This window comes from Ictalurus punctatus, chromosome 7 (genome assembly GCF_001660625.3).
Source record: "Ictalurus punctatus breed USDA103 chromosome 7, Coco_2.0, whole genome shotgun sequence".
Lineage (NCBI taxonomy): Eukaryota > Metazoa > Chordata > Actinopteri > Siluriformes > Ictaluridae > Ictalurus > Ictalurus punctatus.
Genome location: NC_030422.2, coordinates 18,547,079 through 18,678,017, shown reverse-complemented (window position 1 = coordinate 18,678,017; position 130,939 = coordinate 18,547,079). Strand labels below are relative to the sequence as shown.

The 130,939-nt window shown below is 39.0% G+C and overlaps 11 protein-coding genes across 25 annotated transcripts; 6 read left to right on the top strand and 5 right to left on the bottom strand.

Annotated features, from left to right (window-relative positions):
* The first annotated feature begins 4,270 nt into the window (after positions 1 to 4,270).
* Positions 4,271 to 21,563, top strand: LOC108267729 (SH3 domain and tetratricopeptide repeat-containing protein 1). Of its 3 annotated transcripts, none has more exons than XM_053681380.1 (18): positions 4,279 to 4,930; positions 5,162 to 5,233; positions 6,281 to 6,411; positions 6,615 to 6,720; positions 7,359 to 7,502; positions 7,625 to 7,823; positions 7,902 to 7,978; positions 8,073 to 8,262; positions 9,561 to 9,691; positions 13,671 to 13,697; positions 13,807 to 14,726; positions 14,812 to 15,571; positions 17,203 to 17,383; positions 17,497 to 17,647; positions 18,233 to 18,355; positions 18,820 to 18,970; positions 19,499 to 19,695; positions 20,358 to 21,563. In XM_053681380.1, the coding sequence occupies exons 1-18, from the start codon at positions 4,780 to 4,782 to the stop codon at positions 20,622 to 20,624; spliced, it is 3,978 nt and encodes a 1,325-aa protein (XP_053537355.1). In that variant the 5' UTR covers positions 4,279 to 4,779; the 3' UTR covers positions 20,625 to 21,563. The 3 variants fall into 3 exon arrangements, with proteins under 3 accessions (XP_053537356.1, XP_053537355.1, XP_017327580.1); XM_017472091.3 differs by having other exon boundaries at positions 4,280 to 4,930; positions 8,067 to 8,262; XM_053681381.1 differs by lacking the exons at positions 18,820 to 18,970; positions 19,499 to 19,695; positions 20,358 to 21,563 and having other exon boundaries at positions 4,271 to 4,930; positions 8,067 to 8,262; positions 18,227 to 18,355.
* Positions 8,832 to 13,252, bottom strand: LOC108267731 (gametocyte-specific factor 1). The gene is made up of 7 exons (XM_017472094.2): positions 13,168 to 13,252; positions 12,805 to 12,932; positions 12,568 to 12,671; positions 10,854 to 10,980; positions 10,672 to 10,755; positions 10,422 to 10,494; positions 8,832 to 10,278 (listed from the first exon to the last, which is right to left on the bottom strand). The coding sequence occupies exons 2-7, from the start codon at positions 12,893 to 12,895 to the stop codon at positions 10,200 to 10,202; spliced, it is 558 nt and encodes a 185-aa protein (XP_017327583.1). The 5' UTR covers positions 12,896 to 12,932; positions 13,168 to 13,252; the 3' UTR covers positions 8,832 to 10,199.
* A 781-nt stretch (positions 21,564 to 22,344) lies between the features above and the next one.
* htra3b (HtrA serine peptidase 3b) lies at positions 22,345 to 31,977 on the top strand. The gene is made up of 9 exons (XM_017472093.3): positions 22,345 to 23,220; positions 26,756 to 26,855; positions 27,533 to 27,755; positions 29,044 to 29,238; positions 29,323 to 29,355; positions 29,492 to 29,606; positions 29,707 to 29,764; positions 30,439 to 30,534; positions 31,178 to 31,977. Exons 1-9 carry the CDS (start codon positions 22,812 to 22,814, stop codon positions 31,344 to 31,346), a joined length of 1,398 nt encoding a protein of 465 aa, XP_017327582.1. The 5' UTR covers positions 22,345 to 22,811; the 3' UTR covers positions 31,347 to 31,977.
* A 3,675-nt stretch (positions 31,978 to 35,652) lies between these two features.
* Positions 35,653 to 53,804, bottom strand: acox3 (acyl-CoA oxidase 3, pristanoyl). The gene is made up of 18 exons (XM_017472095.3): positions 53,681 to 53,804; positions 52,268 to 52,404; positions 51,773 to 52,006; positions 51,518 to 51,592; positions 50,086 to 50,175; positions 48,873 to 49,016; positions 48,622 to 48,710; positions 48,298 to 48,394; positions 47,572 to 47,754; positions 46,427 to 46,549; positions 46,164 to 46,284; positions 45,602 to 45,724; positions 45,270 to 45,383; positions 43,620 to 43,735; positions 38,785 to 38,959; positions 38,644 to 38,711; positions 38,329 to 38,415; positions 35,653 to 36,422 (listed from the first exon to the last, which is right to left on the bottom strand). The coding sequence occupies exons 2-18, from the start codon at positions 52,391 to 52,393 to the stop codon at positions 36,303 to 36,305; spliced, it is 2,085 nt and encodes a 694-aa protein (XP_017327584.1). The 5' UTR covers positions 52,394 to 52,404; positions 53,681 to 53,804; the 3' UTR covers positions 35,653 to 36,302.
* Positions 53,805 to 56,433: 2,629 nt separating this feature from the next.
* On the bottom strand, positions 56,434 to 69,183 carry man2b2 (mannosidase, alpha, class 2B, member 2). Of its 3 annotated transcripts, XM_017472333.3 has the most exons (19): positions 68,979 to 69,181; positions 68,294 to 68,440; positions 68,060 to 68,165; positions 66,627 to 66,799; positions 66,398 to 66,513; positions 66,081 to 66,258; positions 65,759 to 65,957; positions 64,955 to 65,145; positions 64,688 to 64,847; positions 64,380 to 64,525; positions 63,916 to 64,193; positions 62,584 to 62,772; positions 62,171 to 62,414; positions 61,962 to 62,072; positions 60,027 to 60,219; positions 58,944 to 59,090; positions 58,686 to 58,798; positions 56,963 to 57,083; positions 56,434 to 56,845 (listed from the first exon to the last, which is right to left on the bottom strand). In XM_017472333.3, the coding sequence occupies exons 1-19, from the start codon at positions 69,105 to 69,107 to the stop codon at positions 56,754 to 56,756; spliced, it is 3,033 nt and encodes a 1,010-aa protein (XP_017327822.1). In that variant the 5' UTR covers positions 69,108 to 69,181; the 3' UTR covers positions 56,434 to 56,753. The 3 variants fall into 3 exon arrangements, with proteins under 3 accessions (XP_017327822.1, XP_017327824.1, XP_053537354.1); XM_017472335.2 differs by lacking the exons at positions 68,294 to 68,440; positions 68,979 to 69,181 and adding an exon at positions 67,135 to 67,198; XM_053681379.1 differs by lacking the exons at positions 56,434 to 56,845; positions 56,963 to 57,083 and having other exon boundaries at positions 58,685 to 58,816; positions 68,979 to 69,183.
* A 214-nt stretch (positions 69,184 to 69,397) lies between these two features.
* ttc5 (tetratricopeptide repeat domain 5) lies at positions 69,398 to 78,287 on the top strand. 3 transcript variants are annotated; one of them, XM_017472338.3, is made up of 10 exons: positions 69,398 to 69,489; positions 70,389 to 70,521; positions 72,457 to 72,668; positions 72,845 to 72,998; positions 73,805 to 73,896; positions 73,997 to 74,053; positions 74,399 to 74,545; positions 74,705 to 74,919; positions 75,073 to 75,217; positions 77,963 to 78,287. In XM_017472338.3, the coding sequence occupies exons 1-10, from the start codon at positions 69,487 to 69,489 to the stop codon at positions 78,080 to 78,082; spliced, it is 1,278 nt and encodes a 425-aa protein (XP_017327827.1). In that variant the 5' UTR covers positions 69,398 to 69,486; the 3' UTR covers positions 78,083 to 78,287. The 3 variants fall into 3 exon arrangements, with proteins under 3 accessions (XP_017327827.1, XP_017327825.2, XP_017327828.1); XM_017472336.3 differs by having other exon boundaries at positions 69,407 to 69,533; XM_017472339.3 differs by having other exon boundaries at positions 69,466 to 69,557.
* Position 78,288: 1 nt separating this feature from the next.
* Positions 78,289 to 86,835, bottom strand: LOC108267864 (E3 ubiquitin-protein ligase CCNB1IP1). 4 transcript variants are annotated; one of them, XM_017472342.3, is made up of 5 exons: positions 86,744 to 86,835; positions 85,478 to 85,776; positions 83,541 to 83,687; positions 83,249 to 83,414; positions 78,289 to 79,076 (listed from the first exon to the last, which is right to left on the bottom strand). In XM_017472342.3, exons 2-5 carry the CDS (start codon positions 85,772 to 85,774, stop codon positions 78,910 to 78,912), a joined length of 777 nt encoding a protein of 258 aa, XP_017327831.1. In that variant the 5' UTR covers positions 85,775 to 85,776; positions 86,744 to 86,835; the 3' UTR covers positions 78,289 to 78,909. The 4 variants fall into 4 exon arrangements, with proteins under 4 accessions (XP_017327831.1, XP_017327830.1, XP_017327832.1 ...); XM_017472341.3 differs by lacking the exon at positions 86,744 to 86,835 and adding an exon at positions 86,499 to 86,689; XM_017472343.3 differs by lacking the exon at positions 86,744 to 86,835 and adding an exon at positions 86,098 to 86,201.
* Positions 86,142 to 96,478, top strand: si:ch211-212k18.5 (sal-like protein 3). Of its 2 annotated transcripts, XM_017472332.3 has the most exons (4): positions 86,172 to 86,257; positions 87,838 to 88,032; positions 91,690 to 94,988; positions 95,179 to 96,478. In XM_017472332.3, the coding sequence occupies exons 2-4, from the start codon at positions 87,957 to 87,959 to the stop codon at positions 95,419 to 95,421; spliced, it is 3,618 nt and encodes a 1,205-aa protein (XP_017327821.1). In that variant the 5' UTR covers positions 86,172 to 86,257; positions 87,838 to 87,956; the 3' UTR covers positions 95,422 to 96,478. The 2 variants fall into 2 exon arrangements, with proteins under 2 accessions (XP_053537353.1, XP_017327821.1); XM_053681378.1 differs by lacking the exon at positions 87,838 to 88,032 and having other exon boundaries at positions 86,142 to 86,257.
* A 1,807-nt stretch (positions 96,479 to 98,285) lies between these two features.
* slc7a7 (solute carrier family 7 member 7) lies at positions 98,286 to 109,470 on the top strand. Of its 3 annotated transcripts, none has more exons than XM_017472214.3 (11): positions 98,286 to 98,716; positions 99,142 to 99,248; positions 100,437 to 101,062; positions 104,118 to 104,243; positions 104,340 to 104,484; positions 105,109 to 105,232; positions 105,724 to 105,827; positions 105,929 to 106,025; positions 106,330 to 106,479; positions 107,631 to 107,814; positions 107,918 to 109,470. In XM_017472214.3, exons 3-11 carry the CDS (start codon positions 100,567 to 100,569, stop codon positions 107,995 to 107,997), a joined length of 1,506 nt encoding a protein of 501 aa, XP_017327703.1. In that variant the 5' UTR covers positions 98,286 to 98,716; positions 99,142 to 99,248; positions 100,437 to 100,566; the 3' UTR covers positions 107,998 to 109,470. The 3 variants fall into 3 exon arrangements, with proteins under 3 accessions (XP_017327703.1, XP_017327702.1, XP_017327705.1); XM_017472216.3 differs by lacking the exon at positions 98,286 to 98,716 and adding an exon at positions 98,763 to 98,985; XM_017472213.3 differs by lacking the exon at positions 99,142 to 99,248.
* Positions 109,471 to 109,523: 53 nt separating this feature from the next.
* oxa1l (OXA1L mitochondrial inner membrane protein) lies at positions 109,524 to 117,882 on the bottom strand. The gene is made up of 10 exons (XM_017472212.3): positions 117,734 to 117,882; positions 116,280 to 116,414; positions 115,753 to 116,143; positions 115,337 to 115,480; positions 114,962 to 115,047; positions 111,542 to 111,706; positions 111,336 to 111,440; positions 111,069 to 111,231; positions 109,855 to 109,935; positions 109,524 to 109,779 (listed from the first exon to the last, which is right to left on the bottom strand). Exons 1-10 carry the CDS (start codon positions 117,842 to 117,844, stop codon positions 109,643 to 109,645), a joined length of 1,518 nt encoding a protein of 505 aa, XP_017327701.1. The 5' UTR covers positions 117,845 to 117,882; the 3' UTR covers positions 109,524 to 109,642.
* Positions 117,883 to 117,906: 24 nt separating this feature from the next.
* On the top strand, positions 117,907 to 126,300 carry casp23 (caspase 23, apoptosis-related cysteine peptidase). Of its 3 annotated transcripts, none has more exons than XM_017472219.3 (11): positions 117,907 to 118,150; positions 118,689 to 118,742; positions 118,840 to 118,910; positions 119,071 to 119,244; positions 119,441 to 119,620; positions 119,800 to 119,874; positions 119,974 to 120,153; positions 122,396 to 122,630; positions 122,768 to 122,869; positions 122,987 to 123,080; positions 123,178 to 123,314. In XM_017472219.3, exons 1-10 carry the CDS (start codon positions 118,081 to 118,083, stop codon positions 123,061 to 123,063), a joined length of 1,218 nt encoding a protein of 405 aa, XP_017327708.1. In that variant the 5' UTR covers positions 117,907 to 118,080; the 3' UTR covers positions 123,064 to 123,080; positions 123,178 to 123,314. The 3 variants fall into 3 exon arrangements, with proteins under 3 accessions (XP_017327708.1, XP_017327707.1, XP_017327706.1); XM_017472217.3 differs by having other exon boundaries at positions 117,908 to 118,150; positions 122,971 to 123,080; positions 123,178 to 126,300; XM_017472218.3 differs by lacking the exon at positions 119,800 to 119,874 and having other exon boundaries at positions 122,971 to 123,080; positions 123,178 to 126,300.
* Positions 126,301 to 130,939: the final 4,639 nt, after the last annotated feature.

The window sequence follows — 130,939 nt, the reverse complement described above, 5'->3', positions numbered from 1 at the left end:
ACAACACACAACACAATTACCATCCTAATATCTAAATAATAAGCAGAAATTGGTCGTTTATGTTACAATGGAGGTAGAAATAGCAGCAGATCAGAGTTGATTAAAAAGGAGTGGTACAACTGTGATATATAATACATTATAATAGCCATAGTAATGATAATGTTTAATACATAATAATACATTAATAAATAGTGATAATATTTAAATAATATTACTGCTACTAATCCATTCCTTTTCTATACTGCTTATCCTTCATGGTCACAGGTAACCTGGACATATCCCAGGAGGCATGGGGCACAATGTGGGGTACACCATGGAAGGGGTGCCAATCCATCGCAGGGCACAATCACATGCACATTCACACACCCATTCATACGCTACAGACACTTTGGACATGCCAGTCAGTCTACCATGAATGTCTTTGGACTGGAGGATGAAACCAGAGCACCTGGAGGAAACCACCGCAGCACGGGGAGAACATGCAAACTCCACATACACAGGGAAGCTGCGGGAATCGAACCCCCATCCCTGGAGGTGTGAGGTCAAACATGCTAACCACTAAGTTCACCGTGAGCCCCATTACTACTACTAATATCATGTACATATTTCTGCCTTGGACAACAATTGGACAATTTTTGCACCACTTTGTCCCATGTTTATTTAGGTGCCTAATAATAATCCACCCTCTCTAATCCTTTACAGTAGCTACCTCTGCTTACAGGCCAACCCGAAAGTTTGAAATACAGTAAATTACCTATCAGTGGTAATAAATCTGCGTTGTCTACATCTGTCACTCATATTTAAACATTGCCTTATTGCCTCCCTCTGGTCAAAACGTGCCATTGCAACCTGTTCGGCCCCAAATGTTGTCCCTTTTCTCTTCTTCTCATTTAGCACTGACGCTCTGTATCCTCACTGAAAATCTGACAACTTTTTCACCACTATAAAAGCACACTTAGGCTGTCTGATCACTCAAAAGACTTAAAGTCTCCAGATCTTGAGTGATCTTTTGGTTTTAAGAAAATACGTATGATTATAATAAATTCCAAAAATAAAAAATGAGCGATTTACATAGAATGAAAATGCATTTTCAGTGTTCAAAGATGCACCTGTATTGCATATTTATTGTATATTTTGCATGTTTCACACTGTCATGTGTTTGCACTTTATGTAGTCCATGCTACTGTATTGTGTGTTGTGCCATAGGCCTGAAGAAATTACATTTCATTTCAATGTACACAATCTAGATGGAAGATGACAATAAATCCCACTTGACAGCTTTATGTGTGTGAATGTGTGTGTTTTAATGCATGAAACTGGTTAATCATTAAAGTGGATATTTAAAAAAAAAAAAAAAAAAAACTACACACCCCTGTTAAAATGACAGGTTTTTGTGAAGTTTGTGAAATTGCAAAGAATACAAATAAAACGAAAAACAATAAGGGGGACCAAATAAAAAATGTACAATAACCTAGTTCCATAAGTGTGCACAGCCCTAAACTAATACATTGTTGAAGCACCATTTGATTTTATTACAGCACAATATTTTCCCACTCTTTCTTGCAAAAACATTTTAAAACTATCAAATTGTAAAAGGGCATATCCTGTGCACAGACCTCTTCAGGTCACCCTGCAGATTTTTCATTGGATTCAGGTCTGGGTTCTGGCCAGGCTATTCAAAAACATTGATCTTCTTTTGGTTAATCCATCCCTTTGTTGATTTGGATGAATGCTTTGGATTGGTGCTGTGCTGAAAGGTGAAATTCCTTTTCATCTTCAGTTTACTAGCAGACACCTGAAAGTTTTGCACTAAAATGATTGGTATTTGTAGCTATTCATGACTTTGTCCACCTTGACCAGTGCTGGCTGAAGAAAAGCAGCCCTAAAGCATGATGCTGCCACCACCATGCTTCACTGTGGGTATGGTGTTCTTTTGGTGGTGCTTTTTTTTTTCTTTTTTCTTTTTGCAGCAAACATACCATGTGAAATTATGAAATCATTATACATTTTGGAATTGGTCTCATCAAACTATAATACATTTTACCATATGGTCTGGGGTGATTTAGATGTTTTTTTTGTGAGAACGGGCTTCCGTCTCTGTCTACCCTACCCCATAGCCCTGACATGTGAATAATACTAGAGATGGTTCCATGGTACATCTAATGCTTTGGAAATTCTTTTGTTCCCCTGTCCTTATCAATATCTTTCAACAAGTGAGATACCGTACATGCTTTGTGAGCTCATTGCAGACCATGGCTTCAGCAATCAAATGAAACCAAGATGTGAAGAAAATCCTACAGAAACTGCTGGTCTCTATTTGGAGTTAATCAGATAATTTAATTGATGACCGCTGCATGACAATTAATATTAAACATGAGATTGAATGTGATTGGTTCATCTTGAACGCAGCCAAATCTCCAATTATAAAAGAGTGTGAACATTTATGCGACCAGGCTATTATAACTTTTTTAATTTTTCCAATTTTTCCCTAAATGTTTATGATTGTTTTTCACTTAATGTTTGTATGTCATAATTTCACACTGAGGGCAGAAAAAGTTCTGACATTATTTAACTTAGTTTCTTTCTTTCTTTTTTTTTTTTTTTTAACTTCACCAAAAACTGCCACTTTAACAGGAGTCTGTAGAGTTTTTGTATCCACTGTAAGATTAAATCTTTGGGCCAGGAATGTTAACGCAGAATCATCACCACACAATATGATACAATACACTATATGGCCAAAGGTTTGTGGACACCTGACCATCACACCCAGATGTGGGCCTTCCCCAAACTGTTACTACAGTTGGAAGCTTTGGTTGTATAGGATATCTTTTGTGTGCAGTAACATTACTATTACTCAAACTCTAACTCAAATGATCTGCACTGATTGCTGAACCCAACTGCATTAAACACCTTTGGGATGAATTGGAATGCACGAAGGCACACAGTGGCTTAGTGGTTAGCACGTTCGCCTCACACCTCCAGGGTCTGGCGTTCAGGGTTCATCCATGTGTGTGTGGAGTTTGCATGTTCTCCCTGTGCTGTGGGGGTTTCCTCCGGGTGCTCCGGTTTCCTCCCCCAGTCCAAAGACATGCATGGTAGGCTGATTGGCATGTCCAAAGTGTCCGTAGTGTATGAATGGGTGTGTGAGTGTGTATGTGATTGTGCCCTGCGATGGACTGGCACCTTGTCCAGGGTGTACCCCGCCTTGTGCCTCATGCTCCCTGGGATAGGCTCCAGGTTCCCCGTGACCCTGAAAAGGAGTAAGCGGTAGAAGATGGATGGATGCATGGATGGAATGCACGATCCACCCCAGGCCTCCGTGCCCGACATCAGTTTCTAAGTAACTAGTTGTACTAATGTTACTAATGTTATTGTGGCTGAATGTGCACAAATTTCCATGGCCACGCTCCAAAATCTAGTGGAAAGCCTTCCTAGAAGAGTGGAGTTTATTATAATAGCAAAGGGGGGAATAAATCTGGAATGAGATGTTCAACAAGCACATATGGGTGTGATGGTTGTTACCCAGATTAGGATGGTTTACCTTCTGAGTCTGGTTCCTCTCAAGGTTTCTTCCTCATATTATCTTATGGAGTTTTTCCTTGCCACCGTTGCCACTGTTGCCACCGGCTTGCACAATAGGGATAAATTAACACACTTAAAATCTGTATCCTGTGTTTATACATTTCTGTAAAGCTGCTTTAGACAATGTCCATTGTAAAAAGCACTATACAGTGGTCAGGGTCTACATAGTCCATGGCTATATAGAGTACACTGACATTATGTTGTAGTTGTTTCCATCCATCCATCCATTTTCTGTACCGCTTATCCTACACGGTCATGGGGAACCTGGAGCCTACCCCAAGGAGCATGGAGCACAAGGCGGGGTACACCCTGGATGGGGTGCCAATCCATCGCAGGGCACGTTGTAGTTGTTTAATACTTAAAATGTATAAATTATACATATATTGTAGACAAAGAAGCTTTCAACCACACTTTCGAAGATATCAGCCTACTGTACGGTATAAACTGAACTATTTTATTTTATATCACAAGGAAGTAAAATATTGCCCGTCATACAAAATAAGCCTTCTCGAACTTGTCTGTTGTTTTTTTGTTTGTTTGTTTTTGTTTTTGTTTTTTTGTCAACAGCCATAAATTAGGTGTTTAAAGTCGGTGTGATGAGGAGAAAGGAAAGGGAAATGCTGACATTGTTCCTCTGGCGCTTTAAAAAAAAAGAACTGGGTCATTAGTGCTTATTTGCAGTAGCGCTTTGTGTTTTTAAACCCTTGTTTGTTCACTTAGTGATTATTAACTTAGCGACAAAGCACGCCAAGGTCACTTCTGTTCAAAATGGACACTTTCGCCTAATGGATGGATGGATGGATTAATTTTCTTTACAAGTTGCTCGTTCACCGAGCCAGCTTTACATAGTCCAGGATCACACATCTTGGTGTGTTTGATGAGTATATGACTCTTAACGGGACAGTAAAGTGTAAGGTGTAAAGGGTAAAGTATCCTGAATGCCTCGGAGCAGCGCGCGTGACCTGGGCTCCGTCCCAAACAGCACAGTAAATATATGTGGCAGCCTGCTATTTCCACATGCGGTTTGGGGCATTGCCCGTGTCACACGGCTATTACCAGCAGAGCACTATTTGACAAGGAAGATGGTTTGGACGTAGCTACAGTCACACGGCTCTCCGCATAAAATCGGTGCTCTATTTTCACGTGATTTAATCAGGAGTGTGCGATTTGGGACGGATCCAGTTGCATAGATCTTTGATGAAGGCTGCTTTGATGGATCAGCAAAACATGGCGAGTTTGAGGGTGAACTCGGGCTCCCAAAGATTTAGACAGTACCCACGGGAGTTGTCTGGGGAGTACTCCAACAATGATCTGGATAATAAAGACACGTTTAAATCTGTGGATATGGGTAAGTCATGATGGGTCAGTTATAAGTGGATTATTTTGCAATATTTGGGTTATAGTTGTGTATGTGCATTTGTAGCTTATATGACTAACATCACACTAATCAAATGTTATCATTATGGAAATACCGAGTTGAACTGAGGAATTTTTTTTTAGATAGATAGATAGATTATTTTAAGTATACACTTTGGTTATTTGCTCTTTAATCACAAATACAATTTTATTTCTTTTTCAGAACATAAGTCCTTAAGAGCAACAGGGAGTATTAAAGTGACCTCAGCAGTTTCTGAAGATAAAATCCCCACAGGTAAGGACCAACTTTATGAACACTACACATGACTACATACCACACTGAGATCAGGTGAGAAGTACAGGTGTATACTACAGATGTTTCCTGAACCATCGACAGCAGTGATCTCAAATCAAGTTAAGAGTAAATTGGACGTGTGAGTTGAGCTGACTAAATATTAGAAACTTACTAAATTCATCATTCATAAATACTACAGGGTGTCCCAAAAGTCTCCATATATAGGGGACTATGTTTGCCAGAACCACGTCGGTTGTGCCTTCGTCAGTGGATGTTAAAGGACGGTCGGTCCACAGCACTTCCAGTCTTTTTGAAATTGTTCATAAGTTTGGCAGCAGTGATGTGTGTGTGATGTGCCCACCATGTTTCCTGTTAAAGTCAAGTCCATCGGAACCTCGTGATAGCTCCCCGATCCAGCCTTGAGAATGATTTCTCTGAAATCATTTCATAAGAATATGTTCTTATTTTGTCAAAAAAGCATTTTTATCTGAAGCAATTGTATTCAACATGGACCCAAACCTCAGTGTTCGTATAATTTTTAAATCAAAGCCACCAAAGTCGCCGACTGTCTTTTTAATATGTTGGTTCCAGAACAGACATTGTGGTGTCCTGTCATATGAATATCAAAATAAAAATAAGGCTCAGATATAAGTACTTAACAATGCTTTGGGGGAAAAGAAAACTCTGAAACACAGGTAATATGAAATTAAACATTGAACCCTGCACATCTCATTCACTGTCACTGATTAACCCCTACTGTCAATGCAATACTATAACATCACATGATTGGAATGATGTTATGAGCTCAATCAGTCATGAATTAAAGAGTTTGGCCCTTTTTAACTGACTTCACTGTGTCCTAATAAATGCTAGTGCAAGATTTCAAGATTTAAGGAAATATACAGAGTTGCAAATGTGCTGTGAACCATGTCAGTTTTTTCCGAGTACATTTTAAATAATGTGTTCTGCATGATGGTGGCATTGTTTGGTGCTACATGTAGAAACAGATTGCTTGGTTTGTTAACTACCAGGCCTTTCCTGTTGCAGTGTTGGCTCTTCAGCTCGCTATCGCAGAAGGTCCGGACCGGCTTCCTGCTGACAAGGACACACAGGAAGTTCTGTGTGGGAAGCTGCGTGTGCTGGAGACTGACCTCAGCAATATTTCATCCTTGATCTCTGTATGCTTTCCTTACTGAGATTCCATACATTGAATCAATTACAAATGAACAGTATACCAGAGTCAATATGAAGATGTAAAGGAGGAACCTAAAGAGATTTATACGTAGCATCATTAGAATTATTACAAAAACATACTAAAATTACAGGCTCATAAAAGTTTAAAGATTTTAGAGTTTAAAGAGACTTTTTCCCCATCTGTAAGGAATTCTCTGCTCATCTGGTGTCCATCAACAGTGAGGAAAGGACCATTTTTATCACTTTTAAATCATTTGAAGAAATATGGAAGTTCACCACGTACTACAGAATGGGTTTGAACTTTCTCAACTCTTAGCATTAAGATTTAAAGTGCACCTATTATGGTTTTTTGATTATTACCTTTCATGTCGTGTGTTATAGAGCTGTTTGTGAATATAAAAAGTCTGCAAAGTTTCAAAAATCAAAAGTGCACAGCAAAGAGAGTTATTGACTCCCAAAAGTAGGAACCGATCCTGAACAGCTTAAACGAGTCGCTAGTAATTCCAGACTTACTTCCTACACAAACCTACATAGGTTTGAAACAAAAAGCTCCACCTCTGGTCTTCATCATCTGCTCTCTTACAGCGGTAGACCAATCACAAGAGACTGAGACATCTGACCAATCAGAGCAGTGAATGCTTTCTGAAAGGAGGAGTCAATGAATCCTTTATAATGGCTCATTTAGTTAGTTATTTTTGAATTGGGGGGAAAAAGTAATGTTGCAATTTAAATTATGAGCACATTACAGTGTTTTTTTTTTTTTTTTTTTTACCTTGGATGCATGTAAATCTATTGTACGAGACCTTTAAAACAAAATTAGGCATGTTTGAAAACCATAATAGATGCACTTTAAAGAATACTAAAACATATATAGTTTACAGTGAGAATTTTGATACCTCAGCATTAATACCCATATGTGAATGTTCTCCAGGTTTCCTGCATCAGTGTTTGGGGAACCTTCTTTTGGACCAAGTGTTCTGGCTGAATGTTTTAGACCTGGAGGACGTAGGAATTGAGGTCTCAATTAAAGAGGAGGCTCTTAATCAGATGTACAAAGGTTTTCTGATGCAAGAAGGTAGCACAGTATACACTTTTTACTTATAGTAAATTCCAGTCTGAGGAGAATAATAATCAGTATTCCAGAAAAATACTTTATTAAACTGATACCAGCACAATATATTGTGGATTCTGTTTCAGGCTCATTTTTTGGGAGTTGCACAGTGAATCAGATGTTTGACAGCTCCACATCAGGCAGTGATCTTTATCTTGAGAAGGGTGATATTGCTCTGTTTGAGCCTCCATTCCTGGGCTCAGGTTGGACTGTGCTATCCTTGGCAGATGGATCAAGAGGGACTAAAGCACGGCCATTACTGGAACCTGTCATTCCATTTCATGAGTAAGTGGGGTAAAGTGGTGCTCATTAAATATTTGCATACTGTGGATTCATTCATTTTTCTTCTCTCTTTTGCTTTAGGTGGTTTTTGAAGTCCTGTCCTGAGTGGGTTTTGGTAGGCAGTGGAAAAACATGCTGTGATCTCCAGTTTCAAATTGGTAAGGAAACCTCAAAGACTAGCATGTTGCAAGGTTATAATATAATGTGACAGAGAGTTACTGAAATGATTACTAAAACATATATCAGCTGTAGGTATCTGTGAGGCTACAGAGGTATATGATGGTAATGGACCCGATGAGCTCAGTTTTGAGGCTGGTGATCGCATCATCATCAAGGGCCTACTGGTGACCTGTTTTGAGTGGTTCATGGGCAAGCTGGAGAGAACTGGTGATATGGGACTTGTCAAAACCAGCCTTGTAAAAGCAACTGATTCTCTTTGTGAGTAAGTGCCTGCGTTTTTAAATTTGATGTGTGCCTTTGACATTCAACCCAATCATTATATACACAGACAAAATATTTTCCAATAACACATCACAGATTATTTTATTCTTAAACCACAACAATGAAACAGCGATTCTTTTTTAATTTATTAATGGACTACACATTGTACATTCCACACTGCAAAAAAGGCCTTTCTTGAAACAAGAAAGACACTTTAATCTAGTTAAAGTGTACTAAAATCAAGCAAAAAAAAATCTTAAAGTATTCTCAAAAATATCATAAATATAGTCACTAAAAATGCTATTGGATCTTAAAACTAACAAATCTTTAAAGTAAAAAAAGGCCAACATTTAAGCAGTTTGTGCTTATTACAAGCAATGACTCAGTTATTCAAGATAGACTTACTTAAAATGAGTATTTTGGTCACTTGTTTGAGCTGACTGAGAATTTATCCCTAAATCTAAGATTAATAATTAACAAAAAATAAAATAAAAAACAGCTTACAAGAAAATTTCTTCAAACAGCATACTGAAAATAAGTGACCGTCTTAAATGAAGGCAACAGAAGCAGTGTTATTTTTAGCAACTTTAATGAAACAGGGAAAAACTCTGCAACATAGTGTCAGGGATTGTAGAAGGCAGCAGATGCAAGCACAGATTTTTATACAATCAAGTGCAAAACAAATAACCAAAACTGTGAAAACAAGAACCATAAATGTAACAATGGACACAAAGCAAAAACATACAGACAATAAGAGCAGCTGTAGCACACATGATAACACATGAACACAACTACAACAAAAGCTTGATGAGGTGCTGAAAAACTAATACCTCTATGGTGTGCTTATTATGGGTCTCACAGAACAGATGTGAGTCATTATTGGGACATGTGACACAGTCATGTGACACGCTGGGGCTGATGGGTAATGTAGTTCAGTGTGAATTTCAGCATAACCATAGGTCATTCAGGGACATATCACTGGCTATAGGAAGCGACTACAGGCTGTTATTTCAGCAAAAGGAGGCTCTACTAGATATTGATGTGATGATTCCATTTAGGTGCCCAAATTTTTGCACCTGTCTGTTTTTGTTATGACTCACATTGTGTTGTTTCTGTTGATTCAATAAATGTTATTTCAGAACTGAAATGTTACTGTTTCCATAAAGTATCAATTATATCCAAATAAAGTTGCTGCTTCAAAAGCTCAGCAGATTATAAACTGAAATTATGATAATTCAGGTGTGCTTGAGTGTATGTATGTAAGAAATTTCACTCAAGTGTGCTCTATTTTAACAACAGATCTGATGAAATCTTTATTAAACAAGAAGACAGAAAAATTTTCAACTTGGACCAAGAGAAGATTAAAAAGGAGGCTATTGCTTTTTTAAAGAAAACCTGCCAAAGCAATGTTGCTACAGTCTACAAACTTGGTAAGCTGTTTTGTGTCCTAATGACTTCAATAAATGAAAGTAATTTATTGTAGGATACCAATATCTATATCAGTAACCACTTAGTCATGTAACAGTCTGCACTGTTGCGTCTGAGACTTCGATCAAAACAGTCAGAAACAATTATCTTGAAGGTTTTGTTTGAAAACAAATAGGTATATTAATATTAATGGTACATGCAAATGCAAAAAAAGGCCGTATCCTATATATCACACTCACATTTTCTTATGTTCTGCACATGTCCTCCCCGAATCCTCTGAAGCGCAACTAAAGAACTAAACCTACTTAAGTGGACTTTATTACGATACTTTAAACATTCTGAAACTAAGATTCTTACAGAGTGGCATTAACCAAAACAATGTGTTCTATTAACAGATAAACAGCAAGTTTTTAACTTAGTGCAGACTTCTGAAACCAGTAATAATAAAAGGTGCATCAATTCGCAGCTGTAAGTCACAGCTGTAGCACATTGCAAGAGAGAACTGTGCTTTTACACGCCCAGTTTCCAGGGAAGAATTCTTGGGGCTCTGACACTAGAGGTTAAACTGTGGGTCATAGCTGGCTCAGCCCTGAGGAATTAAAATACCCTGTAAGCACTTTATTAACTTGTTACCAAAAGTGAATCTCATTGGAGCCAGAATTTCATTCATCACTCTCAGTACGAGACCTACACTGCTTGACATCTAGCAGTCTGATATTTTATCACACTCACCTGTCTTGGCTGAGCTGGGAGGTTGAAATTCCCCAGACAAATGGTGTTGCTGATGATCCTGACTCTACCTCCTCTGTGTCAGAAAAGTGTTTGTTAATCAGAAACTGTATCTGTGGGCCTGATTCACAATTTCTTCAATCCATTAATAATGGCTATTTACCACCAAAAACCTTGTTGGAGTAATTATGCTACATGCCTAGGAAATGAGGAGAGGAAGGACAGTGTAATATAGAGAAGGAAAGAAGCTGACCTTGGTCCCAGTCTTCTTCACATGTAGGAATAGTCCAGGTGCTGACAGGATTTTGAAATTTGCCCTGGGTCTCATCAGTTACCGCTGAAATTAATCAGAAAATGACATGTAAATAAGCTTTTCTGGTGTCAAAAAGAAATGTTGTACCATTGAGTCGGTCACAAAATCATATAAGGCCTTACCATAGTCAGTATTTACCGAGCACCTATCCACGCAGGTAGACATGTGACCGGACAGCTCGTGTTTGGGCATAAGGTGACGAGCATTAAATGGGCATGTCCACAGTTCACTGGCCAGCTGAGGATTGTTCTGAAAAAGATATCAGAGCTCATTTCGTACTTTCATAATTTATGTACCAACGGATTATTCACGATGCATCGATCACTGATAATAATGAGGCTATGTTTAATCACACTGCATCAGTGAAGGTTTTCAATCATAAGATGATGGAATGTGGAGTACTAAATCTAAAGAAACGCATTAATGCAGTAATATTTTAATAAAAAAACATTTTTACGAAAGCTTCAAGTACAGTTAATTATTTGTCATGTTATACATGCAAATAGACGACTGCTTGAAGCCATGGGCTGCGTCCAAAACCGTGTACTTGCCTACTATATAGTAGCAGGAGATACATGTGTTTTGCCTAATATATAGTAGGTAAGTACGCAGTTTCAGATACAGCTGTGCTCTCTTGTTTACCGCCAAACGGTTGAGCGCTGTCGTGTGTGTACGTGTCCTGTTGCAAAATGTGGCAAAAATTCACACACGACGTTAATAGTGTGATTAAGGTGTTCAATAACATCTCAACATGTCTTAATTCGATTTGTGTTTACTTCGATTATGACTTTAGTCAGATTAAGCTAATCAATATTCACTGTTTACATGGTAGTTTCTTAATCAGAATATTGTCTTAATCGGGTTAATATCAGATTATTGTTGTCCATGTAAACGTACTGAATGTGTGTGTCCTGCAATGGATGGGGCATCACATACAGGGTGTATTCCTATGGATGGATTGATGGGCGTGTGTAGGTATGTGTGAATGGATGGATGGATGGAAGGAAGCAGTTTCTTTCATGTCACAGAACATCCATTACACTTAATTTATAATCCTAGGTCAGTGGTTCTCAAGCAGGGGGGTGCGTACAGACCGGAAGGGGCCACAAAACACAGACAGAGCATCATTTGGGAACTCAGTGTATTTTATTGCTTTTCAAATAGAATGTGCTTAAATTAAAAATAGATTGATTGAACAATGTCATGGATAACGAGATGCGCGCTTCGTCCCAATTTACATAACTCGTACATGAATGTTTTTAGAATGCAAGACGAATGTAATACAACATGTTTTACACGTAAAATAGTACACGTTATTACAGCCTAATTCTCTTGTTCAAAGTGGTTATAGTGTTCAGAAACATTTTATATCATTCATGTTCCATACCTGTCCATTATATAGTTTTATAAAAGTTATTTGAAAAAAATCATAAAAGTTATGAAAAGTAATTAAAAACATATAAAAGCAAAACAAAATCTCACAAACAGATTAGATGTGTGTATGTGTGTATGTATATATATATATATATATATATATATATATATATATATATATATATATACATACACACACACACACACACACACACATACGTACATACATACATACACACACACACACATAAACCTATTATTTTATTTAAAAAAAAAAATAAATAATTATACCTGGTCTCCTCCAATATGTGCAGGAAGGGGGGCTGAGGGGGGCCTCCAACATAATAGGGGAGGCTGGGGGGGGGGGGGGGGGGGGGGGGGGGGGGGCCTTTAGTTACAAAAGCTTGAGATCCTCTGTCCTAGGTTAACCATATTTATATAAGAAAATAGGTTCATACCCACCTTCTTGCACTTGATGAGATGGTAGGGAAGGCGACATGCCCGGATTTTATGATTAGAGTCATAAGGGCACTGAAGCAATTTGTCAGGATCAAATAAATCATCATCTAACAAAAAGAAAAGAGAAGAAAATAAACTATACGTGGCAGGTTAGTCAGGCTGGCAGAAAGAGTTTGGTGCTATTTTACATCCTATAAAATGCTCACACCTAATCATTCATCACCTATTCATTAACATTACCTTGCTCCTCTTCCCAGCGACGAAGCGGGACTTTGGGTTTGGGTTCAGGTAATGAGTCCCGGCCGTTTGACTTTGTCCGTGTCGATGACATTCCCTCTTTATTCTGCACAAAAGCAGCTGGCCTAAAACTTGTGAGGAAAAACACAAACGACTTTTCACCTTCTTTTTTTTTTTTTTTTTTTTTTAACACAAACTAGCCTGTCAATTAGCATCACGTCGTCTTTCAAATGACATTGGGAAATTACATTTGGCGTCTTTTTTTTAAATTTATATATATATATATTTATCGATTTGTTTGCGGTTAATATAATTTATACTTATTTTTGAACTAAAATGACTTTTAAATGTAAAAACAGTGCTCACGAAAATCTGTTGAGCAGGACGAACAGGTGTATCACACTCTGGAACTAAACGAATCTACTGCGCATGCGCATTGGGTTCCTTGATTTTTTTTATTTTTTATTTATTTATTTATTTATTTTTTAAGCTAAGTTAGCTAATTCAAAGTTCGACTTTTAGCTAAGAATGAAAATGACATATATAAATGTATTTAAACCCTTTTCAACTAAGAAGGCAGTTTAGTTAGGTTTCACAGATATTACTTCATTCTCACAAACGCATTTAAACACAGAGACACATTTAGATCAGTGAGTTAAGGGGGATCACAAACTCTTCGGCTTGAATAATAATATTCAAGTATGAATTCTAAAATGTTCTTCTTTATCCAGAAACAATGGGGGACACAATCTTGTACTCTGTAGCCTACGCTGATTTGCCATAATAATAAGCCAGAAATGCTGTACGAGTTTTAGAGCCTGTACCAAATGATCTAAATGTTTATTTCTGATTTGCATTGTTTATGACAGATTCAGCAAATCCAAGATCAATTCAAAGTAGGTAACATTTGTATGTTACACATGTTTAATAAATTATAATGGTCCTTTAAAACAAATCCAAATAATTTAAACTACAGGTTATTTTTTTACATTCGTCTTTCTGTAGATGGACCCACCGACAGTGAATATGTATGCATGAAAAGAAATATTGCCAATATTTTGAGTGAATTAAGGGAACAACTTCAAAATGAACAGACAGAAGACAGTGTGAAACTCCAACCAGATGACGATGAGTCCTTAGGATCCACAGAGTCACCCCATGAAATCCCACACTTTACTGTATGTTCAGAGCAGGATGATACCAGTCCAGATGGATACCATTCCCTCCTGTCATTCCTAGGCTGCCGTGATCACCGGCCTGCGTTCCAGCTTCTCTATGCCGCCTACCCAGAATTCATCCTGTTGCATTTCCAGGGCCACAATGATGAGGACGAGCTGGTAGCGTATTTAGGTGTTGCTCGGGAAACTGCAAGAAAAAAGCGGCTGTCATGGGCACAGAGCAGAATCTGTTTCCTCTTGGGACAGCTTTGTGCATCAAGGTCAAAGTTCTCCCAGGCACGCGTCTATTATGAGGAAGCCTTAAGCGTACCCAGAGACTATTTCACAGACATGTACTTTCTGTCAGCCATCTACTCTAATCTGGCCCTTATCTATCTCACACAAAAAAATGCAGAGAAGTATCTCACTCTGTCTGAACGTTTTGCTGGTTTATTGATGGCAGGCTGTGACTATTTATCTGGCACAGAAGATCCAGAGGTGTTGAAGTTTGCACTGAAAAAAGCAGTTCTGTCTCAGAATACACCCGCAGAAGCCCGGGTCTGTTTCCTGCTAGCAAAGTTTTATCTGAAGCTTGGAGAAGGGATGAGTGCTGTTCCTTTCATTGAACGGCTACAGATTTTGGCTGATGAGATTCCTGGAGCTTGTGACAAGATGCGGAGCCATGGTTTTTTACTGTTAGCAAGGCTTTACATTGACTATGGTCTTCTTCAACTAGCTGAGAGCTCAGCACAGCAAGCATGTCTGCAGGTGGGTTTTACATGATAAATATGAAGCTGCTGTTTGTTGTTCTATTCATAAATGTAATTTATATTTAATTCTTGCATCCACACAGGTGTCATCCTCAGTCACTGATTGTTTCTGCAGCGTCTCTTTGCTGTTAGAGAATAGTCAGGAACTGCATGGAGTGGACATCCCGACACAAGTGGCTCCATGTTTGACTCGAGCCGCTGCTTTAGAATCAGCTGACGTGGAGTCCAGCCTTTCACATGCCTATGCCTTGTGTCTGTCTTGGCTCTTCCACAAGCATGGCATGCCTAAAAGGGCAGTTCAGTACATGTATGGTTTCCTCAACCATTCCTCCGCTTCCACGCTCAGTCAGTCTGATGTCAGCGCTGCTCTTATCTGGCTGGCGTGGTTGTATATCTGTGACTCGCAACACCACAATGCTTTGGATGTGCTGGACTCAGTCCTGTCCTTCCTCCCTGAGCACTGCACAACCCAGCTGGAGGGTGTCATCTATAATATGCGTGGCATCACTTTGAGACATGCTGGAGATGTAAAACAAGCTGCAGAGAACTTCCATGCTGCAGTCGATGTCTGTGAGGAGTTTGAAGACAGGCACAACTGGGCCATAGCACTGGCCAACTTTGGCTTCTTAAGTCTGCAGGTCAACGCGAAGAGCGTAGCAGAGGAGCAGCTCACCCAGGCAGTAGAGCTGTTCTCTGAACTAGAGGATAAAGATGATGAGTTGAACTTTGTTGTTGTGCTCCTAGAGCTTGGGAAGCTTTATGTCTCGCGGGGTTTTTGTGAGAAAGGAAAGCTCTGCTATGAGTGGGCCCTGCTGATTTCCATCCTCTATGAGAACTCAGAGAGTAAGTACCAGTTATCATTATTGACAATTCTGATTGGCAGTATAATTAAAAATAGAGACAGACTAAATAAAATATTTTTGCTTTTAGCAAGTTGCTATTAGTTAATATATAGTTATTGGCATAATGATTAGGGGGTGGGGGGGTATTAGGAGTGCATTGAGTCCGCAAAGTTTGTATAGTACATTTCAGCAGTACCAGGTAGAAAGTACTTAATCCAGAAATCCCAACAGCATTAAGTAAACTACTATATAGTTCTCCTAGTTCACAGTTGGTCATTTTAGTAATAAATGCTACAGTGAAATACATATATATATATATATATATATATATATATATATATATATATATATATATATATATATATATATATATAAAAAATATATATATATATATATATATATATATATATATATATATATATATACATATACATATAAACATATGACACATATAAAATAAAGTCACACATATTACTTTTCTGTGTGTTTAAGTCTTAGGTGACTTTGCAGTTCTTGGAATGTGAAAAATGGTTTCCTTAGTAAGAAGAAGAATCTGTAGGTTTATCATGGATTCTGGTATTGAAAAACTTGATAATTTTAAGATTTTGCTTGAGCCAGGGGTTGTAATACTCCCTGTATTCTAAAGGACCAGGAAAAGTTTAGTGATAGCAGAATGAAACATCTGGAGCTCACTAAACCTTCAGTGTATCAGATAATGTATGGAGTCTGATACAATATAGACATTTTTTCCCCCCAGTAAATCCAATGAAGAGGTTTACATCCCATTTATGGCTCACAGTGATGTATACTAATACTTCCAGTCAAGCATTGAGAACGTGTAGTAAATACTACAAAATAGGTTGAATAGGCTGTGCAGTACTCATATTCTGTATATTATTTCCATGGGAAGATTTCTTCTTTGGATTCTGTGAGAAAAAATATATTTTATAAAATGTACTTTCTAAAATGTGTCTGATTTTGAAATGGTCTGTGATCTTGGAATTAATATGAAAAGTCCTGTTTACAGCATTATTGTTAGTGTTGCTGACATCACAGTAAAAATATTTTTGTGGTTGCTCTGAAGGTCATAATAATGTCTGCTGAGCATTTTCATCAGGAATGGTGAAAAAGAAGCACATTGTTCTTTCGTTAAAATGTTATGAGGAAAAGTATAACAAAAAATATATATTTCGGGTGTCATTAAATCTATATGAAGACATGTTTTATGTTTACAAACTTCAAATCAAAATTGACTAAAACTGGTGGTGGTGTTACGAAATAGCTGGTCAGCATTTCTAAAATCATAGTTCAGTGTTTCTCCGTAAATAACATTCAAACATTCCAACATTCAAACTTAACATTATTTAACTCAGTATTATTAAACTTAGTAATAATATGAATAATAGTGATAATAAGCTCATCAGTTTTTAAAAGTAAAAAAAAAAAGCCACCCAAAATACCCATTGTTTCACTTTTGGGAGAAAAAAATCCTACTGTTTCATTTTCATTTTTACCCCAATTGTGTAAAAATAAATAAATAAATAAACAAATAAATAAATAAATTAATTAATTAATTAATTGCATGTACATTCTACAAATGTAATTTAATCTCATAATTATTTCCCTGTTAAGGCCAACTGCAAGCCACCCGTCACTTGTGCCAGCTATATAGTGAAACATGTCCTGATGAAGCTCAGTGTATCATCTATAACGAACACCAGCTGAACCTGCTGCACCAAACAGGAGACAGAACCCTGGAGGCAGAGATATTGGAGAAGATCAGCAAGCTGTACCTAAGCCTGGGCACAGAGAAGTGAGTTCGTATGATGAACAGCTCATCTGAATGTTTGTACATCATACAACTATTACATGTGTAGTATTACATGTCAGCAGTCTAAAACTCCTTTTGGTGTTATTATGTCTCAGAGCAAATAGATGTGCTCTGGACTACACCAAAAGAAGTATAGGGATCTGCATTGACATGGGGAGGAAGAGGAAAGAGGCTCACGGCTGGCTCCAGGCAGGAAAAATCTACCACATCCTCAAACAGACTGAGCTGGTGGATCTCTATGTGCAGGTAACATTAAATTGGCAAACATGTATCACTTCTCAAAATGAAAAGATTGACCTTTTGTTGCAAAACATAAACAAATCTATGCATAGTTACATTGTTTGAAGGCTCTGATTATAGACCTGGCAAATACCATGAGAAAGGAACAGTCTTACATATGACTGTAACAACGCTTTGACACTGGAGACTCCTTCCTAAATTGCAAAATAAACGTCTCCTTGTAGAAATCATATTAACAATTACACAGTTTTTTTTTTTGTTTTTTTTTAAATCTCTTTATGTAGATCATCCTACATACAAATCCCTTTGAATGAGTTGTTGCTAAATGAATCATAAAATATTGGAACAGCTGCATGAATATAAACCTCTAATTTCACTTAGCACTACTCTCAGGTGCTCTTATAGAAAAATGAATCAGCACATTCTGACCAGTGGGTGGTATAATACCCGTTGCTTAATGTGCTGTTAGATCTTCTAATTTAATACCATAGAAGACAATATGTGATGAGGTTGATAAAGTTTGTATTGTAATGTTAATAGTAAAGCACATGATCCCATTAGACTGCGTTCAATTCTCTCTTTGAGTGACAGGTAGCGCAAGACATTGCTTTAAGCACAGGAGACACGCTATTCATTCTGGAGCTGCTGGAGGCGGCAGGGGACGTATTCCTTAACAGTACACAGGACAGAGAGAAAGCTGTCTGCTTCTACAGGGTAAGTCTGTACAAGCAAACAGGAAAAGTATGCATTGATGTCGGGGATGTCAAATAGATTTAAAGTCAATAGGTCATTTTTAAGACCCTTCTGGAAAGAATAAGAATGATGTGTTTGGGCAGGGAAAATACTCAACTCATTAGGGATTTAGATCATGAGTTTGACATATTTGGAGAATTATTTCATATGAAACCGTTGAGGAATCTACTGAAGATAGGATAATGATATTTGAAACTGCAGTCATACTTGTCATAGGGTTGTAGCATTAATGTTAATGTTGCTATGTTTAAACATTCATTTTGTACAGGCTATGTTGACATAGTCTTAAAAAAGGATGTGTAATGTACATGTATAAATAGTGCATGAATGTGTAAAATAATTATGTAGTTTTGATCTATGGTACAGTTTGAAAGCTGTGCGTGCGTGTGTGTGTGTGTGTGTGTGTGTTTGTGTGTGTGTGTCAGGACCGAGCCCTCCCAATTGCAATGAAGACGAGCAGTGTGCGCTGTCAGCTTAGATTGTGCAATAAGCTAGCAGAGTTGCTGCTACAGCTGGGACATTATGGAGAAGCTCTAGTGTATGCACAGACTGCATTAGAGATCAGCGTCAGTCTGGGTATGTTACACACACACACACACACAGAGACACACACCCAAACTCGCTCTCCACTCACAAACATCACTTATTGCATGTTGTATTCGCCAGGTGTCACTAAATAACACTGATTTAGTTCCACAGTTAGTAGGATTGAATGGAATTGGTGCATGATTCACAATCATTGCAAAACAAAGTAGGGAGTCATGACTGAATCATACATGCATCAGTTTATTGGTAAAACCCAATGTTGCACACAAAACTCTTCTTCTTTTTTTTAATATTGCTATTATATAGAAATTAATTTCCCTTTGCACTGCATGTTTGTCTTCTTCTCTTTCCCTCTTCATTCCCATACTTCTCTGCCAGTCCCAGTGGAGTTCACATGGTCTTCCATTCCTCAATTTGAACCCTTTTTTATTCAGTTAAAAATTATACACTTTGCACAATGTGTTTGCATGTTTAATCACTTTATATTGCTCACACAGCTCTAAGTTAAATCAGATTACCTAGATTACCTCATTGTCTTAACCTGTTTTATGCTCGTAGCTGACCATTTGAACGAGCGTGTGGCGTTCCATCGGCTGGCTACACTCTACCACTGCCTGAGTCAGTTTGAGCTGGCTGAGCACCACTTCCTAAAGGCCCTCTCACTCTGTCCCTCGCCCTTACAGTTTGATGAGGAAGCCCTGTACTATGTCAAAGTCTATCAGACACTAGGTGACATTATCTTCTATGATCTAAAGGTAAGAACCTCATCCAAGGCTTATGTCTCAAAGACCAACCAGAAGAGGGCAGTATAGGCATGCAAACTGGCAATCTGTCAACCTGTGCTCTCTGTAATAGCACTATTTAACATGTATTATTTAAAAGGTGGCATGGTGGCACAATATGGAGCATTGCCACCTCACAGCTCCAAGGTTCACTCTTCAGGTCAGGCTACTGTCTGTGTGGAGTGTCGCATGTTCTTCCAGTGTCAGTATGGGTTTCCTCTGGCTTCTCAATTTTCCTCCAACCTTCCAAAAAGATGACATTGTATTGGCTATGCTAAATTTCCCCTGGGTGTGAATATGTGTGGTTTCGGTGCCCTGCTATGGACTGGTGTCCCATCCAGGGTGTATTCCTGCCTCACAACTAGTTATCCAGAGATAGGCTCAGCATTCACCATAACCCTGGCCAGGATAAAAGGGTTACTGAAACTCAGTGAATGAATGATAAAAAGGTAGTGAAAAGAGATTTTGAACCAAAAAAATGAAACATTCTGTATAAATGATGTTGAAGTCCTTATGACACTTCGCAATAATATCTATCAAGTGCTCATTTGTTCAATCATACATTATACGAAATGAATAATACTCTACATAAAACTCTATACTGAATTGTCTATCTTCTCTTTCTTCTCTCTCAGGACCCATTTGATGCAGCAGGTTATTACCACCTCGCCCTGGCAGCTGCCATGGACCTTGGTAATAAGAAGTCTCAGCTTGAGCTGTGCACTCGCCTGGCCACGATCTATCACAACTTCCTCATGGATCGTGAGCTCTCCCTTCAGTTCTATCAACGTGCCCGAGCCTTCGCCGCTGATCTTAATATCCGCCGCATCAACCTTTCGCCAGATCAGAGTTTCCACACCACATCCCAATACAGAATCACAACCTCGCAGGAGACAAGCTAGACAATTGAACTGTACTGAGAAAACAGAAACCTAAAACTGCGCTGAAGCACAACACCGTAATGTTTACAGTCTTCTGACCAAATGTTTTGTGTAGTGCATCATTTGCTTTTATTTGTGTTGACTGGCTTGCTGGTAGTTGAAGTCAGAAATCCTAACTGATTCAACATTTGCCCTGATTGCTCATGTTGCTAAAGGACAAAATGTAAGTGTATGTAATACATGACTGACTGAAAAAAAAATCAATCCACATTAAGTAGATTAATATAAAACAATACAGAGTCTTTGTTTATATATATGTCCATGATACTAATTAGCTATTATTTAATTTAACAATAAGCCATTGCATTGCAACTTCATTTTGTAATATATAAAAATACCAGTCTTGAGCTAGAGTTACTAAATTTCTCAATTGTCCCAGTGTGTGTGTGTGTGTGTGTGTGTGTGTGTGTGTGTGTGTGTGTGTGTGTGTGTGTGTGTGTTGCCCTGCAATGGATCCAGGGTGTATTTCTGCCTCATGTCCAGGATTCCTGGAATGGGCTCCAGATTCACCTCAGCCTTGACCAGGATAAAGCAGTCACTGAAAAATACCACATCCTCAAACAGACAGAAAGAAAGAATAAACCAATGAATATTAATAGAAACTACAGAATTAAAGGTGAGGCTTTAACTTTAAGTGTAACCTAAACATGACTGGGGTAATATGCTCTGGTTAACATACATCTGGATTTGACTTTTAAATGACAACACAGTTTTATAGATGGTACTTATGTAACACCCATATGATAGATCAGTATCAAGTGCAAATCCTAGGCCCTTGGGAGCATCCAAACATTTCACTCGCACACAAAAAACAAAACATGAAAATCACCAACTTTGTTTCTAGCAGATTTAGTACCCAATGAAAATCCTTACATTTTAACAGTATTTAAAATCATTTTTTTTAAAAAATTGTTAGGCAAAAAAAAAAAACAAAAAAAAAACCCCCCACTACAAATGGACATTCAACTCTTCATATAATGTATGTAATAATTCATGTAATTAACATATTAAGCCTATTCTAAGTTGTCCTGCAGAATGACATGATTTTAAACCCGGGTTTATTGCATCAGTTTAACTCCTGGAATCAAGTGGAAACAAAGAGATGCTCTGTTTTCTTTAGGTGCTGAAAATGACTGATGTTACGCTTTCAAATAAACATTTTCATGGCTGGTGCGATCCCACAGCTCGACCTGAACTGCTCTTCTCTGTCAAAACAAACACCAGAAGCTGAAACTCTGATACTTGCAAGTGTGTATGTGTTAAAAAGACACCATGATGTGTTGCATATGTGCCTGGCCTGAGCTCTTCAGATGGACCGTAAACTCCTCTTCAGAACAGACCAAGCTGTACAAGAACACTGCAAGACCTCCTCATGCTTTTATTTATTTATTTATTTATTTATTTTAAAAACCACATATTTTTCACATATTAGTCCACGTCTAGAAGGAGGTGACCCTGTGCTGTAGCATGAACAAGGAGGTTGTTTTCTAAGTGAAAACTCACTCTCTCTCTCTCTCTCTCTCTCTCTCTCTCTCTCTCTCTATATATATATATATATATATATATATATATATATATATATATATATATAGAATCATTCTCTGAGCTTAATGCACAATATGGAAAGGGTTTTTAACTGTAATAATTCTCAGAAGTGCATGGTCAGCCTTCAAACCTTCTGTTTTGATGGCAACTATCTAACACTCATACAAACTTTGCATGGTTATGTGTGCACTTTTCAACCCCTCTCATGGTCTTTATATGCTTGCAAAGTGGGCTGTGCGCTCAGAAACCCTGCTTTCTCCGCCTCCATTAAAAGCAGCTTCAGTTAAGGAAATCCAGCTTTCCGACAGACCGGCCGGACCGTCTGTTTACTCTGCACACCAGACAGTCCGAAACCTGGACTTGGAAGAGCTTTTTTCCCCTTATTATTTACGCTTTAATTAATATGTAGTAAAGTGTGCACTTATTCGGTGAAGCATCGCGTTATTGCATTTTTGCATGGCATTTTTGTGCTTGTGGAGACAAAAGGCACATATGGAGACTGCTGTCAATTAGAGTCTGATCTCAGTCTAAAACTTTTTTTTTGCTGTAGTTTTCTTTTTGTTGTTCTTTTCTTCTTGCCTACCTCCTTCATTAGCTCAGACAATGCGAGTGATTGTATTGTCTGTCGTTATTTTGCTCTACGTCCGTGCCGAGCCCAAGTCCAAAACCTGCGCTGCACGCTGTGATGTGAGCGCGTGCCCGAGCCCGAGCTGCCCGAGCGGTTACGTGCCGGACCGCTGCGGCTGCTGTCTCGTGTGCGCGCGCGCCGAGGGAGAATCGTGCGGCCGCGCGCATGACCTGCCGTGCGGAGACGGGCTTGAGTGCAAGCATCCGGCCGGGAAACGGCTGTCTAAAGGCGTGTGTCAGTGTCGCTACGGAGCCAAAGTGTGCGCTAGCGACGGCAACACGTACGCCAACGTGTGCCAGCTAAAAGCCGCGAGCCGCAAAGCACTGCAGCAAGGCCTGCCGGGATTGAGCTCTGTGCACAAGGGCCCGTGCGAGAGTGGCCGAGGTAAGCTATCGCTCTGTCACGCGTAAGCAGCACCAGGTGTGCAAAGAGAGCCAGGAAGCACACTAATGTTTAGAACAAAGGTACTTTTCAGAACAGGAAATGTTTCCTGCTTTTTCTCATTCGTTCATTATTGGGAGTTGAATGGCACATGATTACATGTATTTATATTATAGTTGCTCTATAGTTTCTAGGACTCAAGGATAAAAACTATATAGGACTCACATGAGCTAGATATGTTTCATTATACCTGTAAGAACTGCACATCAGAGATAGACCTATTAGAGATAGTTGGGTTGGTAATTGGCCTTGTAAGAATTTTAAGAGTGGCAGCTGCCACACTTTGCCACCCATGTGGCCAGACCCCCAGACAAACCTGTACGAGTACCCCTTGCTTCAGAACCAAAAGTCCAGGGGGTCGAGTTTGACCTGATCCAGCAACCTGGGAAGAGTCGAACCAACCGTCTAGGGGGGCAGAGACAACTCAGCTTGTTTCAATCAGGATGACTATGTTTGTTGTTGCCGGTTGTACAGCATCTCAATGGTTAGGCTTGGTAGTTAGGGTCAGGGTTAGGTTTATAGGAGGAGTTGGAGTAGGTCCAACGTCACCTCCTGGACTTTTCGTTTTGCAGCAAGGACTATCTCAACCTGTAAAATATGGTCAAAATAAAATTTAAGTTCAAGTGCTACATGCTGTGATGACCGACAACTAATTAAAACAAATGAACCACTGATGTGGAATTGTTCAGGATTTAGGTACATTATTAAAGTTGCTCAGGAATGATTAAAACCCATCCATCCATTTTCCATAGCACTTATCCTACACAGGGTCATGGGGGAACTCTAGCCACAAGGTAGGGGACACCCTGGACAGGGTGCCAACCCATTGCAGGGCACAACTGCACACACATTCACATACTACGGACAATTTGGATATGCCAAACAACCTATAAGAAATGTCTTTGGACTGGTAGGAAACCCGGAGTACCCAGAGGAAACTCCTGAAACACACAGGGCGGAGGCAGGAATCGAACCCCCAACCCCGGAGGTGCAAAGCAAAAGTGCTAACCAGGATTGCAAAGGCAATTATTATGATAAGTCACACTCTGTATTTTAATTACCAAATGTCCCTGCCAACAAGTGGTTATCTTTCAGTTGGATTTTTAAAAAGTGACTTGGGGTTTGTCTCCAGTCCATTTGGTTCTTCAGAGCCTAAAGGGAGACATCTTACAGATCCCACAATACCAGCATGACTGTAAATCACCACCAAGCAGTTAGTACCTTCTATATCTTCAGACATTAATATGAATGTACTTATTATGTCTAGCTGCTAGATATTTTCCCTTAATTTAGGACTTTTCTGACTCCCTTACACAAAACCTTCTAGCATACCACTTGAATGAATAGCCTCCAGGGACATGTAAAACAACATAACTCCGACACTAACCCTGCCTTACAGGTGGCAGCTGTAGAGTCATCATTTGAGGAGGCGGTTAGAATACAGAAGGTCATTGTACTCTCCAGACTAGATGTGAATTTCCAGGTGAATTTGAGTGCAAGTTGAACTTTTGGCCTGATCTCTGTCCAGCTCCAGAGTTAGAACCAGAGTTCAAACCTTAACTATTTACTGAAGAACCATTAAACTGCAGACTGACAGGAAAAAGTCAAGAGCATGAACTAGTGCCATTGTTTTATCCACAACGAAAGACAGCCTGAGCTGTTAACCAGAATTAGCTTCTGTGATTACTGACCGATGCCAATCTCTGTAATTATGTGTGAGAGCTGGGTCAGCAATAGGAGTCAAATCTTAACACTAAACAAACCAATTACTGCATATTAGTACAGAAAGATGGCAAGATGGCTGTCTGAATAGATATGGCATATCCTTCCCGACTGAAATCTAATTTTGTCATACATATGAGAATAAACCACGTTTTAAAACAAACATTTCTAATAATGGAAAATTGTCCCAGTCTGGTTATATATTGCCCTATATACAGAATAGTTTATCTGACAAAATCTGGCAACAATGCATACATTAACAATCCTACAGTAGCCTCAAATCAAACGTACTTTTAGTAACAGGACTGAAAGTTTATGATCCTTTGTGTGTTTAGGGATAGTATTAGGATGTAAAAAAAAAAAAAAAAAAAAAAGTCAAGAAAACAGATAAACAGATTTACTTTCAAAACTTTCATTAATATGACCATCCAGGAGAGGGGGAAGTGAATATTAGCCAAGATAAACAGTTGCAAAGAGCATGCCGAGTGACCGTTTCTGTTTAATCTCCTGATAAACATACCAAAGATTCATCAGTCATAATTTCCTGTACAACTAATCCTCTGAAACTTAAAGGATAAACACTGAATCTTACATTGGTGTATCAAATATCCCACTATCATGCATCCCTTCCATCATGGTAGCCAAGCATGTGCCATCAGCTGGACCACTAATGTATGGTCTTGCCTCAAACCAGACTGGAAAATCAGACTGGAAAGACAGAAGAGATCATTTTGGAAAGCTTATGGAATTTTTAACCCTCAGTAAATAGCTAGTGCATGGCTGAGTGTGCAAAGGTTTGGTTTAAAAAAATATAATAATAATTATCTTATACAGTCTCTAATAGAGCAACCTCAAAGAGGATACACATTGGAATTGGAATTGGAATATACGGTTGGTTGACTTGGCCACTGTGACCTAAAAGATCTTAACTCTGCAGTTCCCCTTAAGGCCATGACTAAGTGATATAGTTAACTTGGAATGTGGCCTTAAAGGAGGTTGCTTGATGTGATTAATGATAAACAACTGCATGTGATTTACTGCGTAGTTGTGATGAATTTTTTTTAATCAGCGATCTGAAATTGATACTTGAGCCAGAGTTTGAAGCTCCATTTCTCTTGTTCTTTTCCTTCAGAGCAATGACACTGTTACCAAAATACACTGCATTCAAAGCAAAAGCACAAGGCATGAAATGTAAATCTCTGGGGAGGTGTTAGAGCTTACAGTTAGACAGTATTAAGCGGTTGTAAATTTGTACTATAAACATTATACCGTTAGACATATTGCCCTGGAGTTTCGCTTTGAGGTTATAAAGATAGGTGTGCTGCTAGACCCCTGAGCTAGAGTGTGTGTGCCAAGGCGGTCACAGGAAACAGCGGTCAGCTTGGGGGCAGTCTATGTGCAGAAAATAATGTCGTCTAATTACTGTACTTTTACACACCCAGGACACTGATGCATACACACACACACACACACTACTGAATTGGACTGAAACCACCTGCTGGTTTTGATACAATTATAGACAAGCAGTTCCTGTGCTCGAAAAATACTTTACCACGACTTTGCCCTCTGGTCTTGCTGTAAATATAACCTCCTCTGTCTATAAATACTACCAGGTTTAGCTAATGACTGCTGTTTTATTAAGTTACTCATTAAGGGTTATAAAATGCTAAGAAGTAAACTTCTTCCAGCCTTCTATAACAGCCACGGTGGTGTGTGTCTTTTGTGTAACATGACAAATTCTTCCCTGCTAGTATAGGTCCCACACACCCCAACAGCCCGAGGTATAAATTCAACTTCATTGCTGATGTGGTGGAAAAGATCGCCCCAGCTGTGGTTCATGTGGAACTCTTTCTAAGGTAATTTCTGTATCTGATTTACTGTACAAGCCTGATTTATTCTGAATAAATGCACTCATGTTAAAAGCATGGAATTTTAGTAATAAAGTGTATGTTGAGGGTTATATGCTAGACAAAGAAAACAAGCTTTAAATGATCCTCAAACTTATGAAGTAGTTGTTGTGTTCCTGGCTTTAGAAGTATTTGTGTATGCGGGAGGCTTGGCCATCTTATTTAGACTTACAGCAGAAAGCAGTCGGGTCTACAGTAGCTGTTTTGTTAAATGTTTGGGGTTTTTTTAAAATATTTTTTTATGAAGAGGTGGAAATATGATGGAGCTGAAGGTGTGCAAACACTTGAGCTATTATGCCTCCTGAGACAGTCAGAATGAGTGCAGTTGTTTCTCACCAAGTCTGCAGATTTACAGACCCTTGACAAAAAAGATGTTGAGTAGACTCATAGGAGTCAACAGTCAGACAGTTTATACTCACCAAAATCCTGTCTCATTAACATCATGAATCACTGTTTTTTCCACTGAGTTTGCGCCTGTACGAGTCTGTTGTTTTCACTGTAGTTTGTTAGTTTTACATCTTGGATAAATAAAAATTGTACAACAATTTTCTGTTTTATGTGTGCAATAATATAATCTGTTCCAACTATAGTATATTAAAGTAATAACATTGATTTTTACCCCGTAGCCACCCGCTGTTTGGCCGGACTGTACCACTGTCAAGCGGCTCAGGCTTTGTGATTTCAGAGACTGGGCTGATTGTAACAAATGCTCATGTCGTGTCCACCACCACACCTGTGTCAGGGCATCAGCAGCTTAAAGTGCAGATGCATGATGGAGACATACACGACGCTACAATTAAAGACATTGATAAAAAGTCTGACATCGCCACCATCAAAATCAACCCACAGGTGAATACTCTATGACAGAGGAATTGATATCGGTTTAATGATTCCTTTTAATCTGTTTTCCTCGATAAGATGTCACCTTTTATTATTCAAGGAAATATCATGTCTCAAGAATTTGGTACAACATACAAGACAATAGTAGAATCCCAACAATATCACGTCCATCTGTAGCCAGGAGTTCAAGAGAGCAAAATTCTCTAGCCATTCTCTCTCTCCCCTGTCAATCACAGCGACACTAGCCTTGGACGTCTGTGAGCTTATGCATGCGGAAAAGCGCAGATAGTGCTTTCCTCCAAGTGTGTGAGAGCATGGGCAGCAGTTTGAAAAGATGCCATTGGCTGTGTTCATGTCTCTCGGATGAAGCGTGTCCTAGCGCACACCCTAGTTGGTGGGAATTGGCAAATGGGAAAATTGGAAGACAGTGGGGGGACAATTTTCCCCTCACCCCAAAGGTGGATGATTACTTGACATATAGTATCTTGTGTCTGAAAATTGTTTCTTTAAGGTAATTAAAGTTAATGTAGCTAACAAGTGAGGGAAGGGAAGGAAGTTTATAGCTTTCAGTTCAGCATTAAGCACATCTGCATGCATAAGACATTGATTGGATAAGTACCACCGTTTGTACTGTACATTAACAGTGTGAAAAGATAGCAGAATAAGTCATTCATTCATTCATTCATTCATTCTCTTTGGCTTTTCCTGGTGACGGTCACGGTGGCAGTTGATACTTCTCTATCCTCAGCCGCAGACTGCAGCTCCTTCTGGGAGATCCTCAGACCGTCACAAGCCAGCTATGAGATATCTGTTCAATGGTTCCTGGGCCTTCCCTGCACTCTTAAGTTAAAATAATATACAAATTGGAAAAATATTATCATTGAAATCAATGCAAAGCTACATCTAAGCCTTCTAGCGTCTGTTGCCCGGGTCTGATGCTTACGTGGAGTGATACCAAACTGTAAGTTGGCTGCTACCACTGTATTTAGCCATGCAGTGTACTTTTGTCTATAATTATAGATAACAGTATGATAAGGTGTGGTAATTTAGACATGAACTGAAGACTTGCTTGTTGGCACATCAGCCTCATAGATCTGATACAAAACTAAGCAAGAAAACCTCAGACACCAAGCAAGTTTTGGCAGCTTGTCTACATGTAGAGTGAAACTTTGTGGTTCAAATTTCATTTTTTGTTTACGAGACTACAGAATATCCCATTGCAATAAACATAGCAATAGTTTAACCACTGTCTCTGTCTTTCTCTCTCGTGTGCTCATTCTTCTTTGACACTGCTCAGAAAAAACTGTCTGTCTTGTTGCTGGGACACTCGGCAGACTTGAGGCCTGGGGAGTTTGTGGTTGCTATTGGGAGTCCGTTTGCTTTGCAGAACACGGTGACCACAGGAATCGTCAGCACGGCTCAAAGAGATGGCAAAGAACTGGGAATCCGGGACTCAGACATGGATTACATCCAGACTGATGCGATCATAAATGTGAGACAATTGACATTGGATTTGAGTATTTGATCGCACGTTTATTTAAATTAAACTAAACAAAAATTGTGTCTTTTTCTTTAGTATGGGAATTCAGGTGGCCCACTTGTCAACCTGGTAAGCCTTCAATATACATACAAGCACATTAAATACTAAATAAGGGTTTATTCTAGACAAATTTTTTAAATAGAATGAGATTGTTCAATGTTATGCTACTATTCGAACCTCTATGTTGATCTTAATGTATTATTAGGATGGAGAGGTGATTGGAATCAACACCCTAAAGGTAGCAGCAGGGATCTCCTTCGCCATTCCTTCAGACAGAATAACCCTCTTCCTCAACGACTCCATGGGAAAGCAAGGCAAAGGTACATCAATATTTATATGTGTATCCACATATTTTGGGTCCTAGCTTCTGCTGGTTTATGGTTAATAAATAATTAGCATTTTTGTGCTTCATTCTTTCAGAAGTGAGATCAGTAAAGAAGCGTTTCATTGGGATTCGCATGCTCACTATTACTGAAGCGTGAGTGCCTTTCATATCTTTGATTTATATACGATATGGCCAAAAGTATTTGGACACCCGACCATTACACCCACATGTGGGACTTCCCCAAACTGTTCCCACAAAATTGGAATCACGCAATTGTATAGGATGTCTCTGTATACTGTAGCATTAAGATGGAATTAAACACTGGATCTAAGAGGCCTAAAGATGACAACCCCAGCATGACAACCCCACTGAATACCTTTGGAATGAACTGGAACATCGACTGTGCACCAGGCCTTTTTGTCCAGTATCATGACCAACCTCACTAATGCTTTTGTGGCTGAATGAACTCAAATCCCCACAGCCACATTCCAAAATCTCTCTGTGGAAAAAAAACTCCCAGAGGAGTGGATACTGTTATAGCAGCAAAGGGGGGACTAATTCCATGTTACTGCCCATGCTTTTGGAAAGTTATGTTTGGCAGAAACATCTGCTTGTGATGGTCAGGTATTCACATACTATACTTTTGGCCATATAGTGTATTTGTATTATAGTCACTTTTAAGAGTTTTGGATCGCCAAAAAACCCACACACTAATAACAGTGACAAACATCGCATTATTCTACACTAAATTGTTCAGTATCCTCTCAGATACCCACATGTTTTTGAGTGCTTTTGGTATGTTCAGCATGTCCTTGTGCTTTCTGTAGTCTTGTAGAGGAGCTCAAGCAGCAGAACCCAGACTTCCCTGATGTTACCAGTGGAATCTATGTCCATGAGGTGGTTCCTCACTCTCCTGCTCAAAAGTAATTATCAACTGACCACATGCTGCTTATTTGATGTGAAGTTACTTTATTATACACTTTTACACTTTATTATGGTGAGGAGGAATTCTGTCTTCTGAATAACCAGAAATCCTTTATTGGTTTTCAGCATTTGCGTACTCCTATTAATGGCACACCTAAAAATAATTTTTAAAAACCATTAGTTAAATAATTAGAAATTCATTTAGGCTTATATTTCTGTAAACTGTAATATTTCTGTAATACTGTAAACATTCTCCAGCTCTCCATTTTCCAAGGTCTCTCAAACTAATGCAAGCTAATCAGCAAAAAGCATGTAATGTTAATAACCCTTTAGTTTTCTGATTTGTTGAGATGTTTTGAACTTTTGGGAGCCCATAAAAACAATATAGAAGAAAACAGAGCAAACTCATTCTGACAGATTAATATGGTTTTTAATACTGCTGTAATGTAAGGTATAAAGCTTCTGTTTCATAAATGAATGGAGATAATAAGTAAATGACCACAATGCAGTTATATCATGTTGACTGAAGAGCCTCATAGATTGTGGTAGCTCTTGTTAAACACCAGGTGCATTTACTGAGAAGTGCTTTGTTAAATCTTACCAAAATAAGTGCTGCAATAACTTTTGTGTCTTCAAATCTAGAGGGGGTATAAAGGATGGCGACATCATCGTAAAGCTGAACGGCCGGCCGTTAACTAGCACCGGTGAGCTGAAGGAGGCATTGATGGAGGACACGGCTCTGCTGCTGGAAGTCCGCAGAGGCAACGATGATCTGCTGTTCAACATCCAGCCTGATGTTATCATGCAGTGACAAATTTATGCACCTTACCACCTTGCTCTGGTAATGCAGGGACAAACAAGGGAACACGGATGGCACGCTGGCATCCACAGACAATAACAGCCAAAACCTGAACCCCAAAATCACAACCGAGTAGGATTTTCCTTACTGTGTTTTGTCACCAAAATACTGTACATATATATGGATGGAGATGAAACATCTAGTATTATTTCGTTTATGGTGGATAAGGAAATGTATAGTACTGTATTGCTTTTTAAAGACAATGCTGGTGATATTGAAAAGCAGCTAGATTTGTGCCTGAGACTATTCCACAGGCCAGGGTGAAGCAGAGTACGCACATGTAGATGGTCAGTATGCCATCTTTGCATTTTAATGTGTGTCAAGACAGCACGATTAAAATAAACTGGGAAAAATTTCAAATATGCTATGCATTAGCACGTTGTTGTATAAAATGTGACCAACACATCCTATTGCTGTTCACTTTATAACTGTCTTTTGATGTTTGATATCTACTTTTGTAATGACTGTAAGCAAATTTCATCTTTGTTTGAGTCAAAATGTTTACAACTGTGTCTGCTGGTTCATACCAATAAAGGCAGAATTTCTGATTATCATGTCACCCCTTTTGGCCATGAACAATCCAGTTTGGTTCTCCTTGTATTTATTTCATAATAATATTGGAGGCTATTACACAGGCTAGAAGGCTACGAACACAGGCTTCACCTCCATACCTGTAAAGTGTACATTTATAATGTATTACTTTCCCCTTCCTGTATTAGCCAGGTGGTGTATCTGACATATTCAAGCGGAACTTGAAATTTAGTTAATGAGGAATAATTCGATTAAAATTCCAACGTTACTACACTAAGCATGGAAATGTCATTTGTAACATAATGCTGGAACATGCACAATTTCAAATGTTCTTGGAAAATGCAGACATATTTTATGCTCCCATGTGAATGGGAAAATCTTCTTTATCCTTTAGACTTTTTGTATTCCTCTCTAAATCAATCTTTGAGACACATTCTCTCTATGAAATGATTCCACATGGAACCGTTTATTAATCCCACACCCTCTCACAGTTATTATTTTTGTTTATACATGTCCACAATATTTTCTAATGAACTTAGCTCGATCCATCTATCCATTTTCTGTACCACTTATCCTACACAGGGGCGTGGGGAGCCTGGAGCCTATCCCAGGGGACACGGAGCAGAAAGCAAGAAACAACCTAGACAGGGTTCCAACTCATCGCAGGGCACAATAACACACACACACTCATACACCTGTTCACACACTACGGACAATTTAGAGATGCCAATTAGCCTACAACGCATGTCTTTGGACTGGGGGAGGAAACCCCCGAAGCACGGGGAGAACAATTGAAGGCAAACGTGCTGTTACTGAAGACGAATGGAAGAACGGTAAAAATGCGTCATGCTGTACCATGCCAGCAACTGCATCAAACACGCTCAACTGTTAGTCAGTGTGGCCTTTCCTTGGGTCCTGCAAGCCAAACCATTTATAGACAAATAATTTTTTATGATTTATTTTCCAGGACATTTTCAGTTCCATGGAGATGAGACAATCATACTCATGTTCGCTGACAAACTTACCATTAAAATCAACAATACATTGACTAACACTGATTAGAGTTGAAATGTACAGGCCTCTACTCCCTGTAGCCAGTTAAGTGATGACAGTTTTAGTTTAGAATAAGCTAAGTAGAATTGAAAACGATTGTATGAAAACAATCAAAGAACCATTTGAATCCTAAGTACCTTAAAACTCTCCTGTTGAAATAAAAGTAAAATAAATACTTTTCGGTAGCCTGAATGTCTGTGATATCAGATGAGGAGAAAATAAGGCAGAAATATGCAGTCTTTGGCATTACGTTTTCCAGTAGCTCACGAATATTTCCAGGACATGTGATCCTTTTACTCATTTTCCAGGTGTTTTTCCTAGAAAATGACAGGGAATACATTTTTAGCTGCAGAGAAAATCTCAAAAATACATATTGCTCAAGATCACTGACTTCAAATAGGCCATACTAATATACTCATAATAACATACTCATACTAACTCCACTTCAGTTTTTTTGCCTATGTCAGCTTCAACCATTTCAGATGCCTTACAAAACCATAGCAAAGTGATAAACTTTATCATTAAACATGGTCAAGGGACTATTTTTAGTGCACCGGATACTGAACACACGATTCAGACACTCCCATTAACCTTCTTCTTCTACTATACTGTTTAACTTGGCTTAGAATCAAGAAGCCTGACTTATCTATGACTGCAATTTGCAGACCAACCTACAATTTGGTGGAATGGTGCGGTTGGAGAGAGTTTTGAAAGAGGAGACATGGTCTTGGTTAGGATGATGGCTAACTGTGGTATGTAGTGATTTCTTCACCTTTGTATACAAGCACGGTGCTGTGAACCATGAACAAGCCCAAAAACCTTTGCTCTTATTTAAAGTGGAGACCACATGTGGGTAAAGTGGAAATCAGCAATCTCTCTTCCATGATTCATTCCATTAACATCATGAAAATTGGAGTGACTGCACAGGGACATCAGAGGCTGGACACACAATACATATTTACGCATAGATATTTTGGGCTGTGTGTTGTGTATTGTATTTTGAAAATGTTTAACATTTTTTGCAAACCTCTTTTAAACTTAAGGTGAACTGGTACACCAACACGTTAGTCTGGTATTTAAATGAAACTTTTCTCCTACCCACGAGGCCACCCTTCACACAATGAATCACACCCACAATTAAATACACAAAAGTTTACCACCCTGAACCCTGAGTTGACCTTAATCACGAAGCCTGAGGGGCTTTCCAAACAAGCTTGCTGTAAAATCGCCACGGACAGTTCCGTGTGCGTGTCTCTGTGGGGAGGAGTGTTGCTTCAGTAAGCTGATCTCCTCCTGAAACAAAAACAAAGACTTGGCTATGAAGGGAACTCGGTCGTCCAGGATCATCTCTAGAGCCTTCACATGAATGAGTGGAATGTAGACACTACATAAACACACGCCATGGGAGATGGTACAATACAATGGAAGGAGAAATGGAACCAGAGAAGGAACTATATGCAATATGGACAGGGATGGACTAATATCAGGGCTGGCTGAGCGCTCCAGGCACTTACGTTTGTGGTTAGTTTTCTTCTGTCATGCCTTATTAATAGCTTTAAGTATGGAGGTGGTGTCTAATAATAGATTTGGAGACTTTGTGAGACTTTGCATCTCTAATCATACACTCTAAAAATACGCTGACATCCTCTTCCAGTCAGGTTAATTACAGCTACAGTTATTTCAAACTTAATTATAGCCCTGAGTGGACATTTTCAGGCATTTATAACCATTGTCTGATTTGTCAACACACTTTTGTCTCCTATCATTTGTGTATTCTCTAACCTTCCAGATATTGATGAATGTCTGAGGGAATTTGTCATCTTTGTCACCTAATTTTAATACCTCAGTAATGAAGTAATGTGAACAAATGTTAATCATAATTGGGAACTTGTTTCACTTACATTTTGAGCTTAATAATTTCTGTACTGTAGGTGCTAATAATAATGACACATCTGGATTTGGTAAAGAAATTATTTATTTTGGTAGGGGTTTTTATTTTCTAAGAATGTCTGTCAATTTCTAAAAATGAATGTCAATTAACTGTTAGATATGGCTCATATATCTAGTGTGAGATTAAGCTGATTAACAATAAAGACATTTAAAGAATTTTTTGAACAACTTCTTTTTTTTAAACTCATCATTACCAAGAGTGAAAATAATTCTGGAGCAGCCTGAAGGCCAGGTGCTGTCTCAGGATTGCAGCACCTGTGTTAAAAGAAGACATAGACTATGGAAAAGGAAAACTGTTGTTGAGTCAGTTGGACTCATGCTAAAAAAGTCTCATCCAGGGTGTGGATGTGAATGTGGGAATGATTGAGCACTGCAGCTCAACTCAGATTTGAGTATTCTACCTCATTTAACACACCTGATGCAGGTCCACAGCTCAACAACTCCATGAAATTGAAGCAGGAAGAACATAAATCTTTATAAATCTCTGTGGAGCTGCAGCCTTCCATGAGCTGAGTTTGACACAGAAGGGAAACACAGATGTGACTTAGACCAGTTAAGTATTGTTATGAGTTTGAGTTTCACCTGTTCAAGCCATGAAGTTCATTTTATAGGTTAATTTGTAACAATATTCAGAATATATGACATCATTCCTTGGGAATTGTACAGATGGTTTATAATATTTAGCTAATAATGTCAAGAAAGTCAAAACTGTACAACATCAAACTGCTTTTTCAAACAATTTTTGTTTATATATAAATGCCATTGTAGTACAGTAAATTACAGAAACCATGCAAATGATAGAATATGAAAAGCTTTTGTGATTGTTTTTATGATTTAACATTTCTGTTTTTTTGTTTGTTTGTTTTTTTTTTTTTTTTTTTTACAAGTGTTAGCATAATTTACTGCTGTAACATTCGGATAAGAGCAGGTATGTTATAAAAAATGTGTCTCTTATACAGCTAACACTATTGCACAAATATCACAGATGATCATAGTAGATCTTAAATTTACTTAAATATACATCAATTTAATATAATTATCAACATGATAAACTAAAACACATAAAACTCACTATAGGATTAGTTTTAAGGCACAAAACAACAATGCATTATTATTATTATTATTATTATTATTATTATTATTATTATTATCATTATTATTATCATCTGCATTCTCATTTTTTTTTTTTTAACCAGATCTAATGCCATTGCTTTTTGGTGGTCTGTAAAATGTATAATCCTACAATCTTCTCCCTAATCATAACAAACAAGAGGTGTGATGAAAGGTTTTTCCCCTCTTAACATTTAGTTCCGGTGTTTGGACATTATGCCAAGGTAGAACTTCTAGGAGGACCCATCAGACCTGCTCTGGACATTAGAGCTTGGCTCGGAGGGATCCCACTACCGGCTTGTCGGCGCAGAACTCCGCCCACCAAGATGGACGTTCCAGAGCGTTCTTTCCCTGAATGACAGCGGCCCACAAGTTCTTATAGAGCTGAAGTACAAAATACAAAAGCTTGATAAGGATAATACACTTTACAAACTGTACAGCATCTTGCCAGATTTAGCTCAACATATTTAAAACATCTACTGGAAAGTGAATGAAACAATGCCTAGTCTACACACCCCTGTTAAAACCGCAGGTTTTTGTGAAGTAAAGAAAACATGAAAAAGAAAAATCAAGTGAAATCTTTGATGGTGGTGCACATCCTTTAACTAATAACTAATACTTTGTTAGTCATTCCATGTGTATTTGATAGGATTTAGATCTGGGCTCTGAAAATTTGGGTCATGGCTGGAAAATGAATTTTTTCTTCATCTTCAGCTGTCTAACAGAGGTCTGCAGGTTTTATGCCAAAATAGACTGGGGTTTGGAACTATCCATGCTTCACTCTATCCTGACTAGAGCCTCAGTCTCAGCTGAAGAGTAACAGCTCTATAACATAATGCTGCCACAACCATGCTTCACTGCGGGTATTGTGTTCTTTGGCTGATGAGCTGTCTTATGCTGGCACCAACAGAAGATTTTTTTTTTCTGTGGTTAGGGGAAGTGCTTCTGTCCAGTGACCCTACCCCATATTCCACACACATAAAGAATATGAGCGATTGATGTCACATGCAGGGTGGCCAGCATTTGTCCTTTCCTCAATTTTGGAGGTATGTGATGATGGCCTTCACAGTGTACATCTAATGTTTTGGAAATGTTTTCTTTTGTACCCCTCTCCTGGTCAGTACCTAATGAAAATGAGATCCTGTACATGCTTTGTAAGCTCTTTGAAACCAAGGCAATGTCAGGAAATACCTACAAAAACAGCTTAACTTTATTTGGGGTTAATCAGAATCACTTAATTCATGACAGGTGTATGAAAAAAATATTTTTGAACATGAGTTTGAAAGTGATTAAGTGGTAAATTCTGAGTACAGTCACACGACCAATAGTAAACGGGTGTGCACTCTTGTGCAATCTGGTATGTCACTTATTAAAAATATTTTGCTGGTTGCTACACTATATCACATTAATTAGGAAACAGATCTGACATAATTTATCTTGGTTTCATTTTTTTACATCACAAAAACCTGCAATTTTAACAGTTGACTTTTTATATCCCCTGTATGTTTAATGAAACATCTGTTAAGGTCTATCCCAAGAAAGTTTACAGAAGCACTGTTTCAGGCAGACTTAAATTAAACAATGCTGTCTGTTATTTATATATATATATATTTTTTATAAATCCCTTTTACAGGAACTTGTGGAGACAAGACAGAGAATTGGCCCGATGCCAGAATGAAGAGTGATTTTCCTGTAAATACCAACTTGGCTATAAACGAGGCTAAAGCATGTGAGACCGGCCAATGGAATTACCGAATAGGGCTGGTGTTGTGCGTGTTTCACTGTTTGTTAAACGTCTGGGTCTCTCTCTTCAGACTTTTAATAAAAGAGTAGCTGGTTTTCTTTCCCTGTAAACCTGCTAGTTGAACACCCAACATCTGACTATTAAAGAAAATCAAATATTGTGTTATGAGAAGATTTTCATAAAATCTTATACATGATTACGGCCACTCTCTCTTAAATGAGAGATTTCTGTTCTCTCCTTTTTTTGTCATTTGAAACCAAATTACACAAAAAGAGCAGAGTACAAAAAAAGAGGTCTGAAGAAAATGAATGGGCCATAAAAACTAAAGAGCATACAGCCTTTGGTAAAGAAAAAAGTCTTTAAAACAGCATAGGGGCACCCTGGAAAACAGACTGTATAAGACAAAAATTAAAACCTCCATTCTTAAAGGTTTTACAAATTTCTCTGCTGCATACGTTTTTCCAAAACCCCAATCACAGTAAGGCAGGAGAAGTAAGTGTGTGTATGTTTTCCCAGCTGAGTGTTGAGCAATACCAGGTCGCTTACCTCACCATCAGCGTTGCCAATGGGCGAGTTCAGAATAAAGTCAGGAGGAGCGATTACGTCAACCAAAGCCACAGCATCATCTTTGAGCTGGTAGGAATAAAGATCACAATCCCTTTATAATATGACCGCTATTACGCACCTGTTATTTACACATATGTGTATATATATATATATATATATATATATATATATATATATATATATATATATATATATATATATATATATATAATATATATATATATATATATATATATATATATATATATATATATATATATATGTGTGTGTGTGTGTGTGTGTTTTTAGGCTGACCTGTCTACAGAGACTGAGGATAGCATTCTGCATGAAGTCAGCTGGATCTTTTCCAGACAAATAGCCTCCTGGACAAAACAGTAAAATTATTCTGCATGATTTCCACTTGATTCATGATTAAGAAGGTATAAAAAGGCGTACCTTGGTAGAGGATGCCCATATGGTTGGTGAGGGTCCAGAGGCCATACAGAGCACACAGCCTCCTCAAAACTGATCTGACACCTGGTGGAGTTTGGGCATCACTAGTCACATCATGGAAGCGCTGCAGAACTGTGTGTTCAATGTAGGCTATCGCCAACGAGCGACAGTAATACACCTATATACAAGCAGAAATAATGAGAGATAGACAATATAAACTTTTGCTAGTCCTTAAACCATGGCTTTAGGTATACATTTACAGATCCATCTGTAGACACATGTACAGGTGCATCTCAAAACATTAAGATATCGTGGAAAAGTTAATTTTTTTCTGTAATTTAATTCAAAAAGTGGAACTTTCATATTTTCTAGATTCATTACACATAAAGTGAAATGTTTCAAGCCTTTTTTTGTTGTAATCTTGATGATTACGGCTTACAGCTCATGGAAATCAAAAATCCAGTATCTCGAAATATTAGAATAAAGAATTTATAATGCAGAAATGTCGACCTGAGAAGAGTTCTAATCAGCGAATTAAATCAAAACACCTGCAATGGTTTCCTGAGTCTTTAATCTCTCAGTCTGGCTTCAGTACACAACCACAATCATGGGGGAAGATGGGAGTAAATGTTGCAGTTCATTTGGAAATCAAGGTCCCAGAGGCTGGAGGAAGAGTGGAGAGGAACAGAATCCAAGTATAACATGCTGCAATGAGAGTCAGCCCTCTAACACACCAGAGAAAAGAGCACTGAGTCATTGTCAGGCTGAAAGTTCAGCTGCTAATGTCACTGGGTCTGGGTGGAGTACAGTCATTTTTTAATTTTATTAGTGTACATTGTGAGAGATTTTAAAACAACACAATTTGAGGTCATTTGGCAGGAAACGTTTTGTTTTGTAGACCGGGCGTCTGACACATGAAGACTAACTGAAGTCAAGTAGAAAAAAGGAGGAGGATGAGGAGGTGGGTGTGGGGTAACATGTGGAACTAGGCACACATTGGGTGGAGCTGGACAGCTGCCAGATATTTAAAACTCTTGCTATTAGTCATCCAGTGCTGTGAAAAAGTACTTGCCTGTTTTCTTCTGTTTTTGTGTACATCTCATACTAAATAGTTATCCAACACTAATGACCCATGTGAAAAATTAATTGCCCCCTTAAACTTTAAATCTGGTTGTGCCACATTTAGCAGCAATAACTGCAACCAAATACATCTGATTAACTGGAGATCAGCCTTTCACGTACTTCTAGAACTAGGATTTACTCCTATTCTTTGGATCATTGTCTTGCTGCATAATCCAGTTGTGCTTGAGTTTCAACTTATGGACTGACTACCGGACATTCTCCTTTAGGATTTTTTGGTAGAGAGTAGAATTCATGTTTCCCTCATTTATTGCAAGTTGCCCAGGCCCTGAAGCAGCAAAGCATCCCCACACCATCACACTTCCACCACCATGCTTGACCATAGGTTTGATGTTCTTTTTGTGGAATTCTGTGTTTAGTTTACACCAGATGTAACGGGACACCGGTCTTACAAGCAGTTCCAATTTCAACTCATCAATCACAGAACATTTTCCCCACGGGTCTGAGGATCATCAAGGTGTGTTTTGGCAAAATTCAGACGAGCCTTAGTGTTCTTCTGGGTTAGCAGTGGTTTTCACTGGTTTTAGTGGTTTCTTGCCAGTCTTCCATGGATGCCATTTTTGCCCAGTGTCTTTCTGATAGTGGAGTTATGATGCAAGAGAGGCCTGTAGTTCCTTTGATGTTGTGCTTGGCTCTTTTGGGACTTGCTGGATGAGTAGTTGTTGTACTCCTGGAGGAATTTTACATTACATTTAGTCATTTAACAGATGCTTTTATCCAAAGCGACTTACAGGAGGAAATACAAGCCAAGCGATATATCAAGTGGAGAACAATACAAGTAGTGCTACCCTGCGAGATGTATAATTGCGTTCTAGAGAAGCAAAGTGCGCAGAGTAGAGGTGTAAGAGGCATAGTAATTTATTTATTTATTTTTTAAATAATGTGGGCTTGGCATTTTAGGTGTTAGTTAAGTTAGTTATTTTAGAAGGTCAGCCATTTCTGGGAAGGTTCATTAGTGTGCCAAGTTTTTACATTAGGAGATAATGGATCTCGCTGTGGTTCTTTGGAGTCCCAGAGCCCTTGAAATTGCTTTGTAACCCTTCCCAGACTGATGTATTTCAATCACCTTCTTCCTCATCATTTCTGGAATTTCTTAATATTTTGGCATAATGTGTTACTGTGTAAGACCTTTTAACCAACTTCATGCTGTTGAAAAAGTTTTTATTTAAGTGTTGATTTGATTGAACAGGGTTTGCAGTAATCAGACCTGGTTGTGTCTAATCCAGCTGAACCACATTATGAATGCAGTTTCATAGATTTGGGGAATTGGTAACTATGGGGGCAAATACATTTTCACACAGGCCCAGCTCGTATTGGATAACTTTTTTGCTTCAATAAATAACATCATGTTCGATAAATAACAACTGTATTTTGTGTTTACTCAGGTTGCTTTTGTTTTATCTTAGATTTTGTTTTAATTTCTCAAACAATTTAGTATGAGATATACACAAAAACAGACAAACTCATACTTTTTCACAACACTGTACGTTCATGCAGCCCCTTGCATGACTGCACAACCAGACCTCTAAAACCCAGGCCCAGGGCACACCCTAAATCTAAATGTGACTTTAATTCACCCCAAATGTGACTGAGGCAGATATGCACCGCTTTATCTTTAGAAATGTGCAAAACACATTACATAACCCATTGAGAATTACTGGAATGTTCCTCTGTTATATTCATGGGTGTTTGTGGCAATGTTCTGTGACAAAGAATACTAGAAGGGGAAAAAAAAAACATTTCAAAAGACCTGCAGAACTTCTTCTGAGGATGTACACATTTGTAGTTTCAAAGCCTACATGAAACTACTTCTTTTCAACAACTCTGTCGAACAGTGAACACTCTGTTAGATGTTTAAGTATAATGCTCTGACAGATCTTTTCACACTTACATACAGGACCCGATAGTTAGGTTCACTTGGCTGAGTGTGGAAGCTGTTTACAGTCCCATGTGCAATCCAACCTCTGGTCCTTTTGAAATATGATGGACTGGACCTTACTGAAAATTAAGTCAGACTTTTTTGTATACAGGTGAATAGCTTCTACTAAAAGGCTTCACCCAAACTGTTGAACAGTGCTGAGCAAAAGTAAGGAATGACTACATAAATAAAAATGAAGAAATACTAAATAAATAAGAAAGGAATATGTACACCAAACCTGCAGTGACAAGCCCAGAATCAAAATCGTGGTTAAGGCCTCCAGGGTTTACGAATAGTGTAAAAATACCCTAGTGAGAGGTTTTAGAACTGGCAACTAACAACTGGGTTGTTAGGAGCTCCAGTAAACTTGTCCAGTCCCATGGTTGTCTGGAAACCTAATGAACTAGACACTAATTATTGGTAAATATTTGGCTATGAGATGTGGTGCTCTGTCCTAGGGCCTTGGTGATATTGACCAAATAAATAAATAAATAAAAATAATAAAAAAATCAAATTTATGAACAATTCTCTATTATAATTTCTTTTTTCTCTTACATAATGTAACTGAAAATGCTAAAGTTTTTTTTTTTAAAAAAGAAAGTTTTTTTTTTTTAACTTTCTCAGAATGGACAAAAATAGTACCAGCACCATCTATAACAAATGGTGCAAATGATGGTTCTTTTAAATAAAAGATATTTATTGTTTGCACTATTTGCAATAGTTGGCACTGTTACTATTTTTGCACAACTTACTGAACCGTTCTTTATCGACAGACTAAATGGGGACAATGTCTTTCACATCAGGAAATTCCACTGCAACTGAAAAGTCAACTTAGGATGTTCGTCTCTAAGTTGAGTTTCCTCCCAGTTTATGGAGTGACGTCAAATCAACATGGGTGCACACAGCATGAGAAATAAAAACAAAGCAAAAAATAAAACAAAGCAGAATTTCTTACCTTTAAATGAGTTATATGGTATATTAAAGCATTTAATAATCAACATACAGATATATTGGCTTGTTAAATCTAAAATGTTGACTACACAGTTTGCTGTTTCAGTAGGAAAATATACAGCACAAATAGCTGATTAACTTGTTTCTAACAAAAAAAAAAAAAAATGAACATAGGGTATCCACTTTTCCAATTCGTCAGTGAACCTAGGTCGAAAAACGACGTATTTCCGACCGGCCATTACCACTTAGGAGGCAAGTCAAATGAGGCATTATATTTTACATAAACTTGTTTATATGACTTTTCAAACCTGTATGTTTAAAGTGATATTTCCACCTTTCTTTGCTACGAACTTACCTAGGTGCTGTTTTAATTATCTAAGCCGATGTGTGTAGTGCAGCAGGTGGTGTAATTTGGATGTTTGCGCTATAGTAACAGCATTGACAAACATACATACCAAATAAACAATTTTCTTCTGAAACAGTCAATAGGAAATACGGTTTATTTTCTTTCACTGACTGCATCTCTACTTTTGTCTGACACTCAACTACAAATAACAACTTCCAACGCTATTGATTAGTCCACCCCTAATCATTTACATTCAAACTGACTTTTAATCTCTTTTACTATCTTTCACACATTCAAAAGCTAAATATTTTGCTACTGACTGCTGTTTAATGTGGCTTATTATGCCAGATTACAGCGTTATTTTGCATGTTTTACTTTCCCAGTGATAACCTGCTGTTGGATTTTCTGCACCTATGTAAGCAATATGAATACACTGATACACATGTGTCTCTGGGGTGTATGTGGGACAGATTAAAAGCATACCTGGCTGTTGTTGCGTGCCTCAAACTCTCCCATCCCCAGAGCTCTCTGCTCGCTCAGCTTCCTCTGACTCTCTCCCAGCAAGAAACATACCAGCCACTTATACGCTGCCAGAGGCACTGGACCATGTGAATAAAATATAAAAAATAAATGCACATAAAATGTGATTGATTTGAAATATAAATTATTGCTTAAAATTTATTGTACATTTTGGGGAATGATTTGATGTGGTCTGGCTTCTATAATAAAAGTCTATGTGTTATGAATGTATCTTATACAGCCAGATATTACAGTATAATTTTATAATGTTAATAATAGGGTAAAGAAGCAATGAGGAAAACCAAATGCGTTGTGACTTGAAGAAGGCGATAATTATAATGTTTGAAACGGGTGGTGATTGTACAGCTGCTCTGGATTTGATCAGGTATTTGGCATATAATTCCCTACATGCACAAACTCACATACGCCCATTAGGGATTTGGAACCATGACAGTATTATAAGCTTACATCTTATCAGCAGAGTGAAGGCGTGAACGCTGATGAACAGAGATAACAAAAAAGCCCTAGAGGAAAGCTAAGGATTAAACTAGCCTGCCATATATTCATCTGTTTCCCCCTAGTGTTCTCCCTTGACTGATATAATAAACGCCACATAATAAACCACTTTTGGAAACCACTGCAAATTTGCATTCTGAACGGCCAAAAACGTTTCACATACTGAATATCAGGCTACAGTATAAGTGGTTTGAAAGAGATAACCATATGGAGATACTACAAAAGCCTTAGGAAGGAAATGGGCATGTTTGGTTTTGACATTTGGAAGATAATGAGACCTCCAGGTTGGACATTCTGATTGCCTATTTTCTGTAAGCACACTATTTGTGTATTTGTTGCAGTTTCCCAGTGCAAAAGTTTGTCAGCTGACAGCTCGACTAAGTTTGAAATCTAAAACAAACAGATAAACAGATGTGTGGAATATGGACAAATAACCAGGCTTTGGATAGACAATAAACTATACTATTGTGTTGCTGGCACCAAGTTTCCAGCAGGGTAACAGGTCATAGTAAAAATATTTGAAAAAATAAAAATACTGGTACCATGCAGTAAGTTGTAGCATTGTTAAATCGTTCATCGAGTTTAAAACGTCCCCTTGACACTGTTCACGTGACATGCTGAGTGTTTTGCACAGTAAGTATTCCAACCGACCAATCAAAAACCTATTCTTCTGACCCCAGTTGCCAGGTAACAGACAGTCAAGTCATGAGCAGAGGAATGAAGTCAGTAAAAGAGTGCAGATGTGTGGCAGATGTGCAACAGAGGCCTGTGTGCAGCATGAGAACTTCCAGAGAAGTTCCAAAAAAGCAGTCTTATTACAATAAAATGTATGCAACATGACACCGGGTGTGTTTTTAAAAGAGTTCTCTTTCTCTCAGATTTTTAGGTGGCAAGTAGGTTGGTCACCTCAACCACTTTGTTATGAGAAAGGAGTTCAATATGCATGGAAAAATAATTATTTTCTTTTGGGTAAATAAGTAGATTAGCTTTCTGTGGTCCTCCCTGAACAAAAATGTCAACCCGAAGGATAGAGTTCAAACATTCCATAGCAAGTTATTCAGGAAAACAATGCTACAGTGTCATTATTACACACTCTACCTGCTGAGTCCATGCACTCCTCTACTGAGGCAGCTGTGAACCTGCTTTCCAGAATTGTTTTCCAGTTGTCCAGGAAGTACACTGTCTCCAGAGGAGACTCAATCCTTCCTTTACCTAGAGTTGAATTAGACAAAGAGAAACACAGAGAGAGAGAGAGAGAGAGAGAGAGAGAGAGAGAGAGAGAGAGAGAGAGAGAGAGAGAGAACAGATAGGGCAGGTTATCCACAATGCACCAAAATATTCCACACAAACTTTTTTTTTTTTTTTACCAGCAAGTTAGCATGCAGACTTTAAACTGCCCATTAAAAAGTTATATACACTGAGGGAAAGACCTTGCTGCTGGTGCTGGAGCAGGCTAAGCAGGTAACTGCTAGTCTGTTGCAGAAGGACATTATTGTCCCCCTCGTATGTGCAGTTCGGGTCATTGTCATCACGGATGTCTCCGAGGCGGTTCACTAGGGAATGAACACAAAGGAGAATTTGCGCTTTTACTAACTCAAAACATCCCCTTTTCTTACAACTTTAGATCTATGAACTTGTTTGCATGCTCATGCTTAAATAGTAAGCATCTACTTATACACAAGTACACTAATATATATATATATACATATATACATATATATATATATATATATATATATACATATATACACACACACACACACACACACATACATAGATAGATAGATAGATAGATAGCAACGTGATATGGAATTCTACAGTAACTTTCTGGGTACCACTATGTCCTAACAGAACAGTGAAAAGCAGCAGTTTGTATATTGCAGTTGAATATTGAACAGTGATACATGCACAGACCAACTCTGGTTGAAAGGGACCTCTTAATGTGAATGTGGATTTAGTTTCTTGTGTAAGGGTGGCATGGGTAAAACTCACTGGCCAGGTATCCATGCCCTCCACAGGCTTCACGGCATTCCTGAATGCCCCTCTGAGCCGTCCACGCACCCAGAGGCTTACTGGCGCATGACATGGCATGAATCTCTCTACCCAGCTCAGCCTTACAGAGCACAATACACATACACACACTACATAACTAAATCTGTGAGAGGAAATAAAATAAAAGATCCCAAGTATTTGTACTTGACTGCTTAGGAAAATATTACACCAAATGGATTACACCTTGAAGTGCACTTGTGTACCTGTCTGTCACTGCTGTCCTTCATCAAGAGACCAATTTGAAACTCCACAAAGTTCATGTAAAAGGATTTGGAGAACAGGTCCAGCGCATAGACCGCTGCCACATATGGTATAAGTCGCCATTGCTGCAACAGATGACCAAAAACACATAACCAAAAACGATATCCTCAATAGACATTCATATACTCCTGTCTTATAATGAATAACATTCACCTACAAAAAATATAAAGGAAGTCCATGGTGTATAAAAAAAAAAAAGAAAAAAAAAAAGGATTAGGTCTCAAGATGCCCGACAGTGAAGAATTCAAACCACTGAAGGGGTTATCATGAATTTGCAATGCCACTGCCATACTTGGCTGGGAGTCTGAGAAAGTATATTTGGCTCTGCTCTCTGGATGGAAGGAATGACATTACTCTGTCCGCTAGCAATCAGAGCAGAACTAGTCTGAGCTCATGTATACGGACTAGGGCAGTTCTCCTCCAAACACTTTTAGTGCAGTTCGAAAAGGTATGGTGGCTTCACATGTTTGTCCCTCATCTCTGATTTGTAGCCATCATGCTACAGAACAATATTAAATTAGGAGGAAACAGGGTTGATTTGTTGACCGATGAATTAATACATAAATATAATTCTGAGGTCAGATGAAGTACTTTTTTTGGTCACTGAAATTCTTGAAAGCAGTCCTTGGAATTTTGTGATAATCTCGAGCCTATCTAAGCATTTTAGGACTGTATGTAAGACTCTAATCTAAGAATAAATAAACACGGAAGATAATCATTGCTTCCTAGTAAAAGCAAAAATTCTTAGTTATTAAATGTTGTTGTTTTTTTTTTAAATTATAACCTGTTCTGCATTATATTCTATTCATGAACATACTGGTTTTTTTTGCAGTAAGAATTTTAATTTCTTGGTTAGATTTTATTTGTTAACTGAAATTATGCTTAAATTACATCATTATGTATTTATTTCCAAAATAATTTTTCAACAGTATAATGCCATGGTAAAGAATAAGCAAACCTCCTAATAGTGTAAGGACTGAACACTGGTAGTGCTGGAGGTACCATTGTCAGTGCTGGCAATCTTCACGACTGGTCTTGCATTTTGTAAAAGTTAGAACAGTGAGATGTACAGCTTTACGAAATGCACCTGTAGCTGGTACTCCAGTACTGGTATCTCTTCATCATCTTTAGGCCCAAACTGGCGTCGTGTAGCTGAGAAACGCACGGCGATCGTCAAAGCCAACTTCAGATTGACCACTGCCATTCTCGTTATGGACACTCTTCCTCCAGACAAGGCACCAAGTGAGGCCCCAAAGCGTTTATTAGGGTCCTGAGTGGGAAAAGGAAGGAAGGAGTTCTTTGAGACTTGCGTGACACTTCCAACCATCAAAGCACTGAAAGATTAGTCATACAGCACTGCTATTACAGGATCTGGGCTAAAACATTCTGCTTGTTTTCCTAAAATCCTCCTCACATGTTTTCATCATTCTAAAAGGATGATAACTTTGCAGCACCAGCACTGTTCATTACAAATGAAAACATGGGGATTCGTTCATGCACATCTAGCATGGCAACTAGAAACACAGACTGTACGGCTCATACAGATTCTTCCCAACAGCTCTCACCACTGCTGGCACAATACTGTGTGAAAGTTACACACTCCATATAAAACCATCATGTTAGTAAGTGATCTGTTCTGTTAGAAAGTTCAACCAGAACAAATGCTAAGTATATTTAATATACAGTATAACTTTGTGCAAAAAAAAAAAAAAAAAAGCTGGCTTAGAATCCTTTCATATTGTTCTGATTGTGGTCTTGTTTGAACAGGTGCTCTGGTACTGGTAGCTTTTATAGAACCCGGTATTTTGTTGACCTTGAAAGGGGTTACATATTGTCCGTCAGGCGTCACATCTCCAGTACTGTTGAGCAGATTTTCCCGAGGGATCCTCACGTTGTGGAAAACTGCAAAACTGTAATGCACAAACCATCAAAACATTATGCAGACACAAACACAGACACGCTGATCTTTCTTGAAAACGTAAGCGAGTACAAACATTCAACAGTGAACAGTATGTGAGAGCTTTTGACCTTATTCACACTGCCATCTAGTGGTAGCTTAATTGAACAAGTCCCTTAACCTGGGCTTAAAAGAAAACGTAAACGTTGTGTGGACACTCGCATGGAGCAAAAAACTCACCCGTTGTCTAGTCCGTTTTGGCCCAGTTTCTTTCCTATGTCTCCAACCATTACTCCTGGCATTGCCAGCAATGTTTTGGGATCTCTAACCTGCAATAGTAATACCACAAGACATGACTGCACATCACAACATTAAAATGACCAGCCCAAAATTTAGTCACACACTGCTGAAAACATTCACTTATTAATTCCAGTAAATAAATGGATTAGGTAATGCAGACCAAATTATTTCGGGTCAGAAAAAGGAAGTACCTGAACCACAAAAGAGTGCAGGCCGTGACAGACTCCATCAGACGTGTAAAGCTGGGCAAACACAATGGCATGGGTGGCAGTTTTCCCTAGGTTTCCAACCCAGAATTTTGCTGCCTCGATGTCTGGGGAGTTTATTACAAACTCCTAATTGAGCAAATGCAGACAAAGTGAGAGAGAAAGAAAAAAAAGGGGGGATTATAAATCATTCATTCATAACTGCAGTAAAAGCTGGTAGTCATTCTAATTACCCATGTTAGACAGAGTTGCAGTAATGCAGTCATAAGGACTGTACCACCATTTCTTTTGCAGTTACATAAACAGTCTAGGCCACAAGCACCAGAATGACATCAACACTGTCGGGACTGACTGTACTAAATGAAAATGTTTGTTCTATGCCACTGAAATCTAACATCAGATAAAACATAGAAATAATGTCATTAAACATGTAACATTTTTACAAATAGGTAGCACGCTACATACTGAAGTACAGTACAATGAGCAACACTGCATTTCAATATTGTCTCTTTTTTTCTTTTAAACTAATAGACCTTAAATACAACTTTATGAAACATTTAAAAATGATTCAAAACGTCATACGGCTTTGAACTTCAACACTTTTCACCAAGAACCATGGAGAAAGCACAAGAAAACCGAAGGGCTAGCAATGTCTGTCTTCTCCTGTTTCCCAAAATATTTCATTCTTCTTTCATTATGAGTGAAGCTATGGACAGTCTACAAGTTTAACACGTTAAATATGTAATCTAACCATAATGATGCATACACAATATTTAAAATATCTACAATAACAATTTAATACACATTGGGCTCAAATGTAGAGAGGACAGAAAATCTGTGGCTCCCACTGAGACAGCACCACTGATCTAGAATGTTCATATGGTCTAATGATTTAAATTATATATATTTATATATAATTATTTATAGCTTCGTCTTCAATACGTAGTTTCACTTCATGCTATTTATGGGCAAAAATGTGTATTTATAAAACAAAAAAACAAAAAAGGTGTTAATCCGTGATACAAGCTGAGGGGTTAACACACAAGATTAAAGTGATGAAGACAATTCAGACATAACTCTACACAGGAGTATGAGTTCAACCCCAAATTTACTGCTCTTGGATTTCTTTAGTATGTATATATTTGCGCACAGCAGAATCTATAAATTTTTGTCACTGCATGGTACTGTGAAACTGTACCTGGCTGCTGGTGTCATATGTAGCTGTTGTTCTCATAAGCCTCGTGTTGCTGCCGTGGCTCAGTTCTGTCAGCGCAAAACATCCGTATATCTAAACACACAATAACAAAATGCAGCAGGAATTGTGAACACAAATGCACACCATTTCCAAAAATCCTTTGTATTCCACCATGTTCTCATAACTCAGGAACTGTTTGTTGCTCAGAAGAAAAATCCTAATTATTGCCACTAATTATTCATCCCTTCAAGTCATTACAGCGACATTAATGAGAAATCTAGTTTGGCGTGTTTAGCATTGTCTCAATGTTAGGATTAGTCCCAATGTTTAGCGCCATCTTCAAAATTTACTCCTTACACTTGACGCTATATGTCAATCTCAGAGAAAAATAAACGACTTTGCCACTGAAAGAATATAAGCTTTACTTCCACGTTTGGCAAAATCCCCAAAAAGGCAACCTACTCAGTCAGAAATATAGTATACAATAACCCCAATGTAGTTCAGTGTTAAATAGGGAGCAATATGGGATTTAGCCTCAACCAACTTTTTGATAAACGTTTAAAATTCTGCTTATTTCAAAATAAATAAAGTGTTTTCGTTAATAAATGTCAAAAACCGGTTAGAATTTAAATAGCAAAACATAGCACTTTTGAGTAGCTAATGATGTCCTGCGGAAAGAAATATGTAGAACTGGCTGTTGTAGTTAATGATTAGTTAAAATATACGCCTATTTTTAATCTGCAAAGCAAATTTAATGTTTGCATCATAGCTTTATTTAAATAAGATTCCAAGGGAAAATGTGATGTGCATGTACTATCCCTCAATTCTTTCTAAATACAAGAAGTCACTAATATAATTTCATTTAATTTACCATATAAAAGTGATAAATTAAATGAAAAATTGGTGGCCTTGCAGGAGGGAATTTACTAGCACTTAAAGTGAAGAATCACTGCAAATCATTAAAGTTGTTCTTACTGATTACCTTTATCCTACGAAGAAACATTTCTATTCTGATAGGAGTGGTCTCCTCCAAGATGACCCCACCCCAATGCACAGGACTATGGAAGTTTTATTGCGGACAATACTCAAAAGCAATTGCAAACTGTATTTGTACAGAGCTCTTCACCGCCATCATCAAAACACCAACTGAGGAACTACTGGTAGAACCATACTAGAATCACTAATCACCTTACTAATACACTTTAGAAAACCTGAATACACAGAAATGCTCAGAATAATTTTGAGACAAAATTAGTCTACATGGCCCAGTAAGAGACAGAAACAGCTTTTATGGAGGATATTTGAGTCATTATGTGCAAGTGACTATATTTATGGCAGCACATACACTCTGCACTCTGAACTTTAAACCCAAACACTGAACTACTGCAGGTTTAACCACAGCGGCGAACAGCAAGTGAGAAAAAAGAAGTTTTACCGTCATATCTTCAGTATCCTGCACAAATTTGACGTGCCTCTCAGATCCAGAGTTAGCCACAGTATGTGCAAACATCTGAAGAAAAAACATTCCTGAACATCAATATAGGTGCAAACAAACAGGTAGGATCATCAAATCAGACTGAATACAGTTTTAGGTGGCGTAAAAGAATGGCTCTGTTAAACCTCTGAGTGGTAATAATGTATCAGCAGAAATGTGAGTTGTTTTTTTTTGTTGTTTTTTTAAATAGCTCACCCCTTTGTTGAGGAAGAGCTTGGCCCCTAATGACCAGTCGTACATGCCCAGGCAGTCATTGAGGACCGTCAGCTTCCATGGATTCTGCATCATCTCATCCTGGGTCAGGAAGTTGTACTTAAACAGCTGTTTGCAGCGGCGAAAAGTGAGCTCTCTCCTCCGTTCCAATGAGACATCCTCACCAAGCTGCCTGGCAAAGAGCGGGTCATTCTCTATGGTGTGGAAAATGTGCTGCTGCTCAGGCAATTGGAGACATGAGGAGATAACGGTGTGGGAGGTTTAACAAAACACAGGAAGAATCACAATACTACATTAGACAAATTACAGGTGATATATGTGTTCAGGAAGTGAAACATTATTACACTTTTATTCCAACATGCTATTGCGAACCCACACACAGCCACACACAGCCACACACAGCCACACACAGCCACACACAGCCACACAACTAAAAACATTACATTCAATTAAAAATAAATAAATCTATCCTGTTACCTTGAAAGCAATGATTTCCTCACCCTCAATGAACCTCAGCATTTCCTTCCAGTTGAATGATGCCCTTTTTCTGTATACATCTAAAGGACCACTGGGAAGCTCTGGGAATTCTTCAGACAAACCCATTTTCTTGGGCCCTTAGGGATAAATTGAAGAATTATACCGATGAGATATTCTTCACACTCTGACTAACTTCTGAGAATCATTAGCACTAAGCTTTACAAAAAAAACTAACAAAAAAAAACCCCTTTCTAGCTCTATACAGATTATTAATATTATATACTGCAACTCAAAATAAATAACAATTAATCCGATGTTTATACATACAACTTATAGGTTCACTGGCAACTTTCCATATAAATCTTGCTGCAAATGCATTATTTTAAAAATACTTTTTAAAAAGAGTAATAAGATGCACCACAATATACACCACAATATATATTTTTCATTTTTTTAAAAATGTACTTAACCCAGTGGTTTTCAAAGTGGGGGCCGCCAGGGGGCGCCCGGGGGGCCTCAACAATTTGGTGTGAAAAATAAATACATCATTTGTTATATATATGCATTACTATAACATGTTATTTGTAACAATACCTATCAAAATCACATTTGCTATACCTAACTTTCTAATTGCTAAACAGACAAAACATCAACGTAAAAAAGGGGGATATATTCAGAAGTCTGTATTTTTAATGTGTGTTAAAGTCATCTTGCAAAAGGGTGGCCTCGGTCAAATGTTAATGCCATTTGGGGGGCCTTGCCCTGGAAAAGTTTTGGGAACCCCTGACTTAACCCACAGAATCAGAAAACAAATAGGTGTTAAATGAACCGTTAAAATTTCATATGCTCTTGAAAGAAATGAGTTTTGTTCAAATCATAAAGGCGGTCTATGTTTTTTTCCCCCCTCGGTATTAACATATAAAGATGTGTTAAATGTCAGAGAACACAAAACACATGTTTATCATTGCCAGTACTGGTTACGACAGACTGTTCAGAAGTTATAAACGCTGAAAACCCGAGAAGATAAAACTAACTGCAGTTTACTGCCATGCAGAGCAGGAGTCAGTGACACAAAGTTCACAATGTTTACATTGTCACCTAACTACATTTCAGCCGTTTGACCCACGATAAAATACTGACGATCTGCTGAAGAAACACCCAGCAATGCCAGTGCACTTATTTATATCTCAGTATAAGTTTAAATTGTAGTACAGAATTGCCCTTGCCCCATTCTTGTAGGTTATTCTCAGACCTTTACCCTCAACACACACTGTAACACACAGGAACATTAATAGCTCAGATAAGGCTTAACTACTTTAAATAAGAATAGCGATTAAACTTCTCTAAATACTAGATTAACAGATTAATAACTTCTTGTTTGGACGACTTAAATTATTTCGTAAGACCACTTACCTGCCAGACTTGCTGTAAAGCTGTTTCTTCGTCTTCTTTGGAGATAAGAGTTGTCTTCACAGAAATGTTTCACACCGCCACCTGCTGGCAGCACACGGGAAAATCACTGAAATGTCACTCCTGGTCTCACACGGTGTTATATGGATCATTCCTGCGACTCGGTAATATTTCAGTCCCCGGACTTTTTAAAATGGTGGTTCACGAAAATTAAATGTTAAAAGCTTTTTTTCCCCAAAAAAAACCTTTGGTGTGTTCTTTATAATGAATGAAAATAATTATTGCATTCAAATATATATTTTTTAAATCATAAAAGAATGTCTTATTTCTAGCTTACACCAAGCGTTTGGTCATGTCCCTGAGGCACTTCGCTCAATTTGTACTTAGAAAAGAATTAATAAAATGTACTCAATCTCTATCATTTTTGCCAATAATGTAAGTGTTTATTGGTGTTCCTTTCCTTTCCTTTCCTTTTATATATATATATATATATATATATATATATATATATATATATATATATATATATATATATATATATATATATATATATATATATAAAGCTATTTTATTAATAAATAAATAAATAAAAACAGGCCATGTCCATCATTCCCAAAAGTGACATCATTTACCGGAAGTGGTATGGTCAAGCATAACAACTCAACCCCATCACATAAAATTAAGATGGAAAATGATTACTTTTCAATTTTTTTTATTTTATTTTAATCAATAACTATATAAAATTTACTTATTTTATTGCTGCCATGTGGTCTACTCTCCCACACCTCATGAGGAGCAGTGGCCATTTTGAGAAAATAAACACAACCCCATCACACCAACCCTGTCATATGTTATTGTTTCGGGGTTGTAAACTTGTGACAGGGTTGAGTTATTCACATCATTTATCAATAATTTGAATTTAAAAAATATGAAATGTTCATGGTTTCAGTAACCTAAATATGTATCTATGGAAATCGTGTTAACTCGATTAAAAATTTCATATAATGTGGCCACTTAAGCTTTGACAGGCATCCTATGTCAGAAATGCCACCCATATCAGCAGCAGAAACACAAAGGAAGTGCAGCAGAACAACCATCAGACAATCAGACCCATGGAAGTGGAGAAATAGGGAAATCCAGATGTCCTTGGACATTGGTGCATAATGAGATATGATGATGACCTGTACCCAGGTATCATCCTTGACATACTGTCAGGTTCATAAGTATTTGTGCAATGATACAATTTTCATAATTTTTCACACTGTCGGCCATCGGCAGATAGTTTAGAAACATCCAATGATCAGGGCTGATTATATCCTGTCAATCAAAAGAGTGCAGGAAAACACATGGAATTCATGCTGTGTGTAAAGATGATGTTTCTTTTGTGGAATTACTTTGAATTGGATGACAATGACGACAAAACTGCAGTTAGCAAGCTCTGCACTGCTCAAATTTTACTCCGCACGCTGCAGCAGAGCAGAAGTAGTGTGTATGTTTTTTCGGTGCGCATGTTAATGAATGAGTCCTTTCACACTGGATGCTGCAGCAGTGAAGCGGGAGTTTCAGCGTCGAGTCAATTATTTTTTTTTTGCCACGCTGCTCGCGCTGAATTAAAGCTCCAGAACACCGTTAAGAGATTTAAATGAAGAGGAGTTGACAAAAAGGTATATATTGCACAGAAAAATATAGTTGTAGAGTAGTACATTTCATATCCAGTTAATATGAGTTAATATCATAAAAAAAAGCTTATATTATATATTACCAGTTTGATATTCAGTGATGACATAAATGATTTTGTTTGTGGTGAGTGAATGTGAGACTAAAAAGGAGGTTTTTTAGAATTCAGTCAATGTTAATATGAATTCATAACATTCAACAAGTTAAGAAATCTTACTTTAATCTTCAGAATTTAGTTCATGTGTTAATGTTAATTTAAGTAATGTGTTTTCTGTTTATGTTTACTGTGAAACAACTTGTTGAAATGGAGAGAATAAAGTTTTTATTTGTATTTCCTTCAGAATTGTGGAATTAATTATTATTAATTTAAAAGAAGATGAAAAAATGGCAGAACCACCAAACTATCGGTATCAGCCGAGATCACTCTGAATAATTGGCGATCAGTATTGGCTGAGAAATTTAGTATCTGTGCATCTCTAATAATTTTGCCTCTTTGCACCACCACAATGGATTTGAAATGTAGCATTCGAGATGTGATTGAAGTGTAGACTTTCAGCTTTAATTCAAGTGGTTTAACAAAAATATTGCATTTGCCATTTAGGAATTAATGGTGTCCCTCCGTTTTCACAGGCTCAAAAGTAACTGGACAATTGACAAGCAGTTTCATGGCCGGGTGTGGCCTGTTTCCTTGTTATTTCATGACAAATTAAGGAGACAAAAAGGTTTGAAGTTGATTCCAAGCACTGAATTTGCATTTGGTAGCTGTTCAGGGGAAATCTCAATCTGTGGTCCAAAGAGGTGTTGATGCAAGTGAAGGAGGCCATAGAAAAATATAATGTATGCATTAATTCCTCTAATTGGGTACAGGGTATGCTTGTTGGATGCATCACTAAATCTCACAGCACATACACAGAAAACTTTTTTTTTTTTTTTTTTTTATTGCTGCCATCTCCCAGTTATCCCTGCATTGTCTCTATACTGGGTAACTGGTGACACTGAAAATGAGGAAGAATTTCAGTGAACTTGTTAAACATTTCTTTGGAGGTGATGTAATCAAATACTGACAGCCAGCAAACCCGTACAAAAATAATCACTTTATCGAAATTTCAATATTTCCTCAGAAAAATGACTAAAGGAAAACGTTTGTAATATGAGGGAAAAAAATAACCATTAATAAATAACATCCAGCAATACAGAAACAGTTCCATGTTATAATCTTCACAGAAGATACCTAAAGATTTTCTTCACCAGGGGTCTGAATTTAAGAAATTGGCCACTGCAGAATAATGCTGTATTGTTAAGATTTAAGGAAGGTTTTTCTTACAAAAACACCAACTTGTGATTTATCTTGTAAGTGATTCTAACCAGTGAATGAACAAACAAGTGAAAGAGCAAACTACTATTTAAACTTAAGCAAGAAAGTTCTGATCTCTTTTGGTGATATGGTTACACTGAAGTCCTTGGTCACGCCTCTAAAGGAGCTGGTGTTCTCTGGAACAAACGAACACACACACATCAACATCATATACTAAATCTTTCACTCATTAAATTCACAATAGTATGTGAACAATATGCAGGACTTTATGGTATACAATAAGTTGGTAATACCAGTGTTCTGTTCCTTCTCATTTGTCCTCCAGCTCCATCTCTGGAGGTCTGAGATATCCCAGGTTCCTGTGAGGGAACGTTCCTGCACTTCCTTTATTTCCCCTATGCCCCACATGACTTCCTGAATGGGAAAGAAAAAAATATGTGGAAATGTTAAATAGCAAATCAGGAGCTGGTGGCCTCAGGCAAACACCATGAACTTTAACAAAGCTAAACATTTTTCAGTTTTTGTAAATGATTCAGAATGCTGCAAATACATACACAGTGGTGCTTGAAAGTTTGTGAACCCTTTAGAATTTCTTTATATCTGCATAAATATGACCTGAAACAACATCAAATTTCTAAAAGTAGACAAAGAGAACCCAATTAAACAAATTAGACAAATATTATACTTGATCGTTTATTTATTGATGAAAATGATCCAATATTATATATCTGTGAGTGGCATAAGTATGTGAACCTCTAGGATTAGCAGTTATTTCAAAAGGTGTGCGAGTGAGCACCCAGTTTTATTTAAAGAACAGGGATCTATCAAAGTCTGATATTCACAACACATGTCTGAGGAAGTATATCATGGCATGAACAAAGGAGATTTCTGAGGACCGCAGAAAAAAAGTTGTTGATGCTCATCCGGCTGGAAAAGGTTACAAAACCATCTCTAAATAGTTTGGACTCCAACAATCCACAGTCAGCCAGATTTTGTACAAATGGAGGAAATTCAAGACTCTTGTTACCCTACCCAGGAGTGGCCGACCAACAAAGGTCAGTCCAAGACGTGTAATAAGACATGGAGAAGCCAGAAGGCTACTGGAAAAATATTTTGTGGATGGATGAGACCAAAAAAGAATTTTTGGTTTAAATGAGAAGTGTTATATTTGGAGAAAGGAAAAACACTCCATTCCAGAATAAGAACCGTATCCCATCTGTGAAACATGGTGGTGTTAGTATCATGGTGTGGTCCCGTTATGCCACATCTGGGCCAGGACGACTTGCCATCATGGATGGAACAATGAATTGTGAATTATACCAGTGAAGTCTAAAGTAAAATGTCAGGACATCTGTCCATAAACTAAATCTCAAGAGAAAGCAAAGGTTTTCATACTGTTGCCACTCACAGATATGTAATATTGGATATTTCTCCTCAATAAATAAATTAACAGTAATATATTTTTTATCTCATTTGTTTAATTGGGTTCTCTTTATCTATTTTTAGGACTTGTGCAATAATGTTATGATTTAGCTCATATTTATGCAGAAATATAGACATTTCTAAAGGAAATGTCACAAACATTCAAGCACCACTGTATATCCATGTTGTAAAAGAAACTGGATCAACATTCATATTCTGTGATCACAGAAATGACATGACTTTGGAAAATCTTTCTTCATTTGATGCAGTATACTGAAAATCATTGCAGATTTGTTCAGCTTAGGATGTTTACCCCTCCCCATTAGCAGAGGTCACACTCTCTGAAATTCAATGCAACCTCTCACCCTAATTCCCTATTCACATCCTCTTTTCATGAATATAAGCTCACACTTTTCACAGTTTTTGTTCTTGCTCTTTTGTTCTTATTTCCCAACCACAGTAGGGGGAGGGGGGTGGAGTCATTTCAGTCTTGTTAATGTCTGTTCGCCTGATTGGTTCCATCATTTCTGCTCTCGCGTTCCAGCTATTACATACCAAACAATAAAATAATTAGTATGCATGTCATAGTTTTACCTTTAGGTTGATGGTGGTAGGTTTGGACAGAACAGGATCCTCTCCTTTCTCATACAAGTGAGTAATCCTCAAGAGAACCCAGTCAAAGTCCGATTTAGATGTTTTTTCTTCACCTACAAATCAATTACAATCTACATAAAATTATTTTCATACTGCTTAAGTAAAATCACAAAGTGGATTAAAAGGCTGACATTTATTTAAAGTGCCCAAAACTTAGGACCGGCTCTGTGTGTGTATAATCTGGAGGGATTTGCGTACTAGAGTTGAGATCCTGGAGGTGCTGGGTGTGTTTTGGGTTGTAGCTCCAACCAGGAATACCGAGATATTGCAAGTGGAGATTCTGAGGCAAAACTACAGTCTGGACAGTAAGTCCATTCAAGCGTGCTCTCCTATTCCATGGTTTTTCTGTTAAAGATAAGAGAAAAAGAGGATTTAATGAGCATTATCCTGCATGCTGTAGATCAGGGGTCTTCAATCCTGTCCACAAATGGCCAGTGTGGCTGCAGGCTTTCATTCCAACCAGTCACACTTGTTTAATCACCCCATCCTGGGCTCCAAACAAAGCCTGCAGCCACACTGGCCTTTCACTGAGAAGACTGATGGCCCCTGCTGTAGATGGTCCCACATGGATAATCTAAAGTTTTGCATATCGCAAAAACAATTTATGCCCAAGACTCAACCTTGTTTTAGTAGATAAACTCAGGTGGATACTGTAGACTTGTACATAAAGAAGGGCTACTGAAATAGTAAAGCATCACATTTACAACATGCTTCATACTGAACATCCTTTTAACACAAATTTAGTACTGTTTGTCTTGACTCTTCTACAACTGTATACTCCCATTCTAAAATTGGTATTTCAGGCTGTACCTTCAAAGAAAATTATTTCTGCTGTTTCAATATTCAAATAGTATTTTTTTTCGTTTCATTTTTATTGAACCTTTCTGCTGAACTAAACATTTCTGCTGGAATGCTGGACATTTCTGCTGAGCTAAACATTTCTGCTGAGCATTTCAACGGTGGTTTAGTGGTTAGCACGTTCGCCTCACACCTCCAGGGTTGGGGGTTCGAGTCTCACCGTGGCCCAGTGTGTGTGGAGTTTGCATGTTCTCCCCGTGCTACGGGGGTTTCATCCGGGTACTCCGGTTTGCTCCATGGTAGGCTGATTGGCATGTCCAAAGTGTCTGTAGTGTATGAATGGGTGTGTGCCCTGTGATGGATTGGCACCCTGTCCAGGGTGTACCCCGCCTCGCGCCCGATGCTCCCTGGGATAGACTCCAGGTTTCCCCGTGACCCTGAAAAGGATAAGCGGTATAGAAGATGGATGGTGTGCGAACTCACCAGGTTTGTCAATAGCGAAGACCACAGGTCTGTGCTGGAGCTGTAGTGCTGCTCGCTGATAGTGAGAGGCCATTGCAGCAGGAGAGCCAACCATCATCCACAGAACTGGCCGTGCCACTGAGGAGTCATTCAGGGTCAGATTATATCCCAGATTCCACTCCTGGTTGTTCCACAGCCGCCTATGAAGCATCACCTACAATGCCACCGCCGTTTATTTAAAAGAAACAAAAAAACAAAAAAACCAAAAAACCCACTTCACAACAACCTTAACCATGGTCATTATGGGCAAGTCTGCCTACTCGGCAGCCAATCTGGCAACTATACCACAATCCAGACTCCTATGATATGTGCTCTTTGACTCAAATAGCACAGAACCATATTTTACAGGGTGTTCCAGCTACTATACGCATCTCCATACCAACGGTGGCTTGGCGAAACCAACCTTCTATGATGGTGATGATGAACAGACAGAAATGGTTTTCTATTATCTCTTTATACATGCACTGCATAGCATACAACATACTGACACCCATACTGTAAGTAGTGCCTTATATGACCAATAGAAAGCTATTTAAGATTCAACATATCTCTATGGTTGTTAACTATAATGCTATAAGCTAGTTCACGAAAGCTTAGATATTCTGCCCTTTACTGTTTATTTAATACCTAAATATGCATTAGCTAATGTACAAGCTAGAGTGTAGCCTTTAAATAGACAGTACGGTAAAGAAGAGCAAACACGTGTAGCCTGCTCTCAAATACCTCCAAGTACCTAATCCACAAAACAAAAACAAAACAACAACAAACTATGTATTTACTTCATAATATTGACTCAACTTTTGTTATGGGTAGAAAAACTAATGTTTTTGGCAGAAGGCCTTTTGCAACATGCAATTTTTTTTGTAACAAAAAGCACTCAGGACTGTCACAAAGGGCCTAGGTCTGTTTGTTTTCTGTTAAGCAGTAAATACTAGTACTAGTCATAGATGTAATCCCATCCCACACATGACACTTTTATAATTTAAGTATAACAGTACAGTAGTAACGCACATACATATTTTCATCATTGATCAACACTGATGTAAACAAGTTAAATATCAGGTTGCATTTTTTACTGTAAACAAGTGCTAACTTTCAATTGGGTTTAGACACTCCACACACTGATATTATTTGGACTGTCCACTTTAGCATCTTGCACCCAGCCTATCAAGTGATTTTCAACATGTAAACTTACGATATTCTGTCTTTGCATAACATGTGATGAAATAGGGTCTATATAGACTGAATTACGACTATGGACAAGTCTATAGTTTAAAGTGCACTTATTATGCTTTTTAAACGTGCCTAATTTTGTTTTCAAGGTCTCATACAATAGGTTTACTTGCACCCAAGGTAATTTTCTCAATTTACAATGCAGCATCACCTCTTTTTCTCAAGGTCACAAACGACTCGTTCGAGGACCCGTTCACTCTAAACTCCTCCTTTCAGAGAAACTACTCTGCTCTGATTGGTCAGATGTCCCAGTCTGTTGTGATTGGCCTACTACTTACAGCAAATAAAGTTAAAACAAAAGGAACAATTTGATAGTCTACATAGTGTTCGTAGATTATCTAGGAATCAACAACCATAAAGTGTTGACATTTTTAGAATGAGTTGATAGACTGTTTCATGGCAGTCACCTGGCAGGTTGTTAACAAGCTTTTGCTGACTGCTTTTAGAGAGTCTAAAATTGACTCCCAAATAAAGTGTTTTCTTGAGACTCTTTACAGCACATAGCAATTTATTTTCTGCTTTACATTTGATCCTATTCATACTTCAACCAGTGAACAGTCTTAATCCTGATAATGTCAGAATTAAGGATTATATTAAGGCTAACCTTAATCTAACAAAAATGGTATATAGGTTCATGTGTTAGTGTGTGTAAGTTACTCGCACCTCTATCTGGCCCTGGCTGAGACTAGCTACTCCATGCGCTCGCTCACTGAGTAGCACCAACCTGCTGTCGTCATCTCCAATATATGCTCCTCGTACCATTGGGTAGTAGTTCTGCACGCACACACACACACACACACACAAACAAACATAAAAATATATTTAAAATGATCAATTCAAGACAGTAATGCAAGTGTCTTTCTTGTTCTTACTCGAGATAACGTATTGTTGATATACTTCTTGTACTCCCTCTTCATCATCTGGTAGCCATTATTATCAGTATATATTGTCCTGTTGTTACTCAGACTAGAGGTGGTTCTGAGTACAGCTTCTCTGTTCACCAGTAGAGGGCCCACCACATAGCTCTGATCCAGTCTCTGGCATAATAACTTGTCCTTGAAACCCACCGGAACCCGGGTGACCACTGAGTAAGTGTGGTTCTCATCAGATTCTTCCCTGTAGAGAGATTTTACAATAGAGTTTTTATCCAAAACTGTTCTCATCTCCACTTTGATTTACAACCAATGTTATTAAATGTTTATCTATATATTTACAGAAGAATGGTCTATCCCTCAAGATAAAAATATAAAACATATGTAATTAGTACAAGGTTCTAGCTGTTTACCTGTAGAAATACTGACGTATTTCAGAAATGATTTTCCCTGGAATTATTTGCATTGAGACAGATTTGTACCCAGGAACAGTATCATTGGCTGTAAAGACATAGTTATCCGAGATAGGACCGGCATGGACATCTCCGTTGGCCTTGTATTCCCAAAAGTCTTGTTGTATCTTAACTGTCTTCTTCTCATTCCTGAAACAAAACATTCAGAAACCATAAATTAATTCCTTCACAGATAAATGCAAAATTTGTCTTACTCTACTAATTCTAGGAGACGCTACTAACTAGGAGATAAAGTTCCAGAGTACAAGACAGAAATATAACAAAACCAGTGAATTCACTTCAATTCATCAGCTCTGAACATGGCCATGATTCTTATTCTTTTGTCCAAGACCCCCAGCCTACATCACCACTCAAACAGAACTATACATAAATGGTACATCAGCAGAATAGTGATTGGAAGGCCATATGTACAAACCTAATGATAATGAGTGCTAAAGTCAGTAGAAGTGCTGCCACCATAGAAGTTACATTTACGGGTGATGACAGAATGATTGGGCTCAGTGTTTTGTAACAGGACGAAAAAGGTCTCTCATACTGAAAGACATTTAGAAAATTTTGAAAAGAAAAAGAAAAAGCTACATGTAGCTGGTCCTGCAAGATGCTCAATGAAACTTACAGCTCATTTCTTTATAAAACTGCACTAATTTTACCGGAGACTACCATTTATATTTTTTTGTCACACCAAATTTGTCACATTTAATTTAATTATTCTGAAGGCGTCTTTGCACTACAGAATTTTTTATTTTTTTTTGCATGTGCCTAAAATTTTGCACAGTACCATATGTGCATTATATATATGTCCACAAAAACAATATTCAAATTTAAGATTTCTTTAATAATAATTTTTTTAAAAAAGCGTCACTAATTAGTTATCAGGCTATAAGCGCTGATGTAACAGCAGATATACCTCACTCTGTATCAAACTTTCTTATCTCTTTAATAAACACTGCTTTATAGACTGCTGATTTTCTCAACAAAAAAAAAAAAAAAAAAAAAAAAATCAATCTGGATGCTTCAAATGTGTTAGTGCAGATTTCACTTTGACTAATCTTTCTCATGAAAAGGCAGGAAAGTAAAACTGATGTTTATATTAAAACAAACCACACACACCCCAACAAAAAACAATAACTCCTACCCAGCACTTTGTGATCATATCTTCTGAAAATGTAATTTGGATGAACAAAAACAAGATTTAAATAATAATAACAATAATAATAATAATAATAATAATAATAATAATAATAATATGAATATGAGAAAATGTGTAGTGACCTGAGTTTTATACTATGCAGAAGATTTGTCTCCTGGTCAAACAGCATTACGTAGCAGTCGTTCAGCACAGGTAAGAGCATTCGCCCCGTTTTCTTCCACTCACGAATGTTCCGTCTCTTGAAATTCACCACCTTCGCTGCGTAAGTGAGTCCACAGGTAGTACTAGTGTTACACTTTGACTGTGGGAACTGGATGAGGTATTTTCTGTACTGAAGTCCACCCAGTTCCACCATTATGAAAAGATCATAGTCATCTGGCGCCTCTGCAGATGGCTGGATCTGAAAGAATATGTTGTATAGGTTTACTGATCACTTGTCTACAATGACATACACCAAACTGGTAAGCAAGAAAAGATAGCAAACCATGCAAGTCACAAAAGTCATGCGGGAAATTCTTAGCATATAAAAAGCATTGAGCGTAGAACATGAGGATGTGACTGTTGAGAGTCTGATTGAGTGAGTTACCTGAGCAGGAACTGCTTTCCCGTTATCATCAAACACAAGTGCCATTGGATATTTTGCAGAAATGTTGATGTATGTTGTAATGTTCCAAGCAAGTGGGTTGTAAACAATGATGTGTTGCTCAAGGTCATTTGACAACTCTGTATTACCTAAAAAAATATTAAGAACTATTAGAGTGATTCAAATTACTTTGCTCCGTGTCCAGTTTATATTCAAAGTAATATATATCTATATCAGTAGTAGGTGCTGATCACAGATTATAGAGCATTTTCTGAAGGAACAGGGTCAATGAACCTGAAGTACATGCTCACCTGGGCTAAATGAGTTGATAGAAACACCAGGATTTTGAGGGAGAAGAAACATGGCTGCCAAGAGCTCTTGCACTCCCATCATACCTTGCATAAGGTGATCCATGTACATATCAGCCACTTTTGGGGATTCTGTTCCTGTAATGCCATCATGATGTTGAACCTAGTTTCATGTAAAACCCATTTATCAAAAAGCATTAAAGAATATTATATCAGATATTACATAAAAATATATTTAGCACATTTAAAAAAACCCAACACAATACACACCTCAGAGACAGCCCATCTGATGGCTTTGAGTTTGTCCATGGCCCACTCTTTCCTGACAGGGCCATCAGGGTACTTGATCCGGTACCGCACAAACAAAGACTCCGCAGCATAGGAAAGGGAACTGGCTCGTCTTGCAACTCCTTTCAGAACATTCCTGGAGGCATAGAACCCTGTCCATGCCTGAAATTGTTCTGAAAGCAATGAACAAACAAGATCAGGCTAGAAATGCAGAAAAGAAGTCATCTCTTCTAGAGGTGGGTGACGAAGAAACAAGAAGGAGAGGGAAAAAAAAAGGTTGCTATGTTGTGAAATGGACAGCAGGGAAATGTCACTGCAAATCAGAACAAAGTTATCCTGACCACCTTTATCCTATAATGAAAGATTTCTATCCTGATAGGAGTGGTCTCTTTCAGGACGACTCTGAAATGAATTAAATTATGTGCTAGAGCCTTCATAGTCACCAGATATCAACCAAGTCAAACATGAACCGTATAGGCAATTTATTACTTAAGTGTTAGCACTCTCCACCACCATTATCAAAACACATCTTTTAGAAGAATGGTGTTCATCCAGCCAGTACAGGTCTAGAGAATTGTAGAATCTGTTCATTGTAGCCGTTCTGGCAGCTTGTTAGGGCCCAAAACATTACGAAGAAACTTTTTACAATGGTTTTTCCTGTAGTCTGTTACCTAACTAACATATTACCATACTAACATAACTAGTTGCCAAAAAAAATAAAAATCATAGTAATCATGTAAATTCATGTATATATTATGAATATTATGATATTTAAAGAGAACTTACCAGTGGAATAGGGGAGAAAATCTTGGCTTCCCCTCACCTCCCAAGACATATTTGATTGGTACAAGGCTTGGAAATAGTCTTTAAGAGTGGCGTATTGAACAGTCACGCCAAACTTCTCACTATGCTGGTTGATGTAATTCATTAACATGTCCATATTTGTGAACTGCACTGATGCGTTGTAGAACTGCTTGTCACATCCCTAGAAAAATGTCAACAGACTTTGTTGAATAACAGAAAAACTATAATGCACATGCAGATGAGTGGGTAAATGAATAACAGCAGCGTGTGCCTTTGGTTGGCACCAGTATAAAACTAAACTAACCCAAGGCCAGAGAACATGTTTGGTCTGGAACCACTGTGCTCTTTGTTTAATGTTGGTCACCATGGTTTGGGCATAGGGCTCCAAAGTGTCCTTCCTAACTGGGAGGCTCATGTTGGGATACACACCATCTTTAGGTGGGTTTGGAAACACAGCAACTCCGTTCCAATAAAATCCTGACCTATTTACAACAACGAAATGTGTCAGAAGAATCTTAATGGATTATATATGTGCATCTCCAATGACATCAACTAGTTAGTAATTCTGTTAAACTTATACATAGTTTGTGATACAGATTAAGATTAGATATAATGGTTTACCTGTTTGAGAAGGGGAGGTATGATGGCGTGCAGTAACTGTACTGGTCCATTGTGTGTGTGAATATCTCCTTGTCCACCCCTAATGAGGATGACCCTCTCCACACAAATTGTAGTCTCTGTATAAATATAAGCGCAGTCGTAATATTGGTCAACACATTTATCATGGGCTTATGCACAGTTTACATGCTCTGAAGAACACATTCTGGGATAATTAGGAAATCAGGACAACCTTGCTCTTCTGCATGTTCTCTTTGAGGTCGTAGTCAATACGAGAGATGAGATGAGCATCAAATCCAGCCAGGGCAAAAAGGACCGGAGTGGTGGCGGAGGCACCAAAGGGGTCAACATGCCAGGAGAAGCGAGGCCTGACACCAAATGTTTCATACAAGAACCCATGTCCCTCTATAATAAAGAGAGGAAGAGTGTATCAGAAAAGGAAGTGTCTACTTAGTGTCAGGGAGAGTTCAATGAAAAGTCTAATATACACAATACTTACATTACCTCAGATGTAGTTGATCACTCAAAATATTATTGTAAATACATGCAATCTTTTTAAACTATGTAATCATATATTAAATGTCTTTCTGACTCACCAGGAATAGTCTGTACTTACAAATTAAATTTGAAAGTCAATCTATATTACCACTTATATAACCTTTAAATTTATGATACAACTTGGCCTTCAAATTTTGGGATGCGGGACCTAAGAGCTAGATGATATAAAGCTGATTACTAACCAAATTGACGAAACTGATTCCAAGTTGTCCAAGATCAACAGGCGTGCTTGACATCATTTGAGAACTGGTGGTTGCATGGGACAGACATACATTATACAAGTGCATCTCAAAACATTAGGATATTATGGAAAAATCCATTTCTTTCCATAATTTAATTCAAAAAGTGGAACTTTCATATATTCTAGATTCATTACACATAAAGTGAAATATTTCAAGATATTTTTTGTTGTAATCTTGATGATTACAGCTTACAGCTCATGAAAATCAAAAAATCCAGTATCTCAAAATATTAGAATAAAGAATTTATAATACAGAAATGTCGACCTGAGAAGAGTTCTAATCAGATAATTAATTCAACACACCTGCAAAGGTTTCCTGAGCCTTTAATCTCTCAGTCTGGTTCAGTACACAACCACAATCATGGGGAAGATGGAAGTAAATGTTGCATTTCATTTGGAAATCACGCCACGCCACGCCACATTGATACAGTAATTCGTGCAAAAGGAGCCCAGAGCAAGAAATGAGTGAATAAATGAACATACTTTTCAGAAGGTCAAAATTTCTGTATTATAAAGTTCTTTATTCTAATATTTTGAGATATTGTATTTTTGATTTCCATGAGCTGTAAATCATAGTCATCAAGATTAAAACAAAAAAAGGCTTGAAATATTTCACTTTGTGTGTAATGAATCTAAAATATGAAAAGTTCCACTGTTTGAATTAAATTACAGAAAAAAAAAAAACTTTTCCATGATAATCTAATTATCTGAGATGCACCTGTACATCAGCTACTTTAACCTCATGGGTCCAATGCAGGACAAAAGAAGCGACCAGACACCAAACAGCTAACATGTTTTGCTAAGTTACCCCTTCAACTTGACTAAATATTCAAGCAAAACATGCACATAATAGCCACAGCCCAAACCTGTCAGCTGAACGATGGCATCATCAATATCCGTCACTGCCTCGTCATGCATCACCTGACCGCCGATGATAAACTCCAGACGCCCTTCCTGCAGAAGCTGTCTCACCTGACATGGAAACAAGTCTCCATTAACAGACAGGATGTACCCGCACTAACAAGCTCACAACAGAGGAAAATGCAGCAACCATCATTTCCAAGATGATTTAGTGACAGCAGTGAAAGTTTATTACTCACCTGTTTCTTGTGCCACTCAGACGCTGTTGTATCCCACCAAAGTCGGAAGAATTCCTGCTCAACCGCAATGAATTTGCGATTCTTAACTCGGGTCAGTTCCTCCACAACGGTGGTGTACACGTTTGACGCATAAGCGTGCATGCTCTCCTACAGGGAACATCATCATCATCATCATCATCATCATCCTCCACTGTAGAGCAGGGGTTCTCAAACCTATTTGAGTCTACAGTTTAAAAGGACCCCTTTAACTGTAAAAAGATTCATGGGACATGTCAGATTTATTTTAAACTCAAACTATTAAAGAAATAAAATAGACATGTCTTAAAGATGTACAATAATAGTTTGGCTATTTATTGGAGCCATGGAGGTTTTTTTTTTATTTTATTATTATTATTTCTGAACTTTCCATAGATGGAAGACATTTCATTAAAATTGCCATTAGATTCCTTTTGACATTTGTGGCAATGGTGTGCTGAATTACAAACAAACAAACAAACAAACAAACAAACGTCACAGAGCCTTGGTTATGCTGGCAGGTCGCTAGAGTTCATATTCCCAACTCTTTTCCTGCACAGTTTCGCGGTTCCTGAGAGAAACCGGGTGTGTTTGAGCAGGGAAAACACAGAAATATGCAGGACAGGGAGTACTCCATTTTGCTGTCAACACTCCAAAGCACTGAGTTTACCTGGACTGTGTACACCCATCCGACATCCATGTGACTGTGAGGGATGACGAAAGTCTGGATTGGTTTTGCAGAATAACTCACAGACACCAAAACACAGAATGACCCAAGAAACAACGGTAAAAACGTCATCTTTCCGGATAAACTGCACTAGAACAGTTTACAAACCGACTACAAACCGTCTCATGACAGCAGCAGCATGTGACTGTCTCGTGCGCATGCGCAATTTAACCTTCGTCAAACCGGTCTGACGGATTCTTAATATCGTTTTATTTAAATATGTGTAAGTGCTAATTTAATTTTAAGATCAAATTTAAGAACAAATCTCCCAAGTGAAAGCACGACATTATAAAACGGCGTGGTCTATTAAAACAGAGAAATGACAGTAAAAGTTGTCTATACGTTAACAAAACATCCTGGTGCATGTTGTTATCCTCCTGACCAGCAGGCGGAGTCGCAGTCTGGTGTTTCGGCTTCTTTTCCTGTGTAAAGATGGCTGAAGTTGATAACGATGGTGAGCATAAAACATCTGACAAAGACGATTTGCAAGTATTAAAGGTATGAATTCCGCATACATACGCTGTAAGTAGCTTGCTGGCATTCATATTTAAGATGAGGAAATCTAGACTGATAGCTAATTTGCTAGTTGAGGTAGTTGTGCAGTTGCTGTTTAGCCTCTCGTCTGTCACTATAACAACGAATACATGGCTTACTAGCAACACAAGCTGCTACAGGGATGTAGACACTGATGTGCTCAAGTCACTCATTATATTATATTATATAAATATATAATTTGATATGTTTAGTTTGTGTGTACTATGTACTGTACAATGTTGTTTCTGGAACACCTACACTGTATGGCCAAAAGTATGTGGACACCTGGCCACATCAAACACCCATAAGTGCTTGTTAAGCATCCCATTCCAGATTTAGTCCCCCTTTAAAAACCTCCACTCTTCTGGGAAGGCTTTCCATTTCATTTTGCAGCGAGACTGTGGGGATTTGAGTACATTCAGCCACAAGAGCATTAGTGAGGTCAGGCGAGGAGTGCAGTGGGCATTTCAGTTCATCCCAACAATCAAGTTCTTCCACACCACCCTTGGTAAACCATGTCTTTATGGACTTCACTTTGTGTACAGGAACGTCTTTGCACCCCTTCGTTCCAATAAAAGGACATCTTAATGCTGCAGCATACAAAGACGTCCTATACAATTGTGTGCTTCCAGCTTTTGCGGCAACAGTTTGGGGAAGGCTTACATACAGGTGGTGATGGTCAGGTGTCCAAAAACTTTTAGCTATATTGTGTATCTATCTGGAGTTGGAACATTATATTGTAGTATATAGAGTTAGAACAATATAAACTGAATTTAAGACGCTAAATTTTGCAAATGATACTTTTGTGATGTTTCTCAGGAACTCGTAGATGGACTCTATCACTTTAGGGATCACTATTTTGAGACGCACAGCGTGGAAGATGCCAGTAGAAAACAGAATGATGTTGCCGAAGAGATGAATAAGACATTGAAGAAGCTGGAGGAGAAGGAAGGTGAGTGTAATTTATACCCACAGATAACTATTTTGTGCAATCACATTATATATGTTGACTTTTTTGTTTATTGTTTTCCCAGACATGTGCTTCTCCTATTGGGGTGCTGTATCATCCTCTCTGTTATTTCATCCGGTTGATTTTTGATTATGCAAATACTACAAGACAGGACAAGCAGCAGAAATTGTGCTTACAATGGTTAACGATCTAAATTATCAGAGTATTTATACACAGCACATTATGTAGTCTTATAGGCCAATAAAGTACGATGAGATTTAAAATCTGTTTAATAGTGTCAATAGATAGGGGTAAGCTTGCATAGAAAGCGGGTATGGTTTAAGATTTCAGGTCTTATCTGACCGATCGTTATCAGTTCGTAGATGTAAATGGTGAATTCTCCATGCGTACTGAGGTTACTTTTGGAGTTCCACAGGGTTTCTGTTTTAGGCCCACTGCTCTTTACTTTATATATGCTACCCCTAGGTAAAATTATTCGTAAACATGGAATTAGCTTCCACTGTTATGCTGATGATACACAGTTGTATGTTTCAGCGAAGCCAGAGGACAGACAGAAGCTTAGTAAAGTTGAGGATTGTGTAAAGGACATTAGACATTGGATGTTAATTAACTTCCTTCTACTTAATTCTGATAAAACAGAAATACTTTTATTAGGCCCACGTGTAGCTAGAAGTATTCTTTCTGATCACATGGTTACTCTGGATGGTCTTTCTGTTTCATCATGTGCAGCAGTTAAAGACCTTGGAGTGATTATTGACTCCAGCCTATCATTTGATGCTCATGTAGATAATATTACTAGGATAGCCTTCTTTCATCTCAGAAATATTTCTAAAATAAGAAACATATTGTCACTACATGATGCGGAAATACTAGTTCATGCATTCGTCACCTCTAGATTAGATTACTGTAATGCCATACTGTCTGGATGTTCCAGTAGGAATATAAATAAGCTCCAATTAGTCCAGAATGCAGCTGCTAGAGTCCTAACTAGAACTAGAAGATACGACCATATCACACCGATATTATCAATACTGCATTGGCTCCCAGTAAAATCTCGCATTAATTATAAAATACTTTTATTAACCTATAAAGCACTAAATGGTCTCGCGCCACAATATCTAAGCGACCTTTTGGTTTTATATGATCCGCCACGCCTACTTAGATCAAAAGATGCAGGCTATCTGACGGTACCTCGAATAGTGAAGGCTACTGCAGGGGGAAGAGCTTTCTCTTATAGAGCCCCACAGTTATGGAACAGTCTTCCTATTAGTGTTCGGGACTCAGACACAGTCTCAGTGTTTAAGTCTAAGCTTAAAACATATTTGTTTACTCAAGCCTACCCTGACTAGATTCTGTTCTACTACTTCGCAGTCATAATTATCTTTTTTCTCCCTCTCTCCTTTCGCCGAGCCCCACACGAATTTATGGAGATACTAGAGATCCAGATCCTTTCTGCCTCTGGATGGAGCTCAAATCTTCTTTAATTCCAGACTGCTGGGACTACGGCTGCTCTTAACACCATACAGACTTCATATAAATCCATAATGAACTTTTTCACAATATCTGTTGTTACCCAGATGAGGATGGGTTCCCTTCTGAGTCGGGTTCCTCTCAAGGTTTCTTCCTCTTAAAACATCTTAGGGAGTTTTTCCTTGCCACCGTCGCCACTCAGTGGCTTGCTCAGTTGGGATAAATTCACACCTTTAATATCTGTATACCATGTTGATATTTCTGTAAAGCTGCTTTGAGACAATGTCTATTGTAAAAAGCGCTATACAAATAAAATTGAATTGAATTGAATTTACATGAGGATGTGGCCTAATATACTTCATTATGCAATTTTATGTTTGCATATTTCATGCAATACACAGATCAGAATTTAAATGCACATATATGTCCTCATCCTATGTTTTGCAGAACTCTACAAAAACAGCGCTCAGTTTTTGCTCCTGCGGGGCCGATGTCTGAACGTAGGTCCACAGTTCAGTCAGGTAGCAGAAGAGAACCTCTCAAAGGCAGTAAAACTGGAACCAGGCCTGGTGGAGGCGTGGAATACACTAGGGGAGCAGTACTGGAAGAAAGGTGACCTGATTGCTGCAAAGACCTGTTTTACTGGAGCGCTACAGCAAGTATGTGTGAGAGAGAAAACATGCATGAAGCAAAGTGGTTTTGAAAAATTGTAGGCAAATCTGTGAGATAAAACTAGATTCTCTTAACATAATGATTTTTCATTCCACTGTCAAATACGAGTGTTTGTCTGTGACTTTAGTGTTTTTGTACTGTGTGCACTGTATCACTTCTTCAGAGCAAAAATAAAGTGTCTTTGCGAAACCTCTCTATGGTGCTGAGGCAGTTGCCTCCAGAAGGGGGCGCACAGGAGCAAGGCAAGCGTATTATGGAGAGTGTGGATCTGTCTAGGCAGGCTGTGCAGCTGGATGTCACAGATGGAACATCCTGGTGTAAGTTTGTTACAATTTTATGGTCTAATGAATTATAGATGACTACCTTAAGTATAAATTTTTGATCTTTTATGCACACACACACAGTCTGTCTGTCTGTTTATCTATCATATATATATATATATATATATATATATATATATATGTATATATATATATATATATATATATATATATAAATATAACAAAAATGTGGAGGACATTTGACAAAAATGTTTGTATGTCAGTAAAGAAAGTAACACATTACATAATACACATAAAGAAGCCTGTTGGGTTTTACCTACAAAAACAGATGCAAGTGTGATAATCAAAGTCTCTAGAAGAACTTTGCCAGATTCTTCAAGTTGCTTAGAAAAATTTAGCAGCCAATTTCCTTATAAATCTGCACAAAATGTATCTGAGACTACTGATGCATTAAATATATATATATATATATATATATATATATATATATATATATATATATATATATATATATATATATATAAATAATAATGAAAAAACAGTGTTGTCATGTCAAGTATTGACTTTGCTTAGTTTATCACTGTTTATTGCTCCTCATAGATTTTTTTCTAGAAAAAGTTTAATTTCATAATTTATAAACACATCTTTGGTTACAGCATTTCTTTACATGTGCATAAGACTTTTGCACAGTGTGTGTGTGTAACATGATTGCCTTTAGCTTTACAATCAGACATTGATACTACGGTATCTGATAATGCTGTGTGAAAGGTTTGAATGAATAATAAATTATATAAGATGGCAAATTTATTCAGTAAAATTGAAATCAATCCTTTCCTGAGCAGACATCTTAGGGAATGCATACATCTCCTTGTTCTTCAGCAGTGGACAAAATCCTCAGATGTCTCAGCAAGCTCTTAGTGCCTATTCGCAAGCTGTGAGTAGACACAGACTGGATAGATTATTCAGAGGCCATTGTGTTTGGTATAGTTCGACTGATTATCTTGCTAATTGTATGTATTGTTTATTTGTTTCAGGAGAAAATTGACAAAGCATCTGCCTTAAATGCTGATCTGCACTTCAATCGTGCCACGGTAATTCTCTCTCTTTTTGTTGTGCTTTTTTCAAATTGAGGATTCATTTATTCAGATCAAGTCCAACCTACAAATTATAGCTTTGTGCTGCATAACAGAGCAAGGTTTTTGTGACACTATTTAGGTTGATTTGCCTCAAATTATTCAGTAAACATGCTGTAAACATTTTTTCCCCTCTAATTTTGGCTTTCCTAATTTTTCAGCTTATAGACTGTATTACAGCAGCTCATATACATATGCCAGTGTGAAATTGATTAATTGTAATTTCTTTCTTGAATTTTAAATCTGTTAGCATTGTGCAGACTTTGCTAACGTCAGCTTTTATGTCCTACTTTGCCACATTAGCTGTTCCAGTACGAGGAAATGTTCAGTTCAGCTTTGGCTGGATACAGTCGTGCTGCAGCTCTTGACCCAGGTTGGGAGGAAGCTACAGAAAGAGAGAGGCTTTTGCTGAAATACCTAGATCAAATAACTGGTCTAATGGAGAATAAGGTGAGTGCTGTTAAAATGTTGTATCATGATATAGAAAGCATTGTTTTTGTCAGTGATTTTATAGTAATTAGCAGCAGAATGCCATAAATGATGACTACTGAATGTGTATATACGAATTTGCAAGTGGTGTATAAGCTTGACCCTTTAAAATGTTACCAGGGGAAAGTAAAAGCACGTCGCCTGCGTAACATGCTCTCCTCCCTGAGCGTGTCTGCTTTGGGTCCGTGTGCCTCGCCTCAGTATCGCTCCCCGACAGGCCGCACTGGATGTCTGGAGCTCCGTAGTTTCGGTGCTCTTACGCACGGTCATAATACCGGTGTTGCAGCCATGGGAAAAGTCGTCTTCAGTCTGGCTACGGAGGGCCGCATGGCCTTGTGAGTGAATAAGTGAACAATTTACACGTGACTTTTTTCCCCTCAAGGTGTACTTAAGAAAATATTTTTTATTTCATTTTACAGTCCTTGCATGTTACCTGCAACCTTCAGTGTTGTGATATTGTGTATTAGTGATCTTTTTTGTCCTCACAGTACGTTTGGGATGGTAGATAGCGAGGAGACATGTTGTGTGGTCATGGTTTATAACATAGCTGATGGCTGGGGTGTGTTAATCGGAGATACAGTCGTCATTCCTGAACCAGAAGTGAAACGACACAGCATAACACACAGTGATAAGGTACATGCACTCATCACTCACTACTTGACACCTACTGATATTGTCTTATAGAGTGTTCAGCCACCATATATTATAAGCAAAAAAACTGTTAAAAAAAATCCATAAAGTACAACAGAACAACCATCTAGATGCAAATCTGCATTTGGCATAGTAAAATGCATCTTGTACCAGTACCAAATGTGTTCATGGCAGAAATGATTTGTCTAGTGATGCCCAGAAAAACATTATAAAAGGCAAAACTCACAGAGATTAAAAGGACAAAAGATGACACTGAGATGGTGAAAGAGCCATCATAAGTGCGGAATGCAGCTCGGCTATTGCAGTGTCGGCTCCCGCAGACACAGGCTAAATCTGCCTCCATTTATATGACATTACATTTGTACTAATTGGATGGCTAGTCTTAATCATCTTAATGTATGGATTTATTTCACTAAATGGTGGCACAATGGGTAGTGTTAGTAACTCACAGCTCCATGGTGGATCCTGGGCTCGGGTTACTGGCTATATGGAGTTTTGCATGTTCTCCCCACGTCTGTACGTTTCCTCCAGGTTCTCCAAAAACATGCTTGTAGGTGGACTGACTACAATGAATCGCCCTAGGTGTGAATGAGTGTGTGATACCCAGTGCCTCATGCCTAGTGTTTACCATAACACTGATTATGAAAAAGAGGTTACTGAAAATTAATGAATTTCACATTTTCTTTAAATGTATGTGTGTAATAAAGGAGCTATTTAACATTGAGAACGTAATTAGTAGATAAAATATATACAATTTCAGGCCAATTATATGTACATTATATCGTTATATGATTGTGAAGCCGATCAGTTAATTTCACATTAGTGAGCTATCATAAGGATTTATACATAATTAAATAAAAAAATCACATTTTTTTCTTAACAAACTGGATTTTCATGAATACCACATTGCAAAATATGCTCATGCAAATGCTCATGCAAAATATTTCCTAATAAATCTGTTTATATTTGTCAATTCAGTTTCAAAGTTAAAATTAAATTGCCCTCATTTCTGCAGTGGTATAAAAGCTTATTGCAAATAAATGTAAAAAGTAGTTAAGATTCGCGCTTTGATATTTAACCCAGTGTTTGACGAAATTTGGATTCAGCCACAAATTTTTCACGTCTGTGCATCACTGAAGTACAGCATACAGTGCCTGTCACGAATATTGGCACCCTTGCTAAATATGAGCAAAGAAGGTTTAATTGCTTAACCCTGTTCAAAAATTCACTAAAATACTCTGCTCTCAGGGATATCAAACAATTGCAAACACAACACAGGTGTGGAACAATTATTGGCACCCCTACGAATTCATATGAGAAAAATATATTTGAAGTATATTCTCATTTGATATTTTAATTTTTTTTTTAGTACGCCTGGGTGACTAGGAACAGAAAATTGTTCAGCCATGACTTCCTGTTTCACAGGGGTATAAATATGAGGTAACACACAGGCCAAATTCCCTTAGTCATTCATAACTATGGGTAAGAACAAGGAATATAGCTGTGATGTGCAGCAAAAGGTTGTTGAGCTTCACAAAATGGGAAGTGGCTATAAGAAAATAGCACAAGCATTGAAAATGCCCATTTCCACCATCTGAGCAATAATGAAGTTCCAGTCAACTGGAAATGTTATGAAACAACTTGGAATGTGTGTCTATATTGTCTCAGTGCACTGTGAGGAGGATGGTTCGAGTGGCCAAAAAATCTCCAAGGATCACAGCTGGAGAATTGCTGAAGTTCGTTATGTCTTGGGATCAGAAAGTTTCCAAAACTACAATCTGAATTCACCTACATCAGCACAAGTTGGTTGTAAAGGTTTCAAGAAAAAAGCCTCTACTTTCATCCAAAAACAAACTTTGGCATCTTCAGCTTGCCTTCAAATGGGATTGGGTTCTATTTTCAGATGAAACCAAAATAGATTTTTGGCAGTAAACACCAGAGGTGGTTCTGGGGCACAGAGAGAGGTAGCCATATGGAAAAGAACCTTATGCCTACAGTTAAATATGGTGGTGGCTCTTTAATGTTTTGGGGCTGTTTTTCTGCCAGAAGACCTGGACAAACTATTAGGATACATGGTATCATGGACTCTATCAAATATCAACAGATATTAAATGAAAACCTGACTGCCTCTGCCAGAAAACTTAACATGGGCCGTGGTTGGATCTTCTAGCAGGACAATGATCCAAAACATACATCAAAATCAACACAACAATGGTTTACTGATCACAAAATCAAGGTCCTGCCATGACCATTCCAGTCCCCTGACTAGAAACCATAGAAAACCTGTGGGGTGAACTGAAGAAGAGAGTCCACCAGCGTGGACTTCGAAATGTGAATGATCTGGAGAGATTCTGTATGGAGGAATGGTCTCAGATCCCTTGCCATTCTCCAACCTCATCAGGCATTGTAGGGGAAGACTCAGAGCTGTTATCTTGGCAAAGGCACAAAGTATTGACTAAAAGAGTCCCAATAATTGTTGTACACCAATATTTAACAACGATGATTTTTTGGATAAACCTGTTTTGTTCTGCAGTTTGATATCCATGAGAGCAGAGTATGTTTGTGAATTTTTTTAACAAAAGATCAAAAGGTTAAACAATAAAGACAATTTTTCACAGCCTTCTTTGCTCATATTTACCAAAGGTGCCAATATTAATGGAGGGCACTGTATGTTGTGTTTTTATATACAAGACCTGTCACTTATGTCTCTAACTCTTCTCCTTGCAGTCTTATGATTTCCGCAGTATACGTGTCGACTCTCCTCTCCTGCTTATTGTGAACGGAAAGAGACAAGCGATGCAAAGCCAAATAGCGACTTCAGTCAGTTACAAACCACACAGTGAATGAGCAATTTCAAAGAGAGCAGACAATGGAGTTGACCTTTTTCATTTTTAGTTGTACATAGTCTGTAACATTTTGTTTAGTCGAATTTATTTGTACATATTTATATAGTTTTTTTCCACTGATGTTGGTGGGTGTTTTTGTGAAAAAGTTTCAGATGCCTGATCCAGATCTGAGACAATAAAACTTTCCCATTGGTGCTCCTGAAATACTTAAGAATCTGTCATGTGTGATTTATAAGATGTGCTTTGAGTTTGCCAAATATACTTAAAATCTAACACACACAACATTCCTCAAACAAGTGGAGAAGAGTGGGCAGAGATTACATTAGACCTCTGAATTGAACCTTAATGTTTTCTACCTAGCTGTGTGACAAACTGACAATTGCCACCATCTATAATAATTATTACTTTCCACTGCCTAAAGTTTCTGCCCTCGCTTATTAAGAACATGGACAAAATTGCTGCAAGTGCTAAACTAGGCTACTTGCAGTCTCAACTGTATTATGCTGCACATAGCCCACACACACTGTAGCAACAGAGAGAAATAAAAGACAGCAGGGGAGAGAGAGAAGAATAGTCTTGAAAATAAAGTACACTCCTGCTTGAGTTAACATGAAATAATAAAAAAAAGTAAAAAAACCAACCTGTCATAAGATCATAAATTAGCAGCATACTTTGTTGACACCAGTCCAAACTACTTTATTATCTATAAACAACTTTGCAGTGAACACTGCAGGGAATTAAGTAATTTAACAGTCGCAAATTGTACATCAACATGTATGCCAAGAATATAACAGTGTAATGGAGAAAATACAGATGCATACCAAACCGTTAGTTTTTCTTTAGAAAGGAATGTCCTTTCTCTCTTGGTGGAGAGCTAAATTGGAAAAAGCTCTTGAAGCTCTCTGGTTCTAGGAAAGAAGGGAAGAGCTTGTCACTTTCTGGACCCACAGCTAAGAAAGGAGGAGTGGTGTGGGCAGAGCGCTGTCTAATTACTCCTGAAGGGAACAAGAGACCAACGTTAATCTTTAACAACCACATAAATGGTCTGATCTATATTACTTGTAAAGAATAAACTGGTCCAGTCTACTAACAATGCTGGGAAAGTATGTATAAAGATACTCCGAATAAAATATTGGATATGAATAGGATACTTAACCCTAAACGTATGGTTAAGAATGGGAGCAATGTATAAAAATGTTTTAGCCATTTATGAGCAAGTATTTAAGAATGCTTCTATGTTTCTCAACATATTCAGAGTAGTGAAATGTGGCAGCACTGAGACTGAAACACCTTAAACTTTTTTAAAAATCATATAATTAATCAGTAATCAAATATTTGTGCCACCGTACAGCTCCCCGGTTCAGTTCTGAGCTCAGGTTACTGTCTGTGCAGAGTTTCGCATGTCCGCCCTGTGTCCCAAAGCTATGCCAGTAGGTGGGCTGGCTACTGAAAATTGGCCGTAGATGCCAATGAGTGTGTAAATGTGTGTATGCATGGTGTCCTGCAATAGACTGGCATCCTATTTAGACTGTACTCCTGCCTCATGCCCAGTGTTCCCGGGATATGATATACTGCAACCCTCACAAAGTGATTAATGAAGGTTAATGAATGAATGAACATTGTAATAAGCATTGTAATAAAGGCATTAAAGTGAGGGTATATATACATACACTAACAGCACTTTATTAGGAACACTATACTAATACTGGATACGGCCTCCCATTGTTCTTAAAACCACTTCAGTTCTTTGTTGCATAGACTCCACAAGATGTTGGAAACATTCCTGTGAGATTCTGGTCCATGTTGACATGATCGCATCACACAATTAATGCAGATTTTTCAGGTGCACTTTCATGCTGTGAATCTCCCGCTCTACCACATCCCAAAGATCTTCTACTGGATTCAGACTTGGTGACTGGGAAGACCACTGAAGAACACTGAACTCATTGTCATGATCACAAAACCAGTTTGAGATGTTTGCTTTGTGACATGGTGTATTAACATGCTGGAAGCAGTCATTAGAAAATGGTAAAATATGATCATGAAGGGATGAACATGGTTAGCAACAATACTCAAATAGACTGTGGCATTTTAGCAACTGATTGGTATTAATGGGCCCAAAATGTACCAAGAAAACATTCCCCACACTATTACACCACCTCTACCAGCATGGACTGTTGACACAAGGCAGACTGGGTCCATAGATTCATGCTGTTGGTGCCAAATTCTGACCCTACCATCTGTGTGCCTCAGAAATAATCGAGATTCATCAGACCAAGCTACGTTTTTCCAGTCTTCAACTGTCCAGTTTTGGTGAGTCTGTGCCCACTGCAGCTTCAGATTTCTGTTCTTGGCTTATAGAAGAGGAACCTGACGAGATCTCCCGCTGTTGTAGCTCATCCACCTCAAGGTTCGACGTGTTGTACATTCTGAGATGCTTTTCTGTTCATCACAAGTGAGTGTTTATCTTAGTTACTGTAGCCTTTCTGTCAGTTTGAAACAGTCTGACCGTTCTCCATTGACCTCTCTCATCAACAAGGAGTTTCCAACCGCAGAACTGCCGCTCACTGGATGATTTTTTTCTGTTGTGTGTGAAAATCCCAGGAGATCAGCAGTTATAGAAATACTCAAACAAACTGTCTGGCATCAACAACCATGCCACAGTCAAAATCACTGATGATGTATTATTTTCCCCATTCCGATGATTGATGTGAACACTATCCGTAATTGCTGGCCTTTATCTGCTGATTTTATGCATTGCACTACTGCAGCACAATTGGCTGATTAGATAACTGCATGAATGAGTAGGTGTACACCTAATACAGTTCTGTATGAGTCTGTGTATGTATCTGTGTGTGTTACATTAGTTTAATGCATAACATGGAGGTAACAAATCATTCGAAGCAAAGCCTCTGCAGAGTGCATTAATATCGTATATACAGTATGTCACAAAAGTGAGTACACCCCTCACATTTTTGTAAATATTTGATTATATCTTATGATGTGACAACACTGAAGAAATGACACTTTGCTATAATGTAAAGTATTGAGTGTACAGCTTGTATAACAGTGTAAATTTGCTGTCCCCTCAAAATAACTCAACACACAGCCATTAATGTCTAAACCGCTGGCAACAAAAGTGAGTACACCCCTAAGTGAAAATGTCCAAATTGGGCCCAAAGTGTCAATATTTTGTGTAGGTACCATTATTTTCCAGCACTGCCTTAATCCTATTGGGCATGGAGTTCACCAGAGCTTCACAGGTTGCCACTGGAGTCCTCTTCCACTCCTCCATGACGACATCACGGAGCTGGTGGATGTTAGAGATCTTGTGCTCCTCCACCTTCCATTTGAGGTTGCCCCACAGATGCTCAATAGGGTTTAGGTCTGGAGACATGCTTGGCCAGTCCATCACCTTCACCCTCAGCTTCTTTAGCATGGCAGTGGTCGTCTTGGAGGTGTGTTTGGGGTCGTTATCATGCTGGAATACTGCATACTGATCATGCTCTGCTTCAGTATGTCACAGTACATGTTGGCATTCATGGTTCCCTCAATGAATAGACGTATGAGTGCTGCCAGCATTGCTGCAGAGGTTGAAGGGGTGGGGGGGGCAGCCTGGCAGTCCTCAGACCATACACCGCACACTGCATCAAATTGGTCTGCATGGCTCTCGTCCCAGAAGGAAGCCTCTTCTAAAGATGATGCACAAGAAAGTTCGCAAACAGTTTGCTGAAGACAAGCAGACTAAGGACATGGATTATGAGACCAAGATAAACTTATTTGCTTCAGATGGTGTCAAGTGTGTTTGGTGGCAACCAGGTGAGGAGTACAAAGACAAGTGTGTCTTGCCTACAGTCAAGCATGGTGGTGGGAGTGTCATGGTCTGGGGCTGCATGAGTGCTGCTGGCATTGGGGAGCTACAGTTCATTGAGGGAACCATGAATGCCAACATGTACTGTGACATACTGAAGCAAAGCATGATCAGTATACAGTATTTCAGCATGATAACGACCCCAAACACACCTCCAAGACGACCACTGCCTTGCTAAAGAAGCTGAGGGTGATGGTGATGGACTGGCCAAGCATGTCTCCAGAGCTAAACCCTATTGAGCATCTGTGGGGCATCCTCAAACGGAAGGTGGAGAAGCTCAAGGTCTCTAACATCCACCAGCTCTGTGATGTCGTCATGGAGGAGTGGAAGAGGACTCCAGTGGCAATCTGTGAAGCTCTGGTGAACTCCATGCCCGAGAGGGTTAAGGCAGTGCTGGAAAATAATGGTGGCCACGCAAAATATTGACACTTTGGGCCCAATTTGGACATTTTCACTTTGGGGTGTACTCACTTTTGTTGCCAGCGGTTTAGATATTAATGGCTGTGTATTGAGTTATTTTGAGGGGACAGCAAATTTACACTGTTACACAAACTGTACACTCACTACTTTACATTGTAGCAAAGTGTCATTTCTTCAGTGTTGTCACATGAAAAGATAGAATCAAATATTTACAAAAACGTGAGGGGTGTACTCACTTTTGTGACATACTGTGTAGGCTGTGTAGGCTGTGAAAAATTGTCTTTATTGTTTAAACTTTTGATCTTTTTGTTAATAAAATTCACAAAAATAATCTGCTCTCAATAAAGACAAATTTTCACAGCGTTCTATGATCATACTTAACAAGGGTGCCAATATTAGTGGTCACAAAATGAAATGTAACAGAAAAATGTTTGTATGTCAGTAAAGGAAACCAGCACAGCATATTAAGTGGTAAGAGACACTTTTCAGACAAAAAACAATGAAGGCTGCTGGGTTTTGCTACAAAAATAAGAAGCAAGTGTGACAGTCAAAGTCTCCAGAAGAACCGTAGCTGGTTCTGCAAGATGCTCAATAAAACTTACAGCTCACTTCATTATAAACTTGCACTAATTCTACCCGAGGCTACTTTATTTGTTTTTAAGCAAATGGTCGTCACACCAAATATTGCCTTTGTTTCATTTATTACTGTTTACTGCTCCTTATAGTGTTTTTTTAATGAAAAACATTTAATTTCATTATTTTTGAAGGCGTCTTTTTCTGTACAGCATTTCTTTGCATGTGCCTAAGACCTTTGCACAGTACTGTATATATATTTGCCTCTATTTGCCAGTCACTCCATCAAATCGTACCACTCACCAGATGGGAAAACATGGGCAGCCTGGTTCAGTCCGTCTTTGTCAGACGCCTCCATGGTGCGTAGCGTCACAGTCTCAAACAGCCCCTGAAGCTTCTGATACTGTCTGTTTCTCTTCACCAGAAGCTCTGAAACTTCACTATATTTTCGCTTATATTCCTCCAGCCTCTGGACACAGGAAGAGAAAATTTAGCCTAAACACTTAGTTCAGCAAAGCAATCGATCCTGATTCATGGTAACCAGCACACATAAAAATCTACTAGGATTAAAAGTACTCGTTGAAATAGCAATAACCTTATTGAGTGATGCAATCTCCTCTCGCATTGCATTCAGCTCATACTCTTTGGATTGGTTCTGCTGTGCCATCAACTTCTCCATTCGGCCAACTTGCACTTCTGCTCGAGACAAACTGTACTCCGTAAGCAACCTTTCTTGGTTTACCTGAAGCACATTAATCCAGAAGATTGTCAAGTAAGTGTTGGCTCACACGGCTGCACTTACACTCATTTCAAATAAATACTGTGAACAACTAAGCATTAAAACAGTTGGGTGCAAAGGTATTACTACTACAATGTTTCTCTGTGGAAAAAGGAAGACCTACGACTATTTGCAATTTATCTACAAAAATGACATTATAACACCGGCGTATTCTTCAAACACAACATACTGTACAAAACAAGACAAAAGTAAAATTGCTTGAAAAGACTCGAGTAGGAAGTCAAAGATGTGCCATAACACTCTCAGTCACGGAAACTGAACTGAAGACGGTCCTATGTGATATCTGACAGAGCTACTACACATTACAGACCTGTTACTAAATTCCTAGGCTTTATCATTTCATTGTGAAAATAAAATTTCACATCATTTTCCAGATCATCATTTTTTAAGCTTTCCAGACTTTATATATTTCAGTTTAGTGATAATTGTATTATCATTAACTGTATTGTGAAAAGAGAAAACATGAGATATTTTATATGTATATGTGTGTGTTATGGAAACAGTGTTAGTGCAGAAATTAAGATAATGTCCAAAGACCACACATTAAGAAACTTTATGTCTCTTGTGTTTTATTTTGACAACAGAATGCTTTTTGCAAAACATGTTTCTGGGTTCATTCTTTAGCTCGGGCTACTGTCTGTATGGAGTTTGGAGTACATAGAATATATAGAGTATATTATAACACATGGAGTATGTTCTCCGTGAGTCTATGTGGGTTCCCTCCAGGTTCTCTGTTTTCCTCCCACCTCCCAAAACATGCTGGTATGTAGGTGAATTGCATCTAAAATTGCCATTATGTGTGAATGTATGTATGCTTGGTGTGCTGTGATAGACTGGAGTCCGATCCAGCTTGTATTCCCATTCAGGGCCGACGGAGCAACTGGTATTTGACCTGGTAGTTTTCAATACAAACGTCTTTGATTTTGAAAACGGATTTTAAAATTAATGCTATCTAACTTTGTGAACTTTTTTGTTGTTGTTGCTGTAATAAGCTGCTTCAGGAGTAAAATGCAAAATGAAGGGTGGGGTCGAAACTACTCTGAAGTTCATTAAAAGGTGTGTTGTGCCCCGTTACTGTATTATAATCGGACCTTGGCTCCATATAGCAAGAAAAGCAAAATACACAGTTAGTCTGAATGTTTTGTTTTTTATAGATAAATGACAGTTGTACCTCTTCTCTCAGACAAAAAAGGGAACCTGGAGCCTATCCCAGGAGGCACGGGGCACAAGGCAGGGTACATCCTGGACTGCAGGGCACAAGCACACATACACATTCACACACCCACTACGGATACTTTGGACATGCCAATCAGCATAGCATGCATGTGTTTGGACTCGGGGAGGAAACCAGAGTACCCGGAGGAAACCCCCACAGCACTGCAAACTCCACACACACACACACACAGGGCAGCAGCGAAAATCGAACCCCCAGCCTTTTCGGTGTGAGGCAAACGTGCTAAACGCTAAGTTCGCCCCTGTTTCCACTTCATGTGGTGTGTTCCTGGGAGAAACTCTGGACCCAGCACAGCTCTTAGCAGGATTAAGCAGGTACTGAACATGAATGAATGAACGTTCTGGGTTTTCTTCTCTCCAGCTCTGAGTACATTTAAACTGTACATTTTTTTCCAGGTTTTCTAGAAATCAGTAAGAAATTAATGTATGGTTTTCCCACACATTTGATGTTTTATTTTGTGTGTACTCGGATGTAAGGTGATCTTGAATTCAAAGCGAACCTGGTATGTCCAAAAGGCCAGTGCTCGATGGCTGATATCCAGAATGGTCTCAGGTCGCAATCCTACCAAAACCATGGCCTTGTACTGCTCTGAAGGCGCCAGCTCAGTGCGCACGATGTCCAGTTTTCCTGACAGGGCAGAGGAGCAGGCAGGGCAGATGGCTGGAGTGCGGCTGAACTCACCGGAGCCGTGCCGATCACAGAAGACATGAGAGCAGGCCGTCACCCAGGCGAAGCCGCTCAACCTGCCTCGACACTTGGGGAAATTACAGATCAGGCTGTACTCATTCACGGACATGGCTAAACCAGGAGGAAACAAAAGAGACAGAGAGAAGAGCTGCGAGTTGAACTGAGATTAGCACCCAAGCTAGTCTGCGCCAAAGGGTTATTTTGAGGCTAGCTAGCTAAAATAGAAGAGTTTTGCTAGTCGCTGCTAGTAATATAAGACAATATATAACCAGATAATTAAACCTAACTCAACTAATACCGCTATATCGTGTGTAACTGACTCGTTTAATACATTTAAGGCACATAAGCCCTGTTCAGCAAGACACCATTACCTGACATTTCCAAAACTGTTAAATGGATATCAAATATTTGGCGCTTTCGTTAAGTATATACCTCATTATGCTACATTCACATGCGACCTGAATTGCAGTAAATGCTAGTTTCCGATCAACGTCGCACAAAATCATCTATTCCCGTGTGAGCTTGGGAAAGCATTGTGATCCTAAGTGTCTGGTTCTTCATAACCTTTTTGGTCACTGCGAAGGAACTGAAGGTTAGTGGTCGATGTCAATAATTTATTTATTTGTTTGTATTAACACAACGTGTAGTTGTCACTGATTAAAAATCAAAGACACGACTACAAATACACTTACACCTGTAAGCTTTTGCTTGTACATTTCTGCATTGCAGGGAAATGTTAGAAAGACACAAAAAGAAATAAATAAACCAGGACACTCAAACGGACAACATTAGCAGTGTACATGAACGCAAAGTTTTCGTATTGTAATTACAACCTGATGAGCAAGTGAAGGCAGCATTGATGTAGTACGTCTTTAATATGCGTGCGTGATAAGGACCCCGGCTGTGTTGTAAATGAGCTCGCGCGCTCTCTGGGCGGTCGGAGATTACGTGGCCTTTCAAACGTCTTGAAATTTTTGTATTTCAGCGTCACCTCCTACAACATCTTAAGCATCGTGCTTGCCTAGAGTTCACACACACACACCCTAAATAAACAGGCTAAAGAGATAGGTAAACTCACAGAGCTGCTTCAGGGGGTCTATGTACAAATTAGTTAGGATGGATATGTGTGTGCTGCATCTAATTAAAAATGGCTTTTCCCTTCATCACTCCTCCACGTGGTGTATGGGAATACAGGCGGGGTGAAAGGGAGGCATTGTGCAAGGCAGCAATGGATCCCGGGGTGCAGAAAGAAAGATGCTCACTCAACTGTGTCCAGGTCGCCTTTGTTGGAAATTCCCTTCCATTCACTGGCTTTTAAATAGAGCTCCGCATATGCGGACACACTGAGGATGTGACGGGAGGCCGGTTCTCCTAGAACTTCACTCAGTTATACAGGCACATGAGTGAACTGATTACAAGTATGAAGTATGTAACTCCTTAATCTTGCACATTTGCTTTCTAGTAATCGGATATTCATATCCTTATTATGATCAACGATCCATCACTGTGTCTCCCTTTGCATACATAACAACCCCCGCCCCTCCTCTCTGCTGAAGTTATTAGAATTATTTGAGTTACTCTCTCTATAAGTTCATCATTTGGGACATCATTCATTTGTTTGGTTGTGGTTGTTGTTTTTTTAATGGTGCTGGTGCTTCAAGGGCTGCTTACACTCATCGTCTTTTACACTTTGTTTTTGTTCGGAATTACAGAGTGGGATTAATTATATTAGTATAATTTTGCTTTCTGACAGTAAAGAGACTTGCCTTTAATTGCTTTGATGGTGTGAGAAATGCGATGCGAGGGATCAGGAGAGAAAAAGAGACGGTGTTCCATGCTATTGAAATGCAAATGTCAGTAAAGAACAAGGAGAGACTCTGTGTGTGTGTGTGTGTGTGTGTGTGTGTGTGTGTGTGTGTAGGGGTACATGCACAGCGTGCAAGTTTGAGAAAGAGGGGACTTGTTGAGGAAATAACACCACGCGCACTCGCCAGATCGCGCCGCAGCGGACGTCACGGTTTCTGCTGCGCGGTCCGCGCGCGCGTGTTAACTTTATTTGTTTTCCGAATAAAGTCTGCTGCATGCGCGACTTTACGTTGATGTCGCGCGAATTCGTCGTGTGCGGTGCTGAAGTTTTTTTTTTTTTTTTTTTTTTTTTTTTTTTTTGAATAGTCGCTTTCTCGACCGTTACCGTCGCTTTCATTGACTAATTCACGACAACGCGAGACCTCGAGGAGACCCGTTGACTCCGGCTGATGACCCCGTCACTCGTCGAGCTCAGGCCGTGAATAATGTCGCGCCGAAAGCAGAAACGACCGCAGCAGCTCGTTAACGCGGATCCGGGGGGCACGCGCCTGGCACCGCAAGGTGAGAGATTTATTATTGGCTTCTTACAGCCGCGCATGCAGTTTGAACTAAAGAGGTGCAAGGAATATAAATCAACGGGGTCATTGTTAGCTTTGCAGAGTTAGCTTTACACACATCCTATCTCTGATACAAAGCAGTTATTGACACGCATTGAGCGTTTTGATCGGTCGCCTGACTGTTCTCTGTATCTATGTAATACGTTATATCTAATTCTGCGGTCTACATCCGCAACGTTAGTCCGTATACAATAATGAGACCCCTAAAATCAACCTTTGACGAAGTTCAAAAACTATCCCTAAGTGAATGTTATGACTATGTTCCTGGAAAAACCTGCAGAAACCTAGAACCTACAAGCTCACTTTGGAGAACAACCTGATCAGTTGTTGTTTAACCATCAAAACTCGTTTTGAAGTTCCTGTAATGTTTCGGGAGAAGCTCTGAGATAACCAAATCAAAACGTTGCCAGAACGCTATGAACCCCCCCCCCCCCCCCCCCCCCGCCGCCGCCGCCCCCAAAAAAGTACAGCTACAAAAAAAAAAAAACTAACAACAAAATAAATAAACAAAGAAGAAGCAAACGCCAGCGTTGACTGTTTGCTGGGAAAATAGTATTTATTTAATACGTGCTTAAATTCATCCATTTGATGTGATAAGCTTGTACTGCTGTGTAGAGAAATTAAACTGGCGCTTCAGATGTTCACAGAGAGTGTGCACTTTACCTTAGTGTGGCCAACATGAACTTGTTTAAAGTTTGCTGCTAGAGCACACCTTTGATATTAGACGACATATCGGAGGCATGATACAGACCAGAACTCATAGTTGCTCCTCTTTTGCTCAGTACTACACAGGCACTATGGTTAATTAACATTAGTACATTAGTTCCATTATGGCCCATATTCAAGATGTGGTTATGGATATTTATTGGACAAGATATTGTATCACAATGTCTCATGACTGATCTCAAGTCTAAGCTCAACTATATTTGGCCATACAGGCTCTCTGGTTAGCAACAGAACTGTAATGGTTGTAATGTGGGATTCTGTTGTATGTAGTGAGTGGGGTCATTGTTCAAGAGATTCTGCTCAGATTTCTGCAGTGCATATGGTACCTGATCATCCTGTGGCTCAGTATTAGCTTAAGATTTGTTTTTGAAAGAAGACTGGAAGATATTTTTTATTGGTACTTGGAAAGAATAAATAAAAATGTCAGAAGGTTGGTTTTGACTATTTTATATCTATAGTCATTACTTTGACGTGCATCATTCAGGGGCCATAACTGTGTTATCTTTTTAATAGGACCAATTTTCCAAGAGACTTCCAGCATTCTCTGCTTGACTGCTGGGGGTCTTTTATTCATTTAGAAAACTTCACTATTCACTGTGAATAAGGTGCAGGCTATGGGGAGGGGAAGAATGGTTTTTTTGGGTAAAGATTAATCTCTTCTCTTTCTATTCTCTTTTTCCTCTCTCTTATTCTGTTCCCTTGAGCTCCCCTACTCTCTACTCAGTCAGTAAACCCCCCACCTCCCCTGTTTCTATTCACCACACACCCTTACTCAGTTGGGGGTTCCATTGGGAAGGATGCAGATGGGTAAAGAATTTCTCAGACATACAGAACTACTAAAGGTGTGCTTTGCCGATTCAGTGCACTTTCTTGACTTGGCCGACATGGTTTGAATTCGTTAATGTTAAGATGATTTTATTCATTGAGATTTTACAGGTGTGATGACATAACATTGCGTACAGTTATTCAAAGTGCACTGGAGAGTAAGGTAGTCTGTCACTCAGCTTTCCAATTCCCAACCCCCGTCTTTATTTTCTTTCTCTCTGCTGAAGATTCTGAAAGAATTTGACCTCTGGGCTCTAGAGGTCAGATTAACTGGCCAATCAGGGCATGAAGACAGTGCCCAAAACCCATAGTATAGTCTGACCTGTGACCTTGTGTCAGGGGAAGGATGAATGAAGAGATGAAAGACAGAACTGATGGAAAGAGTGCTAGGTTAAAAGGGTTATGGGTTGTTGTGGTGATACCCATTGTCCTCTACAATGTGTTGCCATAGCAGCAAGGTGGTCAGTGGCCTGTGGCAGGAGGGAAAAAAAAAGGTTGTTGTTAATCAGAGATTGTTTCTCCAATCTGTAAGTGGGGATACTTGTGAGCATAAAAAAGTTTTTTTTTTTGTTTTTTTTTTTAAATTCTAGTGATATACATAAATATATTTCACCATAAGAAAGGTGATACATAAACACCTTTAAAATGCACTTCACCAAACACCTACAGGATTCATCTGTAGCAATGTATCACAGTTACCAAAATGAAGACAAATGAATATATATGTAAATCACAAATTGTATGTGAAATTCTCTTGTATGAAAGTTTGTGAAAGTTTGCCTTACCTTAGTGTTTAAAACTAGATTTTCTCAGATCTATCTAACTTGTGTTTACAAAATGTGCTTAATATTTATATTCTAGGATATTGGTCGGGAACCTATGGCTCACGAGCCACATGCGGCTCTCAGCATTCATATCGTCGTTAAAAACACATTACTGGAGACAAGTTTCCTGCAGAAAATGCAAAGTCAGTTACAATTCCTTTGTTGTACACTATGCTGAAGTTAATGAAAAGTCAGTTTACAATAATATATTTCAAGTTGTTCCGGTCAGTGCACATACGTATGTAGTGCTGTGCGCACATGTCACGACACCAATCAACAGCAAACCACTAACGTTTCTATAGTAACCTCTCGTGCTTTGATTCAAGCAGCCGCCTAGCTAATTTGGGGAGATGGTGAAAAGAAAGAATTTGTGTCTGTAGTGACTGGACTGAAACATATGCTTTTACTGAAAGCTCAGGTGCTTTGCTGTGTCTAATTTGCACAGAAGGAATTGCCTCATTAAAAAAAATAATCCAATGTTAAGAGACATTTCGAAACCCACCAGGCAGATTTAAAGTACATGGTGAAAACCAAAGGAAGGTGTGCATGGAGCTCCAATGTAAACTGCATGCCAGACAGCAGCTGCAAGCGTGGACAGGTGCAACTGGAAGCCTTAGCTGGCTCATTGGAGATTGTAAGACAAGGAGAACTTTTTACTGACGGAGGATATGTAAAGTCATGCATGTTGAGTATGACAACTGAACTGTCTGCGGATTTCCCAAACAGGGAAAAAATCATTCAGAAAATAAAAAGACGTGCCCCTGTCAGCCAGAACAATGCATGACCACACTGTCATGATGGCACGTGAGATAGAGAGGGGAAAGGAGCATGGCTATAACTTTGGCAGATTTGTTTTTTCTTGCGCTGAATGAGTCTACAGACACACTCACAGAAACTCCATATATATATATATATATATTCCATATTGCAACATTACCTATTGTTTCTTGTATGTTTTTTTTGTTGTCTATGAGCCTACATAAACTTACTGTTATTGATATGTTATTGAAAAAGTGTGGGTTTTTTTTTATAATAGTAAAATAGTAGTTTTTGCAATGGTTCTTTGGAAAAAAAATGCATTTACTAAAAATTAAAAAAAGACACTTTGGTGGAAATAAAAGGTTCCATACCCCTGTTCCAGGACAATCTGACTCTGCAGTAAATGATGGTTGTTATGAGAAATGTGCACTGTTTAACTGCCATACGTCTATGTTATTGTTTTACAGATAATCAGTTGGCTGTGAAGTCACCATCCAACTCTCTTGCTTCAGAACCTACCTCATCTTCCTCATCATCTCCATCCCCCTCTTCCCTCCAAGACTGTCAACCTCCCCTTGCCCCAAGGCCATCACCTGGTGGCCTGCATGCCCCTTCCCTTCCTAATGAAAGTTCCTCCCCTCCACACTGGCCCAGCCATATTGTCCCCTACACCACATCTCTTCCCAATACCCATTCTTCTCTCTCCCCAGATTTTCCACACCCTTCTCTGTCTTCCCAGACTCACTCCCCTCCTCCTGTCCAGCAGAAGGCTTCCCACATTCCTGTACATCAGCCTCATTCTACTATATCCTCTCCTCAGATGGGTATCTCAGCCACAACCACCGGTTCATCCTCTGCATCCTCATCATCCGTCAATGCTATTCCACTTCCAAGGAGCCCAAATTCCACACAGCAAACCTCTTCCAGTCTACCAGAGGAGGTTCATGTGCCACCTACCCTGGCTGTGCTTTTAGAAGAACTTAGGGTGTTGCAACAGAGGCAGATACACCAAATGCAGATGACTGAGGAAATCTGCAGACAAGTGCTACGTTTGGGTGGAGTAATCACCAGCCAGGATACAGCATCTTTGGAAACCCCTCAAAGAACCTCTGAATCTCTCTCACCTTCTCTAACCACTTCAGGTCCTTCCCAAGCTACAGCCTCCTCCATACCCTCATCTATTGCAACACTAGTCCCAGAATCTGTTTCAAACCTCAACATCTGTAATACTAATGGGCACAAAGATTCATATTCCTCTTCATCATCCACACCATCTTCTTCTGCCTCATCTCTGGTGTCCTCAGGAGCTCCTGTGCTACCTCTTTCTTTGTCATTGGGTATTCCCCGTTACCTCCATGAAAAGTCCTCCAACACATCATTGAGCCAGACCAGTGCTGTTAGTTACCAAACTCCTTCTCTGCTCACTTCTAGCACCCAGGAGCAGCTGTCACTCAGCTCTGCTGTGGGAACTTCAGCTGGGTCATTGAGCACCTCAACAGGGCGCCAGCAGCATGTCTGTCGATTTTGTGGTAAGGTTCTAAGCAGTGACTCCTCCTTACAGATTCATCTGAGATCCCATACAGGTGAAAGGCCATACCAGTGTCCTGTCTGTCTCAGTCGCTTCACTACACGTGGGAATCTTAAAGCCCACTTTTTGCGCCACCGTGAGCAGAACCCAGAGCTATCACTTTCCCTACTCCCACCTGCTCTGTCAGAGCAGAACCAGTCAGGATCTGGGCTTGTGGCAGTACAGAGACGCAGGAAGCGCCGTGCAGAAGATGAAGAGCCTTTTGCAGTTAAAGGTAGTGTGAGTGTACCAGATGGCTTAGCCCTTGGTTTTTTATCTGGTTCATCTTCTCGTCTGTCTTCTTCCTCTCTGCCACTCCCTCCCAGTGTAGATTTGGCTCTCTTGTCCACTGCCCATTCCCTGCTACAGCTCAATCGTGCATCTGCTTCAACAGTGGCATCTGCTTCAGCTAGTATACAGTCTTCTTCTGCATCTACCACCCCCTCTTCATCTTCCTCTGCTATAACAAACCAGTTTAAAGGTGCTAAGCAACAGAGATTTGATGAAAATACCCCTCCACACTCCACCATACATCCCACTTCTCCATACTCCCAGCTGGCCCACCTCCCCAAGATCCTGTTTCCCTCGGGTCCCTCTCCCCATCACCTGGCCCTCTTGCGTCCTCCTCACCTTCCCTCCCCTCACCCCCAGCTCACTTTTCCCTTTTCCCCTTACCCCAAACCCCAATCCTCATCTCCCTCCTCCTCCTCTCCATCTTCTTCAACTGCTACTTCTGACACCTGCAAGCTCCAGAGACTAGCACAGAAGCTGGAGAAGCAGCCTCCATCAAAACCCTTCAATGAAGACCAGACTAATGGCAGTACTCAAGCCAATGATGTCTCCACCACCACAACCACTAATACTATCTCAGAGTACAGGAGGGAAATGATGACAGCCTTGGGTCTAAATCCTAATTCCAACAGTGATCTGAGCACCCAGAGCATCTGTGGAACAATTCCCTCCCTACCATCTCTGGTGCCTAACCAATGTGGAGTTTGTCTGCGTGTACTTAGTTGCCCTAGGGCACTTCGTCTTCATCAGGCCACTCACCTTGGTGAGCGTCCTTTTCCCTGCAAGCTTTGTGGTCGCTCCTTCTCCACTAAAGGAAGTCTAAGGGCTCATCTGGCCACCCATAGAGCACGTCCACCAAATACACGCACACAGAATTCCTGCCCACTCTGCCAGCGTAAATTCACTAATGCTGTGGTACTTCAGCATCACATTCGGATGCATCTAGGGGGTCAATTGCCACCAGAGGGCAATGGAGATCTGGGAACAGAGGACCAAGCTGATCAAATGGGCAGTGTTATACTGCCAAAGACCATCCAATCTCTTCCTCTTAATATGAGTATGAGTGTTTCTCCTATTGCTAGCACACTTCACTCAAGCACTGTTTCAAGACCTAGCACATCACCTGATGCAAAACAAGCAGAAAATTCTGATAAAGATGCCTCTGACACACCTATTAGTCAAGTAAATCTGATTACTGATCAAGTCTTGGAGAAGCAAGACCCCACAAGCCCATTTACCAGTGATGGCACATCTGCTAACTCCTGTGCTTTAGAAGAAGATCTTAACAGTGATGCTATCCCAAGCTGTGTTAATGATTATAGTCTCAGTGCTCTCAAAGCTCTTCATAACAAGTCTCAAACTTGTCCTGTAGTAAGTAAGGAGGATGAGGAGAACATTCCTCTTTCCCTCTGTACCAGAACCAGTTCCCAGGATTCTTTGCCCGACAGCAGAGATTTCACAGGACCTTCTCATCTGGTGGTCAGTGAGCCAAAATCCAACCCTCAGTCTGCTGCTCTTGATCTTTCACCAGCACTCACACCACCCTCCAGCCCATCCCATCAACCTAAGCCAGAGCTCAGAGGTACACAGAAGGCCATGCCTGTTAATGGAAAGGGCATGGATTTTGAGTTAAGTGAAGGAGGTGAATCATTGCCCTCATTAGATACTAATGGAGCACCAGAGGAGGAGAGTGAGAACATAATACCTAGGGATGCTCAAGATTCCAAGAGGAAGGAAGGGGTTATCAAACCTACAGAGATAAATCATGGAAACTGGGTTAAAGATGAAGGAGAAGTTGAAGTGACCCAACCAGATATTCCAGCGATTCCAGCCCAGCCTGCACGTTCCGAGAAGCCCTACAGATGTATGCACTGTGGCAAAGAGTATGCTAGCCGCAGTGGACTAAAGGTAAGGGTTCATCAACATGTCTGTATCTGCCATTGCAATGTGTTGAAGCTTGATTTGTAACACTTTCCATATAAAAACTATAACTTGTTATTCATTTAGGGCAGGTTTTGGAACTGAATAACAAAACGTAAGAGGTTGTTATTACACAGACATTGGGAAATTAACTGTGTGTGTGTGTGTGTGTTTTCAGGGACACATGAAAACCCATAGCGGAGGAGTGACCAATGAGCCGAATGCATCAGTTGTTCCACAGTCCTCAGAGGGAAATTATAAAGACACTATGGAGGCTAGTCCTAATGCTTCCAGTGGAAACCTGCAAGAAGGCAGGATAGAAAATGGGATGGAAAAGACTCCAGAAGAATTGTCAACAGAGGATTCACTGGCTACTGCTGGGTCAGCAGATGGAGGACAGGAACCTGAGGACAGGGCCTAAAAGAATGTAAAAGAATGCAGAGACATAATGTTTGCCAGTTTTTGTTCAAACATTTTTACTATTCTTGTTAGATGTAGCTCTTAAATCTGTGATATTGTAGAATAATAGCGATTCTGTTAACATGGTAATATTAGTGCCTTTTTTTGAAGATAAGGAAATATTGATGTACACAAAGCAAGTCCTTGATATCAGATATCAGCATTCTGAGAATCAGGATCAATGGTTGAAAAAAAATGTTGGTATTTTATAGTACAAATTGTACAATACGTTGATTTCTGACCTTTTACAATAGATATAATTCCAACATAAGTAAGATTATTTCAAGACAAAAAGGGTTTGCATATCCTATATCATCAACACTGGTCAGCTCTATAGAGGTGGACAAAAATGGAATCCCAAACTTTAATTTCTTTTCTTTAATGGTTTTTTTTTTTTTCCTCTCCCTTCACTGTAACCATAATGCTTCTGTATGTACTGGATGTTATTATCTGTAGCAGCACTGATTTCAAGATGTTTTAAAGTCTTTATTATGAGGATTTATTTCAGTGACGTTACACTGTAAAATTTTGTGAACCAGGTCTTATAACATGCATATAGTACGCTCTCAGTATGTCTTTGTATGCAATTATTTTCATTGGATTCATTACTCTAGCCCTAGTCCGTATTTTACTGTAGCATTGTCCAATATTGTCCAGGTGATGAAAGTTAGGACTAAGTTTTACACACTGGAGCAGCTTCAGTAAGCATGATTGACCTGAGCAATGATGAGAATGATGATTGTTAAGGTATATCTAAACTCTCTAGGCGGAGAGATGACCTGACCTGACCTGATCATGACTTTGTTTTCATTTATAGGCATTTAGTTGGTATGCCCAAATGGTCAATTATTTTCTCTTTTGAGTTACTCAAGAAAAATGCTGCCCTTTGTCAGTGGATTGCACTGAACTCTATTTTGCTCACTCGCTATTTTACGTTGTGTGTTGCCTTTTTTTTTACTTCATTGTCTTGAAGTCTTGAAGGTTAGGAATAAAAGCCGAATGAATGTCATTCAGATAAATACTTGTGTGATGTGCTTTTATGTGTGTGTGTAGTTGTGTGTAAACCTTGTAGCATACATGCCAAATATTGTACACATGTTAAGAAGAGAAAGGGTTCTGTGTTAAAAGTCCTGAATTTTAATTCAGCCCAATTTTGGTCAAATTACCAAATAGACAGAATGACTGCCATAACAGCCATTCTCCTGTCCATTCTTTTAGTCTGTGTGTTTGTGTTTTCACAGCCTCAGTACTCTGTGTATCTGCCCCAGAGATCTTTTGTGTACTTTTTTGGTGCCCTTTCAGAGTCTATTTCCTTTCATAGGGCTTAGTTCACCAGATCTGTGGTGTGCATGTTGATAGGTGTATGTGTGTATGCTGTGTGTTCATGACTCTGTGTGTGTGTGTGTGTGTGTGTGTGTGTGTGTGTGTGTGTGTGTGTGTGTGTGTGTTCATGACTCTGTGTGTGTGTGTGTGCGGACTTGTGGACTGTGATTGAGTGTGCAGCTGTAGGCACCCCCTCCACTCACTCCCTCCTCTCCAACACCCTCTCTCTGTGTCACGCTTGCTTTCATATGCTCTCTCTTTCATTTTCTCTTTCATTCTCACTCTTTCAGCCTCTTTCCATCCTCTACTCCTCCCTATGTAATGGGACTGACACACAGGAAGCTCTAATCCCTGCACAATGATCCCCTTACCCCACCCAAGCGTCTCTGAACGTGTGGTGGGGGGGGACCAACCCAGCCAGCTGTCCCCAAAATGCCTCCTAATCCTGCTTCTGCAGAGCCCTTGAAACCTTGACAACTGGTAACCAAGGAGAAGAATGTTGAGGTTGAGAGGGAGAGAGACAATGAGCCCAAAAAAATAGGGTTAGAAGTTTGTCCACACACTTTCGGAAGCGACACAAGGCATGTCTCAATCACAAGTACAGGATAGGAATAGACTTATCGCTGAATGATAAGAAAGGAGAATAAAAATTCCTGAATTCTTAAGTATGTAAACGGTGAATCATGATCACAAGTTCTCTGTGCTTGTTTTTGCCCAGGGATTTATCATTATTTACTACAATGATTATATGAATTGGTTTAATCATCCTTGAGATCAGTCATGTACCACATGGATTTGATGTGTTCACTGAGTAACCACAAAAAAGTTATTTCAAATTGGCTGTATGTGGATATGCATAAGCATATCTATATTGACTAAATCTATGGTATATAAAGCCTAACAAACATATAAACAACAACAAAAAAACCTTCAACTTAGTTTATTACATACCGGGAAGATTCTACATTTAAAACATCAACATATGTGGCTGTTTTGTTTTGTTTTTTTCTTTGGAAAACTATTTTGTTCGTAGTTTTGCTTAAGCAACAATACCAGTAATGTGCAGTAGCAGGTTTAATCCACGGGTTGGCGCAACAGGTGCACTGATGAAAATGATGGTGACGGTGCAGTGAAATCGTGGAGACTTTGAATCCTAGTAGCATTGAACTACAGAGTTAACGATTTTAAAAAGTTTCCCAGAACTAACAGGAGTAAACTCTGCTGCTTAACGTTACTGTGTGAAGGGAAATTAATATCTCTATTGTTTAAATGATAGTTTACAGTTATTCATTCTCCTTTTGCCAGCTACTGGCTTTAAAAATAAGTGTGCTACAGGGGCAATATGCTGAGAATTAAATAAATTTCTTCACGAAGTTATCACATTCATTCATTCGTTTATTTATTTATTTATACCAATTAGCCTACTATTATTATAGGGTGTGGAGAGGAAGACATGTCTGTCAGCTTTCACCAAACGTGTCTTCTTTTCCCATGTAGTCAAGTTACACTCCCCCCTTGTAGATGCTGTCATGTTTAGTATCAGTGTATGAATGTATCTATGAGTGACTTCACATGACTTCAGACGTCCACATCTGTTTTTCACTTGTTAAGTGTGGCATATCCTAAATTTCCTCCTGTTTAAGCCCATTAGGTGTGTCATGTCCTCGGAGAAAGCAGAAGTCTATCAGCTGATCAGCCTCCAGTGGCTGCACCTTCAAAACATCATCCTGAGAGGGAGGGAGAAAGAGAGCTGACAGGACAGCAGCACATGCTCCAAAGCTGACTCCACGCTTTCATTAAATTCTCAAAATGGCTTTTAAACCTCTGTTATTCTTCTTAGCCAGCGTGAATGACAAGTAAAGAGCGGAAACAAGCAGTGCTGAATCACCGAAGAACCAAGAGCCTGCAGCAGCCTTGCCGTGCCGTTATTCAAGGTAGGCTAACGTTACCATGGAAATCACCAGAGCCATGTTCTTTTAAAATAAATATCCGACACGAGAAACGAGTACAGTGAAGGCTAGTAGGCTAAACCTGGGACTAAACCTTCTCCTTTTCACCGATTTATGATAATTATATAAACTTGAAGGACATAATAGATTCGTACGCACAGGTTATGAGGAAGATAAGGATAATCTAGGGGTTAGTCAATGGAAAATATCGACTGACAATGTAAAGAAGTCAGACTTCATCACTAAGTATCTGGGTATTTTACTCTTCACCTATAGCATAGACTTCATTTATATTCCTTATACCCCTGTCTAACAAGTCATATTTTTGATTAACATATTTATTAAGCTATGTTTTGGTACAGAATGCATTTTTAAATTGCTTATCCTGTTTTACACCTGGTTTTTATAAGAGCTTGTCGGTGTTGCTGGACCTTGCCCTCACTCGGGTCTATAAGACATCCGGAAGCAGCAGCAGCACTCCTTTTCCTAGAGGCCTTACCTGTTCACCTCCTGCTGTGTAATGCATTTCTTTCTTCCTTTCTTTCCTGATATGTTTTAACATACCTACAAAACAGGATAACTCTGCATCAAATTGGAACATTACTTTCAATCAGAAATGATATTTATTATTGATATAGGCTATATTTATACAGTATATATGCTGCAATTTAAAAAAAAAAAATTCACAACCAGGAACAATGTAATAAATCACAGCAATAGGTTAGGTTTTTTTTGTTTTGTTTTGTTTTGTTTTGTTTTTACTACCGGGCCCTTCACGAGTCCATCTTTCAATATGTCTTGTAGTAGCAATTTCTCTGCATTACGACAGTGTTCACTGTATATTCTCAGTTTCCTTCAGGTTAAAGGAATAATCTCTGTGTGTTTATTGCATGTTATTCACTAATTCTTCACTGCATTAGGGTTTATGTAATGATATGAAATCATGAAATCATTCTTGGGAAACCATGTGTATAAACTGCTTACGAAGTCATTGTCAGCAGCTTATGTAGCAATGTTTAACCAAATTTCAATGAATAGTCCACTTTTTAATTAAGTCTACTGTTGTCTATTATGTTTTAAAAAAAACAAAAACTAATTATACTCAAAATACTCAAATATTGTGTGTGGTGACTGTTTACAAGGTCAGTGATACAGGCTACATGTATGTGATATATTGTCTGTGAATCGATGTAAACCTGGCAGTGAAATTTGTCAGCTTTCAGAAAAATATTTTCTGTCTTCGCACGTGTGTAAGAGAGAGAGAGAAAGCGAGAGAAAGAGAAAGCGAGAGAGAGAGAGAGAGAGAGAGAGAGAGAGAGAGAACCAGAAACAAATCAGTTTGATCCCATAATAAGATAGACAAACCTGTTAATCATGATTTAACTTGATTTGGCACAATTGATCTGCTCCTCTTCACTGATGATAAATACCCTAACAGACCGAGCAATGTGTTAACCTGTGGTACAGTATAACTGCACTGAAGAGTAGATGTTTTTCTGTCTTTCCTTTAGCATCTCTCTCTGAGCCCATTTGTTTACTCACTGGGAAAAAAGCCATTTAGCCAAGTCACTAATGGCTCCCTAATAGCTATCTGCAAGATCAAATAACAAATGTGCCTGTGGACCAAGGCCTTTATTGTAAGATTTTGTGTGTGTATGCATGTGTGTGTCTTGTGAATACTAAATATAATTTATCTCCCCCTCAGATGTTGCCTCAAGACGGATAACTTGGACATAGTCTGACTTTATTAAAACATTTGAATTTTTAAAAATAGACTGACAGCCAGTCTGTCCACTCAGCATCTCAGTCATCCTCCTTTACGATCTCATGACAAAATGGCCACCTATAGTCCTGCCTCGACACAAGAATCTTCTCCAGAGGTAACCAATGGCAACCTGAAGGAAAATGGTTCTCAGGAATCAATGAAACTAAAGAAAGAGATCTCCCTGATCAATGGTGTCTGCCTAATTGTGGGGAACATGATTGGTTCAGGCATCTTCGTCTCACCTAAGGGTGTGCTGATTTATAGTGCTTCCTATGGCTTATCATTGGTAGTGTGGACAATTGGTGGAATTTTCTCAGTATTTGGTGCTTTGTGCTATGCCGAGCTGGGAACCACCATTACCAAGTCTGGAGCCAGTTATGCCTACATCCTGGAGGCCTTTGGAGGTTTTATGGCCTTCATTCGTCTATGGACATCACTCCTCATCATCGAGCCCACCAGCCAGGCTGTGATAGCTATTACTTTTTCCAACTATATGGTGCAGCCAATCTTCCCTACATGTATTGCACCTTATTTGGCTAATCGCTTGTTAGCTGCAGCCTGCATATGTAAGTAGACACACTGTGTGTATGTGTTTGTTCCCATGTGTGCTGGTGTCTGTCTATGTATTCCAAGCAGAATAAGATGAATCTGAGAGTTCAGGAGTTTCTAGTCTTTTTGGGTCACTATAATCACTTAATATTTGGTGACCCCTTGGAGGAATTTAAGGAAATCTAAAATCAGTGGTCTCATGAGCTAGGTTTACGAAACATTGTATGCCTCTGTCTTTCAGTGCATTTGTTTTGGTCCTTGTACATACTCTATGCGACTAAGTCATTTTTATCCAGCAGTGGTTAGAAGCTTGTGAGTGCAAATCCTGGCACAGTCAGACTGCCATTACTGGGCCCTTGGTCAATGCCTTTAACCTTCATCTGCTCAGATGAATTGTAAGTTGCGTTGGATGAAAAAACATCTGCCCATGAGTAAAGGGTGTAAATGTATATGTGTCTATGGTCTTGAAAGTCAGAATGGTTTTGAGAAGAGGAAGAATACGTACACAAAAGGGTAGTGAAAAAAACATTATGATTGATCAGCCCAATGGAGAGGCTCACTGTGGGAGAATGAGAAAGAGGAACAGAAGAACTAAGGGAGACTCAAGACAAAGCTTTTTTTTATGTGTGTTTTTAGTCAGTGAGACAGACAGGAGCCAGCTCACCTGACAGAATATATGCATATTGCACCCAAAGTAGGTAATTATGACTAAAATGAAAGCGAGTGATGCTAGTATTTGGATATTACAAGATGTGGACAGGAAGACAGGAAGTTAAATGAGCATGCGAGTGGAAAGGATAAAGGGAGGGAAGGAATTACATCATGTACATTTTACTTCAGCTGACAGCAGACAAATGACTCACTTTCCAAAACTCACATGATTCCCACTCATATAACATTGAATGTCATTTCATTAATAAAGACTGGTAGTGCTTCTGTCCAATTTTTAGAAATATTTTTATAGTTATGTTTGAATCATTGAACAGTACTGAGGACAGAAGTTGTGACCTTTATTTTTTACTGGCAGAACTACAGAACAGCCTGTACAGAACAGCCTGTACAGAACAGCCTCTGATATGGGATCTCAGGAGAACGTCAGTGTTTGTGTAACCATCCAGTATTTATCTTAATTGAAACATGTTTTAGATGTAAAAGTGACTAAAGCTTGGTCAAAATTTACCTTTAAACAACATTAGTTTAGATCAGGTCAACTCTGTCTCGCTCACACACACACACACACACACACACACACACACACACACACACACACACACACACACACACACACACACACACAGATAAAAGGTTGTTCTAAGGATGTGAATGTGCTGATAGTTGGAAGGTAAAGTCCTCCACATTAAGACTCTGACCCTTGCTTTAATGATAGCTCAGCATAGATGAAAGAGGGAAAGGAAATTAGAGAGCGCAAAACAAAGTGGAGCTATCACTAGCATTTTTCTGTGCTCTCTCTTTCTCACTCTCTCTCTCTCTCTCTCTCTCTCTCTCTCACACACACACACACACACACACACACACACACACACACACGCACACACGCACACACACGCACACACACACACACACACACACACACACACACACACACACACACTCAGAGTCAGAACCAGATTTCACTTACAAGGGCACAGTTCAGATTAAAACATTACTTATTATTGCTCAATTTAGCTCTTGATGATGAAAATTCATTAACGTACAAGCAGCAGGTCAGCTAATTAGCTGTTGTTGAATAAGCCTGTATCAGAAATGGAAATGGAGGCTGTAGTAAGTATATCTTTGTGTGAATCATGCCTAATTAAACAGTAAAACTGAACATTAGTCAATGGGATTGACTCTTTAGATGGACCTTTTGCATGCACTTATGGGAATAAACACTGATAACAGTAGATGGAGATAAGATGTTACATAGAAATAACAGATAGGGTGGAGTTTTATCTTGAAGGATAGAAGGAAGGTTCCCCTCCCTAGTGTGTGTGTGTGTGTGTGTGTGTGTGGGTGTGTGAGAGAGAGAGAGAGAGAGAGAGAGAGAGAGAGAGAGAGAGAGAGAGATATCGATCAGCAGGCCAGGTCTCTTCCTATTATAAATATCCAACAAAAAAGGACAGATGTGCACAATTTGTTTTTGCATTTTAGGGCCAAATATTGAATTTTTTAGGGCTGTCAAAAAGCCAGTAGACATTGAATGGGGAAAAACAGTGTGAAGTAAGCCAGTCAGTCAATATCAAAGTTAAGTGATAATACCTGTCTGTTAAAATACAAGATATCCTACTTGGTATCTATGTAGTTTTACGTACCCATGAAAAAAACAACAACATCCACCACAACAACACGTGCACTCACAGGAATTCTCTGTCTTTGTAAACGCTGTGCTAACCATTTTTTCACTCACTAAAAAACCAGCAGGATTGCTGATGTCAGCGGGTCCACTTCCTTAGCCCAAGCAGACTACCTTACAAAAAATACATACTCAAGCACACCACACACACCACACAAAACAAATCTGTATGTATTAGCCCCATGGTCACTATTCTAACACCAGGGAAAAGATAGACATCGTGTCAGACAAAGCTTTATGACACAAACTTTTTTTTTAAAGATTATATACATGGATCAAAAAAGACAAAAAATGTATGACGTAGTGACGTAAGTGACGTATGAAAATTAATAAATGGAAATACTATTAAATGATTGCATTTGAAATCAAATTCGAATCCTTGAAAGAACATTAAAAAATAAATGGAATATATTAACATTAATATTGGTAGATTATACAGTTAGACAAATTATAATTTTATCATTCTTAGTGTGATTTATGTCCATGTAGTACGTCTATATATATATATATATATATATATATATATATATATATATATATATATATTAGAGAGAGAGAGAGAGAGATGAATTTCTATTTATTTCAATTCAAATGTATTTTTGAAGTTCTTGTAAAACATCTGTATAGTAAGCAGTTACACCATATATTTCTTTGCTGTTCTAAATGATATATATAACATATTTGAGTGTAAGAGTAATAAATGTGAAAATAATCTTCAGGTTTGCTGACCTTTGTGAACTGTGCCTATGTGAAGTGGGGGACTCGTGTACAGGACTTTTTCACCTATGCTAAAGTCATCGCTCTCATTGCTGTTATCATCACAGGCCTTGTCAAGATATTCCAGGGTAGGGAAATTATCCTCTCATTATTTACTACCTTTTATTATTAACTGCACACATTAGAGATAATTTGTTACTGTGTGTTGTCTGTGTTTATTTCAGGCTACACACAGAATTTCGAGGGGCTGTTTGAAGGCTCGTCCCAGGACCCTGGTGATGTGGCTCTGGCTCTGTACTCAGCTCTGTTCTCTTACTCGGGCTGGGACACCCTCAACTTCGTCACTGAGGAGATTAAAAACCCTGAGAGGTGAGGAGAATTTTACACTATACAAAAATATACTTTACACTGTCAGGTCTTCATAAATTAGTTAAAAGACAGAAATGTATAAACTGTCCCATGCATCCAGAAATGAGCAATGATAAAATGATGGTTTAGATCAAAAAAGTCTTTTGAATGAACTTTATTCACTGGTTTAAAATCTTGCTAGTAAGAGAACTGTGAACACACAACACTAACTGTAAAGGAGGATATACATGAGATTGTCATATATAAGAAAAGGTACAGAAAGAGGGGATGTGCCACCCTCCTTCAGTGGTTAGCTGACAGAGCATGAAATAAACAGTAGGCATGTGACAATCTGCTGAACATATGCTCTTGCCAGGGTTCCTAAGTTAATCATTTGATCTGAGGTCCTCTTTAAATTAATGTACCCGTTCACGCACAAAATGGGTTCATTAGCCAAGCTGGGTGAATTATGCTACCAGGTCAGTATTTCAGATACTTGAAGTAAGTCAGACTTGGACTTGGAAAGCCGGTCCTAAGTCCTCCTGAAAGGGTTATTGCTACGTTTTTAGTTGTATCCGGTTGATGGCACTGAAACCATACCAACACCATCTGTTGCCCCCTGGTGGGCAAATTTGTGTAATACAGGAACCTGCCACTGTCCATTGCCATCTCCATGCCCATCGTCACAGTGATCTATATCTTGACCAATGTGGCCTACTATACTGTTCTACCAATCCCTGCTATTCTGGACAGTGATGCTGTAGCTGTGGTGAGTGCTCCCATTGGAACTGCCACACTCAGAGATTAACAGTATAATATAATGCAGTGATTCTCAACTGGTTAGTCATAAGCAGGTAGGGAGTGTGTCAAGGGTATAGACTTCTTTCTATTTATAAAGTCAGACTCTAGTTATGATTATGATTATGATTAGTTTATGATATTTATCCAGGGTATGCTCTGGATTCACCACAACCCTGAGCAGTGTAAAGCAGTTAGAGATGATGAATGAATTAATTTATTAATATTGTATGTTAACAGCATTTTAGTCCTTGTTGCACCTTGTTGCAATTTTAGTTATATAGAGCAGCTTATAGCCCATTACTGCACTATTCATTTTTTGCTAAATCAATTAGAAGTGAATTAGAACAACTTATCACAACATAATGATAATGGACGTAGAGCAGTTGAGAACCACTGACACAATTATTGATGTGGAAAAAATTTGCAGAATATCACCAACTGGTCAATTTATATTTCTAGACATTTGCTGATCAAGTATTTGGGATATTTAACTGGACAATCCCCCTCGCTGTCGCATTGTCCTGCTTTGGAGGATTAAATGCATCTATCTTGGCTGCCTCAAGGTTAGTAATGTGCAAATGCATCTCTGTATGATAATCATGTATTGTGGCATTATCATCATGTACCATTGTGTCTGATGTTTCATGTGCATATTATTCTCTAGGCTGTTCTTCGTGGGCTCCAGAGAGGGCCACCTGCCCGACTACCTGTGCATGATTCACGTTAGCCGTTTCACCCCCATCCCCGCCCTACTCTTCAATGTCAGTCTCTCTTAAACACCACTGTCTTACTGTGTATGAGTGTTTAAAGTGAACAGAGCAAGGATGGGAATGAGAGAGTTTGTGTCTGAAAGTGCCTAGCAATTAATGCATCCTCATACACAACTCACAATATGCCACAGTTTGTCTGCCCATTATTCTCTGTCTACTTTCTTCTTGATTTTATTCTGGTTACAGGTCCTACTATCCAGTTATATTATCTGTAAGGAGACTACTATAGACAAGGCACCTGTGAATCCATGTGCATTTGAGTAACAGCTTTGTGATGTATTGTGCTGTCTAACAGGGTGCCATGGCTCTGGTGTATCTGTGTGTGGAGGACATCTTTAGGCTCATCAACTACTACAGCTTCAGCTACTGGTTCTTTGTTGGTCTGTCCATCCTGGGTCAGCTGTACCTGCGCTGGAAACAGCCAGACAGACCACGCCCACTGAAGGTATGCACACACCATCTGACCTTGTTATCTTCCTATGGATTTTGCTTTTTATACCCACTGTTGAATTCTTGAATCTGATTGTGTTGATTAATTTTCTTTAGCAACAGCATGAAGAGTAGTGCCAGTTGTAATTCAAATGATAGCTTTATCAGTCCCTCCAGGATTTTGTGATCGTAGAAATTAGTGCAAAATCAAGGAAACTGCAATATTCGCAGGAGTTTTCAATTTTTCAAAATTTCTGAAGATTTCCCACAGATTTGGGCCAAGACATGCCATGTAACATCATCACAACATACATTCAGCCAAAGCCCCTTTTGATTAATGTGCGCTGAACATGAGTACAGCTAAAAGGTCTCATTTACCCACAAACACTGCTGTGAAAGACAGTGTAAAAAATTTCATGCAATTGCAATTTTGCACATTCAAGTAGTTGAAATTTGGAAAACACCGCAGCAAAATCTAGCATTGTTGGCTACAACAACCACAAAAGAAACTATGTAAATTCCTGTATGGATTGGTTTATACTAATGTGCTTACTCGAATACGATATGTTCTCTATAGTAACTAATTCACAGAGATTTGCATTGTGCATAGTTAGGTTTAATGTACGACTAATAACGTATTAAAAAATTTATTTAACAAATTAAATCAACAATGAAACATAAAATGAATTTAAATCTGGCTTGTGTCAGTGCTTTGTAATAGTTAGAGGTGAAGCTGTTCCTTTCAGTTTTTTACCATGGGAAAGCGTTTGGCCTAATTAACTTCAAGACATAGAAAAAAGAGTGAGGCTGGTGGGGGAATGACTGTTTATAGTTTGTATACCATTAGGTAATTTTAGCAGATGTTAAATGAAATGTTAAATGAAACTATAAACAGTTAATAATTCATAATTAAGAAAACTGAAATCATTAGGAAATTGCTGTGGTCTTAAGAGGGACAAAACACTTTGGGAAGTGCAGTTATAAGGAACTTTCAGGCTGCACACCGCCCCACTGCTGAGCATTTTCCTATAATTGCAACTCTTGTGGTGTTTTATTCCGTACTTATGATATGTCCAGTACTTATTTCGCTTTCGTAAATAAAACCAAACTAACACATTTGCAGAATGAGATGTTAGACCCGTCATGTTCTCTCCCTCACTTTCACAGCTCAGTATTATCTACCCGATTGTTTTCTGCCTTTGCACCATCTTCCTTGTGGTGGTCCCACTCTACAGTGACACCATCAACTCTTTGATTGGCATCGCAATCGCCCTATCAGGCGTCCCTGTCTACTTTCTGTGCTGCTATACACCAGCTTCCCGTAGACCAACGTGGCTTCGCAAATTCATTGGTGAGACTCACATTACATAACTGCTGTATTTATCACTAAAATGGGTTATTCTGTTAAATAATTACAATTTTCACCTGAACTTATGCTTCTTTCTTATTTTCAGCGTCATCCGGCTTGGTGATTCAGAAGGTTTGCTTTTGTGTGCTTACTGAGATGGACACTGATGAAGGAAAAATGCAGTAGAATGGACTGATAGACTGGCTATACAGTACAGAGATTTCCCCATGATGTATTTAAAATGATTGACACACAACACCCAGTAGGTCATTTGACTGATGTAACAAGCTCTTTGGGTACGGTTTTATGCAGATTCCTGAATGACCATTCTTGAAAACATACACATTTCTTGTGGGAAAAATAAAATGTTCATGTCCTACAGCAAATAGTTGATGTTGACTTGTATATTCCCACTTGTTTTCAAGTTCTCAGGATTTTTCAGTCCATTACATTTCAATACAAGCGTGCCCAGGTTTAGGTCCATGTCCTAAATGTAGAACACAAGGCTCCAATACTCACAGCCCACAGAAATTATTTCGTCCAGCCAGTTGTTAGACATCTCTGGTTTTATACTTGAAAGCGGTAGTAAATGAACCCAAAAAGAGACCGCTAGAACAATAGCAATGATAACACTACAATTATACAGTGAAGTTCACAACATTGTGTGAAACAAGATTATGATTGTTTCAGTGTCCATAGATATTGATCATATTCTTTACAGTTGTTAATATATTGATATGTTCAGAGTACCACCAAAGATTTGATTATGATCATAAAGTTGTCAAAGATTTTAACAGAACAAAACATAATGCACTGTTACCTGAAGGGCTAAAGTGGAAAATGTAAGTGGGCAAATTTTCTTTAAGGGAAGCTAAAGGTATTGTGAGAATTGGAATAGATTTTTATTATTATTTTCTTTTACATTAGACAAAATGTCCCAAATGGACTATGACCGTTCATGATTTCACACTTAAACCAAAACAATTAAACCAGAGCCCTTAACATGCTTGATGAAGTTTAATCACTGATTCATAGACCATTGAATGTTGCATTGCTGATTGAGATTCTCTTCAACATTCCCAAAATCTGAATTCAAAATTATTTTGTATGATTTGGAAAAAGATGACTAGAATCTTGGATCAGTTTTAACACGTGCAAGTCTCATTTTATTTCTATTATCCTCTTGCATACACATCATGTTCACTCTCTGCCCACCAAGAGCCTATACGCAGGAACTGCCTAACACATGCACTATTACAAATCTATGTTCAAACAACTTGAACATTAGAAATTTATTTTCAAAAATAATTTGAAAATAATTTATAATCAAAGTAATGATAAAAACTATTTTGGCAACCCTACAGGTTATTTTGGGGCTCCCTTAATGGAATATGAAATACTACCTATATTATATTTTCCTAGTTTGTCCATTAAAATATGTGCCAACAGTGTAAGTATTGGATTATTTTGGTCAGTTGTTCAAGCAGCAGTATTCTTATGTGAAATAGAGCTAAAAAGAAACTGAGTAAAACATATATAATAATTGATTATGTAAAAATGCAAAGACTGCCATTATAATAAGGTTTGTATTGAAGCTTCAGATTTATTTACACCATATTTATGTGCAATGGATTTTAAATAAACGATCTCCTAATTATTGTCTGTGTGTCAGTTTTAAGTGACTTTTACAGAAAAAAACCCCCAAACAGCTGTTTCTCAGTCAGTTTCCTCTTTAATGAGTTAACATTTAGAGTGATCACTTTACGCTCAATAGTTACCCTCCTGAATAAATATATACAAACTTAGTTAAAAACTATTTAGAAGCTAGTTTTCAACCAATCGTTTCCTCCCAAGGCCTCTTCTTCCCACCCCTTTGCTCTACTTGTTTGGGCCTGGACGAATTTTCTGTTGACATGGGTGCAGATGGCTGCTGCAGGGGATTTTGGGTAAAGGTCTGCCTCAGTGGACCTAAAAGAGGAATTATATATATGAAAATTTGAAAAACATGTATAAACACACACACACATCATATAAAAGGCTCACCTTTAGCTGCAATGTCAAGGTGGTCCTTAATCCTCCTCTCTCTCTCCTGTAGCTGATGGGCCAGTTGGGCGTTCTTCCACCCTATGACACATACACTAATATGAGAAACACAGCACATGCACTACACCATCAGCGGTTATATGAATAGAGATAAACAGCTGCTTAAAATCAAACTAACATAATCTGACAAAGCAATATTGATTTCATGTTTGTAATGCTCACAGGTGAGATATTTTTTTACACTACTGGACCTTTATTAAGCAATATTAAGGCTTCCCATAGAATGTTTATCATAGCAAGTTGAATACATTTGGCTACTAGTTTTAATTACACAACATTGCTAGATAACTTGGGTAATGGTTTTAACTAGTGCTTGAAGTGGGGAAAAAAGTGACAGTACTCCCCTTATTCACATGTTGGTGCGTGTATCGGCTAATAATTAAGCATTACATTCTGAATTTCTACAGGCAATAAAAGATACTAGGAGATATCACTGATGTTCACAACATACAACACCAATTCCAAACAGTGCGGACACGGTAAAATGTAAATAAAAACAGAATGCAATGATGTGCAAATCTCATAAACCCATATGTTATTCATAATAGAACATAGAAAACATATCAAATGTTTAAACTGAGGAAATGTACCATTTCACAGAAAAAAATAAGGTAATTTTGAATTTGATGGCTGTAACACGTCTCCAAAAAGTTGGGATGGGGGCAACAAAAGGCTGGAAAGTAAGTGTTACAAGTTGGCGGTTGGAGGTTAATTGGCAACAGGTCAGTAACATGATTGGGTATAAAAAGACTATCTTAGAGAGGCAAAGTCTTTCAGAAGTAAAGATAGCCTAACTCAGTGTTGGCTATCATGCAATAGCTTTTATTATTATTATTTTTATTACATGATTGTAATACTTAGCTTAGAATTAGCTAGCATATTAAAGTCAAATAACTACTGTTGGAGAGGTAATATTAGTTCAACTAACTTGCTTAGTACTGAGTTTAGGTGGCTGGCTAGCTGTAGGACTTGGTAATTAAACAGTTTTTTTTTGCACTAAGTAGCCGAATACATCAAAATAAGGTTAAAGAGGAAGGTGTATAACCTAAGTAAAATGATGAGGAACAAAAAAAAAAAAAAACAATTAAGGAGAGAGAAATAGAAGGATGACCATATGAAACAAACACATTCAATAGCACATGTCCATGCTGTACCTTTCCTGACACTCTCAACAAAACCCTCACTGGGAGGCAGCGCTGTGGGGGCATGAGTGATGCGTGCTGGGATACTAAGCTTCTCTCTCACTGCTGGATGCCTCAGCAGGGCTACCTGACCCAGCGAAAAGAGATTCGATGTCATCCAGTATGTAAACACTGCCTGGAAAAAAAAACACACACAGACGGAGTTACACCTACAGGAGACGACAGTGCATGTTACTGAAGGATAAAATGGAGAGACGGAAAAAGAAGCGAGAGTCTCACTGTAGGGAAGTTAATGGTCATCGGCAAGATGATAAACGGCATAATTCTGAAGACAGTCTTCATTGCTCTCAGGTTGGGGTTGTCTACACCAGACTCTGCTCCCAACTAAAAAGTTGGGAAATTGATTCAGAGGAGGCAGACATGAACTTAACATATAGAAATCAGCTATACAACCATGCAAAAATAATAAGAACAGCTGGCTGTACCTCCAGGATGGCAAACATGGTCCCTGTGACAGCAAGGGGAAGGATGTAATACGGATCTGCTGCAGTTAAATCTGCAAACCACCACATTCCACCAGTCTGCATGCTGGGCACAGGGGCATACGCCATCTTACGCAAGGCAATGAAGAATGAAATAAAAACTGGTGCCTGAAAAGAAAAAGATAATAGCATTTAAAAAAGATAAATCTCCGCCGACGCCGGTCCCAAGCCCGGGTGAAAAAGGAGGAGGGTTGGGCATCAGGCTAGCACCCTGATCCCGTAAAATCTATCTTGCTACGGAAACAACAAGCAAAAACCAGCGGTCTAAACAATACCGGCGCGATGACCCTGTTTCTCCCTTGATGACGGTGCTGGAGCAAAGCCGAAAGGTCGTCCAGCGCCCAATGCAAAATGGGATACTCGACGCCAATACGATCACACGAATTGGAACCTGGAACGTGCGAACGTTGTACCAGTGTGGGAGACTGGAGCAGCTTCTGCACGAATTCGACAATTACCGGCTTGACATTCTTGGTGTCAGCGAAATGAGGTGGACGGGTAATGGAAAAATGATAAGCGACGGGAAGATCGTCCTGTATTCGGGAACCAAAGAACATCACGTGCACGGTGTCGGGATGGTCCTGAGCAAAACCGCGGCACAGGCACTCGTTGGATGGAAACCGATCAGTGATCGCATAATTACCACCCGATTTCAGTCTCGCCATGCTAAAATTACTGTTATTCAAGTCTACGCACCGACAAATGAGGCAGATGATGAAGAGAAGGACGCCTTCTACGACCAACTGCAAGACACAATCACGGTTATCCCCAACCATGACATAAAGATCCTCCTTGGCGACATGAATGCGCAACTCAGTAGCGACCGGCAGGGCTGGGAAAACGTGATTGGACCTCATGGATCGGCAGCAGTAACGAGCGTTAATGGAGAGCGTCTCCTATCCCTATGCAATCTTAACAACCTTTGCATCGGGAATACATATTTCATTCACAAACGGATTCACAAAAAGACGTGGCGGTCACCAGATGGGGCCACTCACAATGAAATCGACTATGTATGCATCCATCGACGGTGGCGCTCGGCTTTACGTGACGTACGGGTTTTTCGCGGCGCCGACGTCGGATCTGATCACCACTTGCTTGTGACTTCAATCCGACTAAAATTGAAAAGAGTGGCCGGACGCAACACCGTTCGGTCATTTGCCTCCGAGCAATTGAAGGACTGCGTGAACGCCGAGCACTTCCACATTGAACTCGCTAATCGATTCCAGATTCTTGACAACTCGGCCAGCATCGAAGAACAAGGGGCACAGATCAAGGATGCTGCCATAGAGACGGCAGAGAGAACGATTGGTCGACGGCGTGGAACGCAGCGAGAACGGTGGATTCAGGACCAGACATGGTCGTTGCTTGATGAAAGACGGGTCAAGAAACGTCAGCGCGATCAAGCAAAGACCGAAGAGGAGCGAAATGAAGCATCGCAGGCGTACCGAGAACTCGACCGCAGGGTCAAGAGGAGTTGCCGAGCAGACAAGAAGGACTGGCTGGACCGGAAGGGCACTGAAGCACAACTGGCTGCGGACCAGGGTGACAGCAGGACTCTTTTTCGTGTGGTCAGAGATCTCACTCGGGCCCGAAGCGGTTCCACTGGGCCGATAAGGGATACAACCGGCAGGATGCTAGTTAGCAAAGAAGAGCAGGACGCGCGTTGGGTGGAACATTTCAAAGACACCCTAAACCAGCCGGCTCCCGTAGCCAGGCACGACTTTACAGTCTTTCCTCCTCCCTGTGAGCTGGAAGTGGACATGAGCGACATCATGGATGCTGAGGTCGCTGCAGCGATTCGTCATCTGAAAAACAACAAAGCACCTGGTCTTGACCAAATCTCGGCAGAAATGCTGAAAGCGGGTGGTGATGAAGTTGTACGGGTGCTCACTACGCTGCTCAATGACTGCTGGCACATGGAACGGGTCCCAAATGACTGGAGACAGGGTGTCATCGTCAAATTACCTAAGAAAGGTAATCTCGCAGACTGTAACAATTGGAGAGGCATCACCCTTCTGTCTGTTCCAGGCAAGGTATTTTGTCTCGTCCTCCTCAAACGGATACTGCGAGCAGTCGATCAGGCTCTACGGGACGAACAGGCCGGGTTTAGAAGCGGTCGGTCGTGCACTGAACAAATCTTTGCTCTTCGAAACATCATTGAACAAAGCTCCGAATATCAGAAACCGCTCTTGGTCAACTTTATAGACTTTAAGAAGGCGTTTGACAGCGTCCACCGGAAATCGCTTTGGAACATCGCACGGCTATATGGCATTCCACAGCGGTTTATCGCCATTTTCCAGAACTTATATCAGGATTCTAGCTGTTGCATCCGGACGGACACGGGTCATACTGCCTTTTTCACCATCGAGACTGGAGTCAGACAGGGCTGCATTCTTTCACCATTCTTTTTCCTCATGATGATGGACTTCGTCATGCGACGAGCACTAACACAGCCAGCGTCTGGAATTCCGTGGACAGGCCAGGGACGCCTGACCGACCTGGAATTCGCCGACGATATTGTGCTATTGGCGCAGAATGGGAAAGTCTTACAGGAGATGACCACTAGCCTGGAGCACGAAGCAGCCAAAGTTGGGTTACGGATCAGCACTGACAAGACCAACGTCATGGCCGTCGGCCGAATGACGCCGGTGCGGATCACGGTGAGCAACCAGCTGATCGAAGAAGTCAAACAGTTCACCTACCTTGGCAGCATTGTGGCTGCGGATGGTGGGACTAACGTGGATGTCAATCGCAGAATCGGCAGAGCATTTGCAGTCTTCCAACAGCTACAACCGATTTGGGCTAGGCGAACTATCCACACCAACAGCAAACTTCGCCTGTTTAATAGCATCATCATCCCAACCGCCATCTATGCATCTGAAACTTGGAAGAGCTCGAGGGCAGTCATCCACAAGCTGAATGTGTTTCAACAACGATGCCTGAGAAGAATACTCGGTGTATCATACCGTGATCGTATTTCAAATGAAGAAATTCTAAGAAGAACAAACTCCCGCAGCCTGGCAGAAATGGTCGTAGAGCGAAGAATGCGCTTTGCAGGACACATTCTACGGATGTCTGACCACCGCCACGCAAAGATCGCGCTGCGCTGGACGCCGCCACGGGGGAAGAGAAGAGTAGGGCGGCCGCGGAATACTTGGCGACGAACATTCATGGAAGATTTACGAGCGCTCGATGTCAAGTGGGAAGATGTGGAAATCGACGCTTCCGACCGAGCCCGCTGGCGAATGCTTGTTGCCCGATGCGCCCCGCTGCGCGGACGGAACTAACTAAAAAGATAAATACCATATGGGTTTGTCATGGCGTGACATTTACAGTAAGCACTTGGGATTCTATACTGACCTGCACCAAAGGGACCAGGAACCCACGGAGAGGATTAACATCGTGCTTCTTCTGGAACAACATCATGTCTGAATATGCCTTTGAGACTGACGGAAGAAATAAAAAAAAATTAATTTTTGAAAGTAATACAAAATCAAAGGCTAGTTTCTACATTCATATGAATAAAAACTGTCAGAAATAATGTAATATTCTGGTAACTAGAAAAAAAGATGTCAGAAACTGTTGATGCTCCTGATTCGTGTACTCATCTAACACTCTCAAGACTAATAAACTTAAGTGATGAATAAAGTGTAGCAGGAGGTACAAAGGGAGACATTAAAAGAAGTGTAAAAACAGAACAGGCTATACGGTGGTAGAAACCTATCAGATACTGACATTCAAACTTGTTGCCACTCTGCTTGGCCTCATTCATGCGATTGGTGAGCTTGGTCATCTCTGGCAGGACATTGTTCAGCTTAGCTGCCTCTCGTTGACCCTTTACGATGACTGGGAACACTGCACAGCGGGCTATGATAGTACCTGCACACGAGACATATCAAGACCCAATCAATCAGAAATACTTCTCTTCAAATGACTATAAGTGCTTACTCAATACCAAAATAGTCATTGGCTACACTGCAATTTAGAGAAACACATTTTATATAAAAGTTTCAGACTTGTCCCTAAATCAACACCCTGTGTTAGAAAGAAATTAAGTATGGAAATAACAAAAATCTGTATCCTTAATATTTATTCAGCCAGAAAAGCTGTATAAATGCATTCATTTTAGGTTCGTAAAAAAAAAACCTCACCTACAACAATAGCACCCCACCAGGGCAGTCCAATGCTGACATGCATGAATTCCAACAAATTCTGAATCAGGCCTACAGGTGTATAGCTGCCTAGACCCAATTCTGCCAGGCTGAGCTCTGCTCCTGCCCCCTGCAGGACATCCATTGCCAGGACAGGGGCTTCAGTCGCTTCTGTGATCGGCTGTGTGATTATTGGAGTCAGATCAGGAGCAATAACTGATTCTGAAGCAGATAAAGGAGCAGCTACTGGAACAGATTCTGAAGCAAGTATGTGAGCAGATTCTGCAGCAGTTTCTGGAGCAGATACTAAAGCAGATTCTGAAGCAGTTTCTGGAGCAGATAACGGGATATCTGCTGTTGAACTGGTAGCAAGTACCGTTCCATCTGTTGTCTGAAAGCAAGTATAAAATAAAAAGCAGATATTAACATTTCAGAAAAAATTGAAAACCAGAGAAAAATGTTTGTTTATTGCGGTTTAGGTCTGGATCTTCATATTTCAACAAGGTCAAAGTGTCTGGCCAACGCACCTGCGAGCTATTCTGTCGGACTGCCAAGGCACTGACCAAGTATAACCGTCCATGATTATGACGTCCCAGCAGAGCCTGAACAAAAGAACCTCCACTTCCTCTGCTTGTGCGAAAATGCGATCTGTGCAAAGCATACTGACAGAGGGGTGAGGGGGATAAAAGTAAACAGAGTGTTAATGCTGGCAATGTGGGGCATATGACATAACTGAACACACAAAAACTACAACACTGAAGAATACTAACCACAGAACTTTATACTATGATTAGAAGCCTTTACTAAATCAGAAACAAAATTGCATTACCAAATAAGTGTCCACAAATATAACATGACCCTCCAACAGTGTGTAAGTGCTTTTTAAAAAATTATTTTTCATCTCATCTAATACTACACCTGTACAACTACACTAGTATTGTCTCATATACCGAGGATGAAGGTTCAACGGCAAGTTCTCCTGTTTACTCACTTCAATAAGAAATGTAGGCTAATGGACTGCATGCACTGTCTGTGAGAAAAAAAAATACTATACTGATTAACTTTATAGAAAGGCCAGCGATGTTTCGGAGGTGGAAAATGATTTATAAAATCACTTTTATGATTATTGATAGCGGAATGTGAATTGCAAGCCAGTTTCCCAGGTTTCCAAAGGTTAATATATTTTTTCATCTGGTAGATAGATAGATAGAGAGAGAGAGAGAGAGAGAGAGAGAGAGAGAGAGAGAGAGAGAAAGTGAGATGAATGTGATTATCTGTCTATCATTAATAACAATCTTTTGAGATGATTTTGGTGGAAACTCAGCCTAGATTAGTCAAAAATGTGCAACAAACATTAGGATTAGAAATGTCCTATTAAAGTCTCCAAGATAAGAGTAATAGACCATATTTACTTAACTGGTAAATAATTAACAACATCTATTTTTCACTATTTAAATATCTATCACTATTGCTAAGTGAATGTTACACCTGATGCACCACTGGTCGTGTATAAAACACACACACACATTTGAAATGCTTTCTCTTGCATAAATGTTTACATCTTTAACAACCTTTAACTGAGCTAGACTGCACGCTAGCTATAGCTAATATATCTAAAAGGGAGCATCAAGTTGTCAAAATAACTTCGATAAAGCATAATAATATATTCTATACAAATATACGAGCTACGTACACGCTAGCAACCAACCAGGATTTAATGTGCGTGTGGCTAGTTAAGAGTGCTAGACTACGGCTGAAATACAACCAGCTCTCCTTACATTATATAGCGCACTACCCACAGTGTGGAAGCCATTATGTCCTACCCTACGTAGTGCACTTATGTAGGGAGAAGAGAATCTTTTGGGATCCTGCCGATGACTTTGAGACGAGCTAGCTACACATGAACATCACCGAAACCTATCAAATAAAAAACACACACAAAACACGAACTGCAAATAATCATATAACCAAAATAACAAACCCCGTTCCGTGTCCATGTAGCGGGTAATGTGGAAATACTGGCTGTAGCCGTTTGTTTAATGAAACAAGTCGTTAGACGACTGGGGACCACTTTGCCTCTGAGCGCAGCCATATTGGAAGGAAAGATGAAATCTCGGACGGCGAGCACGAGAGGACAAATTCCGTTTAAAGATTTGCGTTTTGCACGGAAGGGAAGAGTCGGCCCTCGTCTTCAGATATACTGTCACTGCGGTCAGCTCAAAGGTGTAAAATAGTGATATTATAATCCTGATATCTAATAGGGATTTATACTACTGTCATATTTTCGAAGTAGTCGAAAGGGTTGAAATTAAAACTTCTGCCACAAAAATGTTAAAAGCGAAGGAAGAGGACAGAGACACAGAAGATGCTGCACCTATACAACATTTCCGTAACCTAAGTAAGTTTGCTATCAGTTTACTCAGTAGTTTGACTTCTTGGTATCCTAATCTTCGATTAACAAACATAATTGCAAATATGCTACATATTCAATTAGAAATGAATAATTATACAGTTACAGTACACATACACACAAAAGCAAAAGTGAAAGTTAATGTCTCCCTGTCAAAATAAACAACTTCCTTAGTATACACTCTTATAAAAATGGTTCTTCAAGTGATTTTTGTATAGTTAACGTTTTGTATCTTGTATTGTATCTAATGGGGTTCTACTTGGAAACACTACCAACTCTCCTGTTAGATTCTGTATAGACCCTTTAAGGATTCCCAAAGAAAAACTTGCTTAAACCTTTTTTTATTTGTAAGAGTATACTTAACTTCCTTTACCTTAAATACAGTTGACATGTTTGTGTTACATATGGTTACAAATTAGGACACCAACTATGTCGTTCCTCATAGTTTTTTGTTGCTTAACAACACCCCCCCCCACACACACCCCCCCCCCAACACATTTCTAAAATTATTTCCCAAATAATGCAGGACTCTCAAGTGGTGGACAGAACAAAAAGTCTGATGTCTTGCCTAGACAAACTGGTGAGTGGCCTTTACACACAATGAATATAAGCTCAAACAGGTGGCCTTCACTGTGCTATACACAAAATGACCAACTCAAATAATTTTCTTTCATAAGGTGTTTTGTCCTGTGGTCATCAGATGCCACCAGATTACTTGATTTCATGGTGCAAGTACTATCTAATGCAGGTATGTCTGTTTAGATTTCTTGAATGTGAAGCTAGCCAATACTTGACTAAATTTAGGTCCTATATACATTGCATATATTCATTTAGCAGGCCTGTCACAGTATTATATGTGTTATATATATGTTTATTATAATATTTAAATTTGTCTTGCTATATTTTAGGAGAAGACTGAATTCACTTGTCCAAGACTTGATGAGAACAAGAAAGGCATATGTGGCACAAAATTCTCTTATCAGGACTTGTGCAATACAGTTTCATTAACTTCCTCGCTGAAGGAATTCTTTGAAGAGAGACTTGGGGAGCTAACTGCATCAAGCTACTGTGAATTTAAAGCTGTAATAATCCTGTTTGTCTACTCTACTAAATATCACTTAAAATATTTCTATGAAATAAGTGTGGAGTGAAAAGGTCCGTAATGACAGAGTAAAGCAAATCAGATCAATTTTCTTTACAGTTTATACTCATAGTTTGTTTTTGTTTGTTTGTTTTTCTTCTAATGAACATCATTTATCTGTAATTAAACTAAATCAGTGTCCAGGATGCGAGTCATATGTGGAGAGAGCTGATCAGGAGAACCTGTGTGTCCACTGTACCGTATGCACTGCCAGGATGGGACGCTCCTATGAGTTCTGCTGGGACTGCAGGAGGAAATGGAAAGGAGCAGTGCAAAATACTGTGCACTGTGGCTACAGTGACTGCAGAGAGACAGAGGTATCACTGCCCAAATATTGAAGACTTTGACCGATGTATAATCTGAACAAACTCTACATTAGGATTTCTACGAAATTGATAACTCATGCTAAAATATAAGATATATTATCATGAAGGTGGTTCATAAGTAAAATATTCTACATGTAATTAGAAACAGCTTTCTATTTTAATATTTTCAGACTTTGCAAACAAAGAGAGATTTGCTAAAGTTATGTCAGCCTGCATTCAAGCAACGCAAGCTTCAGACAGAACAGGTGCTTTTCAACTCGTTACTGATGAACCATGAAGTATACATTAATGTGTGTAGTACAATCACAATACTCACTATGTAAGCATTTGCTTTTTTCACCCAGATCTATTCAACAAAGGAGAAATCCAGTGACAGAAAGCGACTGGCTATGATCATCAACAATGTTGAATTCACAGTAAGGGAGTATAATCGGAATGGAGCAGAGATGGATGAAGAGAATATGAAGACTTTGCTTGAGGCCTTGGGTTATGATGTAATCATACTGAATGACCTGTCTGCAGAGGTATGTTTATAAAATACAGTGAGGGAAAGAAGTATTTGATCCCCTGCTGATTTTGTACATTTGCCCACTGACAAAGAAATGATCAGTCTATAATTTTAATGGTAGGTTTATTTGAACAATGACAGACAGAATAACAACAAGAAAATCCAGAAAAACGCATGTCAAAAATGTTATAAATTGATTTGCATTTTAATGAGGGAAATATGTATTTGACCCCCTCTCAATCAGAAAGATTTCTGGCTCCCAGGTGTCTTTTATACAGATAACGAGCTGAGATTAGGAGCACACTCTTAAAGGGAGTGCTCCTAATCTCAGCTTGTTACCTGTATAAAAGACACCTGTCCACAGAAGCAATCAATCAATCAGATTCCAAACTCTCCACCATGGCCTAGACCAAAGAGCTCTCCAAGGATGTCAGGGACAAGATTGTAGACCTACACAAGTCTGGAATGGGCTATGAGACCATTGCCAAGCAGCTTGGTGAGAAGGTGACAACAGTTGGTGCGATTATTCACAAATGGAAGAAACACAAAAGAACTGTCAGTCTCCCTCGGCCTGGGGCTCCATGCAAGATCTCACCTCGTGGAGTTGCAATGATCATGAGAACAGTGAGGAATCAGCCCAGAACTACATGGGAGGACCTTGTCAATGATCTCAAGGCAGCTGGGACCATAGTCACCAAGAAAACAATTGGTAACACACTACGCCGTGAAGGACTGAAATCCTGCAGCACCCGCAAGGTCCCCCTGTTCAAGAAAGCACATATACATGCCCGTCTGAAGTTTGCCAGTGAACATCTGAATGATTCAGAGGACAACTGGGTGAAAGTGTTGTGGTCAGATAAGACCAAAATGGAGCTCTTTGGCATCACCTCAACTCCCCGTGTTTGGAGGAGGAGGAATGACCCCAAGATCACCAGCCCCACTGTCAAACATGGAGGTGGAAACATTATGCTTTGGGGGTGTTTTTCTGCTAAGGGGACAGGACAACTTCACCGCATCAAAGGGACGATGGACGGGGCCATGTACCGTCAAATCTTGGGTGAGAACCTCCTTCCCTCAGCCAGGGCATTGAAAATGGGTCGTGGATGGGTATTCCAGCATGACAATGACCCAAAACACATGGCCAAGGCAACAAAGGAGTGGCTCAAGAAGAAGCACATTAAGGTCCTGGAGTGGCCTAGCCAGTCTCCAGACCTTAATCCCATAGAAAATCTGTGGAGGGAGCTGAAGGTTTGAGTTGCTAAACGTCAGCCTCGAAACCTTAATGACTTGGAGAAGATCTGCAAAGAGGAATGGGACAAAATCCCTCCTGAGATGTGTGCAAACCTGGTGGCCAACTACAAGAAACGTCTAACCTCTGTGATTGCCAACAAGGGTTTTGCCACCAAGTACTAAGTCACATGTTTTGCAGAGGGGTAAAATACTTATTACCCTCATTAAAATGCAAATCAATTTATAACATTTTTGACATGCGTTTTTCTGGATTTTTTTGTTGTTATTTTGTCTCTCACTGTTCAAATAAATCTACCATTAAAATTATAGAATGATCATTTCTTTGTCAGTGGGCAAACGTACAAAATCAGCAGGGGATCAAATACTTTTTTCCCCTCACTATATATAGATGATTAATGAACCATGTATTCTCCTCCCAATAACTGCATTATTGCAAGGAATAAGACACAATTTTGCATACTATTAAAGGAAACTAATCAACAAAGGGTTGATTTTCCTGTAACAGCACTCCTGTAACAGTACGTCCAGTCGTGTTTTATTATTCTTGTACTGCAGCAATTTGTCAGTGATTACATTATATTTTAGTAATTAGAGAACAACACATGTTCTGATGTTGTATCAGTTTATAATTACATTTAATAAAATGTCAATTAAAACAAGTAGTTAACTCTTATATTATAACAGCTATAAACAGTTATTTCCTCAACAGCATCTTTTTTATACTCTCAACAATAAGGCAAAAAATGCGTCTTATCACTGAGAAACTGTGAAGCCCTCTGTCCTAAAGAACTCCCTGTGTCAGAAAACTTAAAGGTACAGCTTTACCTCTGGCTGTAACAAAGCACCCCGTTTATTGCCATTACCACCCTGGTGTGTAGTATTTTTGTATAACAGCACCACCCTTTGAGTGTTTATTCCTTACCAATCAGAATAGAGAATTCAGCAGCGCTGTGGTATGTGTATTATAACTCTGAGCATTTACATGTCTGTTTTATGGAACTTCACAGGGGATGGAGGCTGCCTTGAGAGACTTCTCACAACACAATGAACACAAAAATTCAGACAGCACATTTTTTATCATCATGTCCCATGGTGGACCTAATGGCATTTATGGCATTCATTCTGATGAAAAAGATGATGACATTTTCCCTGTGGACAAAATCTTCTACTACCTCAGCTCTGAGAACTGCCCCGGACTAACAGACAAGCCAAAAATCATTCTGATTCAGGCATGCAGAGGAGGTACAGGAACTTAAAGAATCACAACACCATTCAGAATACAGAGTTACATCATTTAAAATACTTTGTGCTTTAATATTTAAATTGATGTTGATTGAAATCATTATTGGATAGAACTGACACTGATAAACATTTTCCAGATAAAAAAGGCCATGTGTGGGTATTTGATGGTGTAAAGTCCAATAAAGGAACAAAACAACATCGTGAAAAAGATTTTGCCTGCTTAAGATCATGCACACCAGGTTTTCCACACTGACACTGCCATTCCTTCAAATTTAGAGAGCTCAAACATACAGTATGTGTAGCGTTTACATGAAAATATTAACATATATCTTCATCACAGACACTGTATCCATCAGGAATCCTGACTCTGGCACAATATTCTTCAAGATCCTTGTGGAAATCTTCAATGAACACTCTCATGAGAACGACATAGTGGAGTTGTTTACAAAGGTATGTTTGTAATAACCTAAACAACAAATGATGACTATTCCATAAAGCTCTAGTAAAGCACATAATAACATTTCCAATGATCTGTTTCCCAATATAGATTCTTCACAGGTTTGAAAAAAAAGCAAAGGAAGGTGAAATTCCTTATCAAATGCCATGTATGGACAGAACCACGCTTGTTAAGAAATTCTACCTGTTTCCTGGACTTTGACAAGAGCTCAGGTTGCTGTCACTTCCTCAGGAATTTATTTAGTCTTTGTTAAATAAGAGTACAATAAAGTTTATTTAGAATTGAAGTAACAGATCCTTATGTATACAGTAAATATGAACTGTACACACCAAATCAATGCAGATGAAATGAAACTATTAATATTGTTTTATGCTTCACAAATCTGTACCTATTTCATTAAAGAAAAGTATTTCTATATATTTAGCATCCAAGAGAAATTAATAAGATACTGTGATGTATACTCCAGCTAAGTACAGGAACACCACTCAGAGGTTTGTGTTCCTTCTTCATGTGTTCTATCATGCAGAAAATCCTTCTGCCAGTATTGTTCACTTTCACATGAATAACCTGTTTTTTAATTAATTTATTTATTTTTACAATGTGTTGTTACACTGGATTAATATTCTTACAGTAAATGGTAAATCTACAATGGTCTGAGGTTGTAGAAGGGTGAAGAAAAAAAGCAGTAAGTAATTTCAGGAACTTAAATCTATAAACATAATTTTTACTGACTGTTCACAAGATTCACAAGTATTTCTTTTTATTTTTCTTTCTCTCCTATATAAGTATATATAAACAGATTTAATGTAAATTAGGCCAGAGGTGAAGCAAAAATTAGACACTTTCAGAGTGGTCACAGTCAGTCATCTTTTATGCACACATCAAGTGAGTGACATGAAGTACAGTTTAAATGGTGTCACAATGGATTGTATGAATTGTAATGATGTAAGTGCATCTAAAATATTTTATGTTCTAGTCCAGTAGCTGGATTCCTAACCAGCTATTAGCTAGAATGTTATGTAAATAGTTGCACTGGGAATATACATAGCATCAAGTGTTTCAACATCATTGTAGAAAACTGGCTATTTGAATAGAACATAAAAACGTTATTTTCACATTTGAGATGTCTGAAATACTGGTTAATCTCTCTTGTTCTTTTTGAAAGTTTTTGAATTTCCTCATTTAGGGTTATGAACTTATATGCAACTTTTTCTTTTGCTGGAGTGCAGTTCAGCATTCTAATTCGAAAAGTATTCAGTGGGGTTTTAGGGGCATTGTGATGCTGGAACATGTTTGAGCCCCTTGGTTTCATTGAAGGGAAATTTTAATACTACACTAAACTAATTAATAGTAGCAGCCTAATTGCTACACAGCTGGCCTACACATTGCATTCACAAAATTAAAATTTGTTTGTAATAAACATTGCATTTTTAAACATAGAAATTGCTCATGACAATGAAGTTAAAATTAAATTACTAATATCAAAACCTACCCAATTTATAAGTAGGCATATTTTCTTCCTTCTTGCATAGTTGTGAGGTGAACAGTGGATGTAGCTTTACCAGCTCATCTACAGAATGACTGTTAAATGGCTTATTTGTTGAATGAACTGTTGTGATATGTTTCTTGCTTGTGTTACTTGACCTTAGTGCATTGTTTGATACTACAGATCATACTATTCTCCTCGATAGACTAGAAAATGTTGTGGGCATTAAGGGAACAGTCCTCTCCTGGCTCAGGTCTTATTTGACTGATCGCTATGAGTTCGTAGATATAAATGGCGACTTCACACATACCAAGGTTAAATTTGGTGTTCCACAAGGTTCTGTTTTAGGCCCACTGCTTTTTACTATATATATAGTACCTCTGAGTCAAATTATTCATAAACATAGAATTAACTTCCACTGTTATGCTGATGATACACAGTTGTATGTTTCAGCAAAGCAAGACAACACACAGCAGCTTAATAAAGTTGAGGACTGTGTAAAGGACATTAGACACCGCATGCTTATTAACTTCCACTTACTTAATTCTGACAAGACAGAAGTACTTGTACTAGGACCACATGCAGCTAGAAGTAAGCTTTCTGATTACGTAGTTACTCTGGATGGTCTTTCCATTTAGTCATGTGCCGCATTAAAAGACCTTGGTGTATTTATTGACCCCAGTCTTTCATTTGTAGGCTCAAATTTTGCCTATTACCTGAAGACACTTAATATAGAAACAGATACTCACATATTCAATTGGAGAAAGAAAAACAAGACACCAGCCTTCGTTCTGTTCCACCACACAAGATCCACACAGTTTGAGATGTCCCAAAATGCGATCTAAAAAAACCAGAGCTGAAGCTCTTCTATTTATACAGTTTTCTTAGGGTCAGGATGACCCAGACATCAATATGTTTTAGAAAGCGCCTTCCCACAATACCATTATGTTTTAGAAAGAGCCTTCCCCGGACACCATTAGGTTTTCGAAAGAGCCTTCCCATAATACCAATAGGTACGAGACTCAACATTTCGACCTTGGTTTCCATCTACGGTTATCTCGCGGCCCTAGCCTTTCCCATCGACGGTTATCTTGCGGCCCTAGCCGTTCCCATCGACGGTTATCTCGCGGCCCTAGCCATTCCCATCAACGGTTATCTCACAGGTGCAACTTGGCTCAAATACCCTTATAAACGGCCCGTCTTGGTTCTCTCTTAAAAATTAAGGCCTTCGTCTGTGTTACTCCTGAGTTTTTCTCGTGAGAAAAGAATCCTCCACACCTTCAAGTGCATTATGAGTAAGTTTCTTTCACATTTTTCTGTATATCTGTTTTATAATGCTTTTTTCTTTTCATATTTGCTCTACATTTCTGTTTTATATCTGGTTATACTGCTTGCAAGTATTTTACCCCCTTTTCTGTACGCCATACTTCACAATATCATTATAATATCCTTATAATCCTTATATTATCCTTATAATATCCTAATACTCCTAATATTATTCGAATAATGTTCTGTTTTCCTTCTGTATGTGTGTGCATGGTGGCATAGGCCTCTGTGTGTGTGTGTGTGTGTGTGTGTGTGTGTGTGTGTGTGTCTCTTAGTTGACCGTCCACCTACGCTGCACTAATCAAATACATGTATGGTTTTCGCCTTGCTTATCTGTGTGTGTTGTGTCTTAGGTGAACGTCAGCCCAGTGAATTTTCAATAAAATTACATACTACTCATACTAGGTCTCCCTTGTGTTTATTTTGTGTATATTTTATATACAACACATTCTACACTCATGTAGATAATATTACTAGGATAGCCATTTTTCATCTCAGAAATATTGCTAAGATAAGAAATATATTGTTACTACATGATGCAGAAATATTGGTTCATGCTTTTGTCACCTCTAGGTTGGATTGTTGTAATTCCTTACTGTCTGGATGTTCCAGTGTGGGCATAAATAAACTCCAATTAGTCCAGAATGCAGCTGCAAGAGTCCTTACTAGAACCAGAAAGTATGGCCACTTTACCCAATATCTTATCCACACTGCATTGGCTCCCAGTAAAATTTCGTACTGATTATAAAATACTACTACTGACCTATAAAGCACTAAATTGTCTCGGGCCACAGTACCTGAGTGAACTTTTGGTCTTCTATGAGCCACACCTACTTAAATCAAAAGGCGCAGGCTATTTGTTGGAACTTCGAATAGTGAAAGCTACAGCAGGGGGAAGAGCTTTCTCTCACAAAACCCGACAGTTATGGTACAGCCTTCCAATTATTTTTCAGGACTCAGACACAGTCTCTGTGTTTAAGACCAGGCTGAAAACATATTTGTTTACTCAAGCTTTCCATGAATAGACTTTCTTTTATGCAAAGTATGCAGTCTTTTCCATTACAGGATAGTAAGCCTACGTAACAATCTCTCCCTCTCTTTACCTCCCTCTCTCTCTCTCCTTCTGTCGAGCCACACATGATTTTATGGAGATGCCACTGATCCTGACCCTTTCTGCTCTCTGGACCTGCCTGATCCATCCTGATGCCCTACTTCTGAATGGAGTTCTCATCAACTGAAGGCTACATTCTGCCGCTGTGGATGAGTCAAAGCTGTACAGCCTGGAGATTGCTGAGGATTGTGCCACTTGAAGTACCAGGGAAATGTTTTGGACCTTAATTCCACATGGACATTCTCGCTGTGGTTGCTGGAATGGCCTTAGGACTGCAATTACCACACGCAGTTTTGCACTCAAGTTTCCTTTAGTGAACAGTGGATTAGTTCAACAAACAGACTCCATATGAAAACCATAATGAACTTTCACACTATCTGTTGTTACCCAGATGAGGATGGGTTCCCTTCTGAGTCTGGTTCCTCTCAAGGTTTCTTCCTCATATCATCTTAGGGAGTTTGCCCTTGCCACCGTCGCCACCGGTTTGCTCAATAGGGATCAATTCACACACTTAAAATCTGTATCCTGTGTTTCTTTGTTTCTGTAAAGCTGCTTTGAGACAATGTCCATTGTTAAAAGTGCTATACAAATAAAATTTTATTGAAATTTAATTTAACTTTTTATTTCCTAGGGAATCCTGCTATTGGAAAGGGTGTAAACCGTTTCTTGTTTTCAATGATCAGACAAAAACCTAAACATAGTTTTCACCTTAACTTTGGTGTGTGCTTACTTTATCCATCTCTGAGTCTGCTGTCCCACTATGGGGCAAGATGGTGCCAGTGTGTTTGTGGCTGGCCTTCTGCTGTTTTCAGCTTTGTTTGTGTTGTTTTCATCGATCAGCTTTAAAAAAAAATGCTGACTGGTCTATGATTGCCAAGCAGTTCTTAACATTAGACCTGCCACAGAAAATATGGCAATTTATAATTTGGGTGGACAGAAAACCTCGCCCCCTCCTCTGTTCTTGTATGGTTTACCTGCTTACCTTTGCAGAATGCCGTGCCCTCCCTGGAGGAGGAAGCAACATAGGCGCCGGGGTAAACGTGGCAGGTAAAAGTTAAGTCTTGCATTTTTGGGGAAATGGCAACAATTTATTACCTACTTCAATGATATACGCACCCTGGAGGTGGATTGAGAGAAGGTAGACGGTAAATACTAATCATATTCCTTTTTTTCCCCCTTTATTTGTTTGTTTTTGTTTCTCTGGTTGTTTGTTTGTTGTTGTTTTTTGTTTCCCCCTTTCTTTTGGTTTTGGCTGTGATTATTTTGTTGGTGCCAGGTATGGTGGGGTTGTAGGATGGGGTGTTATAATATAATATGTAAAATGCGATTTTCCAATAAAAATTCTATGATAAAAAAAAAGTTAAGTCTCGTCTGGCAGTATTTCCTAAAGCTGATCTTCGTGGTCTACTGGCGGAATATGACATGGATCTTTGTCTCTTTGTTTTGATGCTCTTTGGATCCTGTGTATACCTGGTTGGTACCAATTGTCAGCTCTGGGCCTAGGGTATCAGATTGCTCACTCTCGGTCACCCCGCCTCCGTAGATGTGGAGTAAATGCCTGTTGTCTTTGGGCACTGGACCGGGAATCCCGGGGAAAAAAAGACCCGGCTCCAACCAGGTTAGCTCTGGTAAATGCTAGATCGCTAGTCAATAAAACTTTTACTTTGGATGATTTTTCACCTCCAATAGCTTGGATCTACTTTGTGTGACTGAAACTTGGATGGGTGTTGGTGAGTTTGGTGAGTTTTTCAGAGGTTTTACCACTGAATTGTACTTATTTTAATTCTCCGAGGTCCACTGGACGCGGACGAGGAGTTACGACTTTTTTCAAAAAACAGTTGAACTGCCAGCAGTTGTCATTATATTCTTACTCCAGTTCTGAACTCAATATCTTTGAGTTGGTTCGACTTCACCCGATGCTGTGCGCTGTGATATATCGCCCATGCCCACCCAAGTACAATAAAGATTTTATTAATGACTTTTCAGATTTTTTGGCTGGAATTATGCCAAAATATGATGTAATTGTGGGAGATTGTAATATCCATGTTTGCTGTCCCTCTAAGCCACTGGTTAAAGATTTTTTTAATAAAGTTTTTTTTATAAAGTCTTTTAACTTGGTACAGTTTGTGACTAGCTCCACACATGAGCATGGACACATATTAAATCTGGTTTTATCATGTGGTCTACCTGTTTGTAATATTGAATTATGTAATGCTATTTTCTCTGACCACATGCCTGTATTTTTTGAGGTCTATCCTTCTTGTATTTCTAAAACAAGTGTCCTAGCTCGTCGTTGTCGTATGTTTATCCCTTATGGTCTCAATACTGAGGAACTAACTTCACTGTTTTATTCTACCTGTCAAAACATTCTGGATATTGTTGGTCCATTTAGGATTATTCATCCTAAACTAAAAGTTGAATCATGGCGCAATGTGTTGCCATTGAAGGTACTGTGTTGTAGTGGTTTAGGTCTTATTTGTCTGACAGAAGTTTTTCTGTCCACTTTGGGGATTTTGTGTCCACCTTGGCGTCAATCTCGTGTGGAGTCCTTCAGGGTTCCATTCTTGGGCCTATCTTGGTCAGATTATACATGCTTCCCCTAGGGTCGATTTTTAGGAAATATGGCATCTTGTTTCATTGTTATGCAGATAATACACAACTGTATCTGCCTTTGAAAAGGAAATATGCTAACTCCATTGCACCACTGTTAGACTGTTAGACTTGAGGATATTGAAGCCTGGATGGGCTTACTTTTTTTTTTTTTTTAAAGTTTAATGAAGTGAAACTGAGGGCTCATGGTGGCTTAGTGGTTAGCACGTTTGCCTCACACCTCCAGGGTCTGGGGTTCAATTCCCGCCGGGGCTGTGTGTGTGTGTGTGTGTGTGTGTGTGTGTGCGGAGTTTGCATGTTCTCCCTGTGTTGCAGGGGTTTCCTCTGGTTACTCTGGTTTCCTCCCCCGGTCCAAAGACATGCATGGTAGGCTGATTGGTATGTCTAAAGTGTCTGTAGTGTATGAATGGGTATGTGAGTGTGCCCTGCGATGGACTGCCTTGTGCCTGATGCTCCCTGGGATAGGCTCCAGGTTGCCCTGTGACCCTGAAGAAGGAGTAAGCAGGGGAAACTAATCTAGTTTTTTTCAGTTAAGGCAATTATCCAAAGTCAAGTCTTTTCTGTCTTTTAATGATTTTGAAAGGGTTATACATGTTTTTATTTTGACTCGCCTTGACTACTGCAATGGGCTTTATGTAGGTATTAGCCAAGCCTCCCTAACACGTTTGCAGATGGTACAGAATGCTGCTGCTCGTCTGTTAATAGTAACCCGCAAGCGAGAACATATTACACCAATACTGGCCTCGAGCAAGGCTGAAAAGTAGGGTGCCGTGCTTTTGCAGTTGCAGCCCTAAAACTTTGGAATAATTTGCCCAGACACTTTCTGCTTTAAAATCTAGTCTTAAAACTAATTTTTACTCCTTGACATTTAACTCAGTATGAGTGCTGTTTTTATTATTTTGTTCTTGTTTTATGTGTTTACTGTTTTATTCTGATTATGTTTGTACAGCACTTATAACAAGTAATCACTTGTTGTTTTTAAAAGTACTCTATAAATAAACTTTGACGTTGACCTTGTCTCCTTCAACGTCTGACCACAAAATATCTGCACATCTGGTGGATAGTGACTTGTTTATGATGGCTGGCAGAATGACTGGCCACTGCTTTCTCCATGGAAGGCCACCCTTGTCAGGACTTAGCCCTGCTGTTGTCCATGCCATTTCAGGTGGCAGTTCTGAAACAGCTGTTTTACAAATTTCAGACTGTCCAGATTTTAATTTGCATCAGAAAATTAAGCTGGTATATATTCTGCATTTGGATATTCAATTTGTTTTTGAAGCAAGTGGGTGTAATTTAATGATCAATTTGAATGAAACAGT

Coding starts and splice junctions, on each gene's coding strand:
- LOC108267729 (XM_017472091.3), top strand. CDS start 4,780: ATGAAGGCTGCTTTGATGGATCAGCAAAACATGGCGAGTTTGAGGGTG. Junction 14,727..14,811: donor CACAGCAAGCATGTCTGCAG/GTGGGTTTTACA, acceptor GCATCCACACAG/GTGTCATCCTCAGTCACTGA. Junction 19,696..20,357: donor TTATCTTCTATGATCTAAAG/GTAAGAACCTCA, acceptor CTTCTCTCTCAG/GACCCATTTGATGCAGCAGG.
- LOC108267731 (XM_017472094.2), bottom strand. CDS start 12,895: ATGTCATCGACACGGACAAAGTCAAACGGCCGGGACTCATTACCTGAA. Junction 12,672..12,804: donor TCGCTGGGAAGAGGAGCAAG/GTAATGTTAATG, acceptor TCTTTTTGTTAG/ATGATGATTTATTTGATCCT. Junction 10,279..10,421: donor TCCCAGCTCAGCCAAGACAG/GTGAGTGTGATA, acceptor TTAATTCCTCAG/GGCTGAGCCAGCTATGACCC.
- htra3b (XM_017472093.3), top strand. CDS start 22,812: ATGCGAGTGATTGTATTGTCTGTCGTTATTTTGCTCTACGTCCGTGCC. Junction 29,239..29,322: donor AGACTGATGCGATCATAAAT/GTGAGACAATTG, acceptor CTTTTTCTTTAG/TATGGGAATTCAGGTGGCCC. Junction 29,607..29,706: donor CATGGGAAAGCAAGGCAAAG/GTACATCAATAT, acceptor TCATTCTTTCAG/AAGTGAGATCAGTAAAGAAG.
- acox3 (XM_017472095.3), bottom strand. CDS start 52,393: ATGGGTTTGTCTGAAGAATTCCCAGAGCTTCCCAGTGGTCCTTTAGAT. Junction 45,384..45,601: donor GCTCCAGCACCAGCAGCAAG/GTCTTTCCCTCA, acceptor ATTCAACTCTAG/GTAAAGGAAGGATTGAGTCT. Junction 43,736..45,269: donor GGAGTGCATGGACTCAGCAG/GTAGAGTGTGTA, acceptor CACATGGTCCAG/TGCCTCTGGCAGCGTATAAG.
- man2b2 (XM_017472333.3), bottom strand. CDS start 69,107: ATGACGTTTTTACCGTTGTTTCTTGGGTCATTCTGTGTTTTGGTGTCT. Junction 64,194..64,379: donor GGAAAGCAGTTCCTGCTCAG/GTAACTCACTCA, acceptor ATATTCTTTCAG/ATCCAGCCATCTGCAGAGGC. Junction 62,773..63,915: donor CTGCATAGTATAAAACTCAG/GTCACTACACAT, acceptor GTTTTGTTTCAG/GAATGAGAAGAAGACAGTTA.
- ttc5 (XM_017472336.3), top strand. CDS start 69,468: ATGGCTGAAGTTGATAACGATGGTGAGCATAAAACATCTGACAAAGAC. Junction 69,534..70,388: donor ACGATTTGCAAGTATTAAAG/GTATGAATTCCG, acceptor GATGTTTCTCAG/GAACTCGTAGATGGACTCTA. Junction 74,054..74,398: donor TGCACTTCAATCGTGCCACG/GTAATTCTCTCT, acceptor TTGCCACATTAG/CTGTTCCAGTACGAGGAAAT.
- LOC108267864 (XM_017472340.2), bottom strand. Junction 83,415..83,540: donor AGATTGCATCACTCAATAAG/GTTATTGCTATT, acceptor TCCTGTGTCCAG/AGGCTGGAGGAATATAAGCG. Junction 79,077..83,248: donor TGCCCATGTTTTCCCATCTG/GTGAGTGGTACG, acceptor TGTTCCCTTCAG/GAGTAATTAGACAGCGCTCT.
- si:ch211-212k18.5 (XM_017472332.3), top strand. CDS start 87,957: ATGTCGCGCCGAAAGCAGAAACGACCGCAGCAGCTCGTTAACGCGGAT. Junction 88,033..91,689: donor CACGCGCCTGGCACCGCAAG/GTGAGAGATTTA, acceptor ATTGTTTTACAG/ATAATCAGTTGGCTGTGAAG. Junction 94,989..95,178: donor CTAGCCGCAGTGGACTAAAG/GTAAGGGTTCAT, acceptor GTGTGTTTTCAG/GGACACATGAAAACCCATAG.
- slc7a7 (XM_017472213.3), top strand. CDS start 100,567: ATGGCCACCTATAGTCCTGCCTCGACACAAGAATCTTCTCCAGAGGTA. Junction 104,485..105,108: donor GAGATTAAAAACCCTGAGAG/GTGAGGAGAATT, acceptor TGTGTAATACAG/GAACCTGCCACTGTCCATTG. Junction 107,815..107,917: donor GTGGCTTCGCAAATTCATTG/GTGAGACTCACA, acceptor TCTTATTTTCAG/CGTCATCCGGCTTGGTGATT.
- oxa1l (XM_017472212.3), bottom strand. CDS start 117,844: ATGGCTGCGCTCAGAGGCAAAGTGGTCCCCAGTCGTCTAACGACTTGT. Junction 111,441..111,541: donor CCATGTTTGCCATCCTGGAG/GTACAGCCAGCT, acceptor CCAACTTTTTAG/TTGGGAGCAGAGTCTGGTGT. Junction 111,232..111,335: donor TGACCATTAACTTCCCTACA/GTGAGACTCTCG, acceptor TTTTTTTTCCAG/GCAGTGTTTACATACTGGAT.
- casp23 (XM_017472217.3), top strand. CDS start 118,081: ATGTTAAAAGCGAAGGAAGAGGACAGAGACACAGAAGATGCTGCACCT. Junction 119,621..119,799: donor GTGACTGCAGAGAGACAGAG/GTATCACTGCCC, acceptor TAATATTTTCAG/ACTTTGCAAACAAAGAGAGA. Junction 119,875..119,973: donor GCAAGCTTCAGACAGAACAG/GTGCTTTTCAAC, acceptor TTTTTCACCCAG/ATCTATTCAACAAAGGAGAA.